Source organism: Acomys minous (genome assembly GCF_964271855.1).
Source record: "Acomys minous genome assembly, chromosome: 4".
In the NCBI taxonomy this organism is placed as follows: domain Eukaryota; kingdom Metazoa; phylum Chordata; class Mammalia; order Rodentia; family Muridae; genus Acomys; species Acomys minous.
Window position 1 is genome coordinate 96,508,882 of NC_140486.1, and position 144,179 is coordinate 96,653,060.

Genomic DNA, 144,179 nt, shown 5'->3' on the forward strand with positions numbered 1-144,179 from the left:
TTGCTGACAGGAAATGGCAAGAGGGGCCCATCGGCTCGGGACCCCTCCAACAATACAAGCTGGTTTTCCATGGCCAGGCCAGAAGTAACAGACTTGTAGGAAACCGCAGATTAGGCACTATCTCCACAGGTTGAATGTTACAAAATAAGCACTGGTGTTTATGGCTGTTTGCCTTCAGGGACAGTAGGAATAGTTCCTGGAAGAAGTGAATTAACTTCTCAAGGCTTTATTGTACAAACCAGTATTATAAATGGAGATTGTAAAGAAGAAATTAAAATCATGGCATATGGAAAGAAGGAGACACAAATTAATGCAGGGGATAGAATTGCTCAGCTCTTACTGTTTTCTTACATTAAGGGCAAAGTGACAAAGCTGCTCTAGTAGAAAGAACAGGTGCATTTGGGAGTACAGGAAAACGTGTCTCCTGGCAAACAATAGTTAATGACTAGAGTCCTAAATTAATAATACAAATGAATGGTGTTGAAATGGAGGTCTGAATCTGGAGAGATGGCTCAGAGGTTAAGAACACTGTCTGTTCTTCCAAAGGTCTTGAGTTCAATTCCCAGCAACCACATGGCGGTTTACAACCATCTATAATAAGATCTGGTGCCCTTTTATGGTGTGGAGGCACACATGTGGGCAGCACATTAAATAAATAATAAATAAATCTTAGAAAGAAAAAAATGGAGGTCTGGTAGATACTGCCGCCGATGTCACGATTCTCTCCAAACAGGCTTTGGAATCCAGATTGGCCACTCCAGAAGGTTTATACAGAAATTATAGGTATCGGTAAATTATCTTAAATAGAACAAAGCATATGGTAGATTAAGTGTGTGGGACCAGAAGGGCAGACAGGGCAGCTGAGACCGTATGTGGCTGACATACCCATAAATCTATGGGGCAGGGGTCTCTTATGACAATAGGGTACTCAGATTAATATTTCTGCAATTACAGAGATAAACAATGATGAAGCTAAGGCTGAAATGGTACATGATTCTGGGGAAGATATTAATATGAGTAATCAGGAGCAACCACAAGCTATGCCCATTGTCCAAACACAGAACTTCTCAGGTATTGAGTTTCCAAGTTTATAAGAGGGGCCACTGCTCATATATGAACAGACTTGCCCCTAAAATGGATTCAAACAGACCTGTGTGGCAAGAGCAGTGGCCCATAACAAAAGAAATACTGCAGGCACTTCACCATTTAGTACAAGAGCAGCTGGAGGCTCAGCATATAGAAGAGTCTACCAGCCCTTGGAATTCCCCTGTGTTTGTTGTAAAAAAGAAATCAGGAAAATGGAGGATGATAATGGATCTGAGAGCAGTGAATAGAGTAATTCAACCTTTACAGCCTGGAATTCCTTTACTTTCCTTGTTACCTAGTTCATGGCCTATAATAGTGATTGACTTAAAAGATTGTTTTTTCATAGGCAGTTTCCTCAATCTATCATTTACTATTACATGGATGATATTTTGTTGGCTGACTCTGATGCTGATACTTTAGAAAAATGTTTAAGGAAACACAAAGAATTATGCCATGCTGGGGATTACAGTTTGCTGTAGAAAAAGTACAAAGATGAGATTCAATGACCTATTTAGGCTATAAGTAACTGAACCAAAAAAAATTGGCAACAAAAGGTACAGATCAGTTGTAAGCTCTTAATTACTTTCAAAAATAATGGGAGATATTAACTGGTTAAGGCCTACAATTGGACTAACTACTTATGAGTTAAGAAACTTGCTTCACATGTTACAAGCGGATTCAGATTTAAACAGTCCAAGGTGTCTAATAGTTGAAGCTGAAAAGGAGTTCATTCTGATAGAGCAAAAACTACAATGAGCATATGTGGATAGAATTGATCCTAAACTTAGTTGCACTTTGGTTATTTTACCTTCAACACATTCTCCTCCTGGGATCCTTAGACAAAGGAAAGAGAGAATCATGGAGTGGATTTTCTTAGTAAATAAACAAAGCAAAAAATTAAAGATATACATAGAAAAAATTTCTGAATTGATTACAAAGGGTAGAATAAGATTACATCAACTGTCAGGAACTGACCTGGTGGTAATTGTAGTGCCTCTTACTAATTCTGAGATTATGTCATTATGGGTAATCAATGAAGATTGGTTTTTAAAAAAAAAAAAAGGCTTGTAGTAACTATTTGGGAGAAATTAATAACAAATACCTGAAAAGCAAATGTATACAGCTTATAAAAAGAACAAATTTGATCCTTCCAAGTATTGGAAAGGAAACACCAATTCCAGAGGCACCCACCTTCTATACTGATGCAAAAACATTGAGTATGGCTGGTAATAAGTCTGATAAAATGACTAAAGTGATCAAAGCCCATTTACCTTGGTTCAAAAATCAGAATTGTATGCAATCCTTATGGTATTGTTAGATTTTCCTGAATTGCTTAATATAATTGCTGACTCTCAATATGCAGAAAGAGTTGTTTTGTATCTAGAAACTGCTGAATTTACTCCTGATAACTCAGATTTAACTACATTATTTATGGAACTGCAACAGGTCATTAGAAGTAGAAACTATCCCTTGTATATTACTCACATTCAATCCCATTCAGGTTTACCAGGCCCATTGGCACAAGGAAATGAGGAAGTTGACTAATTATTCATAGGAAATGTGTTCAAAGTCTCAAAATTTCATGAAAAACATCATGTTAATGGTAAGAGTTTGAAGAAAAGATTCCCTGTCACTTGGCAAAAAGCCAGAGAAATAATTAATAGGTGTCCTACATGTTCTTTGTATAATCAAATCCCATTACTGGCTGGAATGGACTGTAGGGGTACCAAAAGGAATGAAATCTGGCAGATGGTTGTGTTTCACTTTGCAAAATTTGGAAGACTAAGTAAGGTACGTATATCATTCCATTGATACATATTCAGAGTTTCAATGGGCAACTGCCTTAAGTTCTGAAAAGGCTGATTGTGTAACTACTCATTTATTGGAAATAATGGCAATTATGGGACTATCTTCACAAATTAGGACTGACAGTGCTCCTGCATATGTGTCTCTTAAGATGAAGGAATTCTTTACATATTATAATGTAAAGTACATTACTGGTTTACCACACAATCCTATAAGATAAGCAGTTGTTAAGAACTAACCATACCTTAAAAGAGATGCTTATTAAACAAAAGGGAAGGGTAAAGACCCTCCAGGGACAGGTTAAATAGTGCTTTGTTGACTTTAAATTTTCTTAATATAGGTTATAAAGGGACAACAGCAGCTGAGAGACATTGGATTATAAAAAAAAAAATGAGGAGCCAGGACAACCAATATACTATAAAGATCTGTGGACAATGGATTGGAAACCTGCAATAGTTTCAAGATGGGGACATGGTTGTCTTTAAGTTTCTACAGGGAGGGAAAAATATGGTTGCTGACAAAACTTATAAAGACTAGATCTGACCAGGGAAGACCTCCTAGTACCTAAAACATGAATGTGTTCATATAGCAAGGGAATCTTAAGGGCCACCTGGTCCTTATGACATGGCAATCTTTTACACGGCTTGGATATTGCAGCTCAAACAGATGTACAAAATTGATAGCTTACCCCTGCTCAAAAATAGGACAGTTTATCTTTAGATAATTTGTACACCTTGCATATTCCATATATATGTAGAAAGGTACCTATACTAATACTTTCAAAAGTTTGTGTATTTTCAGAGCAAAAACAAAAACAAAAACAAAAAACCCAGATAATAATGAAGATAAAGCAGATAGCCCAGGTGATTCAACCTTGAAAACTGCCTCAGCTACTGGTTCCTGAAGAAACTGCATGCATATCAATGTTAAAAGGGCTAGCCCAAAGGATCAACCCCCAAAAGACTGGACAGAAACAGATACAGCTAGCTTTTCCAATGCTTGGCCGGCCAATATCCTGTTTTTTCTAAGGATACCAAAAAGATGTTTTTTCCCTCAGACAGCAAAAAGTAATTTTGAGAACAGGATGCCCTCATTTCCAATAGGTGAGGTGGGTGTTTTTGGTGCGGTACTAGTGTTTGTTGGTTATAAGTTAGCAAAAGTTACATTTAGGGGTTTCTTCTTTCTCCTATCTTTCTTTCTCTCTTATCTTTCTATCCTATCTAGCATTAGGGGAAAAAGGGGGAAGGACAGAAGGATAAAAGAGAAGGATATAGTTTTACAGGATAAAAAGTAGATTATTGAATCTACTAGCTTCAAATATTTTACATTGGTATTGTAGATTGATGGAAATTTAAGACTATGTTATTCAACTTTTGCTTTATGTATTGCATATTGTATGTTCCTAAAACCTTAAACTATATATTGTATGTTGGTAGAAATTTAAGATTATTTTGTTCACTGTTTACTTAATGTATTGCATATGTGCAACTAATTTGAAAAGGTGATATACAGTTCTATTCTTATGAAAGATAAGTGTTATAACCTGTTCAGGATGGTCAGGGATAAAAGTTGGTAGTCACCTATAAATGTTAATAGGTACTAAATTAGCTAATTTCAGAATAAGCTCTATCTAGTCTCTCATATGTATGTTAAGCAAATAGTAAATAGCTAAAACAAACAATGTTTGTTTATCTAGATACATTAAGATAGATGGATTAAGCAAACAATAAACAGATATATAACTAAATAGATATGTATGTGGATAATAGTAAATAGAAAGATGTTCTTCAAACACTTCAGAGATCTATAGAATATGGCACTTAATAATAAAGGGCTTTTCTGATGGAGAGACACACCTGCTCCTGACAACACCGCCAATCTACTTCAAGGGAGATGATGGGCATAGAAGAAATAAATGTGGCAGAATGACCACTGGACTGAAGTAATGTTCTTGTCTCTACTGGTGATGGCAGACTGATAGCCCAACCTGTGATAATGTAAGGGCAAAATTAAAGCCATATCCTATATGTAATTTATATTCTGCATTTAATACCATGTTTTATATGAGAACTTGTCCTCCAGGTGACTTCACTTCTTCTTGTGCTCTGGGAAAGACCACGCACTGCCATAAACTAGACCTGCCAGCATTTTCCAGAGACTCCACTGGAGTGATTAGATACAATTAGTTCCCAATGTTCCTCTGAGATAAAACCAAAACAAACCAAAACTTCCCCTCCAGAGTCAGCCTCCACCCAACCTGCCTGAAGGTCGATATTCCTATGACCCACAGGTTTCCCTTGAGATCCAGTCTCCACCCAATATGAACCCACCAATGAGTTGCTTTAGACTACTGCTACAAAAATCTGTGCAGGCTAAGAATATAAAAACCCTAAGATTCTTCCGTTCATGGTGCCTCTTGCCAGAGTATAGGTCAATCTTAGCATGCTAGATCAATAAGCCTCTTGCTTTTGCATCCAGCTGGTCTCTGTCTCTCATTTGGGGTCTCCTGGAAAGAGATTCCATCCCGGAGTCTTACAATAATAGCAGAGCACCAGGTAACTAACTGGCTGTGCGGGTTTTCACGAGACTGGCTCACCAATTATGTCTGTTAGATATACTGAGCCTGAAGGCTGAAGACTGGATGCCCCAACGATAGAGAAAAACCTGTGACTGTCTAGGCAGTCAACTCTTTCTGTCCTGTCTTGCTTTTGGAAGTTGCTTGCTTGTGCTTCTTTCATATTAGATAATATTTCCTTCTTGAATCTCTGATGGGGTTGAAGTCTAGATAACTACAGTGTTGTTATAAGCTTTAGTTTAAGGACTAAAAACATGTTTATAGGTTGAAAACGTAATTTCTAATAGAGATTTTAGAAAACTTTGGACACTAGACTAGGACTCACTATGAGAGGATAGTGGGATACTTTCTCCAAGACTGTAGGTACAAAAAGACTGGATTATCTACATGCAACTTGTACCTGTTGACTCTGTATATATGTGTACTTATGTATATAGTTCTTATAGTTTGCCTATTTAAAAACATCTTTTTCTATAGAAAGGGGGATGTGTGAAAGAACGTAATCTTGCCTTAGTCTGGGCCCAGGATGAAAACAGTCTTGGAATGCCACCCCACTGAGACTTTGTCCCTACAAACTGATAAACATCTGAGATAGACTCAGAAGAAGAAGTATCAACCTAAGACAAAAGACAAGGGCCTGGGACTTTGGCCTGGCTATTATATTGTAAAACAACCATCTATGGGAGGAGGCAACCAGAGAGAGAGAGATGGGAGGTTCCTGCCGGATGGCCCAGGTAGGCAGCATGGCACTCTTGGGTGATACCTCCAAGTTTGGTCCTTGGATGGTGCAGATTCTTCTGTTGGGTAGATGATCTGCAAGACTCCTGAGCGATACGCCAGGGGAATTGCCCCATGGGACTGATAACCAGAAGGCTTCATTTTTTTTTTTTTAGGTTCTTTTTTTTTTTTTTAAAGATTTATTTATTTTATTTATTGCATATGAGTACTTTATCTGCAGAAGAGGGTATCAGATTACATTATAGATGGTTGTGAGCTACCATGTGGTTGCTGAGAATTGAACTCAGGACCTCTGGAAGAGCCGGTGGCGCTCTTAACCACTGAGCCATCTCTCCAGCCCGAAGGCTTCATTCTTGTTCTCCTTAATCTCCTTTCCCTCCTACTTAGGGTAGTCGGGTTGTAAGGGAGGTACATGCCTTTAATAAATTCCTAATAAAGCAGAATCAAAGTTAAGGAATCAGAGCCAACAGAATAGCTTTAGAAAAACCTTCACATTTTAGCCAAGTTACTTGTTACACCCACTGGGAAATTACTTATTTTATGTCCTCTGGTTGCTCCCAAGCTGGCCCTGGCACCAAGATACCAACAAGCAGAGAAGACTCAACTCTGCCTACCTTAAACTGGACAGTACTCAGAAGAGAGGGTGTTTTCTTTCACAGTTTGTCTTAGGTGAAAAGACGACCACAGGGAGAAAATTACAAGTACATCCATTGCATACCACATCTCCAGCACCCTATACAATGTCCTAAAACCAGACCATGGCATCTTCCATATAGACATCCTTTTCCGTTGCAAATGCACATGTTTCTGAGTGTAAAGAGAAATGACACTGGCTCGTATCCATGTAGGATTCCAAGTGGCAGACTCATCCTGCTTCAAAAATCGGAATAACAATTCTGCAGATATATTGATGGGACCTGAACAACCTAAATTACCTAGTACTAAAACTGACATTATGCAGGAATAATTGGTCTGCTCAGTGGAGCCCCGTCTCTTCAGCTCTCTACATGGCAAGTCAATCGGTCTCTAAACAGTCAGTTGTGCTGACCAACAGCTGCCCTGGCCACTGATGACACACTGGAGCCACAGTACTGATCACTTAGAGCCCAGAGGCCCTTTGAAGTTGGTATTTTGCTTTTGTTCTGAGCATGTGAGTAATTCTAAACCTTTTAGGAAACTGAAGAATGTTCTAGTCCCCCTAAACTCAGAAGAAGATTCTTAAGCCTTAGTCATCTTCAAGCCATTCCTGTAATCATCTAATGTATTTTTATTTTCCAGTATTAAGGATCAAACTTAAGGCTTTATCCATGCCAGGCAAGCATTCTACCACTGGGCTACAACCTCCATTTACTGTATTTTTATTTACCAAATACCAAGTACAAAATCCCAGCAGCGGTCTCCACCACTAATATCTTTTAGTTGCAATTTCATCCTTAGTCAAAAAAAAAGAAAGAGAGAAAGAAAGAAAGAATCCCACAGAGAACTATTTAAACTATTTATTTCTCTCAACAATGCTTTTTTGTCTTCCTTTGTGTGTGGAGGAGGCAGTCATGTAAACACCAGGGTTTTGTGCTCTGGAATACCGTACTTCCCCTTGTGCTCTTCGAATAGTGTCCTCAGCTCCTCCAAGTAGGTCTGATGCAGCTCCTCAATCTGCTCTGGGGTCGGGTGCAGAGTCTGCTGAACAGGGATGGGGCGGCCAACTGTGAAGGGCAGAGCACACACATCATCTTCAAGGAACAACCACCCCTCAACCGCACTCAGCCTGTGTCTCCAGTGGGCAGCTGAGGGCTGGGCTGCCAATCTGCATTCTGCCAGCCTGCTGGCTCCAGTCCTCTCCTCAGTTCACTGGCTGCCTCCCTCAGTCACACCATCCCACTTGACAACAAATACAGACTTTCCCTTCTCAGCACACACTGGGCTGTCATTCTCCTGGGGGTTGACTCTTGAGTCATACTCGCTGCTGTGCAGACTGCAGCTGTGAGCAGAGTAGGCGTTCCTGTGTGCCACATCACCCTCATCTCCCCTGGGCATAGCTGACAGCCAGGGCACAGCGTTCTTAGTGTGATTCACTGTGAAATGCGCAGGCCACCTGGCATCCCTCAGGTCTGTGGGTGTTTACTTGTTTGTCTTTTTGAGACAGGTTTTCTCTGTGTACCCCTGGCTGTCTTGGACTGAAATCGAAGACCAAGCTGGTCTTATACTCACAGTGATGCTCCTGCCTCTGCCTCTCCAAGTGCTGGGAATGAAGGTGTGTGCCATCATACCTGGCTACTCTATTCTGAATTTAAATATGTAATATATATCTTTTGATATACAGTATATAGATAGACATACATGTCTATCAATATCTTTTGAAACAATAGAAAGTGTCACATATCATTACAGTGGAGCCTCTGTGCAAGAGAAAGTCATATAATCACAAAACTGAAAGCGACCACAGCTCATTATGAAAAGAGTTACATAAGTTGAGCAACATTATTCACTGGAATCCAAGGCGACTAAATTTTTAGAAGAAATAACAAATAGTGTGCCACACACGATGTCTAAAATGTCCTGGAAAAGTGGAAAAACGAAGTGTGATTCTATCTGTGAAGCAAATATTTTTAGGTGCAGCAGTGTTTTTAGTGTGCAGGAAAAACTAGGAAAGATGAACATTTCCCTCCAGAGACTATCATATGAATGAATGTTCCACAAGGAAAAAGGCATTTATTTCACCTATACACTCACAAAATGCCAATTGGTAGTAAATTTGGTTTCTTTTGTATATATTTTTAAAAGATGTTTATATACTAAGTAATCTCAGAATTTTAGAGTTCAAAACCACAAGTCTCTGTGGCCTGTGTACATTCCACCCCCTGCTGGCCTGATGATGCTACTGCTCCAGGTTGGTTAACTTCAAACCTTGCTGCAAACTGTTCTGAAGTCATTAGCTTGGGCATGAGGCCCATGGGCATGGCTGTAAGAGGAAGCTGGAGTTCACAAAGGCAGGGGCCTGCTTTGTCTTCTGCCAAGCTCCATGCAAGGATGAGCTCGCGCCAGTAACAGAGGTGAATATGTAAGAAAAACTGAGCAACTGTGAAGGAGTAGAGTGGCAGCAAGTGATAAAGAGCACCAACAAGGAAGCTGAGGGTCATAGAGAAAGGAGCATCACTCCCAGAGCCTGAATTGCTCAGGGGTTCACCAGATGGAGCCTGCACACCCTCATGGACAGGGTTCCTTGACCTTTTGGAGGTCAAATGCATGCATAGCAGACATTAAGTGCTCAGACACACAGCGAAACAACTGGAGGATATAAACCAGGTGTGCTGCTGTGTGCGCGTAGTTGCAGCACTCAGGAGGCTTAGGCAGGAGGACCAGGAGTTCCAGGCAAACTCTGGCTCCATAGTAAGCAGACTGGATGGATCTTAGCTCTCTCTCCACCCTAATTTTTCCTGGGTGTGGGATGAGAGAGTATAACTTGACGTTCTCAAAGCTGCCTCTCAGTTCGGGACTTTGAGGAAGGAAACTGAGAAACTCTACCCAATGGACCAGTGATCTTGTAGTGTCACAGAAAAAGCTGTAGTTTCCAGTGAGACTACTTCAGTGAGGGTGGCCAACATGCCGGTGCAGGATGCAATGGGGACTGACGAGAGGCATTGCTATCTAAGGTGAAAGTCACTGCGCTGCTCCCAGCTTAATGTCACAGGGATTGTGACCTCTCCCCTAGGGCATCTTCTTTCCAAGCAATGAGTGACACCATGGCTAAGCTCAATCATATTCCCTTCTTATAGTTTCATTCCATTTCAGTGGTTCTTCCAGGAGCCCCAATATGCCCTTGTCTTGTGAATTAATCACAAGATCCCCCCTTGTTAGATCCCCACAGCCCACTTGCCTTTCACTGGGAACAGTGGGGACAAGTCTGTGTGGGTTCCTTTCACCTCTTGTTTCTTGAACTTGAACTGAGCCTTTATTGGAAACATTAATGCTTATGGGTGTCTATCACATGTCACTAAATCGAATGCTGAACAGCCTAGGCAGGTTACCACAACAGCCTCTCCTTCACAGATAAGGCAGGCTAATATCAAAGCTAGCCTGGGCTAAAGAGGGAAACCTTGTCTCAGAAAAATGGAGGAGAAAAAACCCCTACCTGGTGTGTTATAGTTTTCATTACGTAGTGGCTGATGTGCTTCAATGCTGCAGCTTTCAATCTGTGCCCCTGTTGGAATGTGGCTGCTCCCTGTGGCCTTGCACAGCAGGCTTGTTTATCCCCATGTGCTGTGCTAAGTTTACCAGTGTTAGAGAACTGGAAAAGCACAGCAGTGTGCCAAGGACTCCAAGTTTCCCTATCTTGCTTTAAAACCATTCTACTACTGTGCTGTGTGCACCTCAGAGAGAGGACAAGGAGTTTTGTGACCAGGGAGGACAGCAGCCTAAGGGCTGGATGCTCATTTTCTCCCCTCAGGGAAGGATAGAATCAATCTTTCACAATAAAAACATCTTTATTCTGCTTGTCTGCAGGAAGAGTCCATAGACCTTATAACCTCCATTTTTTGTTTTGTTTTTGCTCTTAGACACAGTTTTTCTGTGTAGTCAAATTGGTCTTGAACTCACTTAAGTAGCCCAGGCTGGCCTCAAACTCTCTCAACCTGTCAAGCACCAGGATTGTAAACATGTACCACTACACCACCCAAGACTCTCCTAGGGTCACGTAGAACACTCCCTTCTTAAACTGTACCATTGGAGAAAGAAAAGGTGAGTATTTGTGGTCAGGTGGGACTGTGGAGATACTTGGGAGCTAAAGGGACCCTGAGTCCAGATCCAGTCAGACAGAAGTTCAAAGGATGGCAGTTGTATGTGCATGCATGCATACATGACTCCGGTGCATGGCCGTGCAGACATGAACCTTCAAGGAGCAGTTAGCATGCCTTACTAAGCACTAAAGTGTTGTACTATGCAGTGTGGGCTGCCATGCTGGCACAGGATTATTTTGAGCTAAAGGCACCTAAAACACTGCAGATGGTGCTTCTGCGATATGGAGAAGGGCACTATAGACTTCTCTTTTCTTCCTAAGAGAAGGAACTAAAACTCCCATGTAAATGATGCTCTCCTTATACCGGGGAGAAAGAAACATTCTTTTCAGCAGACAGGGGAAGTAGCCAAGAGAAATCCTTGCAGACTGTGTTACAATAACCTCTCCCTGTCTTTAGTCTCTGCCTACATTTTAGCTGCTTTTTCTCCACTACCTGTCTTTGGCCAAGCCAGTATGTAAACATGTCTCCCAAGCACTTCTGTGACTCCTCATGATTTTATTCTTTCCTTTAACACATCCTGTCCTATAAGAAAACTTCAGTTGGGTTCCCTTCCTTGCCTACTATTTCAGAAGTCCCTTAGCCTGTGTTTCCCCCTTAAGCATGTGATGTGGATTTAAGACACAGTGGACTTTTTTTGCTCTTATGTGGGTTGGAATCATTAAAATAAGACACATTTCCTTACCTTTTTTATTTAGAGAGAATTCAAGGTTTTGTATCCCCTCAGCTACATTCAACCATTCCTGTGTGCTTTGCATGCACATGCGCACATATGGACATCAACATATAGGGATTATTATCTTTAAAAAGAGTTTTTTGACACAAGGTCTCATGTAACCGGGGCTGGCCTTGAACTCATTATGTAGCAAGGAATGGCCATGAACCCTGGCTCCTCTTGCTTCTAACTTTCAGGTACAGGGTTACAGGTATTCATCCACCCTACCTGTTTTATGTGGGATGGGGCTTAGGGGATTGAATCTTGGCTTTGTGCTGGCTGGACAAGAATTCCACCCACCAAGCTACCTGCCTAGCTCCTTATTAGGGTTTAGTCTGTTCATTTGTCTGTTTGGTTTTGAGACAGGATCTAGTATGCAGCCCTGGCTAGCATTTAACCTGACATAGTCTTCCTGTTTCTGCCTCCTAAATATATGGCACGTAAGACATGTGCCACCATGCCACGCAATGCTACTTATTTCTCTCTTCTCTCTCTCTTTCACTTAAGGATTTATTTATTTATATTTATTTATTATTATGTATATGGTGCTCGGCCTGCACGTACCCCTACAGGCCAGAAGAGGGCACCGGACCACATCATGTTGTGATGCCACCATGTTGTGAGCCACCATGTGGTTGCTGGCAATTGAACTCAGGACCTTAGGAAGAGCAGCCAGTGCTCTTAACCTCTGAGCCATCTTTCCAGCCCCACTATGTATCTCTAAAAACATCTGGAAGTAGGGCATGGAGAGCACCAGTTCAGCCATGTGACTCGACCCTAACTATTTCATTTTCTAAGAATGAGGCAAAGTGTCTGACACATCACCACATCACACCCACAGAGCCATACCATCCTGGGACATTTTGTACAAGATCCACACTGAACTCTGTCAAGGGCTTCCTTAGCCATGCTGGCATTGGCTTACCCAACTGATGACAGCTGTGAGTCTCTGAGTGCCTCCTCCTGTCTGTCTTTCCAGAAACTGAGAGGTTTTTGTTTTCTTTATTTGCTTGCTGGTTTGCTTTTAATGAGACATTTGTCTATTTCCTCACAAGTTGACTTGGGTTAACATTTTGCCAAGAATCTCTGCTCAAGGAAAGCTTAATACACTCAGCACTCTCAGCAAGCTGGTCAGGAAGGTTTGTGTCCTGTGCATCTGCATCATGCTCCCATGACTGGGACATACAGCTTTGCATGTCGTGAGCCCTGGAAAAGCCCAAGGGATGATGTGACAGCTACTCCTACCTTCTTTCTTAGAATTGGAAAATCTAAGGCTGGGAAAAAAGAAAACTCTTCTAGTCACTCAGAGTCAGACCTTAAACCTTACCACTTCCCTCAGCTCACTGCCTGATATATGATGAGGATTCTTAATGTCATTATTAATCTGTACATCTGGGGCCATGTTAGCCACAAGCCTTGATGACACATACACCAAGAACCAATTCCTCCTCCCTCTCTCCCTCCTTATTTCCTTCTTCCTGCTTTCTCTCCCTCTTTCTTTGCCTTCCTTCTTACAATACTGGAAACAGAATTTGTCTCTTGCATGTTTGGCAAGTACTCCTACATTAAGCTAACTAGAGCCTAACTATGTAGCTTTTGTCCAGGCTGGCCTTGAACTTGATCCACAGCCCTGGTCAGCTTTAAACTTGTGACCTTCTTGTCTCAGCTGCCTAGTAATTGGGATTAGAGGTCTATGCTTAGTCTGGTTCACACTGGTTTGGCTTTTGGATCTTGCCTCCCCCTCTGTTGTCCTAAGTATGACAGCTGGGTATAGGCATAATGTTATTGTATAATTCAAATGCTGATTTCTGTATCCCCACCCCCGGTATCTGGTTGTAAGCCTTGTTCTGAGAAGGTCCTGTATCAATGTTGTATAAACGCTGCTCCCCAATTGTCCTCTTGTATGCAGATAAAGAAGTTGATAGCCAATCACTGAGCAGGGGACAGAATAAAACTGGACTTCCTGCAAGCCAGAAGAGGAGGAGCCAGAAGAGGAAGTGGGGGAGTCAGCCACAGCACAGGTGTAGGAGAGATGCAGGAGATTCAGCTGGAGCAAAGAAAGAATGAAAAAGCAAGTAACTTAAGGATTTGGGCAAAGCTGGAGTCAGGATAGCAAAGAGGGTCAAGAAAAGACTAAAACTGCTAAATGTTGTGCTGTAAGATTTATAAACAAATATAAAAGTGTCTCAGTTATTTGTGTGATGGCTGGGTTAAGTGAGAAACTAAGAGATACAAACAGTTTGATAAAAATAACCATTAACAGCTCGGTGTCTATGAAATCCATACTATTGAGCTGGCTCAGAGATTAAGAGCACTGTCTATTCCAGAGTTCCTGAATTCAATTCCCAGCAACAACATGGTGATTCATAACCCTCTATAATGACACTTGGGGCCCTCTTCTGGTGGGTATGCACACATGCAGGCAGAGCATTGTATCACCTATAAATAAATGAATCTCAAAAAATATTAAAAAAAGAAATCCATATTATTATCTTCATTTAATACTTTTGGTAATAACAGGCTGCTGGGGACACTACTGACTAAGGACACTGGAAGTCAGCAGAGGGGTGAGCTAGTGGACTGTCCCCTCACTCTGAGTTTTCTAAAGAGGCACAATGCACCCTATGGATGACAATACAACTTGACAGCTGGCTCACATTTAGGGACTTCATTTGTCCCTGGCTCTGTCAGGATAGGCAGAATTTAACAGAATCATACACCAAGCCACCGTGCTTACAAAACAGACAAACAAAAACACACAAAAGCTTAATGCAATGAGGTAATAATTAAAATCCTTTAACTCAACAGAATGCCCTTTATTTTCAGTACTTACAAATTTTTGTGACCATATGCACGACATGCAATTAAACTGTTTCCTTGAATCATAACTTGTAATTTATGTTATACTTCTCTCCCATAGCTGAACGGAAATGATGAGATAATATGATGCCAAAGAAATGCCCCAGTTGTTCCTGGAAGTGCAATTGTAGCTCAGTGCTCCCTGTAATAACTAACCAACAGGCTGCTACACCCCATCTGAGTTAAATATGGCAGCTAAAAATAGCTTCCTGTGACTACATTTGAACTGCAAAGCTCGAGTAAACTGATGGCAGAAAGCGCTGTGTGTCCATGTGCACCTGGCACCTGTGGAATCCTAACATTAGGGGTTGCAGTGGGAGTAGAAGGATTCGAAGATCAAGATGCCTTGGCTACAAAGTGACTTCCAGGCTAGCCTGGGCTACAGGAGACTCTGTTATGAAGAGAAAGGGGAGAAGGGGAGGAAGAGGAGAAAAAGGATTGAAGGAAATGCTAGTGAAACAGATCTTTAAAAAGTCACTATATTCAGACCTTAGTTGTCAGGCTATTGTGGTAAAGATAGTATTTCTATTTTATATAAAGTCAAAGCAGTGGTGTCTGCACTGTCTCATTTTCAACTTCCTAGTCTCTTCCAAGCCTCAGAAGGGAATTATTTCACTCCTGCTACTTGTTTCTTGTTTACTTTTTGAGACAGAGCCTTGTGTGTTGCTCAGGCTGCCCTTGACCCCGGGTTCCCCCTGCCTCCGTATCCCAAGCAGGCAAAACCTCAGGCCCCTTTCCTTTTCTACTTCTCCCCATATCTAGAGATTCAAACACACACCTTTTATAACTAAAAGCATTTGCACCTGAGCACACATAAGCATGATTACTCGCACAAAGGAGGCGTTTCATAAAAAGCTGATGCTGGGGGTGTGGGTGTGGCTGTGAAGACATATGTATGTGTGTATATGTATTATCAAGTGTTTAACTCTGAGGCTGTTTGTCTGTCAGTCAACCGCTCTGCTACAGGCAAGTGCAGAGAAACAGGCCCAGGAAGGAGCACTGGAGACTTCCTGTCTTACAAGAGATTCTGGTTTAACAGTGTTGGGTTGCAGGGTAATCAAATGCCACTCCAAGGTGAACAGAGATCGTTCATTAGGTGTGAGTACTGTGGTTGAAGCTCAGTTAAGGTCTAAGACAATGGTTCTCAACCTCCATCAGGGGTTGAATGACCCTTTCCCTGGGGTTGCCTAAGGCCATCAGAAAACACAGATATTTGCATTACAACTTACACTAGTAGCAAAATTACAGTTATGAAGAGGCAACTAAAATAATTTATGGTTGGGGGTCACAACAACATGAGGAACTACATTGAAGGGTCACAGCATCAGGAAGGTTGAGAACCAGTGGTCTAAGACATTATGAAATCCAAACCCAAGGCTACGTCTTTTGATTATTAGTACCTAGTCATTAATAGTAAATGGAGTAAGATCATTTTATGTATTTCAGGTACATACCAACAGTGTAGATCGGTTTCCGATATGGCATTAGGCCCAAGCTGTACTGGAAAATCCCTCTGCCATAGATTACTGGTATGGTGAAGCCTGTTAAATTCAGCACTATGTCTTGCACAGTTCGAAGCCATGAACCTTTAGGGTTGTTAATCTGTTTGTATAGATCATTTTCACCAAAAGAAAACACTGGAACCAAATGGGCACTGCGAATAACAAAGAGGAAGGACACAGTTTACAAATGAATGAAAAATGTTCGTTTGGTTGTTTGTGTAAATGTATATACAAATATGTCTGAAGGTTCACTCACGTGTGTATGCATAGAGGCTAAAATAAAATGTCTCTACGTCAGAGCTGGAAGTACCTGTGCTTGCAGAATGCCAGGCCTGTTGTGTGGATGCTGACATCTAAACTCCGGTCCCCAAAATTGCACAGTCCCATTGGTGAACCATTAAATACCTCTAGCTTCAAGGATACAATCTTTTATTTTTTCAAGAATACAATCTTAAATAATGTATTTTCATCCAGTTTTTTTTTCAACTAAACCTCCCAAACTCTGAATGCTGCAGTGACAGTGCGTCTTCATTGTCAACTCCACTGGGGCTGGAAGCTCCTAGGAGACACACCACTGGGTGTCCATGAACATGTTTTGAGAGAAGTTTTGAATGAGGAGTGGAAGATGATCTCTGAGTATAGGTCCTCATTCTCCATGGGCAGGGGTCTTAGATTTAATAAAGAGGAGGGAAGATGAAGATGAGCTGAGTCCCATCACTCATCACTCTCTGCCTGGAGACAGTGGGTACAACATGACCAGTGCTTCCTGCTCCCCAAATGCCTTCCCTACCAAGATGAACTGTATCCCCTGAAACAGGGAGCCCACATAAACCCGCCTCCCTCAAACTGATTTACTCAGGCATTTGTAGCCATGGGGAAAAGTAGCAAACACAGCCCTTCCAGTGCTATCTATCGCCTATACTACATATGAAACCCTGAAGCTGCTTCATGAACTTCAAAACACTTCAAGCTGTACTTGAAACCCTGAACTACATAGCAAGACCACCATCTGCAACAAAACTGAAGAAAAAAAAAAGTCCACTTACCCATGGGTCAAGGCAATCTTAACAAATCCTTTGCGCTTGTGGATATACAGGGTGCAATTTCCAGGGCGGGCATTCAGTGCCTCCTCTGCAGCCCCAAGAACAATGACTGAAATCTTCCCACCTCCGTCCTTGCTCAACACATAAGACAAGCTCTTCTGAGAGACTGAAAGTAGCCCTTTGTGAGTCAAACAGATAGTGTAACTAGCCATTCCTTCTGAAGAATTATTTTTTAAAATAATATTGTACAGCAGCAGTGATGGTTTTATTATGATTCCTACTATTAGAGAAATCTGAGACTCTGAATGTTTCTCTCTTCTCTCTTTTTCTCTACAGAGTCACTCTATGTAGGCTTGCTGGCCCTCAGCTCACGAGGCTAAGCTTGCAGCAAACTCATGGCAAACATTCTAACTGAGCCTCAAACATACTGGGGGTTACAGGCCACATGTGGCTTTGAATGGTCTACCCCCTTGAAAGAAAAGGCAGACACTGATGGATGAGGGAACCTGACCATTCGTGGATGGCTTTGAACTTTCCCTGAGTTTAAGACATGTCGTTTAGTTCTGAGTAACCTGAGTGGGAAATAAGACATTGCTTCTTTGGCAGAGACAGCCCCCTGGATCTTGACACGTGATCCTTCTAGCTCTCTTCTGGCCAATCCTCATGCCTTCCTACGTCTAGCTTGCCCTGATACTTTGCAGAGTCCCTTCACTATTTCTATTGTCCTCTAATCTCATCTATGCCCATGACCTCAACTACCATTTGTGTGTGCTGAGTTCTATCAAACTCATCTCCTGGAATATATTCCTTGGCTTGCTGGGCAATGTCACCAATGGTCAAATGGAAATCTCCAAATCCAGTGCATCAAATGATTCCTCAGAGCAGATCCTGTTCCAACATTAATGATCATGACGAAGGATCCCATTGCCCATCCAGTCATCCAGTTAGAAATATCATTCTGCTGTGCCAGTTCCCTTCTGCCGGCCACCAGCTGACTGGTGACTCATCTCACATAGCTGCTGTCTACCTGAAGAAGATGAATCCATCTTGAAATCTTGTTACTCTATCAGACATTGCTCTCTCCTAGATTCCTGCCATCAGAGCTCTGTGCCAGGCCAGGCCTCATCGTGTCTCCCTGATCACTGCCATAGGCTTGTCCCATCGTCCTAGTGTTCACACCACCCATCCAGCCTATCTCTGTGCTGCTGTGTGAATGAGCTTTCTATCAGTTAGTGAATGAACAGATAGCACTTTTGTTCAGGGCCCCTCACAAGTTCCCTGTGGCTTTACCCACAGAGCAAAATCTAAGATCCTCTGCAGGATGCAAGAGGCTGCTGTGACTAGAACCCTGCTACCTGCTCCAGCATAGTAGGCAGGCAGATAGTACATAAGCCTCAAAACACATACTGTTCTGGCTGACACTTGGGGCAGCAGACTGTCCAAAATGGGCCAAGAGGAATGAGTTGTAGTTAGGGTTTAAGAGAATCTGTAGCCACAGAAATTTCCTGTGTTGGGGGTGGATCAGAGGAAGAAGTCTTGGACCACAAAATTTCCTCAGAAGCCAGAACTGGGAAGTGCTGCTGAGGCCTCATATACAGTTAAGTCAGCTAAGTCATCATTGGCCAAACATTTAGGTTTTCTTATTTAGCACTGAAGACATGAAGGCTGCAGCAAAAGGAGCTATTTTACAATATTATGAACCAATAATGGCCAGTGTGGTGGTATACACGTAGACAGATGGATCTCCGTGAGTTTGAAGCCAGCCTGATCTACGTGGTATCAGGCCAGCCATGGCTACAGAGAGACCCAATCTCAAAAGATCCAATAAACAAAGAAGTGATGGAGCATAGCACACTGATCTAATGTCAGTATCAATTCCAAGAAACAGGAATGGCTGTGATTGCAGTATTAAGAAAAACATGAGACTAACTGTGTCTGACATGGCCACAGAAAGGGCTGGATCTTGTTGTCTCACTCACACACCTGTTCTCAACTACTCCAATTTACTAGTGATTATACTTTGATTCAGCAAAAAGTAAACTCTATTTCAGTGACACTTTTTTGAAATTAAAATTATATCCTCATCTACATTTTCTTCATCATCATCATCATCATCATCATCATCATCATCATCATCACTATTATTCCTTTGATAAAACTCCAACCCAATATCTACAAAATGAGGAGAAATAGGATTATTTTCCTTGGTAGTTTGGGGTGTCACTTCGCCCTCTAGAGGTAAAATGGTAGAACACAAAAAAGTGTAGGGAGCTTGGAGTGCCCTCTAGTGTGTCCTACAACACTCACAAGACTGAGTTTGGCTTTTGAGGCCACAAACTGGTACAGACCTGGCAAAGCCAGCATGGATCCAGCCAGCTTTGAATTGTAAATGATTTCCAAGCAATACATAACAACAGAGGCGACTATATGGGAAGCCATGACAATCTGGAAGCTAATAGAAAATCTGCTCCTAAGCTCCGTACTAAGCAATACTCAAGTTATACTTTTTTGGAAAAGGCTACTGACTCATTTTTCTCTATCCTCAGGACCTGCAAAGGTGATGATAACCACACTACATAACTGTGACAGGCATACAATACTTTGTCAGCTACAGAAGTGCCTGGTCAAACAGTCGATCAAGCTGGAAAACAAACGAGTCTCTGCAGTGGAAATGAAGGCTATAGGCAGGAGCATAGCCCTCTGGACATGTGGATATAGGCCCCTTTAGAGAGCGCCTCAGGCTGAATCTGTTCTCAGAATTAGCAGTTAAAGAGCACTCCATTGCTTGACAGGCACAGCAGCAAGCACCCACAATCTCAAAATTGGAGAGGTGGAAGCAGCACCATCAGGAATTCAGTGCCAGAAGGACAGCCTTGGTTATGGAGTGAGGCTCTGTATAGTCCTGGCTGTCCTGGAGCTCCATCTGCAGAGCAGACTGAGGAGGAGTTACCTTTATTTCTCCCTTCTCTTCCCTTCCCTGCCCCCTTCTTTTCTTCCCATGTAGATCTGGGGGCAGAGTTAAGCCTCCTTCATGCTGGATAAATGCTGTACCACTGACAACATCTCCAACTCTTGCAGTTATACACAATCTAGGATGGCAGAGCTAGCAAGCACACTGAGCACTTCATGTCACTATCACTATTGGGAGGCACAATGGAGGATTTCTCCAACATAAAAGTATTCAAAGTGTGTTGGGGCATGGTCTGGTGCTTTGTATTTGATTGCTAATTATTTTTCCCACTGAGGTCCACTTGCTGTCTTTAAGGGGCAGACTCATGTGCCCCCACATGATGTTTGTAATTCTTGTCTCCCAAGTTATCCCTGACTGGCTGAATAAATGCCTACACACCTGGACAGGACAGAGTGAGCAGGTATGGCCAAAGGGCTGCCAGGGAGAGATGGATCTTGGGATGAGAGCTGGATCAGGGATGGAAGAGGAGAAAGGAACAGATTTGCCATGGGATAGGAAGGAGCCACAGAGGCCAGGAAGAAGAACTCTGAAGTTCTGCATGGAAAGAAGTGGCCCAGATGAACAACATAAGCGAATATTTTGGGGTTATGAATGGAAATAGCCCAGTCAGAGAGGATTAAAGCAGAAGGCATGGGATAGAGGCTGGGAGATAATGGGAGGTAGTCTAGGGGGCTATTTATCTGCCCAGCCCCAAGTAATATAAGGCTTATTATAAAATAGAACAGGTGTCTGTGTCCTTTTATTGATGTGTAGCAGGTTAGATAAACCACCATAATAATTATAGGTATTTAATGTTAAACTTTATTAGATTTTTAATAGATAATACAAAAAAAGTGCCTCTCCGAAGTGTGATTTATAATTTATTTGCTCCATGAATGTATTCCTACAATGAAGTATGTTATATATAAAAATTAAGGCAGATGATAGATTGAAGGTACTAGACAACAGATATTAAGTGAGCATGGGAGAGGAGGGAAATAAGGGGAGGGGAGGGGAAAGAGAGAGAGAGAGAGAGAGAGAGAGAGAGAGAGAGAGAGAGAGAGAGAGAGAGAGAAGAGGAAAGGTGGTAGAATAGGGAGAGAAAGTAGAGAGAAAGGTAGAGAGAGATCACATGGAAGGTTGGCCTTCGGCAGGCCACGCCTCCGTAGCAGGTAAATGGTGACACCACAGTAGGCCAACAGAAGGAGAATCCAAGCAAAGTGCACTCACTGGTTTATTCTACCACTGGATAGTGTTTATTGGAAAATCCCTATGTTGCTATCACAATAGTCAATACTTGGGATGGAAGAACAACAGAAAGCATGGTCCCAAGGTCCATGCACTGAGGGTCGAGGAGTGAGTGTGTGAGGAAAATCCACAGAGCACAGGAAATCTAAAATCAAGTGGCTGCTGTATGTGCTGCCACAGCACTGAACGGATGGTGGTTGTGACCCCAATCTCTGTAGGGACAGTGTGGCTCCATCACTTACCATACTTCATCAGATACTCGCGGAAGAAAGGGAACCGGAACCACATTCTGGCCACATGAAGATACACCATAAAGCCAGGAAATAGCTTCTTGAAATCTGAATAATTTGTACAGAAATTTCCAAAGGCTCCAACCACCAATGCTCCATGAGGGTGAAACCCAAATATATAATTGTGACTTGGATCCAAATCCTGGGTTTTGATGAGCTACAGCACGTTCACATTGAGATAAGGAAATGACATGACACCATTAATGACAAGTGGAAGGGTTCCCTGTTTCTTAAGCCAGCGGGCAATGAGAAGAGGATTCATCTTAGTTCCCTGGATTAGAGATGTTTCGACATTTCTAAACTATCCTCTAAGTTCGGGTCCCTCCACACACTGTCTTTCAGACTTTGTCAGTGACGCAAAGTTAATCTCCAGGGAAGAGCAGTAGGGATGTGGGGCCTCATGATGGGGGCTCGATCATGAGGGTAGAGGGATTAGAGACAAACACCCTTACTGCGGGTGTGGGTGGATGCTTTCTAAATGGACAATGGCCCCTCTCATTCTCTCTAGCCTTCCCTATCTGCCATGAGATCATCAGTTAGGGTGATAACTGTTGAACATTAGAACCTTGGTGTTGGACACCCACCCCCACCCTCAGGTTTCATAACTGTGAGGAATAAAATTTTCTTTAACTAGATCTGATGCTCTAGTATTCGTTGTAAGAGCACAAAATGGACTAGACACACTCTGTCTGGAATGGAAAAAGGTGGAGATACCCATGATGAAAACACACGCCACTGTCCTCCCAACTCAGGACCTCAGGAGACAGTTCTACTCACGTGAATTGGAAAATAGTCCTTAAAGTACTTCCACACAGTCCAGCTTTGGACCCAGTTAGATCTCCTGCCTCCTCGCTCTGGGGTTTCCCAGTCATAGAAAAGCCAGGCCAGATATGGGATGTAAATGAACCAGTAGTTGTATAGTATCAGCATCACTAGGATCCCAAGGCCTATCTCCCCTGTGAGGAAGGAAAAGCTGGGTGGAACCGTTGCATCGGCATCTGCTCCCTGTATTTCATAACCACTGGCTATGGCAAGTAGAAGAGTCACTGCTGTAGGAAATCTTAGCTTCCTACATTGACTGTACAAGTGCAAGGAGAGGACAAGTGCTATCCCAGCTTCCATTTTCAAGAACTCCATTGTCAGAAGCAGAAACAGCATTGTATTCATTTCTTTTCCATGGCGGTGACAAAACATCATGATCAAGTCAACTTATAAGAGACCATGTTTAATTTAGAGCTTATTGTTTCAGAAGATTAGAGAGAGGTCATGAGTGGGAGCAAAGGCGTGAAGGCAGGAACACCTCTGCAAGCAGGAGGCAGAGAAGGCATACAGGAAACAGTACTTTGCTTTTAGAGCCTCAAAACTTGCCAGCAGTGATCCACTTCCTCCCACAAGGCCACACTTCTTACTGCTCCCAAACAGTTCCACTCCCAAGGATATAGCATTTAAACAAATGAGCCTATGACTGTCATTCTCTTTCAAACCACCACAAGCAAAATGGGGGCATTTCAGGTTCTAGTGGCTATGAGTTCTTGTGATGTTTATGGAGAGTCATTTGTCATTTTTAATAAATAAAAACCCCAATTGTTTGATTTTACCAATGAAGCCATGGGAGCCAGGCACAAGGGTGAAAACCTGCTAGCTCAGAGAGGCAGAGAAACCACCCAGCTGGCTTTCCTACTCCACTGATACTGCAGAAGGAAAAAGCTCTTTCTCCTTCGCCATGATGTCTCAAATACCCTCAACTCAATGTCCCTCCCTCCTGTTTCCTTATGTTCAATCCCTGCTTTGTGGTTACTTGCTCTGCTTCTTGACCTGTGGTTGACTTTATTTAGCTCTTGGTTTAAAGGTATGTGCTACTGCTGAGCCTCACCACAAGTATTTGCTTGCAGTAAAAAAAAAAAAAAAAAAAGCTCTAGGATCAAAGGCTGAGCCAAAACACAATTAGAAAAAGATTTTTCCAGTTCACAACCTCGGGGTTCACAATGTAATCATATATGTTGCAACAATCATTCTAATTTTTTATGTACTTAATAATATTGCTTTAAAACACAGGTGGGAGAGAAAAAAAACTTGACCTGAAAACTGATAGCAAAAAGATATCTTTACAATTAGTCATTATGTTTAATGCATAGTTTTGATTTTTGAGACATGGTCTTTAGAATCTTCTTTGTGAGTAATAGAAAGTGGTCTTGGAATGTCGTTCTTTACAGATATTTTGTAATAGAGGATCCCTTGGTATTTTAGCCTAGGCTTAGATAGCACACCTGTTGGTTTGGGCTGAGAGTAAGTAAAGTTTTTTCTTTGTTAGAGAACATTGAGCTGAAGCTACGTTCCCATGGAAATCATGTAAACACAGTGGCTTTAGCCCTGGACAATTCAGCATTAACCTTTCCGGAATATTATTGAAGAAATGATAGTCAGGTCATGTTGACCATTGCTTGGACATTGGTTGCTTTTTGCTGTATGCTTTATTGTAGGTCACACAGAACTATTTGTATTTCATTGTTTGACTGTTCTATTGATTGTAAATGATCAGAAAAATCATAATGCAATGAATGTAATGAAAAAAAAATCGAACTTCACTTAAATAAAGTACTGGGGTTGGCCCAAGGGATAACAGCAAGAAAATAACAAAGACAGAAAAGTAAAGTTCTCCTGGGCTATAAAACTTTTCCGTTTGTATGGCATACGCCTGGGCTAGTATTTTTTCTCTCTGTTCCTCAAGCTCTCCTCAACAACTAATTCCTAGCTAGTTGTTAACCAATGGTTGGTTTCCCTTAACCAGTTGTTCACTGCCTGCACAATTATCCCTACTGCAGATCCACCAAGTTTTTCTCCTCTCTCCTCTTCACTGGTTCCCAGAGTTGGTCTGTAGGGATCTATTATAGCTTAGAAGCGAGGTGTGGTGGGGCATAACTGGAGACGAGGTAAGAGGATTGAATTACAGGCAAACCCAGGCCACATAGTGAACCTGTGTTTTGAACAGAATAATAAGAATTGCATCAGCTGGGTGGTGGCAGTGCACGCCTTGACCCCCAGCACTCGGGAGGTGGAGGCAGGTGAATTTCTGTGAGTCTGAGGCCAGCCTGGTCCACAGAGCAAGAGTTCCAGGCCAACCAAGGCTACACAGTGAAACCCTGCGTCAAACCCTCCACCATCAAAAAGTGTATCAATAAGAGAGGGCAGATCAAAAACATAAAGCCTGGTAGGTTATGAATGTTCACTAGTGCAAGTCCCTTTAAGGAGTCATGCGTCAGCCTTCCCTTTTGCAATGAGGTGCCCTCCAGACCCCAAACTCTTGTCTACTTCTTTTCAATCTCATTTTAAAAAGTCCTGAAGCAAGGCTACATCAAGCTATCCCAGTGACACCCACGGGGTCTATCCCTGAGACAGCACAGTGCTTCTTCTGTATGATCCGATGCATAGTGATCCCCCGCAGTGGTGGTCGGAAGCCACTGGCAGTGCTGGTCAGTTGCTACGCTTTTACCAACGTATACATATTTGGAGACCTGCTTTGGCGTTTAGCATAGCATACTTGTAGCCATTTTGTTTCTTTAAGTCTCCATTTTGTATGTAAGGTGAAACTAAGTTTAGGTTCCATGTTCTACCTGCATGAGAGCTTGGATAGCCTTTTACTTACAAATCCATACTTGTCAAATGTTCTGCTTGATTAATTATTTTGTTCAACTTACTAATTTGCATACTTATTTAATGATCTATTTCCAGCTAAGCGAAAGCACCATACCCTGCTATGCTCCTTTCTCCTGGAACGGTGGGGAACTGGAAAGTCCCCCAAACCTATATTCTAGCCAATCAGCATAAAACGCTGTCTATCCACCTAGATATGCCGTGCTTGGAACAAAATCGATTCTTCTTGAGTTTATCTTGTCAAATGCTGTAATGCTGCCCTCCCCTTATTTCCCACCTGGTTACCTGGTTGTTACCTGGTTATGGTTTTTCTTACAAAAACCTGCCTTAGAATCAGGCTGAAGTCACTGTTAGGGTCCCGAGGAGTCCTTTCTGTGACCCTGACTGCAATCAGCCATGTCTTGGGGTGTGTTTTCACTCAATAAACCATCAGTGTCTCAACGAGAATGGTGCTTGACTGGTTTGGGTGACAATTCTTGTACTACAACAATATCTATGCTAAAACTTCAACTGGTAAATCAGACACAGTAAGTGAAAGAAACTACTGCAGAAAGGTAGTGAGTCCAGAAAACTACTGGTTCCAGGTAGGTGACATTTTGGACAAAGCTAAATGATGACATGATTAGAAGGCTGTGGTTCTCAGAATCAGGGAAGAGCAATGGATGAACATATAGAGCACAGAGGAGTGTGAGGGCCATGAAGTGAAATCTGCTACAAATCTGCTACACGCAGACTTAAACCTGGTAACTTCAGTGACATTGCACATCCAACATCCCTCCTCCAGGAGGGGAGCATGCATGTCTTTCTGGCCTAAATAAGAAGCCACTTTATGTCCTCCTTTCTAGTAAGTTCCTCCACCAACAGCTGATCAGAAGAGTAGATTTAAGTGCATAGCTCCTGATGTCCTTGATGGTCAGCCATGTAATAAAGCCCTGTTTTTTGTTGTGGTTGCAAAATCCTTGTGCCACAGTATTGGCAGAACTTGAGCATCTCCTCTTTTTTTTTTTTTCCCTCCATTTGTGGTTTCTTTGTGTTGTTGCCTTGGCAATTTTTGCTGTGGCTTGAATAAAAATGGCCCCCAAAGGCCTATAGGGAGTGGGACTATTAGAAGGTGTGGCCTCATTAGAGTAGGTGGGACCTTCTAGAGTAGGTGTGGCCTTGTTGGAATAGTGTCACTATAGGCTAGGCTTTGAATCTCAGGTGCTTAAGCCACAGCCAGGGTGGCAGACTTTTTCTGCTGCCTGCCAGTCCAGATGTAGACCTCTCAGTACCATGTCTGCCTGCCTGCCATGCTTCCCACCATGACAATAATGGACTTTAAGCCAGTCCCCCATTAAATGTTTGCCTTTGTAAGTGTTGTTGTGGCCATGGTGTCTCTTCACAGCAATAGAAATCCTAACTACGGCAGTAATTATCAGGTGTCTTGGTGCTGAGGATATGTGCAATTGGGCACTGCAGATGGGCATCCAGTTTTAGCCACAGCACCTGAAGAGTGATTTCTGACCCATAGGCACCTAGACTTCAGAGTCAATCAAGACTGGCAGATAGAGATCCCCCCAGGTCACTAGGCAGTGCCCAGGAAAACAAGAACAATTTATGATGCTCTGTGACTTTTTCTATGTGTACGTGTGGGTGGTGGTAGTAAACAAACATCTATTCACCCAAGGTAGGGTACCATCCATAGACCAAAGGAAAAAGTCCCAGCCTAGTTCAGCTTGGCGGACCAATGGTTTACTATAGTTATTGACAGCAATGTGGGTGAGGGGTTATTCACAGGTGTACCATTGGGGAAATAGTTACATGATATATGGCTTATAAGAAACAATAACTACTAATTATCAGTTACCATTGATTGCTTGATGTGTATAAACATCCATTTCACCTAGCTCAATTAAATAACGTTAGTCTTGTTTTGTTTTGTTTTGTTTTTCCCAGACTGGGCTTTGCTGTTTTAGCCCTGGCTATCCTACAACTCACTCCATAGACCAGGCTGGCCTCAAACTTGCAGAGATTGCCCTGCCTCTGCTTTCTGAGTGCTGGGAATACATACATATGCCAACACTGCACAGCTAATAATATTACATTAAAAAAAACCAACCAAGATGGATGGAGGGAGGGAGGGAAGGAAAAAGATATAAAACAGCACAAGAGAAATAAAGTTGGCAAGGTTATTAGACAGGAGTGAGAAAGGATCCAAAGCACGGAGTAGGTGAATGCCTTCTCTAATCTGGCTGACCCGGGAACCTGTCTGTGAGCTGGGGTAACGTGGGGACTGTGTCTGGGGGGAGAGGGCAGCACAGGCAGGGCTCTTACCCAGTAGGAGGAAGGATAGGACCCACTGCAGCACAGCAGCGGTTTGCAGGCGCCTCTCCAGCGGAATATTGAGAGGTGCGAACTCGATCTTCATGGTCTCACAGCAAGCACTGTCCCTTCCACAGGGTCTGCTGTTTCAGCACTGACCAGGAGGCAGAAGTTCTGGTGGGCAGGAAAGAATCCAATTTCCCCTGGAGCAGGAGGCAAGGGAGGGTGCTTAAGGCTGAGGCAGGGTGTCACTGTTACTGTGCAGAGCTAGGCAGATCACTGGGCACTTCTGGAGAGCTCAGCTTGCCTCTTGCTCAATTGCAGGGCCTGGGTCTCCGCCCCTGTTTGACCATTTTTAATCTGATAGGTTCTGCTGGCTATATTGGCTGCACAGCAAGCCCCAGGAATTCTCCACATCACCTCCCCAGCCTGATTTCTTACCTGGATTTTGGGCTCCAGGCTCTGATCTTCACGCTTGCAAGCATCTGAACAGTCGAATTCTCTCTCTCCAGCCCTTCACCTGAGTTTTAAGCAACTAATTTAATTAAGTGAAGGTCTACAGGGCAAAGGGAACTGTGTGTGCAAAGGTCTTCCTAAGGAAAGGGAAGGGTGCCAGTTGTGACAGGTTGGTAAAACTGTTTTTTGTTTTCTTTTGCTTTTCTAGTTGAAGAGTTACTTTCTTCTCTCTTAGATTTCTTTCTGAGCCGTCCTTGAGGCTCCATAGGGACACTATGTCACACACTGTGAAGCTCTCTCGCCAACAACACTTTACAAGTATCCTATGCACTCCAGTTTGCAGCTAAGAAAATAAGGAAATCGAGGCTCAAAGTAGAGGCTAGCTGGGCTACACCTGACCCTGTCTCAAAATTAAAACAACCTACACACACACACATACACACACACACACACACACACAGAGAGAGAGAGAGAGAGAGAGAGAGACAGACAGACAGACAGACAGACAGACAGAGAGACAGACAAGACAGACAGAGAGACAAAGAGACAGAGAGACAGAGAGAGACAGAGAGAGAGAGAGAGACATCTATATATTGAAAATAAAAATTAGTCTTTGTTTTTTCAAAAGAAGGTTTTTCTGTATAGCCTTGGCTGTCCTAGACTCACTTTTTAGACCAGGATGGCCTCGAACTCACAGCGATCCACCTGCTTCTGCCTCCCGAGTAAAACAAGTCTTAAAAAGAAACAGAAAGCCAAAAACAAACCACAAAAGTCCCAAGTCTTTAAAAGCAATTACAAAACCAACCCCCAAAACTGATACCAACACAGAAACACACATTTATTAGTTGTTAAACTCTTACCACCAGGGAGATATTTAAAAAGTCACAGAAGCACATGCAATGTAGGAGATACAAAAGTTTATCACTCCTGCCGCATGGTGGCGGTGCACTCCTTTAATCCTAGCATTCAGGAGGCGGAGACAGGCTGATCACTGTGAGTTCGAGGCCATCCTGGGCTACAAAGTGACTCCAGGACAGCCAAGGCTAACACAGAGAGACCCTGTCTCGAAAAACCAAAGAAAAGAAAAAGCTTATCACTCCTAAAGAAAGGATTTGAACAGCAGTCCTTTTGCATTGGGACTACAGGAATAAACCACCACTCCTGGCTCCATGCCTTACCTCTTTACACATACTTTGTAGCATAAGGACCCGAGCTTTAACCTGATGCCCACAAAAAAAGTAGGGTGTGAAAAGAATTAGAAAGAAAGAAATGGAGGTCTGGTAGATACTGCCGCCGATGTCATGACTCTTTCCAAACAGGGTTTGAATCCAGATTGGCCACTCCAGAAGGTTTATACAGAAACTATAGGTATCGGTAAATTATCTTAAATAGAACAAAGCATATGGTAGGTAAAGTGTGTGGGACCAGAAGGGCAGACAGGGCAGCTGAGACCGTATGTGGCTGACATACCCATAAATCTATGGGCCAGGGGTCTCATGACAATAGGGTACTCAGATTAATATTTCTGCAATTACAGAGATAAACAATGATGAAGCTAAGGCTGAAATGGTACATGATTCTGGGGAAGATATTAATATGAGTGATCAGGAGCAACCACAAGCTATGCCCATTGTCCAAACACAGAACTTCTCAGGTATTGAGTTTCCAAGTTTATAAGAGGGGCCACTGCTCATATATGAACAGACTTGCCCCTAAAATGGATTCAAACAGACCTGTGTGGCAAGAGCAGTGGCCCATAACAAAAGAAATAGTGCAGGCACTTCACCATTTAGTACAAGAGCAGCTGGAGGCTCAGCATATAGAAGAGTCTACCAGCCCTAGCAATTCCCCTGTGTTTGTTGTAAAAAAGAAATCAGGAAAATGGAGGATGATAATGGATCTGAGAGCAGTGACTAGAGTAATTCAACCTTTACAGCCTGGAATTCCTTTACTTTCCTTGTTACCTAGTTCATGGCCTATAATAGTGATTGACTTAAAAGATTGTTTTTTCATAGGCAGTTTCCTCAATCTATCATTTACTATTACATGGATGATATTTTGTTGGCTGACTCTGATGCTGATACTTTAGAAAAATGTTTAAGGAAACACAAAGAATTATGCCATGCTGGGGATTACAGTTTGCTGTAGAAAAAGTACAAAGATGAGATTCAATGACCTATTTAGGCTATAAGTAACTGAACCAAAAAAAAATTGGCAACAAAAGGTACAGATCAGTTGTAAGCTCTTAATTACTTTCAAAAATAATGGGAGATATTAACTGGTTAAGGCCTACAATTGGACTAGCTACTTATGAGTTAAGAAACTTGCTTCACATGTTACAAGCGGATTCAGATTTCAACAGTCCAAGGTGTCTAATAGTTGAAGCTGAAAAGGAGTTCATTCTGATAGAGCAAAAACTACAATGAGCATATGTGGATAGAATTGATCCTAAACTTAGTTGCACTTTGGTTATTTTACCTTCAACACATTCTCCTCCTGGGATCCTTAGACAAAGGAAAGATAGAATCATGGAGTGGATTTTCTTAGTAAATAAACAAAGCAAAAAATTGAAGATATACATAGAAAAAATTTCTGAATTGATTACAAAGGGTAGAATAAGATTACATCAACTGTCAGGAACTGACCTGGTGGTAATTGTAGTGCCTCTTACTAATTCTGAGATTATGTCATTATGGGTAATCAATGAAGATTGGTTTTTAAAAAAAAAAAGGCTTGTAGTAACTATTTGGGAGAAATTAATAACAAATACCTGAAAAGCAAATTTATACAGCTTATAAAAAGAACAAATTTGATCCTTCCAAATGTTGGAAAGGGGACACCAATTCCAGAGGCACCCACCTTCTATACTGATGCAAAAACATTGAGTATGGCTGGTAATAAGTCTGATAAAATGACTAAAGTGATCAAAGCCCATTTACCTTGGTTCAAAAATTAGAATTGTATGCAATCCTTATGGTATTGTTCGATTTTCCTGAATTGCATAATATAATTGCTGACTCTCAATATGCAGAAAGAGTTTTTTTGTACCTAGAAACTGCTGAATTTACTCCTGATAACTCAGATTTAACTACATTATTTATGGAACTGCAACAGGTCATCAGAAGTAGAAACTATCCCTTGTGTATTACTCACATTCAATCCCATTCAGGTTTACCAGGCCCATTGGCACAAGGAAATGAGGAAGTTGACTAATTATTCATAGGAAATGTGTTCAAAGTCTCAAAATTTCATGAAAAACATCATGTTAATGGTAAGAGTTTGAAGAAAAGATTCCCTGTCACTTGGCAAAAAGCCAGAGAAATAATTAATAGGTGTCCTACATGTTCTTTGTATAATCAAATCCCATTACTGGCTGGAATTGACTGTAGGGGTACCAAAAGGAATGAAATCTGGCAGATGGTTGTGTTTCACTTTGCAAAATTTGGAAGACTAAGTAAGGTACGTATATCATTCCATTGATACATATTCAGAGTTTCAATGGGCAACTGCCTTAAGTTCTAAAAGGGCTGATTGTGTAATTACTCATTTATTGGAAATAATGGCAATTATGGGACTATCTTCACAAATTAGGACTGACAGTGCTCCTGCATATGTGTCCCTTAAGATGAAGGAATTCTTTACATATTATAATGTAAAGTACATTACTGGTTTACCACACAATCCTATAAGATAAGCAGTTGTTAAGAACTAACCATACCTTAAAAGAGATGCTTATTAAACAAAAGGGAAGGGTAAAGACCCTCCAGGGACAGGTTAAATAGTGCTTTGTTGACTTTAAATTTTCTTAATATAGGTTATAAAGGGACAACAGCAGCTGAGAGACATTGGATTATAAAAAAAAAAAGAGGAACCAGGACAACCAATATACTATAAAGATCTGTGGACAATGGGATGAAAACCTGCAATAGTTTCAAGATGGGGACATGGTTGTCTTTAAGTTTCTACAGGGAGGGAAAAATATGGTTGCTGACAAAACTTATAAAGACTAGATCTGACCAGGGAAGACCTCCTAGTACCTAAAACATGAATGTGTTCATATAGCAAGGGAATCTTAAGAGCCACCTGGTCCTTATGACATGGCAATCTTTTACACGGCTTGGATATTGCAGCTCAAACAGATGTATAAAATTGATAGCTTACCCCTGCTCAAAAATAGGACAGTTTATCTTTAGATAATTTGTACACCTTGCATATTCCATATATATGTAGAAATGTACCTATACTAATACTTTCAAAAGTTTGTGTATTTTCAGAGCAAAAACAAAAACAAAAACAAAAAACCCAGATAATAATGAAGAGAAAGCAGATAGCCCAGGTGATTCAACCTTGAAAACTGCCTCAGCTACTGGTTCCTGAAGAAACTGCATGCATATCAACGTTAAAAGGGCTAGCCCAAAGGATCAACCCCCAAAAGACTGGACAGAAACAGATAGAGCTAGCTTTTCCAATGCTTGGCCGGCCAATATCCTGTTTTTTCTAAGGATACCAAAAAGATGTTTTTTCCCTCAGACAGCAAAAAGTAATTTTGAGAACAGGATGCCCCCATTTCCAATAGGTGAGGTGGGTGTTTTTGGTGGGGTACTAGTGTTTGTTGGTTATAAGTTAGCAAAAGTTACACTTAGGGGTTTCTTCTTTCTCCTATCTTTCTTTCTCTCTTATCTTTCTATCCTATCTAGCATTAGGGGAAAAAGGGGGAAGGACAGAAGGATAAAAGAGAAGGATATAGTTTTACAGGATAAAAAGTAGATTATTGAATCTACTAGCTTCAAATATTTTACATTGGTATTGTAGATTGATGGAAATTTAAGACTATGTTATTTAACTTTTGCTTTATGTATTGCATATTGTATGTTGATAAAACCTTAAACTATATATTGTATGTTGGTAGAAATTTAAGATTATTTTGTTCACTGTTTACTTAATGTATTGTATATGTGCAACTCATTTGAAAAGGTGATATACAGTTCTATTCTTATGAAAGCTAAGTGTTATAACCTGTTCAGGATGGTCAGGGATAAAAGTTGGTAGTCACCTATAAATGTTAATAGGTACTAAATTAGCTAATTACAGAATAAGCTCTATCTAGTCTCTCATATATATGTTAAGCAAATAGTAAATAGCTAAAACAAACAATGTTTGTTTATCTAGATACATTAAGATAGATGGATTAAGCAAACAATAAACAGATATATAACTAAATAGATATGTATGTGCATAATAGTAAATAGAAAGATGTTCTTCAAACACTTCAGAGATCTATAGAATATGGCCCTTAATAATAAAGGGCTTTTCTGATGGAGAGACACACCTGCTCCTGACAACACCGCCAATCTACTTCAAGGGAGATGATGGGTATAGAAGAAATAAATGTGGCAGAATGACCACTGGACTGAAGTAATGTTCTTGTCTCTACTGGTGATGGCAGACTGATAGCCCAACCTGTGATAATGTAAGGGCAAAATTAAAGCCGTATCCTATATGTAATTTATATTCTGCATTTAATACCATGTTTTGTATGAGAACTTGTCCTCCAGGTGACTTCACTTCTTCTTGTGCTCTGGGAAAGACCACGCACTGCCATAAACTAGACCTGCCAGCATTTTCCAGAGACTCCACTGGAGTGATTAGATACAATTAGTTCCCAATGTTCCTCTGAGATAAAACCAAAACAAAACAAAACTTCCCCTCCAGAGTCAGCCTCCACCCAACCTGCCTGAAGGTCGATATTCCTATGACCCACAGGTTTCCCTTGAGATCCAGCCTCCAGCCAATATGAACCCACCAATGAGTTGCTTTAGACTACTGCTACAAAACTCTGTGCAGGCTAAGAATATAAAAACCCTAAGATTCTTCTCTTCATGGTGCCTCTTGCCAGAATACAGGTCAATCTTAGCATGCTAGATCAATAAGCCTCTTGCTTTTGCATCCAGCTGGTCTCTGTCTCTCATTTGGGGTCTCCTGGAAAGAGATTCCATCCCGGAGTCTTACAATAATAGCAGAGCACCAGGTAACTGGCTGTGCGGGTTTTCACGAGACTGGCTCACCAATTATGTCTGTTAGATATACTGAGCCTGAAGGCTGAAGACTGGATGCCCCAACGATAGAGAAAAACCTGTGACTGTCTAGGCAGTCAACTCTTTCTGTCCTGTCTTGCTTTTGGAAGTTGCTTGCTTGTGCTTCTTTCATATTAGATAATATTTCCTTCTTGAATCTCTGATGGAGTTGAAGTCTAGATAATTACAGTGTTGTTATAAGCTTTAGTTTAAGGATTAAAAACACGTTTATAGGTTGAAAAACGTAATTTCTAATAGAGATTTTAGAAAACTTTGGACACTAGACTAGGACTCACTATGAGAGGATAGTGGGATACTTTCTCCAAGACTGTAGGTACAAAAGGACTGGATTATCTACATGCAACTTGTACCTGTTGACTCTGTATATATGTGTATTTATGTATATAGTTCTTATAGTTTGCCTATTTAAAAACATCTTTTTTTTATAGAAAGGGGGATGTGTGAATAGAACGTAATCTTGCCTTAGTCTGGGCCCAAGGTGAAAACAGTCTTGGGATGCCACCCCACTGAGACTTTGTCCCTACAAACTGATAAACATCTGAGATAGACTCAGAAGAAGTATCAATCTAAGACAAAAGACAAGGGCCTGAGACTTTGGCCTGGCTATTATATTGTAAAACAACCATCTATGGGAGGAGGCAACCTGAGAGAGAGAGATGGGAGGTTCCTGCTGGATGGCCCAGGAGGCAGCATGGCACTCTTGGGTGCTACCTCCAAGTTTGGTCCTTGGATGGTGCAGATTCTTCTGTTGGGTAGATGATCTGCAAGACTCCTGAGCGTTACGCCAGGGGAATTGCCCCATGGGACTGATAACCAGAAGGCTTCATTTTTTTTTTAAAGGTTCTTTTTTTTTTTTAAAGATTTATTTATTTTATTTATTGCATATGAGTACTTTATCTGCAGAAGAGGGTATCAGATTACATTATAAATGGTTGTGAGCTACCATGTGGTTGCTGGGAAGTGAACTCTGGACCTCTGGAAGAGCAGGTGGCGCTCTTAACCACTGAGCCATCTCTCCGGCCCGAAGGCTTCATTCTTGTTCTCCTTAATCTCCTTTCCCTCCTACTTAGGGTAGTCGGGTTGTAAGGGAGGTACATGCCTTTAATAAATTCCTAATAAAGTAGAATCGTTAAGGAATCAGAGCCAACAGAATAGCTTTAGAAAAACCTTCACATTTTAGCCAAGTTACTTGTTACACTCACTGGGAAATTACTTATTTTATGTCCTCTGGTTGCTCCCAAGCTGGCCCTGGCACCAAGATACCAACAAGCAGAGAAGACTCAACTCTGCCTACCTTAAACTGGACAGTACTCAGAAGAGAGGGTGTTTTCTTTCACAGTTTGTCTTAGGTGAAAAGACGACCACAGGGAGAAAATTACAAGTACATCCATTGCATACCACATCTGCAGCACCCTATACAATGTCCTAAAACCAGACCATGACATCTTCCATGTAGACATCCTTTTCTGTTGCAAATGCACATGTTTCTGAGTGTAAAGAGAAATGACACTGGCTCGTATCCATGTAGGATTCCACGTGGCAGACTCATCCTGCTTCAAAAATCGGAATAACAATTCTGCAGATATATTGATGGGACCTGAACAACCTAAATTACCTAGTACTAAAACTGACATTATGCAGGAACAATTGGTCTGCTCAGTGGAGCCCCGTCTCTTCAGCTCTCTACATGGCAAGGCAATCGGTCTCTAAACGGTCAGTTGTGCTGACCAACAGCTGCCCTGGCCACTGATGACACACTGGAGCCACAGTACTGATCACTTAGAGCCCAGAGGCCCTTTGAAGTTGGTATTTTGCTTTTTCTCTGAGCATGTGAGTAATTCTAAACCTTTTAGGAAACTGAAGAATGTTCTAGTCCCCCTAAACTCAGAAGAAGATTCTTAAGCCTTAGTCATCTTCAAGCCATTCCTGTAATCATCTAATGTATTTTTATTTTCCAGTATTAAGGATCAAACTTAAGGCTTTATCCATGTCAGGCAAGCATTCTAACACTGGGCTACAACCTCCATTTACTGTATTTTTATTTACCACAATACAAAATCCCAGCAGCGGTCTCCACCACTAATATCTTTTAGTTGCAATTTCATCCTTAGTCAAAAAAAAGAAAGAGAGAAAGAAAGAAAGAATTCCACAGAGAACTATTTAAACTATTTATTTCTCTCAACAATGCTTTCTTGTCTTCCTTTGTGCGTGGAGGAGGCAGTCATGTAAACACCAGGGTTTTGTGCTCTGGAATACCGTACTTCCCCTTGTGCTCTTCGAATAGTGTCCTCAGCTCCTCCAAGTAGGTCTGATGCAGCTCCTCAATCTGCTCTGGGGTCGGCTGCAGAGTCTGCTGAACAGGGATGGGGCGGCCAACTGCAAAGGGCAGAGCACACATATCATCTTCGAGGAACAACCACCCCTCCACCACACTCAGCCTGTGTCTCCAGTGGGCAGCTGAGGGCTGGGCTGCCAATCTGCATTCTGCCAGCCTGCTGGCTCCAGTCCTCTCCTCAGCTCACTGGCTGCCTCCCTCAGTCACACCATCCCACTTGACAACAAATACAGACTTTCCCTTTTCAGCACACACTGGGCTGTCATTCTCCTGGGGGTTGACTCTTGAGTCATACTCGCTGCTGTGCAGACTGCAGCTGTGAGCAGAGTAGGCGTTCCTGTGTGCCACGTCACCCTCATCTCCCCTGGGCATAGCTGACAGCCAGGGCACAGCGTTCTTAGTGTGATTCACTGTGAAATGCGCAGGCCACCTGGCATCCCTCAGGTCTGTGGGTGTTTGTCAGTTTGTCTTTTTGAGACAGGGTTTCTCTGTGTAGCCCTGGCTGTCTTGGACTCAAATCGAAGACCAAGCTGGTCTTATACTCACAGTGATGCTCCTGCCTCTGCCTCTCCAAGTGCTGGGAATGAAGGCATGCTCCATCATGCCTGGCTACTCTATTGTGAATTTAAATATGTAATATATATCTTTTGATATACAGTATATAGATAGACATACATGTCTATCAATATCTTTTGAAACAATAGAAAGTGTCACATATCATTACAGTGGAGCCTCTGTGCAAGAGAAAGTCATATAATCACAAAACTGAAAGCGACCACAGCTCATTATGAAAACAGTTACATAAGCTGAGCAACATTATTCACTGGAATCCAAGGCGACTAAATTTTTAGAAGAAATAACAAATAGTGTGCCACACACGATGTCTAAAATGTCCTGGAAAAGTGGAAAAACGAAGTGTGATTCTATCTGTGAAGCAAATATTTTTAGGTGCAGCAGTGTTTTTAGTGTGCAGGAAAAACTAGGAAGGATGAACATTTCCCTCCAGAGACAAAGTCAGAGGTGGAAAAAGATTGATTTAATTTGTATCATATGAATGAATGTTCCACAAGGAAAAAGGCATTTATTTCACCTATACACTCACAAAATGCCAATTGGTAGTAAATTTGGTTTCTTCTGTATATATTTTTAAAAGATGTTTATATACTAAGTAATCTCAGAATTTTAGAGTTCAAAACCCCAAGTCTCTGTGGCCTGTGTACATTCCACCCCCTGCTGGCCTGATGATGCTACTGCTCCAGGTTGGTTAACTTCAAACCTTGCTGCAAACTGTTCTGAAGTCATTAGCTTGGGCATGAGGCCCATGGGCATGGCTGTAAGAGGAAGCTGGAGTTCACAAAGGCAGGGGCCTGCTTTGTCTTCTGCCAAGCTCCATGCAAGGATGAGCTCGCGCCAGTAACAGAGGTGAATATGTAAGAAAAACTGAGCAACTGAGAAGGAGTAGAGTGGCAGCAAGTGATAAAGAGCACCAACAAGGAAGCTGAGGGTCATAGAGAAAGGAGCATCACTCCCAGAGCCTGAATTGCTCAGGGGTTCACCAGATGGAGCCTGCACACCCTCATGGACAGGGTTCCTTGACCTTTTGGAGGTCAAATGCATGCACAGCAGACATTAAGTGCTCAGACACACAGCGAAACAACTGGAGGATATAAACCAGGTGTGCTGCTGTGTGCGCGTAGTTGCAGCACTCAGGAGGCTTAGGCAGGAGGACCAGGAGTTCCAGGCCAACTCCGGCTCCATAGTAAGCAGACTGGATGGATCTTAGCTCTCTCTCCACCCTAATTTTTCCTGGGTGTGGGATGAGAGAGTATAACTTGACGTTCTCAAAGCTGCCTCTCAGTTCGGAAATTTGAGGAAGGAAACTGAGAAACTCTACCCAATGGACCAGTGAACTTGTAGTGTCACAGAAAAAGTTGTAGTTTCCAGTGAGACTACTTCAGTGAGGGTGGGCAACATGACGGTGCAGGATGCAATAGGGACTGACGAGAGGCAATGCTATCTAAGGTGAAAGTCACTGCGCTGCTCCCAGCTTAATGTTACAGGAATTGTGACCTCTCCCCTAGGGCATCTTCTTTCCAAGCAATGAGTGACACCATGGCTAAGCTCAATCATATTCCCTTTTTATAAAGTTTCATTTCATTTCAGTGGTTCTTCCAGGAGCCCCAATATGCCCTTGTCTTGTGAATTAATCACAAGATTCCCCCCTTGTTAGATGCCCACAGCCCACTTGCCTTTCACTGGGAACACTGGGGACAAGTCTGTGTGGGTTCCTTTCACCTCCTGTTTGTTGAACTTGAACTGAGCCTTTATTGGAAACATTAATACTTATGGGTGTCTATCATGGTGTCACTAAATCAAATGCTGAACAGCCTAGGCAGGTTACCACAACAGCCTCTCCTTCACAGATAAGGCAGGGTAATATCAAAGCTAGCCTGGGCTAAAGAGCGAAACCTTGTCTCAGAAAAATGGAGAGGAAAAAAACCCTACCTGGTGTGTTGTAGTTTTCATTACGTCGTGGCTGATGTGCTTCAATGCTGCAGCTTCAATCTGAGCCCCTGTTGGAATGTTGCTGCTCCCTGTGGCCTTGCACAGCAGGCTTGTTTATCCCCATGTGCTGTGCTAAATTTACCAGGATTAGAGAACTGGAAAAGCACAGCAGTGTGCCAAGGACTCCAAGGATCCCTATCTTGATTTAAAACCATTCTACTACTGTGCTGTGTGCACCTCGGAGAGAGGACAAGGAGTTTTGTGACCAGGGAGGACAGCAGCCCAAGGGCTGGATGCTCATTTTCTCCCCTCAGGCAAGAAGAGCATTTATCTTTCAAATAAAAGCATCTTTATTCTGCTTGTGTGCAGGAAGAGTCCATAGACCTTATAACTCTCCATTTTTTGTTTTGTTTTTGCTTTTAGACACAGTTTTTCTGTGTAGTCAAACTGATCTTGAACTCACTTAAGTAGCCCAGGCTGGCCTCAAACTCTCTCAACCTGTCAAGCACCAGGATTGCAAACTTGTACCACTACACCACCCAAGACTCTCCTAGGGTCACATAGCACACTCCCTTCTTAAACTGTACCATTGGAGAAAGAAGAGGTGAGCATTTGTGGCCAGGTGGGACTGTGGAGATACTTGGGAGCTGGAGGGACCCTGAGTCCAGATCCAGTCAGACAGAAGTTCAAAGGATGGCAGTTGTGTGTGCATGCATGCATGCATGACTCCGGTGCATGGCCGTGCAGACATGAACCTTCAAGGAGCAGTGAGCATGGCTTACTAAGCACTAAAGTGTTGTACTATGCAGTGCAGGGTGCCATGGTGGCACAGGATTATTTTGAGCTAAAGGCACCTAAAACACTGCAGATGGTGCTTCTGCGATATGGAGAAGGGCACTATCGACTTCTCTATTCCTCCTAAGAGAAGGAACTAAAACTCCCATGTAAACGGTGCCTCCTTATACCAGGGAGAAAGAAACATTCTTTTCAGCAGACAGGGGAAGTAGCCAAGAGAAATCCTTGCAGACTGTGTTACAATAACCTCTCCCTGTCTATAGTCTCTGCCTACATTTTAGCTTCTTTTCCTCCACTGCCTGTCTTTGGTCAAGCCAGTATGTAAACACAACTCCTGAGCACTTCTGTGACTCCTCATGATTTTATTCTTTCCTTTAACACCTCCTGTCCGATAAGAAAACTTCATTTGTGTTTGCTTCCTGGCCTCCTATTTCAGAAGTCCCTTAGCCTGTGCTTTCCCCTCAAGTATGTGATGTCGATTTAAAACACAGTGGACTTTTTTTGCTCTTATGTGGGTTGGAATCAGTTTCATTAAAATAAGACACATTTCCTTACCTTTTTTACTTAGAGAGAGTCCAAGCTTTGTATCCCCTCAGCCACATTCAACCATTCCTATGTGCTTTGCATGCACATGCACACATATGGACATCAACATATAGGGATTATTATCTTTAAAAGAGTTTTTTGACACAAGGTCTCAGGTAACCGGGGCTGGCCTTGAACTCATTATGTAGCAAGGAATGGCCATGAAACCTGGCTCCTCTTGCTTCTAACTGTCAGGTACTTGGTTACAGGTATTCCTCCACCCTACCTGTTTTATGTGAGGTGACAGTTGGGGGATTGAATCTTGGCTTTGTGCTGGCTGGACAAGCATTCTACCCACCAAGCTACCTGCCTAGCTCCTTATTAGAGTTTAGTCTGTTCATTTGCCTGTTTGGTTTTGAGACAGGATCTAGTATGCAGCCCTGGCTAGCATTTAACCTGACATAGTCTTCCTGTTTCTGCCTCCTAAATTATGGCACGCAAGACATGTGCCACCATGCCAGGCAATGCCACTTATTTCTCTCTTCTCTCTTCTCTCTCTCTTTCTCTTAAGGATTTATTTATTTATATTTATTTATTATTATGTATACGGTGCTCGGCCTGCACGTACCCCTACAGGCCAGAAGAGGGCACCCGACCACATCATGTTGTGATGCCACCATGTTGTGAGCCACCATGTGGTTGCTGGCAATTGAACTCAGGACCTTAGGAAGAGCAGCCAGTGCTCTTAACCTCTGAGCCATCTTTCCAGCCCCACTATGTATCTCTAAAAACATCTGGAAGTAGGGCATGGAGAGCACCAGTTCAGCCATGTGACTCGACCCTAACTATTTCATTTTCTAAGAAGGAGGCAAAGTGTCTGACACATCACCACACTCACACCCACAGAGCCGTACCATCCTGGGACATTTTGTACAAGATCCACACTGAACTCTGTCAAGGGCTTCCTTAGCCATGCTGGCATTGGCTTACCCAACTGATGACAGCTGTGAGTCTCTGAGTGCCTCCTCCTCTCTGTCTTTCCAGAAACTGAGAGGTTTTTGTTTTCTTTATTTGCTTGCTGGTTTGCTTTTAATGAGACATTTGTCTATTTCCTCACAAGTTGACTTGGGTTAACATTTTGCCAAGAATCCCTGCTCAAGGAAAGCTTAATACACTCAGCACTCTCAGCAAGCTGGTCAGGGAGTTTTGTGTTCTGTACATCTGCAGCATGCTCTCAGCACTGGGACATACAGCTTTGCATATCGTGAGCCATGCAAAAGCACAAGGGAAGATGTGACAGCTACTCCTACCTTCTTTCTTAGAATTGGAAAATCTAAGGCTGGGAAAAAAGAAAACTCTTCTAGTCACTCAGAGTCAGACCTTAAACCTCACCACTTCCCTCAGCTCACTGCCTGATATATGATGAGGATTCTTAATGACATTATTAATCTGTACATCTGGGGCTATGTTAGCCACAAGCCTTGATGACACACACACCAAGAACCAATTCCTCCTCCCTCTCTCCCTCCTTATTTCCTTCTTCCTGCTTTCTTTCCCTCTTTCTTTGCCTTCCTTCCTACAATACTGGGAACAGAATTTGTCTCTTGCATGTTTGGCAAGTACTCCTACATTAAGCTAACTAGAGCCTAACTATGTAGCTTTTGTCCAGGCTGGCCTTGAACTTGATCCACAGCCCTGGTCAGCTTTAAACTTGTGACCCTCTTGTCTCAGCTGCCTAGTAATTGGGATTAGAGGTCTATGCTTGGTCTGGTTCACACTGGTTTGGCTTTTGGATCTTGCCTCCCCCTCTGTTGTCCTAAGTATGACAGCTGGGTATAGACATAATGTTATTGTATAATTCAAATGCTGATTTCTGTATCCCACCCCTGGTATCTGATAACAAGCCTATTCTGAGAAGGTCCTGTATCAATGTTGTATAAACGCTGCTCCCCAATTGTCCTCTTGTATGCAGATAAAGAAGTTGATAGCCAATCACTGAGCAGGGGACAGAATACAACTGGACTTCCTGCCAGCCAGGGGAGGAGGAGCTAGAGGAGGAAGTGGGGGAGTCAGCCACAGCACAGGGGTAGGAGAGATGCAGGAGATTCAGCTGGAGCAAAGAAAGAATGAAAAAGCAAATAACTTAAGGATTTGGGCAAAGCTGGAGTCAGGATAGCAAAGAGGGTCAAGAACAGACTAAACCTGCTAAATATTGTGCTGTAAGATTTATAAAGAAATATAAAAGTGTCTCAGTTATTTGTGTGATGGCTGGGTTGAGAGAGAAACTAAGAGATACAAACAGTTTGATAAAAATAACCATTAATAGCTCGGTGTCTATGAAATCCATACTATTGTGCTGGCTCAGAGGTTAAGAGCGCTGTCTATTGTTCCATAGTTCCTGAATTCAATTCCCAGCAACAACATGATGCTTCATAACTCTTTATAATGACACTTGGGGCCCTCTTCCAGTGGGTATGCACACATGAAGGCAGAGCATTGTATAAGTTATAAATAAATGAATCTCAAAAAATATTAAAAAAAGAAATCCATATTATTATCTTCATTAAATCCTTTTGATAATAACAGGCTGCTGGGGACACTACTGACTAAGGACACTGGAAGTCAGCAGAGGGGTGAGCTAGTGGACTGTCCCCTCACTCTGAGTTTTCTAAAGAGGCACAATGCACCCTATGGATGACAATACAACTTGACAGCTGGCTCACATTTAGGGACTTCATTTGTCCCTGGCTTTGTCAGGATAGGCAGAATTTAACAGAATCACACACCAAGCCACCGTGCTTACAAAACAGACAAACAAAAACACACAAAAGCTTAATGCAATGAGGTAATAATTAAAATCCTTTAACTCAACAGAATGCCCTTTATTTTCAGTACTTACAAATTTTTGTGACCATATGCACGACATGCAATTAAACTGTTTCCTTGAATCATAACTTGTAATTTATGTTATACTTCTCTCCCATAGCTGAACGGAAATGATGAGATAATATGATGCCAAAGAAATGCCCCAGTTGTTCCTGGAAGTGCAATTGTACCCAGAAATGTACCTCAGTGCTCCCTGTAATAACTAACCAACAGGCTGCTACACCCCATCTGAGTTAAGTATGGCAGCTAAAAATAGCTTCCTGTGACTACATTTGAACTGCAAAGCTCGTGTAAACTGATGGCAGAAAGCGCTGTGTGTCCATGTGCACCTGGCACCTGTGGAATCCTAGCATTAGGGGTTCCAGTGGGAGTAGAAGGATTTGAAGATCAAGATGCCCTGGCTACAAAGTGACATCCAGGCTAGCCTGGGCTACAGGAGACTCTGTTATGAAAGAGAAAGGGGAGGAGGGGAGGAAGAGGAGAAAAAGGATTGAAGGAAATGCTAGTGAAACAGATCTTTAAAAAGTCACTATATTCAGACCTTAGTTGTCAGGCTATTGTGGTAAAGATAGTATTTCTATTTTATATAAAGTCAAAGCAGTGGTGTCTGCACTGTCTCATTTTCAACTTCCTAGTCTCTTCCAAGCCTCAGAAGGGAATTATTTCATTCCTGCTACTTGTTTCTTGTTTACTTTTTGAGACAGAGCCTTGTGTGTTGCTCAGGCTGCCATTGACCCCAGGTTCCCCCTGCCTCCGTATCCCAAGCAGGCAAAACCTCAGGCCCCTTTCCTTTTCTACTTCTCCCCATATCTAGAGATTCAAACACACACCTTTTATAACTAAAAGCATTTGCACCTGAGCACACATAAGCATGATTACTCGCACAAAGGAGGCGTTTCGTAAGAAGCTGATGCTGGGGGTGTGGGTGTGGCTGTGAAGACATATGTATGTGTGTATATGTATTATCAAGTGTTTAACTCTGAGGCTGTTTGTCTGTCAGTCAACTGCTCTGCTACAGGCAAGTGCAGAGAAACAGGCCCAGGAAGGAGCACTGGAGACTTCCTGTCCTACAGGAGATTCTGGTTTAACAGTGTTGGGTTGCAGGGTAATCAAATGCCACTCCAAGGTGAACAGACATCGTTCATTAGGTGTGAGTACTGTGGTTGAAGCTCAGCTAAAGTCTAAGACAATGGTTCTCAACCTCCATTAGGGGTTGAATGACCCTTTCGCTGGGGTTGCCTAAGGCCATCAGAAAACACAGATATTTGCATTACAACTTACACTAGTAACAAAATTACAGTTATGAAGAGGCAACTAAAATAATTTATGGTTGGGGGTCACAACAACATGAGGAACTACATTGAAGGGTCACAGCATCAGGAAGGTTGAGAACCAGTGGTCTAAGACATTATGAAGTCCAAACTCAAGGCTACGTCTTTTGAATGTTAGTATCTTGTCATTAATAGTAAATGGAGTAAGATCATTTTATGTATTTCAGGTACATACCAACAGTGTAGATCGGTTTCCGATATGGCATTAGGCCCAAGTTGTACTGTAAAATCCCTCTGCCATACATTAATGGTGTGGTGAAGCCTGTTAAATTCAGCACTATGTCTTGCACAGTTCGAAGCCATGAACCTTTAGGGTTGTTAATCTGTTTGTATAGATCATTTTCACCAAAAGAAAACACTGGGACCAAATAGGCACTGCGAATAACAAAGAGGAAGGACACAGTTTACAAATAAATGAAAAAATGTTTGGTTGTTTTTGTAAGTACATGCACAGATGTATCTGAAGTTTCTCCCTCTCTCTCTCTCTCTCTCTCTCTCTCTCTCTCTCTCTCTCTCTCTGTGTGTGTGTGTGTGTGTCTCTCTCTCTTACACACACACACACATACACACACACACACACACACACACACACACACACACGTAAACACACGTGTATGCATAGAGGCTAAGAGAAAGTTTCCCTCTCTTACATCTGGTGCTATGTGTGTTTGCAGGGTGCCAGGCCTGCTGTCTGGGTGCTGGCATCCAAACTCCAGTCCTCATAATTGCACAGTCTAATAGTTGAGGATATAAGAATAATGTATTTTCATCCAGATTTTTGAAGAAAAACTCCCAAACTCTGAATGCTGCAGTGACAGTGCATCTTCATTGTCAACTCCACTGGGGCTGGAAGCTCCTAGGAGACACACCTCTGGGTGTCCATGAACGTGTTTTGAGAGAAGTTTTGAATGAGGAGTGGAAGATGATCTCTGAGTATAGGTCCTCATTCTCCATGGGCAGGGGTCTTAGATTTAATAAAGAGGAGGGAAGATGAAGATGAGCTGAGTCCCATCACTCATCACTCTCTGCCTGGAGACAGTGGGTACAACATAACCAGTGTTTCCAGCTCCCCAAATGCCTTCCCTACCAAGATGAGCTGTATCCCCTGAAACAGGGAGCCCACATAAACCTGCCTCCCTCAAACTGGTTTACTCAGGCATTTGTAGCCATGGGGAAAAGTAGCAAACACAGCCCTTCCAGTGCTATCGCCTATACTACATATGAAACCCTGAAGCTGCTTCATGGACTTCAAAACACTTCAAGCTGTACTTGAAACCCTTAGGAAGTGGTTTAGCAATCTAGCCATAGCCAGGTTTATATTCTATAGAGAGTCAGGTTTAGGTAAGACATCCACCCCACCCCACCCTGACTGCTTGCTTCTGTCCACTTTGTTGCATATGTAACAATTTGTGTCTGCCTTTTGTTTTGTTTTGTTTTTTGTTTTTTAAATTACTGTATGCTGAGACATCAAACTGCCTTCGTTGAAAGCTCATACTCCATTCCCATTGACTTGGATAATGTTCTTTAAGGACTAGAAAAGTTAATATCATTCTTTGTGTTCACATAATGTCTTGTCCTTTTAAAATACACTCATCCTAAACAAATAGCCACTTAATCAGACAAGGCAGGGTGGCTCACACCTGTAGTCCCAGGGCATGGCAGGCTCACTAGTAGGGTTACCATAAATTTGAGGCCAGCCTGACTACATATCAAGACCCCCCATCTCCAACAAACTGAAAAAAAAAGTCCACTTACCCATGGGCCAAGGCAAGCTTAATAAATCCTCTGTGCTTGTGGATATACAGGGTACAATTTCCTGGGTGGGCATCCAGTACCTCCTTTCTGCCCCCAAGGACAATGACTGAAATATTACCACCTCCATCCTTGCTCAACACATAAGACAAGCTCTTCTGAGAGACTGAAAGTAGCCCTTTGTGAGTCAAACGGAAGAATTATTTTTTAAAATAATGTTCTACAGCAGCAGTGATGGTTTTATTATGATTCCTACTATTAGAGATCTGAGACTCTGAATGTTTCTCTCTCCTCTCTTTTTCTCTACAGAGTCACTCTATGTAGGCTTGCTGGCCCTCAGCTCACTAGGCTAAGCTTGCAGCAAACTCATGGTAAGCATTCTAGCTCAGCCTCAAACATACTGGGGATTACAGGTCACATGTGGCTTTGAATGGTCTACCCCCTTGAAAGAAAAGGCAGACACTGATGGATGAGAGAACCTGACCATTCGTGGATGGCTTTGAACTTTCCCTGAGTTTAAGACATGTCGTTTAGTTCTGAGTAACCTGAGTGGGAAATAAGACATTGCTTCTTTGGCAGAGACAGCCCCCTGGATCTTGACACATGATCCTTCTAGCTCTCTTCTGGCCAACCCTCATGCCTTCCTACGTCTAGCTTGCCCTGATACTTTGCAGAGTCCCTTCACTATTTCTATTGTCCTCTAATCTCATCTATGCCCATGAACTCAACTACCATTTGTGTGTGCTGAGTTCTATCAAACTCATCTCCTGGAATATATTCCTTGGCTTGCTGGGCAATGTCACCAATGGCCAAATGGAAATCTCCAAATCCAGTGCATCAAATGATTCCTCAGAGCAGATCTTGTTCCAACATTAATGATCATGATGAACGATCCCACCGCCCATCCAGTCATCCAGTTAGAAATATCATTCTGCTGTGCCAGTTCCCTTCTGCTGGCCACCAGCTGACTGGTGACTCATCTCACACAGCTGCTGCCTACCTGAAGAAGAGGAATCCATCCTGAAATCTTGTTACTCTATCAGACATTGCTCTCTCCTAGATTCCTGCCATCAGAGCTCTGTGCCAGGCCAGGCCTCATCGCGTCTCCCTGATCACTGCCATAGGCTTGCCCCATCGTCCTAGTGTTCACACCACCCATCTAGCCTATCTCTGTGCTGCTGTGTGAATGAGCTTTCTATCAGTTAGTGAATGAACAGATAGCACTTTTGTTCAGGGCCCCTCACAAGTTCCCTGTGGCTTTACCCACAGAGCAAAATCTAAAATCCTCTGCAGGATGCAAGAGGCTGCTGTGACTAGAACCCTGCTACCTGCTCCAGCATAGTAGGCAGGCAGATAGTACATAAGCCTCAAAACACATACTGTTCTGGCTGACACTTGGTGGCTGCAGACTGTCCAAAATGGGCCAAGAGGAATGAGTTGTAGATAGGGTTTAAGAGAATCTGTAGCCACAGAAATTTCCTGTGTTGGGGGTGGATCAGAGGAAGAAGTCTTGGACCACAAAATTTCCTCAGAAGCCAGAACTGGGAAGTGCTGCTGAGGCCTCATATACAGTTAAGTCAGTTAAGTCATCATTGGCCAAACATTTAGGTTTTCTTATTTAGCACTGAAGACGTGAAGGCTGCAGCAAAAGGAGCTATTTTACAATATTATGAACCAATAATGGCCAGTGTTCTGGTACACATGTAGGCAGGTGGATCTATGTAAGTTTGAGGCCAGCCTGATCTATGTAGTGTCAGGGCAGCCATGGCTACCAAGAGATCCAATCTCAGAAGCTCCAATACACAAACAAACAAACCAATGATGGCACATAACACACAGATATAATCTCAGCGTCAACTCCAGTAAACAGCAATGGTTGTGATCATTGACTGTGATTAAAAAAGACTCGGAGACTGACAGTCTGACATGGCCATGGAGAGGGGTGAATCTTGTCTCCCCCACACCTGCTCTCAAGAACCCCAATTTATTAGTGATTATACTTTGATTCAGCAAAAAGTTAAATCTATTTCTGTGACTCCTTTTTTTTTAAATTTCTGTGACTCTTTTGGAAATTAAAATTTTATCTTTAATTTTTTTCCTTTCTTAACACTCTAACTCAATATCTACAAAATAAAGATAAACAGGATTATATTCTTTGGTAGCTTGGGGTGTTAGTGTGTCCAGTAGAGGTAAAATGATAGATCACAAGGAAGTGGAGGAGCTTAGAGCACTCTCCGGTGCCCTACAGCACCCATTAGACTAACTTAGGCTTTTGAGTCCACAAACTGGTGCAGACCTGGCAAAGCCAGCATGGATCCAGCCAGCTTTGAATTGTAAATGATTTCCAAGCAATACATAACAACAGAGGTGACTATATGGGAAGCCTGACAATGTGGAAGCTAATTGAAAATCTGCTCCTAAGCTCCGTACTAAGCAATACTGAAGTTATACTTTTTGGAAAAGCTACTGACTCATTTTTCTCTATCCTCAGGACCTGCAAAGGTGATGATAACCACACTACATATCTGTGACAGGCATACAATACTTTGTCAGCTACGGAAGTGCATGGTCAAACAGTCAATCAAGCTGGAAAACAAATGAGTCTCTGCAGTGGAAATGAAGGCTATAGGCAGGAGCATAGCCCTCTGTATATGTGGATATAGGCCCCTTTAGAGAGCGCCTCAGGCTGAATCTGTTCTCAGAATTAGCAATTAAAGAGCACTCCATGCTTGACAGGCACAGCAGCAAGCACCCACAATCTCAGAATTGGAGAGGTGGAAGCAGCACCATCAGGAATTCAGTGCCAGAAGGACAGCCTTGGTTATGGAGTGAGGCTCTGTATAGTCCTGGCTGTCCTGGAGCTCCATCTGCAGAGCAGACTGAGGAGGAGTTACCTTTATTTCTCCCTTCTCTTCCCTTCCCTGCCCCCTTCTTTTCTTCCCATGTAGATCTGGGGGCAGAGTTAAGCCTCCTTCATGCTGGATAAATGTTGTACCACTGACAACATCTCCAACTCTTGCAGTTATACACAATCTAGGATGGCGGAGCTAGCAAGCACACTGAGCACTTCATGTCACTATCACTATTGGGAGGCACAATGGAGGATTTCTCCAACATAAAAGTATTCAAAGTGTGTTGGGGCATGGTCTGGTGCTTTGTATTTGATTGCTAATTATTTTCCCCACTGAGGTCCACTTGCTGTCTTTAAGGGGCAGACTCACGTGCCCCCACATGATGTTTGTAATTCTTGTCGCACAAGTTTTCCCTGACTGGCTGAATAAATGCCTACACACCTGGACAGGACAGAGTGAGCAGGTATGGCCAAAGGGCTGCCAGGGAGAGATGGATCTTGGGATGAGAGCTGGATCAGGGATGGAAGAGGAGAAAGGAACAGATTTGCCATGGAATAGGAAGGAGCCACAGAGGCCAGGAAGAAGAACTATGAAGTTCTGCATGGAAAGAAGTGGCCCAGATGAACAACATAAGCGAATATTTTGGGATTATGAATGGAAATAGCCCAGTCACAAAGGATTAAAGCAGAAGGCATGGGATAGAGGCTGGGAGATAATGGGAGGTAGTCTAGGGGGCTATTTATCTGCCCAGCCCCAAGTAATATAAGGCTTATTATAAAATAGAACAGGTGTCTGTGTCCATTTATTGATTGGTAGCAGGACAGATATAATAATTACAGGTACTTAATTTTAAGCTTCATTAGTTTTTTTGTATAGATATTACAAAAGAATGTGCCTCTCCAAAGTATGATTTATAATTTCTTAGCTCCATGACAGTTTTCCCAAATTTGAGCATATTAAGTGCACTCACTGATTTATTCTACCACTGGATAGTGTTTATTGGAAAATCCCTATGTTACTATCACAATAGTCAATACTTGGGATGGACAGAACAACAGAAAGCATGGTCCCAAGGTCCATGCACTGAGGGGCCAGGAGTGAGTGTGTGAGGAAAATCCACAGAGCACAGGAAATCTAAAATCAAGTGGCTGCTGTATGTGCTGCCACCACACCAGAGCACTGAAGAGACAGTGGCTGCGAGTCCGAGCCCAGCAGGGACACAGTGGATGTGTCACTGAGCCTTGTAGGAACACTGTGGCCGCATCACTTACCAGAAGTCATCAGGTATTCTCGGAAGAATGGAAGCCTTAACAAGATTGAGACCATGTGGAGATACACTGTAAAGCCAGGAAATAGCTTCTTGAAATCTGAATAATTTGTACAGAAATTTCCAAAAGCTCCAGTCGCGAATATTCCATGAGGGTGAAACCCAAATATGTAATTGTGACTTGGATCCAAATCCTGGGTTTTGATGAGCTACGGCACGTTCACATTGAGATAAGGAAATGACATGACACCATTAATGACAAGTGGAAGGGTTCCCTGTTTCTTAAGCCAGCGGGCAATGAGAAGAGGATTCATCTTAGTTCCCTGGATTAGAGATGTTTCGACATTTCTAAACTATCCTCTAAGTTCGGGTCCCTCCACACACTGTCTTTCAGACTTTGTCAGTGACGCAAAGTTAATCTCCAGGGAAGAGCAGTAGGGATGTGGGGCCTCATGATGGGGGCTCGATCATGAGGGTAGAGGGATTAGAGACAAACACCCTTACTGCGGGTGTGGGTGGATGCTTTCTAAATGGACAATGGCCCCTCTCATTCTCTCTAGCCTTCCCTATCTGCCATGAGATCATCAGTTAGGGTGATAACTGTTGAACATTAGAACCTTGGTATTGGACACCCACCCCCACCCTCAGGTTTCCTAACTGTGAGGAATAAAATTTTCTTTAACTAGATCTGATGCTCTAGTATTCGTTGTAAGAGCACAAAATGGACTAGACACACTCTGTCTGGAATGGAAAAAGGTGGAGATACCCATGATGAAAACACACGCCACTGTCCTCCCAACTCAGGACTTCAGGAGACCGTTCTACTCACGTGAATTGGAAAATAGTCCTTAAAGTACTTCCACACAGTCCAGCTTCGGACCCAGTTAGATCTCCTGCCTCCTCGCTCTGGGGTTTCCCAGTCATAGAAAAGCCAGGCCAGATATGGGATGTAAAGGAACCAGTAGTTGTATAGTATCAGCATCACTAGGATCCCAAGGCCTATCTCCCCTGTGAGGAAGGAAAAGCTGGGTGGAACCGTTGCATCGGCATCTGCTCCCTGTATTTCATAACCACTGGCTATGGCAAGTAGAAGAGTCACTGCTGTAGGAAATCTTAGCTTCCTACATTGACTGTACAAGTGCAAGGAGAGGGCAAGTGCTATCCCAGCTTCCATTTTCAAGAACTCTATTGTCAGAAGCAGAAACAGCATTGTATTCATTTCTTTTCCATGGCTGTGACAAAACATCATGATCAAGTCAACTTATAAGAGACCATGTCTAATTTAGAGCTTATTGTTTCAGAAGATTAGAGAGAGGTCACGAGTTAGAGCAAAGACATGAAGGCAGGAACACTTCTGCAAGCAGGAGGCAGAGAAGGCATACAGGAAACAGTACTTTGCTTTTAGAGCCCCAAAACTTGCCAGCAGTGATCCACTTCCTCCCACAAGGCCACACCTCTTACTGCTCCCAAACAGTTCCACTCCCAAGGATATAGCATTTAAACAAATGAGCCTATGATTGTCATTCTCTTTCAAACCACCACAAGCAAAATGGGGGCATTTCAGGTTCTAGTGGCTATGAGTTCTTGTGATGTTTATGGAGAGTCATTTGTTGTTTTTAATAAATAAAAAAACCCAATTGTTTGATTTTACCAATGAAGCTGTGGGAGCCAGGCACCAGGGTGAAAACCTGCTAGCTCAGAGAGGCAGAGAAACTACCCAGCTGGCTTTTCTACTCTATTGATACTGCAGAAAGAAAAAGCTCTTTCTCCTTCTCCATGATGTCTCACATACCCTCAACTCAATGTCCCTTCCTCCTGTTTCCTTATGTTTAATCCCTGCTTTGTGGTTACTTGCTCTGCCTCTGGACCTATGGTTGACTTTATTTAGCTCTTGGTTTAAAGGTATGTGCTATTGCTGAGCCTCACCACAAGTACTTGCTTGCAGTTAAAAAAAACAAAACAAAACAAACAAACAAACAAAAACAAAAACAAAAAAACGCTCTAGGATCAAAGGCTGAGCCAAAACACAATTAGAAAAAGATTTTTCCAGTTCACAATCTCGGGGCTCACAATGTGATCAAATATCTTGTAACAATCATTCCATTTTTTTTATGTACTTAAAGACATTGCTTCAAAACACAGGTAGGGAGAGAAAAAAAGATGGTCTGCATACTGTTAACAAAAAAGATACCTTTAGAATAACCCATTATGTTTAAGGTATATTTTTGGTTTTTCAGATATGGAACTTGCCTGGTAGACCATGCTGACCTCAAATTCACAGAGCTCTGCCTTTGCTTCATGAGTGTTGGCATTAGAGGTGACCTGAAGACCATTGAATTAAAGAACAGAAAAGGAGAAGATGTTGGAGACATAAGGACAAATTGTAAAGGCTTTTCTTGACAAAGCTCCAGAGACCTATGAATGTCCAGCAGATGATTCTAGACATCCAGGACAGCTGTTGAGGCTTTGCTTGACAATGTTTCAAAGATCTCTGGCTGATCGCTACTGCATTAAATATCATGTATGGTCCAGATATAATTTTGCTTAAAACTACTTTGAAGTCTACTTTTCTTCTAAAATTGTTTTTTTCTCTCTTTATTTCTCAGCCTAATGAAATTCACACAGAGAAAAGTTTTCCCACAGAGAATGTTGAAAGAAGGCATCTGGTCAAAGGCTTGAGACAATGAGAGAGTGTTTGACTCTGACTGAGCTCCCAAGCAGAAACTGCTTGAAAAAAGTTAGGATCTTGACATAGCAATACCTAGCTAGATACTGTTAGCTGTAGAAAAGTTTCTTTAGAATCTTTGAGAGCAATAGAAAGTGGTCTTGGAATGTCATGCTTTATAGATATTTTATACTAGAGGATCCCTTGGTAGTTAGCCTAGGCTTAGATTGCGTACCTATTGGTTTGGGACTAGGAGTAAGTAGTTTTTCTTTATTAGAGAACATTTAGCTCAAGCTGTTTATATGGCAATCATGTAAACACAATGGCTTTAGCCCTGGGAAATTTGTGATTAAACTTTCCTGACTGCTATTTGAGAAATGATAATCAGGTCTTGTTGACCGTTCTTTGGACATTGATTGATTTTTGCTGTATGCTTTATTGTAGGTTATACAGAACTGTTTGTATTCCTTGTTAGACTGTTCTCTTGCTTTGTTGATTTTTACATGTTCTATTGATTTTAAAAGATGAGAAAAATCATGATGCAATCTTTAATGAATAAAAAACCTGAACTTCATCTTAAATAAAGTACCGGGGTCACCAAAGGGGTAACAATAAGCAAGTAAGAGAGACAGAAAAGTAAAGTTCTCCTGGGTTATAAGACCCTTCAGTTTGTATGGCATATGCCTGGGCTAGTATTACTTTTTCCCTCTATTCTTCAATTTCTCCTTAACAGCTAATTCCTAGCTATTTGTTCACCAAGGGATGGTTTCCCTTAAGGAGCTGTTCACTGCCTGCATAATTCTCCCTACCGCAGATCCACCAAGATGCTCTCCTCTTCACTCTTTCCCGTCTGTAGGAATATAATAAAGTTTAGAAGCCAGGTATTATAGGGCATACTTGGAGACTGAGGTAGGAGGATTGAATTACAGGCTAACCTAGGCCACATAGTGAACTCCTGTTTTGAAAAGGACAATAAGAAGAAATATATCAGCTGGGTGGTGGCGGTGCATGCCTTTAGCCCCAGCATTAGGGAGGCAGAGGCAGGTGGGTCTCTATGAGTCTGAGGCAAGCCGTGTCTACAGAGCAAGAGTCCTAGGACAGCCAGGTTATACAATAAAACACTGTCTCAACCCCCCCATCATAAAAAACCATATCAATAAGAGAGAGGGTAGAACAAAACCCTAAAAACCTCGTAGGTGATGAGTGTTTACTAGTGCAGGTCACTTTAAGGAGTGCTGAGTCAGCCTTCTCTTTTGCAATGAGGTGCTCTCCAGACCCCAAACTCCTGTCTACCTCTTTTCAATCTCATTTTCAAAAGTCCTGAACCAAGCTACATCAAGGTATCTCGGTGACACCCACTGGATCTATCCTGAGACACCACAGTTCTATGACCCAATTTGTAGCGATACCCCATAGTGGTGGTCTGAAGCTACTGGAAGTGCTGGCTAGTGATACAATGCTTTTTACCAACATATACATATTGTTGAAACATGCTTTAGCCTTTAGCATAGCATAATTGTAGCCATTAAAAATATGCTATTAATTTGTTCATATTGCATCTCAATGGTTATCCCATCTCTTGTATCCTTCCATTCCTCCCTCTCTCCCATTTCCCCCTTACTCCCCTCCCCCATGACTGTGACTGAGGGGGACTTCCTCCCCGTGTACGTGCTCATAGGGTATCAAGTCTCTTCTTGGTAGCCTGCTATTCTTCCTCTGCGTGCCACCAGGTCTCCCCACCGAGGGGACATGGTCAAATATGGGGCACCAGAGTTTGTGTGAAAGTCAGACCCCACTCTCTACTCAACTGTGGAGAATGTCCTGTCCATTGGCTAGATCTGAGTAGGGGTTTGAAGTTTATTGCATGTATTGTCCTTGGCTGGTGCCATAGTTTGAGCAGGACCTCTGGGCCCAGATCTGCCCATTATAATGCTCTTCTTGTGGGTTTCTAGGACCCTCTGTATCCTTCTATTTTGCCATTCTCCCATCCTTCTCTTACCTAGAGTCCCAATAAGATGTCCTCCTCTCTGTCCCACTTTCCTGGTAAGTGAAGACTTTCATGGGACATGGCCATTTTGTTTTTCAAGATCTCCATTTTGTATATAAAGTGAAATTAAGTTTAGGTTCTTAGGATCTACCTGGCTGGGAGCTTGACTAGTCTTTTACTTACAAATCAATATTGTTGAATATTCTGCTTGATTAATGATCATCTTCTACTTAATTAATTATTTAATGGTATATTTCTACCTAAGAAAAGGCACCATACCCCGCTATGTTTCTTTCTCCTGGAACGGTGGGGAACTGGAAAGTCCCCCAAACCTATAATCTAGCCAATCAGCTTAAAATGCTGTCTATCCACCTAGATATGCCGTGCTTGGAACAAAATCGATTCTTCTTGAGTTTATCTTGTCAAATGCTGTAATGCTGCCCTCCCCTTATTTCCCACCTGATTACCTGGTTGTTACCTGGTTATGGTTTTTCTTACAAAAATCTGCCTTAGAATCAGGCTGAAGTCACAGTTAGGGTCCTGAGGAGTCCTTACTGTGACCTTGACTGCAATCAGCCACGTCTTGGGGTGTGTTTTCACTCAATAAACCATCATTGTCTCAACGAGATTGGTACTTGACTGGTTTGGGTGACAATTCTTGTACTACAACAATATCTATGCTAAAACTTCAACTGGTAAATCAGACACAGTAAGTGAAAGAAACTACTGCAGAAAGGTAGGGAACCCAGAAAACTACTGGTTCCAGGTAGGTGACATTTTGGACAAGGCTAAATGATGACGTGATTAGAAGGCTGTGGTTCTCAGAATCAGGGAAGAGCAATGGATGAACATTTAGAGCACACAGGAGTGCTAGGGCCATGAAGTGAAATCTGCTACATATCTGCTACACACAGACTTAAACCTTGTAACTTCAGTGACATCGCACATCCAACATCCCTCCTCCAGGAGGGGAGCATGCATGTCTTTCTGGCCTAAATAAGAAGCCACTTTATGTCCTCCTTTCTAGTAAGTTCCTCCACCAACAGCTGATCAAAAGAGTAGATTTAAGTGTGTAGCTCCTGATGTCCTTAATGGTCAGCCATGCAATAAAGCCCTGTTTTTTGCTGTGGTTGCAAAATCCTTGTGCCACTGTATTGGCAGAACTTGAGCATCTCCTCTTTTTTTTTTTTTTCCTCCATTTGTGGTTTCTTTGTGTTGTTGCCTTGGCAATTTTTGCTGTGGCTTGAATAAAAATGGCCCCCAAAGGCCTATAGGGAGTGGGACTATAGAAGGTGGGACATTGCTAGAGTAGGTGTGGCTTTGTTGGAATAGTGTCACTATAGGCTAGGCTTTGAATCTCAGGTGCTTAAGCCACAGCCAGGGTGGCAGACTTTTTCTGCTGCCTGCCAATCCAGATGTAGACCTCTCAGTACTATGTCTGCCTGCCTGCCATGCTTCCCACCATGACAATAATGGACTTTAAGCCGGTCCCCCATTAAATGTTTGCCTTTGTAAGTGTTGTTGTGGCCATGGTGTCTCTTCACAGCAATAGAAATCCTAACTACGGCAGTAATTATCAGGTGTCTTGGTGCTGAGGATATGTGCAATTGGGCAATGCAGATGGGCATCCAGTTTTAGCCACAGCACCTGAAGAGTGATTTCTGACCCATAGGCACCTAGACTTCAGAGTCAATCAAGACTGGCAGATAGAGATCTCCCCAGGTCACTAGGCAGTGCCCAGGAAAACAAGAACAATTTATGATGCTCTGTGACTTTTTCTATGTATACGTGTGGGTGGTGGTAGTAAAGAAACATCTATTCACCCAAGGTAGGGTACCATCCATAGACCAAAGGAAAAAGTCCCACCCTAGTTCAGCTTGGCGGACCAATGGTTTACTATAGTTATTGACAGCAATGTGGGTGAGGGGTTATTCACAGGTGTACCATTGGGGAAATAGTTACATGATATATGGCTTATAAGAAACAATAACTACTAATTATCAGTTACCATTGATTGCTTGATGTGTATAAACATCCATTTCACCTAGCTCAATTAAATAACGTTAGTCTTGTTTTGTTTTGTTTTGTTTTTCCCAGACTGGGCTTTGCTGTTTTAGCCCTGGCTATCCTACAACTCACTCCATAGACCAGGCTGGCCTCAAACTTGCAGAGATTGGCCTGCCTCTGCTTTCTGAGTGCTGGGAATACATACATATGCCAACACTGCACAGCTAATAATATTACATTAAAAAAAAACCAACCAAGATGGATGGATGGAGGGAGGGAAGGAAAAAGATATAAAACAGCACAAGAGAAATAAAGTTGGCAAGGTTATTAGACAGGAGTGAGAAAGGATCCAAAGCACGGAGTAGGTGAATGCCTTCTCTAATCTGGCTGACCCGGGAACCTGTCTGTGAGCTGGGGTAACGTGGGGACTGTGTCTGGGGGGAGAGGGCAGCACAGGCAGGGCTCTTACCCAGTAGGAGGAAGGATAGGACCCACTGCAGCACAGCAGCGGTTTGCAGGCGCCTCTCCAGCGGAATATTGAGAGGTGCGAACTCGATCTTCATGGTCTCACAGCAAGCACTGTCCCTTCCACAGGGTCTGCTGTTTCAGCACTGACCAGGAGGCAGAAGTTCTGGTGGGCAGGAAAGAATCCAATTTCCCCTGGAGCAGGAGGCAAGGGAGGGTGCTTAAGGCTGAGGCAGGGTGTCACTGTTACTGTGCAGAGCTAGGCAGATCACTGGGCACTTCTGGAGAGCTCAGCTTGCCTCTTGCTCAATTGCAGGGCCTGGGTCTCCGCCCCTGTTTGACCATTTTTAATCTGATAGGTTCTGCTGGCTATATTGGCTGCACAGCAAGCCCCAGGAATTCTCCACATCACCTCCCCAGCCTGACTTTTTACCTGGATTCTGGGCACCAGGCTCTGATCTTCACGCTTGCAAGCATCTGAACAGTCGAACTCTCTCTCTCCAGCCCTTCACCTGAGTTTTAAGCAACTAATTTAATTAAGTGAAGGTCTACAGGGCAAAGGGAACTGTATGTGCAAAGGTCTTCCTAAGGAAAGGGAAGGGTGCCAGCTGTGACAGGTTGGTAAAACTGTTTTTTGTTTTCTTTTGCTTTTCTAGTTGAAGAGTTACTTTCTTCTCTCTTAGATTTCTTTCTGAGCCATACTCGAGGCTCCATGGGGACACTGTGATTCCACACTATGTCACACACTGTGAAGCTCTCTCGCCAACAACACTTTACAAGTATCCTATGCACTCCAGTTTGCAGCTAAGAAAATAAGGAAATCGGGGCTCAAAGTAGAGGCTAGGTGGGCTACACCTGACCCTGTCTCAAAATTAAAACAACCTACACACACACATACACACACACACACACACACACACAGAGAGAGAGAGAGAGAGAGAGAGAGAGAGAGACAGACAGACAGACAGACAGACAGACAGACAGACAAGACAGACAGAGAGACACAGAGACACAGAGACACAGAGACACAGAGACACAGAGACAGAGAGAGATCTATATATTGAAAATAAAAACTAGTCTTTGTTTGTTTTTTCAAAAGAAGGTTTTTCTGTATAGCCTTGGCTGTCCTAGACTCACTTTTTAGACCAGGCTGGCCTCGAACTCACAGCGATCCACCTGCTTCTGCCTCCCGAGTAAAACAAGCATTAAAAAGAAACAGAAAGCCAAAAACAAACCACAAAAGTCCCAAGTCTTTAAAAGCAATTACAAAACCAACTCCCAAAACTGATACCAACACAGAAAACACACATTTATTAGTTGTTAAACTCTTACCACCAGAGAGATATTTGAAAAGTCACAGAAGCACATGCAATGTAGGAAATACAAAAATTTATCACTCCTGCCGCATGGTGGCGGTGCACTCCTTTAATCCTAGCATTCAGGAGGCGGAGACAGGCTGATCACTGTGAGTTCGAGGCCATCCTGGGCTACAAAGTGACTCCAGGACAGCCAAGGCTAACACAGAGAGACCCTGTCTCAATAAACCAAAGAAAAGAAAAAGCTTATCACTCCTAAAGAGAGGATTTGAACAGCAGTCCTTTTGCATTGGGACTACAGGAATAAACCACCACTCCTGGCTCCATGCCCTACCTCTTTACACATACTTTGTAGCATAAGGACCCGAGCTATAACCTGACACCCATAAAAAAAGTAGGATGTGATAGCATGCCTGCTATGCCAACACAGACAAGACCTGGCTAGGGGCTGGCTGGACAGTCTAATCAAATTGGAATGTTCCAAGTTTATTGAGAGAATCTATCTCAAAAAAGAAAAAGAAAAAAGAAAGGCGGAGAATGAGAAAAACATCTGATATCAACACACACACACACACACACACACACACACACACACACACACACACACACACACTACAAATGTAAGAACTAGTCACTTGTGGTTTAGATGCAAATAACTAACCAAAAAATCCCAGAGACAAAACAGAGTCAGTCATCCTCTCTCTCTCTTTCTCCCCTCAATCTCTCTCCCATCCTCCTTTATTCATCTCACTTTGTAATCCAGGCTGGTCTGGAACTCACAGTGATTCTCCTGCCTCAGCCTCCTGACTGCTAAGATTAGAGGACACCTGCCACCATGCCCAGCCCAGCCCAACCCTCTCTTCGGGAAGGATACAGAGTGGGTGCATGCCACACTGTCCTCGCACTCACCGCCTTCTTTGGCAGCCTGCTTTAGTGAGAGGGAAGGCTGAGCCACACACAGTAGCAACTAGATTTCATCTCCACAGAAATGTACTTTCTACCAAAGAGTGATGACTTCACTTCCCGGCCGCTGCCTGTGACAAGGGGTCATGCCAATGCCCTTGATGTAAACCTACAGTTTTAAAAGCAGTGTGACACTTAGGCTGTTTCCATGTTCTGGCTATTATGAATAGGGCTGCTATGAACATGGTTGAGCAAATTTTCTTGCTGTGTGCTGGAGCATCTTCTGGGTATATTCCAAGGAGTGGAATAGCTGGGTCCTGAGGAAGCCCTATTCCCATTTTTCTGAGATAGCACCAGATAGATTTCCAAAGTGGTTGTACTAGTTTGCATTCCCACCAGCAATGAAGGAGTGTTCCTCTCTCCCCACATCCTCGCCAGCATGTGGTGTCGCTTGAATTTTTGATCTTAGCCATTCTGATGGGTGTAAGATGGAATCTCAGCGTTGTTTTGATTTGCATTTCCCTGATGATTAAGGAGGTTGAGCATTTCTTTAAGTGTTTCTCAGCCATTTGATATTCCTCTGTTGAGAATTCTCTGTTTAATTCCATGCCCCATTTCTCGATTGGGTTATTTGGTTTGGTGGTATTTAATTTCTTGAGTTCTTTATATATTTTGGATATTAGACCTTTGTCAGATGTGGGGTTAGTGAAGATCTTTTCCCAGTCTGTAGACTGTCGCTTTGTACTCTTTACGGTGTCATCTGCCTTACAGAAGCTTTTCAGCCTCATGAGGTCCCATTTATTAATTGTTGACATTAATGCCTGGGCTGTTGGTGTTCTGTTCAGGAAGTTGTCTCCTGTGCCAATATGTTCCAGGCTCTTCCCCACTTTTTCTTCTAAGTGATTTAGTGTCTCTGGTTTTATGTTGAGGTCTTTAATCCACTTAGATTTGAGTTTTGTACAAGGTGACAGATAGGGGTCCAGGTGCATTTTTTTACACATAGACATCCAGTTAGACCAGCACCATTTGTTGAAGATGCTATCCCTTTTCCATCGAATGGATTTGGCTTCTTTGTCAAAAATCAAATGACCATATGTGTGTGGATTCATATCTGGGTCTTCGATTCGATTCCACTGATCAACCAGCCTGTTGCTGTGCCAGTACCATGCAGTTTTAATTACTATTGCTTTATAGTACAATTTGAGATCAGGTATGGAGATTCCTCCAGAGAACCTTTTATTGTACAGGATTGTTTTAGCTATTCTGGGTTTTTTGTTTTTCCATATGAAGGTCCCTCAGTAGAAGAATGGATAAAGAAACTGTGGTACATATACACTATGGAATACTATTCAGCTATTAAAAACAAGGAATTCCCAAAATTTGTGGATAAATGGATTGAGCTAGAAATGATCATAATGAGTGAGTTAACTCAGAAGCAGAAAGACTCAAATGGTATATACTCACTTATATCTGCATATTAGCCCAACGGGCATGTCCCACGAAAGCCTTCACTTACCAGGAAACAGAGACAGAGAAGAGGACATTCTAGTGGGACTCTAGATGTGAGATTCATGAGAGAAAGGCAAAGTAGAAGGACCCAGAGGGTCCTAGGAGCCTACAAGTAGAACATTATGATAGGCAGATTTGGGCACAGGGGTCCCACTCAAACTAGGCACCAGACAAGGACAATACAGGCGGTAAACCTTAAACCCCTACCCAGATCTAGACAATGGACAGAACACTCTCCACAGTAAAGTGGAGAGTGGGATATTACGTTCTCACACACTCTGGTGCCACACCTCTGACCATGTCCCCTGGATGGGGAGACCTGATGGCACTCAGAGGAAGGACAGCAGGTTACCAAGAAGAGACTTGATACCCTATGATCATATAGAGGGGGAGGTAATCCCCCTCAGGAACTGTCATAGGGGAGGGGAATAAGGGGAAAATGGGAGGGAGGGAAGAATGGGAGGATACAAGGGACGGGATAACCATTGAGATGTAACAAGAATAAATTAATAAAAAAAAAAAAATAAAAGCAGTGTGAGAAGGTTTGCAGGGAATTGCAACCTCACAGCGGGTCCCTTGGAAAGAGCAAAGCTGCCTGGAAGCTGCTCCCTCCAGAGAAGCAGAAACAGTGGCCACTGACAGTTCCACAAACTTCGAGCTGTACATGAAGGAAAGGAACAACTCAAGCTCCACTTGGCATTCAAGGAACACTTAGGAGGAAAACTGCACAAGCCAAACAACACATGTACGCATTTCCCCAGGGATACTCCCCGGTGTCTCTCACAGGGCCTGAGGTCGTTTTTTGTCTTTCTGCTTGGTTTTCCTTTGCTGCTTTAAACTCTATATGTGACTGTACAGTAGATGGAGCCTTAACAGCTGGAGAGACCTCTGAGAAACCGCACTAGTGAACGTTACACATGGCCTTTGCATGATGGCAAAATTCCTTACAAAACCTTCATTCGCCACCTGTAGGACTATGTGGAATTTATGGCTGTGCTCTGAGTATCTGAGAACCACTGGCTAGGCTTAATTAAATCTTCAGGAGACCCTAAGATGTTAGAAGGGAAGCCTACCTTCTTCCCTAAGGAGTGAACATAACATTTCCCAAATGCCAAGTGTCAAGCCATTTATATAGACCTTTTTAAAGGTCATAACTTGTATAAATTTGCAAGAAGGTGTTTTTCTCAAGTTGTGAACCCTGCTTTGACATACCTGGGCTTCAACTGCCTAAATGGCTAATCCAGCTGGTGATGGGAGATCAGCCTGGCCTCCTCACTAAATGTCGTGTTAAAATTCAGGCCTCCGTGAAATCAAGAAATCATAATCCTGGGCTTTCAAGAAATTTCTTTAAAGGATGAATCATGGGTCTACAGCACTGTAAAGGCTCTGCTCTGGCAAAATAAAGAATTTTCAGATTGCCCATGCAGAACAACTTCCCTATTCTTGCTGTTGTGTAGCATGTTTTTATTATTTTTTATTGTGTATGAGGTATGCATGTGTGTACAGACGGGGACACACGTGCATGCATGTAGCATGTGCATGGAGGCCAGAGGACAATCTCCAATGTTCTTCCATGGGTACTGTCCGCTGTGTTTTCCACGTTTAGGTCCCTGTCTTGGCTTCCTTGTCTTTGAGCTCCAGAGGTCCACTCCTCTTTATCTCCACCCCCAGGCTTTGCTTTTTAAGCAGGTTCTAGGTGCTCCTACTTGAAAGATCATCTCTTCAGCCATCGGGTGGCACTGTTTTATCGTTGCTGAGAGCATGCCAGGCTCCCTCCAGCCTGGAACTTTACATTTCCAAATGTGAAGCCTGAAAACATAGGAATGAACTGTGATTGGATGGACTTACTCCCAAATAGTGCAGGAGACAGGGAAGCAAGCACTCAGCCCTAGAAGTGTTTGGAAAGAACATTGTTTTTAGTGCCATTCTTCCTACCTAATGCTCAGAAAGTAAGCAGCCCCAACCTGACTTCTTATGGCAGTGGGAAGGGTTGCTGATTATTGCTGTGGGCCAATTAGAGAACAGGGAATTTCCCATTTCACATGGGCCTTGGCTTATAACAGGTTTCATTACTATGGAATAGTGTGAAGAGAATGTAATCTTGCTTTAGTCTGGGCCCAAGGTGAAAACAGTTTTGAGATGCCACTCCCCTGAGACTTTGTATCCACAAACTGATAAACATATGAGATAGACTCAGAGGAGCAAGTATCAGGCCAAGACAAAAGACGGAGGCCTGCAACTCTGGGTAGGCTATGAGACAGATAGGAGGTTCCTGCCAGATGGTGCCAGGAGTTGGAGGCTTGGCTCTCTTGGGTGATACCTCCAAATTTGGTCCTCAGATGGTGTGGCTTCTTCTGTCAGGTAGATGATCTGCAAGACTCTTGAGATATACACCAGGGGAATTTCCCCCTTGGAACTGATACCCAGAGGTATCATTCTTCTTCTCCTTAATCTCCTTTCCCTCCTATTTAGGGTAGTCAGGCTGTAGGGAGATACATACCTTTAATAAATTCCTAGTAAAATAGATTCATTAAGGAATTGGAACCAACTAGTGGTGCTCGACATAGGGCCCAATGGGTTCTGTAATTTCTAATGGTATGAGGGAAGATGCAAATTTTGAGCATATAGAAATGCTGTTTCAGGGTATCAGCAAAATCGCAACTGCAGTTACAAAACTCTTGCTTTATACCTAGAGGACATTTTCTGTTTTTTCTTTGTCTTTTTATTGTATTTCATTCTTAGAAGGATTGGAAGAGAGGCTAATAAGATAGGAGAACCAGAAGTGTCAGTAAATTCTATCCTTTTGGAAAGAATTGCAGACTTGACTGAAGAGTTGGAGAAAGTGGAGAAAGAAGTTAAAGGACTAGGCAAGCAAACAGCACCTTTGGTGAAAGGAGATGAAGAAAAATAAAAACTAGATGAACAGGAAAGCAGACAAACAAAAAGGCCTTTGGAGGAAAATGTTCCGATAGAGAACCCCCCTAGAGCCACACAGACACCATCGGCTTTTCCAGTTACTATAAGACGTCTGCCTGCTCATAGCGGTGCTGAGGGGCATGATGAAATGGCATGGCGTCCAATAGATATGTGGGATTTAAAACATTTTAATGAATCTGTCGTGGGGTATGGAATGCATTTGGCCTTTGTTAAACAAATGTTAAGTAACTGGGCTATGCAGCATGGACTTGTTCCCCAACATTGGAAAAGTTTGGTTCCAGCAGTATTAGAAGTGGCGCAACAGCCGGGTGTGGTGATGCATGACTTTAATCCCAGCATTAGGGAGGCTGAGTTCCAGGCCAGCCTGGTCTACAAAGCAGGTCCAGGACAGCCAAGGCTACACAGAGAAACCCTGTCTTGGGGGGTGGGGAAGGAAGTGGCGCAACAATCACAATGGCTATCATGGTGGTAAAATGAGGCCATGAGAAAAGAACAACAAAATATGACAAAGGGGATAAATGTTGATAAAGATCTATTGTTCGGTGAAGGGTGTTATGCTGACTTAAGAGAACAAGTTCAATCTGAAGATAGAATAATGTCATGTTGCAGCCTAAGAGCTTGGGGCATAGTAGAGGAACCTGGTAAGACAACCACTCCATTTACTGAGGTATTTCAAGGGCCTGGGGAAGCCTTCACAAAATTTTTGCTGAGACTGAGTACAGCTTTAGATACAGACATACCAGTCTCTGAGACCAAACAGGCACTGTAACTGATTATGGCATATGAGAATGCAAATACTGAATGTAAGAGGGCAATTAGACCATTAAAGGAAAGAGGAGCTCCGTTAGATGAATGGGTAAGAGACACGGTTAATATTAACTCTCAGGAGCATCAAAACAATATTATATGACAAGCTATAGCCAGAGGTCTCAGATATCATAACACCCAGTGCTTTAATTGTGGTAAAATTAGTCATGTGCAAAGAAACTGAAGAGGTAAAAGTTCCAGCCACCAAAATAACCAGCACAATAACCCAGAAGAAAATATTACTCATAGGAGAGACAAGGAGCTTCTGGCCATGATGGTAGCAAAGTGCCAAGACTTCCAGGGTACTGTAGTAGTTGTGGGGAAAGGAAAACACTGGTCTAGGGAGTGTCAATCTAAAAGAGATATCTTGCTGACAGGAAATGGCAAGAGGGGCCCATTGGCTCAGGACCCCTCCAACAATACGAGCTGGTTTTCCACGGCCAGGCCGGAAGTAACAGACTTGTAGGAAACTGCAGATTAGGAACCAATGCATGCTACTAAAGGCAGCACAGCTTCGGATCTGGCCTCAGATATGTCTCTTACACTCTCTCCACAGGTTGAATGTTACAAAATGAGCACTGGTGTATACGGCTGTTTGCCTTCAGGGACAGTAGGAATAGTTCTGAGAAGAAGTGAATTAACTTCTCAAGGCTTTATTGTACAAACCAGTATTATAAATGGAGATTGTAAAGAAGAAATTAAAATCATGGCATATGAAAAGAAGGAGACACAAATTAATGCAGGGGATAGAATTGCTCAGCTCTTACTGTTTCCTTGCATTAAGGGCAAAGCGACAAATCTGCTCTAGTAAAAAGAACAGGTGCATTTGGGAGTACAGGAAAACGTGTGTCCTGGCAAACAATAGTTAATGACTAGAGGCCTAAATTAATAATACAAATGAATGGTGTTGAAATGGAGGTCTGGGGCTGGAGAGATGGCTCAGAGGTTAAGAACACTGTCTGTTCTTCCAAAGGCCTTGAGTTCAATTCCCAGCAACCACATAGCAGTTTACAACCATCTATAATAATATCTGGTGCTCTTTTATGGTGTGCAGGCACACATGTGGGCAGCACATTAAATAAATAATAAATAAATCTTAGAAAGAAAGAAATGGAGGTCTGGTAGATACTGCCGCCGATGTCACGATTCTCTCCAAACAGGCTTTGGAATCCAGATTGGCCACTCCAGAAGGTTTATACAGAAATTATAGGTATCGGTAAATTATCTTAAATAGAACAAAGCATATGGTATGTTAAGTGTGTGGGACCAGAAGGGCAGACAGGGCAGCTGAGACCGTATGTGGCTGACATACCCATAAATCTATGGGGCAGGGGTCTCTTATGACAATAGGGTACTCAGATTAATATTTCTGCAATTACAGAGATAAACAATGATGAAGCTAAGGCTGAAATGGTACATGATTCGGGGGAAGATATTAATATGAGTGATCAGGAGCAACCACAAGCTATGCCCATTGTCCAAACACAGAACTTCTCAGGTATTGAGTTTCCAAGTTTATAAGAGGGGCCACTGCTCATATATCAACAGACTTGCCCCTCAAATGGATTCAAACAGACCTGTGTGGCAAGAGCAGTGGCCCATAACAAAAGAAATAGTGCAGGCACTTCACCATTTAGTACAAGAGCAGCTGGAGGCTCAGCATATAGAAGAGTCTACCAGCCCTAGCAATTCCCCTGTGTTTGTTGTAAAAAAGAAATCAGGAAAATGGAGGATGATAATGGATCTGAGAGCAGTGACTAGAGTAATTCAACCTTTACAGCCTGGAATTCCTGTACTTTCCTTGTTACCTAGTTCATGGCCTATAATAATGATTGACTTAAAAGATTGTTTTTTCATAGGCAGTTTCCTCAAGCTATCATTTACTATTACATGGATGATATTTTGTTGGCTGACTCTGATGCTGATACTTTAGAAAAATGTTTAAGGAAACACAAAGAATTATGCCATGCTGGGGATTACCGTTTGCTGTAGAAAAAGTACAAAGATGAGATTCAATGACCTATTTAGGCTATAAGTAACTGAACCAAAAAAATTTGGCAACAAAAGGTACAGATCAGTTGTAAGCTCTTACTTACTTTCAAAAATAATGGGAGATATTAACTGGTTAAGGCCTACAATTGGACTAGCTACTTATGAGTTAAGAAACTTGCTTCACATGTTACAAGCGGATTCAGATTTAAACAGTCCAAGGTGTCTAATAGTTGAAGCTGAAAAGGAGTTCATTCTGATAGAGCAAAAACTACAATGAGCATATGTGGATAGGATTGATCCTAAACTTAGTTGCACTTTGGTTATTTTACCTTCAACACATTCTCCTCCTGGGATCCTTAGACAAAGGAAAGATAGAATCATGGAGTGGATTTTCTTAGTAAATAAACAAAGCAAAAAATTGAAGATATACATAGAAAAATTTTCTGAATTGATTACAAAGGGTAGAATAAGATTACACCAACTGTCAGGAACTGACCTGGTGGTAATTGTAGTGCCTCTTACTAATTCTGAGATTATGTCATTATGGGTAATCAATGAAGATTGGTTTTTAAAAAAAGGCTTGTAGTAATTATTTGGGAGAAATTAATAACAAATACCTGAAAAGCAAATGTATACAGTTTATAAAAAGAACAAATTTGATCCTTCCAAGTATTGGAAAGGGGACACCAATTCCAGAGGCACCCACCTTCTATACTGATGCAAAAACATTGAGTATGGCTGGTAATAAGTCTGATAAAATGACTAAAGTGATCAAAGCCCATTTACCTTGGTTCAAAAATCAGAATTGTATGCAACCCTTATGGTATTGTTAGATTTTCCTGAATTGCTTAATATAATTGCTGACTCTCAATATGCAGAAAGAGTTGTTTTGTATCTAGAAACTGCTGAATTTACTCGTGATAACTCAGATTTAACTACATTATTTATGGAACTGCAACAGGTCATCAGAAGTAGAAACTATCCCTTGTATATTTCTCATATTCAATCCCATTCAGTTTACCAGGCCCATTGGCACAAGAAAATGAGGAAGTTGACTAATTATTCATAGGAAATGTGTTCAAAGTCTCAAAATTTCATGAAAAACATCATGTTAATGGTAAGAGTTCGAAGAAAAGATTCCCTGTCACTTGGCAAAAAGCCAGAGAAATAATTAATAGGTGTCCTACATGCTCTTTGTATAATCAAATGCCATTACTGGCTGGAATTGACTGTAGGGGTACCAAAAGGAATGAAATCTGGCAGATGTTTGTGTTTCACTTTGCAAAATTTGGAAGACTAAGTAAGGTACGTATATCATTCCATGGATACATATTCAGAGTTTCAATGGGCAACTGCCTTAAGTTCTGAAAAGGCTGATTGTGTAATTACTCATTTATTGGAAATAATGGCAATTATGGGACTATCTTCACAAATTAGGACTGACAGTGCTCCTGCATATGTGTCCCTTAAGATGAAGGAATTCTTTACATATTATAATGTAAAGTACATTACTGGTTTACCACACAATCCTATAGGACAAGCAGTTGTTAAGAACTAACCATACCTTAAAAGAGATGCTTATTAAACAAAAGGGAAGGGTAAAGACCCTCCAGGGACAGGTTAAATAGTGCTTTGTTGACTTTAAATTTTCTTAATATAGGTTATAAAGGGACAACAGCAGCTGAGAGACATTGGATTATAAAAAAAAAATGAGGAACCAGGATAACCAATATACTATAAAGATCTGTGGACAATGGGATGAAAACCTGCAATAGTTTCAAGATGGGGACATGGTTATCTTTATGTTTCTACAGGGAGGGAAAAATATGGTTGCTGACAAAACTTATAAAGACTAGATCTGACCAGGGAAGACCTCCTAGTACCTAAAAAATGAATGTGTTCATATAGCAAGGGAATCTTAAGGGCCACCTGGTCCTTACGACATGGCAATCTTTTACACGGCTTGGATATTGCAGCTCAAACAGATGTATAAAATTGATAGCTTACCCCTGCTCAAAAATAGGACAGTTTATCTTTAGATAATTTGTACACCTTGCATATTCCATATATATGTAGAAATGTACCTATACTAATACTTTCAAAAGTTTGTGTATTTTCAGAGCAAAAACAAAAACAAAAACAAAAAACCCAGATAATAATGAAGAGAAAGCAGATAGCCCAGGTGATTCAACCTTGAAAACTGCCTCAGCTACTGGTTCCTGAAGAAACTGCATGCATATCAACGTTAAAAGGGCTAGCCCAAAGGATCAACCCCCAAAAGACTGGACAGAAACAGATACAGCTAGCTTTTCCAATGCTTGGCCGGCCAATGTCCTGTTTTTTCTAAGGATACCAAAAAGATGTTTTTTTCCCTCAGACAGCAAAAAGTAATTTTGAGAGCAGGATGCCCCCATTTCCAATAGGTGAGGTGGGTGTTTTTGGTGGGTTACTAGTGTTTGTTGGTTATAAGTTAGCAAAAGTTACATTTAGGGGTTTCTTCTTTCTCCTATCTTTCTTTCTCTCTTATCTTTCTATCCTATCTAGCATTAGGGGAAAAAGGGGGAAGGACAGAAGGATAAAAGAGAAGGATATAGTTTTACAGGATAAAAAGCAGATTATTGAATCTACTAGCTTCAAATATTTTACATTGGTATTGTAGATTGATGGAAATTTAAGAGTATGTTATTCAACTTTTGCTTTATGTATTGCATATTGTATGTTGATAAAACCTTAAACTATATATTGTATGTTGGTAGAAATTTAAGATTATTTTGTTCATTGTTTACTTAATGTATTGTATATGTGCAACTCATTTGAAAAGGTGATATACAGTTCTATTCTTATGAAAGCTAAGTGTTATAACCTGTTCAGGATGGTCAGGGATAAAAGTTGGTAGTCACCTATAAATGTTAATAGGTACTAAATTAGCTAATTACAGAATAAGCTCTATCTAGTCTCTCATATATATGTTAAGCAAATAGTAAATAGCTAAAACAAACAATGTTTGTTTATCTAGATACATTAAGATAGATGGATTAAGCAAACAATACACAGATATATAACTAAATAGATATGTATGTGCATAATAGTAAATAGAAAGATGTTCTTCAAACACTTCAGAGATCTATAGAATATGGCACTTAATAATAAAGGGCTTTTCTGATGGAGAGACACACCTGCTCCTGACAACACCGCCAATCTACTTCAAGGGAGATGATGGGCATAGAAGAAATAAATGTGGCAGAATGACCACTGGACTGAAGTAATGTTCTTGTCTCTACTGGTGATGGCAGACTGATAGCCCAAACTGTGATAATGTAAGGGCAAAATTAAAGCCATATCCTATATGTAATTTATATTCTGCATTTAATACCATGTTTTGTATGAGAACTTGTCCTCCAGGTGACGTCACTCCCTCTTGTGCTCTGGGAAAGACCATGCACTGCCATAAAGTAGACCTGCCAGCATTTTCCAGAGACTCCACTGGAGTGATTAGATACAATTAGTTCCCAACATTCCTCTGAGATAAAACCAAACCAAAACAAAACTTCTCCTCCAGAGTCAGCCTCCACCCAACCTGCCTGAAGGTCGATATTCCTATGACCCACAGGTTTCCCTTGAGATCCAGCCTCCACCCAATATGGACCCACCAATGAGTTGCTTTAGACTTCTGCTACAAAAATCTGTGCAGGCTAAGAATATAAAAACCCAAAGATTCTTCTCTTCATGGTGCCTCTTGCCAGAGTATAGGTCAACCTTAGCACGCAAGATCAATAAGCCACTTGCTTTTGCATCAAGCTGGTCTCTGTCTCTCATTTGGGGTCTCCTGGAAAGAGATTCCATCCTGGAGTCTTACAATAATAGCAGAGCACCAGGTAACTGGCTGTGCGGTTTTCACGAGACTGGCTCACCAATTATGTCTGTTAGATATACTGAGCCTAAAAGCTGAAGACTGGATGCCCCAACAATAGAGGAAAACCTGTGACTGTCTAGGCAGTCAACTCTTTCTGTCCTGTCTTGCTTTTGGAAGTTGCTTGCTTGTGCTTCTTTCATATTAGATAATATTTCCTTCTTGAATCTCTGATGGGGTTGAAGTCTAGATAACTACAGTGTTGTTATAAGCTTTAGTTTAAGGACTAAAAACACGTTTATAGGTTGAAAAACGTAATTTCTAATAGAGATTTTAGAAAACTTTGGACACTAGACTAGGACTCACTATGAGAGGATAGTGGGATACTTTCTCCAAGACTGTAAGCACAAAAGGACTGGATTATCTACATGCAACTTGTACCTGTTGACTCTGTATATATGTGTATTTATGTATATAGTTCTTATAGTTTGCCTATTTAAAAACATCTTTTTTTATAGAAAGGGGGATGTATGAAAGAACGTAATCTTGCCTTAGTCTGGGCCCAGGATGAAAACAGTCTTGGAATGCCACCCCACTGAGACTTTGTCCCTACAAACTGATAAACATCTGAGATAGACTCAGAAGAAGTATCAACCTAAGACAAAAGACAAGGGCCTGGGACTTTGGCCTGGCTATTATATTGTAAAACAACCATCTATGGGAGGAGGGAACCTGAGAGAGAGAGATGGGAGGTTCCTGCAGGGTGGCCCAGGGAGGCAGCATGGCACTCTTGGGTGATACCTCCAAGTTTGGTCCTTGGATGGTACAGATTCTTCTGTTGGGTAGATGATCTGCAAGACTCCTGAGCGTTACGCCAGGGGAATTGCCCCATGGGACTGATAACCAGAAGGCTTCATTTTTTTTTTTAGGTTCTTTTTTTTTTTAAAGATTTATTTATTTTATTTATTGCATATGAGTACTTTATCTGCAGAAGAGGGTATCAGATTACATTATAGATGGTTGTGAGCTACCATGTGGTTGCTGGGAATTGAACTCAGGACCTCTGGAAGAGCAGGTGGCGCTCTTAACCACTGAGCCATCTCTCCAGCCCGAAGGCTTCATTCTTGTTCTCCTTAATCTCCTTTCCCTCCTACTTAGGGTAGTCGGGTTGTAAGGGAGGTACATGCCTTTAATAAATTCCTAATAAAGTAGAATCGTTAAGGAATCAGAGCCAACAGAATAGCTTTAGAAAAACCTTCACATTTTAGCCAAGTTACTTGTTACACTCACTGGGAAATTACTTATTTTATGTCCTCTGGTTGCTCCCAAGCTGGCCCTGGCACCAAGATACCAACAAGCAGAGAAGACTCAACTCTGCCTACCTTAAACTGGACAGTACTCAGAAGAGAGGGTGTTTTCTTTCACAGTTTGTCTTGGGTGAAAAGACGACCACAGGGAGGAAATTACAAGTACATCCATTGCATACCACATCTGCAGCACCCTATACAATGTCCTAAAACCAGACCATGACATCTTCCATGTAGACATCCTTTTCTGTTGCAAATGCACATGTTTCTGAGTGTAAAGAGAAATGACACTGGCTCGTATCCATGTAGGATTCCACGTGGCAGACTCATCCTGCTTCAAAAATCGGAATAACAATTCTGCAGATATATTGATGGGACCTGAACAACCTAAATTACCTAGTACTAAAACTGACATTATGCAGGAACAATTGGTCTGCTCAGTGGAGCCCCGTCTCTTCAGCTCTCTACATGGCAAGTCAATCGGTCTCTAAATGGTCAGTTGTGCTGACCAACAGCTGCCCTGGCCACTGATGACACACTGGAGCCACAGTACTGATCACTTAGAGCCCAGAGGCCCTTTGAAGTTGGTATTTTGCTTTTTCTCTGAGCATGTGAGTAATTCTAAACCTTTTAGGAAACTGAAGAATGTTCTAGTCCCCCTAAACTCAGAAGAAGATTCTTAAGCCTTAGTCATCTTCAAGCCATTCCTGTAATCATCTAATGTATTTTTATTTTCCAGTATTAAGGATCAAACTTAAGGCTTTATCCATGTCAGGCAAGCATTCTAACACTGGGCTACAACCTCCATTTACTGTATTTTTATTTCCCACAATACAAAATCCCAGCAGCGGTCTCCACCACTAATATCTTTTAGTTGCAATTTCATCCTTAGTCAAAAAAAAGAAAGAGAGAAAGAAAGAAAGAATTCCACAGAGAACTATTTAAACTATTTATTTCTCTCAACAATGCTTTCTTGTCTTCCTTTGTGCGTGGAGGAGGCAGTCATGTAAACACCAGGGTTTTGTGCTCTGGAATACCGTACTTCCCCTTGTGCTCTTCGAATAGTGTCCTCAGCTCCTCCAAGTAGGTCTGATGCAGCTCCTCAATCTGCTCTGGGGTCGGCTGCAGAGTCTGCTGAACAGGGATGGGGCGGCCAACTGCAAAGGGCAGAGCACACATATCATCTTCGAGGAACAACCACCCCTCCACCGCACTCAGCCTGTGTCTCCAGTGGGCAGCTACGGGCTGGGCTGCCAATCTGCATTCTGCCAGCCTGCTGGCTCCAGTCCTCTCCTCAGCTCACTGGCTGCCTCCCTCAGTCACACCATCCCACTTGACAACAAATACAGACTTTCCCTTCTCAGCACACACTGGGCTGTCATTCTCCTGGGGGTTGACTCTTGAGTCATACTCGCTGCTGTGCAGACTGCAGCTGTGAGCAGAGTAGGCGTTCCTGTGTGCCACGTCACCCTCATCTCCCCTGGGCATGGCTGACAGCCAGGGCACAGCGTTCTTAGTGTGATTCACTGTGAAATGCGCAGGCCACCTGGCATCCCTCAGGTCTGTGGGTGTTTGTCAGTTTGTCTTTTTGAGACAGGGTTTCTCTGTGTAGCCCTGGCTGTCTTGGACTCAAATCGAAGACCAAGCTGGTCTTATACTCACAGTGATGCTCCTGCCTCTGCCTCTCCAAGTGCTGGGAATGAAGGCGTGTGCCATCATGCCTGGCTACTCTATTCTGAATTTAAATATGTAATATATATCTTTTGATATACAGTATATAGATAGACATACATGTCTATCAATATCTTTTGAAACAATAGAAAGTGTCACATATCATTACAGTGGAGCCTCTGTGCAAGAGAAAGTCATATAATCACAAAACTGAAAGCGACCACAGCTCATTATGAAAACAGTTACATAAGCTGAGCAACATTATTCACTGGAATCCAAGGCGACTAAATTTTTAGAAGAAATAACAAATAGTGTGCCACACACGATGTCTAAAATGTCCTGGAAAAGTGGAAAAACGAAGTGTGATTCTATCTGTGAAACAAATATTTTTAGGTGCAGCAGTGTTTTTAGTGTGCAGGAAAAACTAGGAAAGATGAACATTTCCCTCCAGAGACAGAGTCAGAGATGGAAAAAGGTTGATTTGATTTGTATCATATGAATGAATGTTCCACAAGGAAAAAGGCATTTATTTCACCTATACACTCACAAAATGCCAACTGGTAGTAAATTTGGCTCTTCTGTATATGTTTTTAAAAGATGTTTATATACTAAGTAATCTCAGAATTTTAGAGTTCAAAACCACAAGTCTCTGTGGCCTGTGTACATCCCACCCCCTGCTGGCCTGATGATGCTACTGCTCCAGGTTGGTTAACTTCAAACCTTGCTGCAAACTGTTCTGAAGTCATTAGCTTGGGCATGAGGCCCATGGGCATGGCTGTAAGAGGAAGCTGGAATACACAAAGGCAGGGGCCTGCTTTGTCTTCTGCCAAGCTCCATGCAAGGATGAGCTCGCGCCAGTAACAGAGGTGAATATGTAAGAAAAACTGAGCAACTGTGAAGGAGTAGAGTGGCAGCAAGTGATAAAGAGCACCAACAAGGAAGCTGAGGGTCATAGAGAAAGGAGCATCACACCCAGAGCCTGAATTGCTCAGGGGTTCACCAGATGGAGCCTGCACACCCTCATGGACAGGGTTACTTGACCTTTTGGAGGTCAAATGCATGCACAGCAGACATTAAGTGCTCAGACACACAGCGAAACAACTGGAGGATATAAACCAGGTGTGCTGCTGTGTGCGCGTAGTTGCAGCACTCAGGAGGCTTAGGCAGGAGGACCAGGAGTTCCAGGCCAACTCCGGCTCCATAGTAAGCAGACTGGATGGATCTTAGCTCTCTCTCCACCCTAATTTTTCCTGGGTGTGGGATGAGAGAGTATAACTTGACGTTCTCAAAGCTGCCTCTCAGTTCGGAAATTTGAGGAAGGAAACTGAGAAACTCTACCCAATGGACCAGTGAACTTGTAGTGTCACAGAAAAAGCTGTAGTTTCCAGTGAGACTACTTCAGTGAGGGTGGCCAACATGACGGTGCAGTATGCAATGGGGACTGATGAGAGGCATTGCTGTCTAAGGTGAAAGTCACTGCGCTGCTCCCAGCTTAATGTCACAGGAATTGTGACCTCTCCCCTAGGGCATCTTCTTTCCAAGCAATGAGTGACACCATGGCTAAGCTCAATCATATTCCCTTTTTATAAAGTTTCATTTCATTTCAGTGGTTCTTCCAGGAGCCCCAATATGCCCTTGTCTTGTGAATTAATCACAAGATCCCCCCTTGTTAGATGCCCACAGCCCACTTGCCTTTCACTGGGAACACTGGGGACAAGTCTGTGTGGGTTCCTTTCACCTCCTGTTTGTTGAACTTGAACTGAGCCTTTATTGGAAACATTAATACTTATGGGTGTCTATCAGATGTCACTAAATCAAATGCTGAACAGCCTAGGAAGGTTACCACAACAGCCTCTCCTTCACAGATAAGGCAGGCTAATATCAAAGCTAGCCTGGGCTAAAGAGTGAAACCTTGTCTCAGAAAAATGGAGGGAAAAAACCCCTACCTGGTGTGTTGTAGTTTTCATTACGTCGTGGCTGATGTGCTTCAATGCTGCAGCTTCAATCTGAGCCCCTGTTGGAATGTGGCTGCTCCCTGTGGCCTTGCACAGCAGGCTTGTTTATCCCCATGTGCTGTGCTAAATTTACCAGGATTAGAGAACTGGAAAAGCACAGCAGTGTGCCAAGGACTCCAAGGATCCCTATCTTGATTTAAAACCATTCTACTACTGTGCTGTGTGCACCTCGGAGAGAGGACAAGGAGTTTTGTGACCAGGGAGGACAGCAGCCCAAGGGCTGGATGCTCATTTCCTCCCCTCAGGCAAGAAGAGTATTTATCTTTCAAATAAAAGCATCTTTATTTTGCTTGTCTGCAGGAAGAGTCCATAGACCTTATAACTCTCCATTTTTTGTTTTGTTTTTGCTTTTAGACACAGTTTTTCTGTGTAGTCAAACTGATCTTGAACTCACTTAAGTAGCCCAGGCTGGCCTCAAACTCTCTCAACCTGTCAAGCACCAGGATTGCAAACTTGTACCACTACACCACCCAAGACTCTCCTAGGGTCACGTAGCACACTCCCTTCTTAAACTGTACCATTGGAGAAAGAAGAGGTGAGCATTTGTGGCCAGGTGGGACTGTGGAGATACTTGGGAGCTGGAGGGACCCTGAGTCCAGATCCAGTCAGACAGAAGTTCAAAGGATGGCAGTTGTGTGTGCATGCATGCATGCATGACTCCGGTGCATGGCCGTGCAGACATGAACCTTCAAGGAGCAGTGAGCATGGCTTACTAAGCACTAAAGTGTTGTACTATGCAGTGCAGGGTGCCATGGTGGCACAGGATTATTTTGAGCTAAAGGCACCTAAAACACTGCAGATGGTGCTTCTGCGATATGGAGAAGGGCACTATAGACTTCTCTATTCCTCCTAAGAGAAGGAACTAAAACTCCCATGTAAACGGTGCCTCCTTATACCAGGGAGAAAGAAACATTCTTTTCAGCAGACAGGGGAAGTAGCCAAGAGAAATCCTTGCAGACTGTGTTACAATAACCTCTCCCTGTCTATAGTCTCTGCCTACATTTTAGCTTCTTTTCCTCCACTGCCTGTCTTTGGACAAGCCAACATGTAAACATGTCTCCCGAGCACTTCTGTGACTCCTCATGATTTTATTCTTTCCTTTAACACCTCCTGTCCTATAAGAAAACTTCATTTGTGTTTGCTTCCTGGCCTCCTATTTCAGAAGTCCCTTAGCCTGTGCTTTCCCCTCAAGTATGTGATGTCGATTTAATACACAGTGGACATTTTTTGCCCTTATGTGGGTTGGAATCAGTTTCATTAAAATAAGACACATTTCCTTACCTTTTTACTTAGAGAGAGTCCAAGCTTTGTATCCCCTCAGCCACATTCAACCATTCCTGTGTGCTTTGCATGCACATGCACACATATGGACATCAACATATAGGGATTATTATCTTTAAAAGAGTTTTTTGACACAAGGTCTCATGTAACTGGGGCTGGCCTTGAACTCATTATGTAGCAAGGAATGGCCATGAACCCTGGCTCCTCTTGCTTCTAACTTTCAGGTACTGGGTTACAGGTATTCATCTACCCTACCTGTTTTATGTGAGGTGACAGTTGGGGGATTGAATCTTGGCTTTGTGCTGCCTGGACAAGCATTCCACCAACCAAGCTACCTGCCTGGTCTGTTCATTTCTCTGTTTGGTTTTGAGACAGGATCTAGTATGCAGCCCTGGCTAGCATTTAACCTGACATAGTCTTCCTGTTTCTGCCTCCTAAATTATGGCATGCAGGACATGTGCCACCATGCCAGGCAATGGCTCTTATTTCTCTCTTCTCTCTTCTCTCTCTTTCTCTTAAGAATTTATTTATTTATATTTATTTATTATTATGTATATGGTGCTAGGCCTGCACGTACCCCTACAGGCCAGAAGAGGGCACCGGACCACATCATGTTGTGATGCCACCATGTTGTGAGCCACCATGTGGTTGCTGGCAATTGAACTCAGGACCTTAGGAAGAGCAGCCAGTGCTCTTAACCTCTGAGCCATCTTTCCAGCCCCACTATGTATCTCTAAAAACATCTGGAAGTAGGGCTTGGAGAGCACCAGTTCAGCCATGTGCCTCGACCCTAACTATTTCATTTTCTAAGAATGAGGCAAAGTGTCTGACACATCACCACACTCACACCCACAGAGCCTTACCATCCTGGGACATTTTGTACAAGATCCACACTGAACTCTGTCAAGGGCTTCCTTAGCTATGCTGGCATTGATTTACCCAACTGATGACAGCTGTGAGTCTCTGAGTGCCTCCTCCTCTCTGTCTTTCCAGAAACTGAGAGATTTTTGTTTTCTTTATTTGCTTGCTGGTTTGCTTTTAATGAGACATTTGTCTATTTCCTCACAAGTTGACTTGGGTTAACATTTTGCCAAGAATCCCTGCTCAAGGAAAGCTTAATACACTCAGCACTCTCAGCAAGCTGGTCAGGGAGTTTTGTGTTCTGTACATCTGCATCATGCTCTCAGGACTGGGACATACAGCTTTGCATATCGTGAGCCCTGGAAAAGCCCAAGGGAAGATGTGACAGCTACTCCTACCTTCTTTCTTAGAATTGGAAAATCTAAGGCTGGGAAAAAAGAAAACCCTTCTAGTCACTCAGTGTCAGACCTTAAACCTCACCACTTCCCTCAGCTCACTGCCTGATATATGATGAGGATTCTTAATGTCATTATTAATCTGTACATCTGAGGCCATGTTAGCCACAAGCCTTGATGACACATATACCAAGAACCAATTCCTCCTCCCTCTCTCCCTCCTTATTTCCTTCTTCCTGCTTTCTCTCCCTCTTTCTTTGCCTTCCTTCCTACAATACTGGGAACAGAATTTGTCTCTTGCATGTTTGGCAAGTACTCCTACATTAAGCTAACTAGAGCCTAACTATGTAGCTTTTGTCCAGGCTGGCCTTGAACTTGATCCACAGCCCTGGTCAGCTTTAAACTTGTGACCTTCTTGTCTCACTGCCTAGTAATTGGGATTAGAGGTCTATGCTTGGTCTGGTTCACACTGGTTTGGCTTTTGGATCTTGCCTCCCCCTCTGTTGTCCTAAGTATGACAGCTGGGTATAGACATAATGTTATTGTATAATTCAAATGCTGATTTCTGTATCCCCACCCCCGGTATCTGATAGCAAGCCTTGTTCTGAGAAGGTCCTGTATCAATGTTGTATAAACGCTGCTCCCCAATTGTCCTCTTGTATGCAGATAAAGAAGTTGATAGCCAATCACTGAGCAGGGGACAGAATACAACTGGACTTCCTGCCAGCCAGGGGAGGAGGAGCTAGAAGAGGAAGTGGGGGAATCAGCCACAGCACAGGTGCAGGAGAGATGCAGGAGATTCAGCTGGAGCAAAGAAAGAATGAAAAAGCAAGTAACTTAAGGATTTGGGCAAAGCTGGAGTCAGGATAGCAAAGACGGTCAAGAACAGACTAAACCTGCTAAATATTGTGCTGTAAGATTTATAAACAAATATAAAAGTGTCTCAGTTATTTGTGTGATGGCTGGGTTAAGAGAGAAACTAAGAGATACAAACAGTTTGATAAAAATAACCATTAATAGCTCGGTGTCTATGAAATCCATACTATAGTGCTGGCTCAGAGGTTAAGAGCACTGTCTATTGTTCCAGAGTTCCTGAATTCAATTCCCAGCAACAACATGATGCTTCATAACTCTTTATAATGACACTTGGGGCCCTCTTCCAGTGGGTAGGCACACATGAAGGCAGAGCATTGTATAAGTTATAAATAAATGAATCTCAAAAAATATTTAAAAAAAAGAAATCCATATTATTATCTTCATTAAATCCTTTTGATAATAACAGGCTGCTGGAGACACTACTGACTAAGGACACTGGAAGTCAGCAGAGGGGTGAGCTAGTGGACTGTCCCCTCACTCTCAGTTTTCTAAAGAGGCACAATGCACCCTATGGATGACAATACAACTTGACAGCTGGCTCACATTTAGGGACTTCATTTGTCCCTGGCTTTGTCAGGATAGGCAGAATTTAACAGAATCACACACCAAGCCACCGTGCTTACAAAACAGACAAACAAAAACACACAAAAGCTTAATGCAATGAGGTAATAATTAAAATCCTTTAACTCAACAGAATGCCCTTTATTTTCAGTACTTACAAATTTTTGTGACCATATGCACGACATGCAATTAAACTGTTTCCTTGAATCATAACTTGTAATTTATGTTATACTTCTCTCCCATAGCTGAACGGAAATGATGAGATAATATGATGCCAAAGAAATGCCCCAGTTGTTCCTGGAAGTGCAATTGTAGCTCAGTGCTCCCTGTAATAACTAACCAACAGGCTGCTACACCCCATCTGAGTTAAATATGGCAGCTAAAAATAGCTTCCTGTGACTACATTTGAACTGCAAAGCTCGTGTAAACTGATGGCAGAAAGCGCTGTGTGTCCATGTGCACCTGGCACCTGTGGAATCCTAGCATTAGGGGTTCCAGTGGGAGTAGAAGGATTTGAAGATCAAGATCCCCTGGCTACAAAGTGACTTCCAGGCTAGCCTGGGCTACAGGAGACTCTGTTATGAAAGAGAAAGGGGAGAAGGGGAGGAAGAGGAGAAAAAGTATTGAAGGAAATGCTAGTGAAACAGATCTTTAAAAAGTCACTATATTCAGACCTTAGTTGTCAGGCTATTGTGGTAAAGATAGTATTTCTATTTTATATAAAGTCAAAGCAGTGGTGTGTGCACTGTCTCATTTTCAACTTCCTAGTCTCTTCCAAGCCTCAGAAGGGAATTATTTCACTCCTGCTACTTGTTTCTTGTTTACTTTTTGAGACAGAGCCTTGTGTGTTGCTCAGGCTGGCCTTGACCCCGGGTTCCCCCTGCCTCCGTATCCCAAGCAGGCAAAACCTCAGGCCCCTTTCCTTTTCTACTTCTCCCCATATCTAGAGATTCAAACACACACCTTTTATAACTAAAAGCATTTGCACCTGAGCACACATAAGCATGATTACTCGCACAAAGGAGGCGTTTCATAAAAAGCTGATGCTGGGGGTGTGGGTGTGGCTGTGAAGACATATGTATGTGTGTATATGTATTATCAAGTGTTTAACTCTGAGGCTGTTTGTCTGTCAGTCAACCGCTCTGCTACAGGCAAGTGCAGAGAAACAGGCCCAGGAAGGAGCACTGGAGACTTCCTGTCTTACAAGAGATTCTGGTTTAACAGTGGTGGGTTGCAGGGTAATCAAATGCCACTCCAAGGTGAACAGGGATCATTCATTAGGTGTGAGTACTGTGGTTGAAGTTCAGCTAAAGTCTAAGACAATGGTTCTCAACCTCCATTAGGGGTTGAATGACCCTTTCCCTGGGGTTGCCTAAGGCCATCAGAAAACACAGATATTTGCATTACAACTTACACTAGTAACAAAATTACAGTTATGAAGAGGCAACTAAAATAATTTATGGTTGGGGGTCACAACAACATGAGGAACTACATTGAAGGGTCACAGCATCAGGAAGGTTGAGAACCAGTGGTCTAAGACATTATGAAGTCCAAACTCAAGGCTATGTCTTTTGAATGTTAGTATCTTGTCATTAATAGTAAATGGAGTAAGATCATTTTATGTATTTCAGGTACATACCAACAGTGTAGATCGGTTTCCGATATGGCATTAGGCCCAAGCTGTACTGGAAAATCCCTCTGCCATACAATAATGGTGTGGTGAAGCCTGTTAAATTCAGCACTATGTCTTGCACAGTTCGAAGCCATGAACCTTTAGGGTTGTTAATCTGTTTGTATAGATCATTTTCACCAAAAGAAAACACTGGGACCAAACTGGCACTGCGAATAACAAAGAGGAAGGACACAGTTTACAAATAAATGAAAAAATGTTTGGTTGTTTTTGTAAGTACATGCACAGATGTATCTGAAGTTTCTCCCTCTCTCTCTCTCTCTCTCTCTCTCTCTCTCTCTCTCTCTCTGTGTCTCTCTCTCTTACACACACACACACACATACACACACACACACACACACAAACACACACACACACACACACACACGTGTATGTATAGAGGCTAAGAGAAAGTTTCCCTCTCTTACATCTGGTGCTATGTGTGTTTGCAGGGTGCCAGGCCTGCTGTCTGGGTGCTGGCATCCAAACTCCAGTCCTCATAATTGCACAGTCTAATAGTTGAGGATATAAGAATAATGTATTTTCATCCAGATTTTTGAAGAAAAACTCCCAAACTCTGAATGCTGCAGTGACAGTGCATCTTCATTGTCAACTCCACTGGGGCTGGAAGCTCCTAGGAGACACACCTCTGGGTGTCCATGAACGTGTTTTGAGAGAAGTTTTGAATGAGGAGTGGAAGATGATCTCTGAGTATAGGTCCTCATTCTCCATGGGCAGGGGTCTTAGATTTAATAAAGAGGAGGGAAGATGAAGATGAGCTGAGTCCCATCACTCATCACTCTCTGCCTGGAGACAGTGGGTACAACATAACCAGTGTTTCCAGCTCCCCAAATGCCTTCCCTACCAAGATGAGCTGTATCCCCTGAAACAGGGAGCCCACATAAACCCGCCTCCCTCAAACTGGTTTACTCAGGCATTTGTAGCCATGGGGAAAAGTAGCAAACACAGCCCTTCCAGTGCTATCGCCTATACTACATATGAAACCCTGAAGCTGCATCATGGACTGCAAAACACTTCAAGCTGTACTTGAAACCCTTAGGAAGTGGTTTAGCAATCTAGCCATAGCCAGGTTTATATTCTATAGAGAGTCAGGTTTAGGTAAGACATCCACCCCACCCCACCCTGACTGCTTGCTTCTGTCCACTTTGTTGCATATGTAACAATTTGTGTCTGCCTTTTGTTTTGTTTTGTTTTTTGTTTTTTAAATTACTGTATGCTGAGACATCAAACTGCCTTCGTTGAAAGCTCATACTCCATTCCCATTGACTTGGATAATGTTCTTTAAGGACTAGAAAAGTTAATATCATTCTTTGTGTTCACATAATGTCTTGTCCTTTTAAAATACACTCATCCTAAACAAATAGCCACTTAATCAGACAAGGCAGGGTGGCTCACACCTGTAGTCCCAGGGCATGGCAGGCTCACTAGTAGGGTTACCATAAATTTGAGGCCAGCCTGACTACATATCAAGACCCCCCATCTCCAACAAACTGAAAAAAAAAGTCCACTTACCCATGGGCCAAGGCAAGCTTAATAAATCCTCTGCGCTTGTGGATATACAGGGTACAATTTCCTGGGTGGGCATCCAGTACCTCTTTTCTGCCCCCAAGGACAATGACTGAAATATTACCACCTCCATCCTTGCTCAACACATAAGACAAGCTCTTCTGAGAGACTGAAAGTAGCCCTTTGTGAGTCAAACGGAAGAATTATTTTTTAAAATAATGTTCTACAGCAGCAGTGATGGTTTTATTATGATTCCTACTATTAGAGATCTGAGACTCTGAATGTTTCTCTCTCCTCTCTTTTTCTCTACAGAGTCACTCTATGTAGGCTTGCTGGCCCTCAGCTCACTAGGCTAAGCTTGCAGCAAACTCATGGTAAGCATTCTAGCTCAGCCTCCAACATACTGGGGGTTACAGGTCACATGTGGCTTTGAATGGTCTACCCCCTTGAAAGAAAAGGCAGACACTGATGGATGAGAGAACCTGACCATTCGTGGATGGCTTTGAACTTTCCCTGAGTTTAAGACATGTCGTTTAGTTCTGAGTAACCTGAGTGGGAAATAAGACATTGCTTCTTTGGCAGAGACAGCCCCCTGGATCTTGACACATGATCCTTCTAGCTCTCTTCTGGCCAATTCTCATGCCTTCCTACGTCTAGCTTGCCCTGATATTTTGCAGAGTCCCTTCACTATTTCTATTGTCCTCTAATCTCATCTATGCCCATGACCTCAACTACCATTTGTGTGTGCTGAGTTCTATCAAACTCATCTCCTGGAATATATTCCTTGGCTTGCTGGGCAATGTCACCAATGGTCAAATGGAAATCTCCAAATCCAGTGCATCAAATGATTCCTCAGAGCAGATCCTGTTCCAACATTAATGATCATGACGAAGGATCCCATTGCCCATCCAGTCATCCAGTTAGAAATATCATTCTGCTGTGCCAGTTCCCTTCTGCTGGCCACCAGCTGACTGGTGACTCATCTCACACAGCTGCTGCCTACCTGAAGAAGAGGAATCCATCCTGAAATCTTGTTACTCTATCAGACATTGCTCTCTTCTAGATTCCTGCCATCAGAGCTCTGTGCCAGGCCAGGCCTCATCTGGTCTCCCTGATCACTGCCATAGGCTTGCCCCATCGTCCTAGTGTTCACACCACCCATCTAGCCTATCTCTGTGCTGCTGTGTGAATGAGCTTTCTATCAGGTAGTGAATGAACAGATAGCACTTTTGTTCAGGGCCCCTCACAAGTTCCCTGTGGCTTTACCCACAGAGCAAAATCTAAAATCCTCTGCAGGATGCAAGAGGCTGCTGTGACTAGAACCCTGCTACCTGCTCCAGCATAGTAGGCAGGCAGATAGTACATAAGCCTCCAAACACATACTGTTCTGGCTGAAACTTGGTGGCTGCAGACTGTCCAAAATGGGCCAAGAGGAATGAGTTGTAGTTAGGGTTTAAGAGAATCTGTAGCCACAGAAATTTCCTGTGTTGGGGGTGGATCAGAGGAAGAAGTCTTGGACCACAGAATTTCCTCAGAAGCCAGAACTGGGAAGTGCTGCTGAGGCCTCATATACAGTTAAGTCAGTTAAGTCATCATTGGCCAAACATTTAGGTTTTCTTATTTAGCACTGAAGACATGAAGGCTGCAGCAAAAGGAGCTATTTTACAATATTATGAACCAATAATGGCCAGTGTTCTGGTACACATGTAGGCAGGTGGATCTATGTAAGTTTGAGGCCAGCCTGATCTATGTAGTGTCAGGGCAGCCATGGCTACCAAGAGATCCAATCTCAGAAGCTCCAATACACAAACAAACAAACAAATGATGGCACATAACACACAGATATAATCTCAGTGTCAACTCTAGTAAACAGCAATGGTTGTGATCATTGACTGTGATTTAAAAAGACTCGGAGACTGACAGTGTCTGACATGGCCATGGAGAGGGGTGTATCTTGTCTCACCCACACCTGCTCTCAAGAACTTTAATTTATTAGTGATTATACTTTGATTCAGAAAAAACTTAAATCTTTTTCTGTGACTCTTTTTTCTTTTAAATTTCTGTGACTCTTTTGGAAATTAAAATTTTATCTTTAATTTTTTTCCTTTCATAACACTCTAACTCAATGTCTACAAAATAAAGATAAACAGGATTATTTTCTTTGGTAGCTTGGGGTGTTAGTGTGTCCAGTAGAGGTAAAATGATAGATCACAAGGAAGTGGAGGAGCTTAGAGCACTCTCCAGTATGCCCTACAGCACCCATTAGACTGAGTGTGGCTTTTGAGTCCACAAACTGGTGCAGACCTGGCAAAGCCAGCATGGATCCAGCCAGCTTTGAATTGTAAATGATTTCCAAGCAATACATAATAACAGAGGCGACTATATGGGAAGCCTGACAATGTGGAAGCTAATTGAAAATCTGCTCCTAAGCTCCGTACTAAGCAATACTGAAGTTATACTTTTTGGAAAAGCTACTGACTCATTTTTCTCTATCCTCAGGACCTGCAAAGGTGATGATAACCACCCTACATAACTGTGACAGGCATACAATACTTTGTCAGCTACGGAAGTGCATGGTCAAACAGTCAATCAAGCTGGAAAACAAACGAGTCTCTGCAGTGGAAATGAAGGCTATAGGCAGGAGCATAGCCCTCTGTATATGTGGATATAGGCCCCTTTAGAGAGCGCCTCAGGCTGAATCTGTTCTCAGAATTAGCAATTAAAGAGCACTCCATTGCTTGACAGGCACAGCAGCAAGCACCCACAATCTCAGAATTGGAGAGGTGGAAGCAGCACCATCAGGAATTCAGTGCCAGAAGGACAGCCTTGGTTATGGAGTGAGGCTCTGTATAGTCCTGGCTGTCCTGGAGCTCCATCTGCAGAGCAGACTGAGGAGGAGTTACCTTTATTTCTCCCTTCTCTTCCCTTCCCTGCCCCCTTCTTTTCTTCCCATGTAGATCTGGGGGCAGAGTTAAGCCTCCTTCATGCTGGATAAATGCTGTACCACTGACAACATCTCCAACTCTTGCAGTTATACACAATCTAGGATGGCGGAGCTAGCAAGCACACTGAGCACTTCATGTCACTATCACTATTGGGAGGCACAATGGAGGATTTCTCCAACATAAAAGTATTCAAAGTGTGTTGGGGCATGGTCTGGTGCTTTGTATTTGATTGCTAATTATTTTCCCCACTGAGGTCCACTTGCTGTCTTTAAGGGGCAGACTCTTGTGCCCCCACATGATGTTTGTAATTCTTGTCTCCCAAGTTATCCCTGATTGGCTGAATAAATGCCTACACACCTGGACAGGACAGAGTGAGCAGGTGTGGCCAAAGGGCTGCCAGGGAGAGATGGATCTTGGGATGAGAGCTGGATCAGGGATGGAAGAGGAGAAAGGAACAGATTTGCCATGGGATAGGAAGGAGCCACAGAGGTCAGGAAGAAGAACTCTGAAGTTCTGCATGGAAAGTGTGGCCCAGATGAACAACACAAGCGAATATTTTGGGATTATGAATGGAAATAGCCCAGTCACAAAGGATTAAAGCAGAAGGCATGGGATAGAGGCTGGGAGATAATGGGAGGTAGTCTAGGGGGCTATTTATCTGCCCAGCCCCAAGTAATATAAGGCTTATTATAAAATAGAACAGGTGTCTGTGTCCATTTATTGATTGGTAGCAGGACAGATATAATAATTACAGGTACTTAATTTTAAGCTTCATTAGTTTTTTTGTATAGATATTACGAAAGAATGTGCCTCTCCAAAGTATGATTTATAATTTCTTAGCTCCATGACAGTTTTCCGAAATTTGAGCATATTAAGTGCACTCACTGATTTATTCTACCACTGGATAGTGTTTATTGGAAAATCCCTATGTTGCTATCACAATAGTAAATACCTGGGATGGACAGAACAACAGAAAGCATGGTCCCAAGGTCCATGCACTGAGGGTCCAGGAGTGAGTGTGTGAGGAAAATCCACAGAGGACAGGAAATCTAAAATCAAGTGGCTGCTGTATGTGCTGCCACCACACCAGAGCACTGAAGGGACAGTGGCTGCGACTCCGAGCCCAGCAGGGACACAGTGGATGTGTCACTGAGCCTTGTAGGAACACTGTGGCCGCATCACTTACCAGAAGTCATCAGGTATTCTCGGAAGAATGGAAGCCTTAACAAGATTGAGACCATGTGGAGATACACTGTAAAGCCAGGAAATAGCTTCTTGAAATCTGAATAATTTGTACAGAAATTTCCAAAAGCTCCAGTCGCGAATATTCCATGAGGGTGAAACCCAAATATGTAATTGTGACTTGGATCCAAATCCTGGGTTTTGATGAGCTACGGCACGTTCACATTGAGATAAGGAAATGACATGACTCCATTAATGACAAGTGGAAGGGTTCCCTGTTTCTTAAGCCAGCGGGCAATGAGAAGAGAATTCATCTTAGTTCCCTGGATTAGAGATGTTTCGACATTTCTAAACTATCCTCTAAGTTCGGGTCCCTCCACACACTGTCTTTCAGACTTTGTCAGTGACGCAAAGTTAATCTCCAGGGAAGAGCAGTAGGGATGTGGGGCCTCATGATGGGGGCTCGATCATGAGGGTAGAGGGATTAGAGACAAACACCCTTACTGCGGGTGTGGGTGGATGCTTTCTAAATGGACAATGGCCCCTCTCATTCTCTCTAGCCTTCCCTATCTGCCATGAGATCATCAGTTAGGGTGATAACTGTTGAACATTAGAACCTTGGTATTGGACACCCACCCCCACCCTCAGGTTTCATAACTGTGAGGAATAAAATTTTCTTTAACTAGATCTGATGCTCTAGTATTCATTGTAAAAGCACAAAATGGACTAGACACACTCTGTCTGGAATGGAAAAAGGTGGAGATACCCATGATGAAAACACACGCCACTGTCTTCCCAACTCAGGACTTCAGGAGACAGTTCTACTCACGTGAATTGGAAAATAGTCCTTAAAGTACTTCCACACAGTCCAGCTTCGGACCCAGTTAGATCTCCTGCCTCCTCGCTCTGGGGTTTCCCAGTCATAGAAAAGCCAGGCCAGATATGGGATGTAAAGGAACCAGTAGTTGTATAGTATCAGCATCACTAGGATCCCAAGGCCTATCTCCCCTGTGAGGAAGGAAAAGCTGGGTGGAACCGTTGCATCGGCATCTGCTCCCTGTATTTCATAACCACTGGCTATGGCAAGTAGAAGAGTCACTGCTGTAGGAAATCTTAGCTTCCTACATTGACTGTACAAGTGCAAGGAGAGGACAAGTGCTAGCCCAGCTTCCATTTTCAAGAACTCTATTGTCAGAAGCAGAAACAGCATTGTATTCGTTTCTTTTCCATGGCTGTGACAAAACATCATGATCAAGTCAACTTATAAGAGACCGTGTTTAATTTAGAGCTTATTGTTTCAGAAGATTAGAGAGAGGTCACGAGTGGGAGCAAAGGCATGAAGGCAGGAACACTTCTGCAAGCAGGAGGCAGAGAAGGCATACAGGAAACAGTACTTTGCTTTTAGAGCCTCAAAACTTGCCAGCAGTGATCCACTTCCTCCCACAAGGCCACACCTCTTACTGCTCCCAAACAGTTCCACTCCCAAGGATATAGCATTTAAACAAATGAGCCTATGACTGTCATTCTCTTTCAAACTACCACAAGCAAAATGGGGGCATTTCAGGTTCTAGTGGCTATGAGTTCTTGTGATGTTTATGGAGAGTCATTTGTTGTTTTTAATAAATAAAAAAACCCAATTGTTTGATTTTACCAATGAAGCTGTGGGAGCCAGGCACAAGGGTGAAAACCTGCTAGCTCAGAGAGGCAGAGAAACTACCCAGCTGGCTTTCCTACTCTATTGATACTGCAGAAGGAAAAAGCTCTTTCTCCTTCTCCATGATGTCTCAAATACTCTCAACTCAATGTCCCTTCCTCCTGTTTCCTTATGTTTAATCCCTGCTTTGTGGTTACTTGCTCTGCCTCTGGACCTATGGTTGACTTTATTTAGCTCTTGGTTTAAAGGTATGTGCTATTGCTGAGCCTCACCACAAGTACTTGCTTGCAGTTAAAAAAACAAAACAAACAAACAAACAACCAAACAAAAACAAAAACAAAAAAACTCTCTAGGATCAAAGGCTGAGCCAAAACACAATTAGAAAAAGATTTTTCCAGTTCACAATCTCGGGGCTCACAATGTGATCAAATATCTTGTAACAATCATTCCAATTTTTTTTATGTACTTAAAGACATTGCTTCAAAATACAGGTAGGGAGAGAAAATAAGATGGTCTGCATACTGTTAACAAAAAAGATACCTTTAGAATAACCCATTATGTTTAAGGTATATTTTTGGTTTTTCAGATATGGAACTTGCCTGGTAGACCATGCTGACCTCAAATTCACAGAGCTCTGCCTTTGCTTCATGAGTGTTGGCATTAGAGGTGACCTGAAGACCATTGAATTAAAGAACAGAAAAGGAGAAGATGTTGGAGACATAAGGACAAATTGTAAAGGCTTTTCTTGACAAAGCTCCAGAGACCTATGAATGTCCAGCAGATGATTCTAGACATCCAGGACAGCTGTTGAGGCTTTGCTTGACAAAGTTTCAAAGATCTCTGGCTGTTCGCTACTGCATTAAATATCATGTATGTTCCAGATATAATTTTGCTTAACACTACTTTGAAGTCTACTTTTCTTCTAAAATTGTTTTTTTCTCTCTTTATTTCTCAGCCTAATGAAATTCACACAGAGAAAAGTTTTCCCACAGAGAATGTTGAAAGAAGGCATCTGGTCAAAGGCTTGAGACAATGAGAGAGTGTTTGACTCTGACTGAGCTCCCAAGCAGAAACTGCTTGAAAAAAGTTAGGATCTTGACATAGCAATACCTAGCTAGATACTGTTAGCTGTAGAAAAGTTTCTTTAGAATCTTTGAGAGCAATAGAAAGTGGTCTTGGAATGTCATGCTTTATAGATATTTTATACTAGAGGATCCCTTGGTAGTTAGCCTAGGCTTAGATTGCGTACCTATTGGTTAGGGACTAGGAGTAAGTAGTTTTTCTTTATTAGAGAACATTTAGCTCAAGCTGTTTATATGGCAATCATGTAAACACAATGGCTTTAGCCCTGGGAAATTTGTGATTAAACTTTCCTGACTGCTATTTGAGAAATGATAATCAGGTCTTGTTGACTGTTCTATGGACATTGATTGATTTTTGTTGTATGCTTTATTGTAGGTTATACAGAACTGTTTGTATTCCTTGTTAGACTGTTCTCTTGCTTTGTTGATTTTTACATGTTCTATTGATTTTAAAAGATGAGAAAAATCATGATGCAATCTTTAATGAACAAAAAACCTGAACTTCATCTTAAATAAAGTACCGGGGTCACCAAAGGGGTAACAATAAGCAAGTAAGAGAGACAGAAAAGTAAAGTTCTCCTGGGTTATAAGACCCTTCAGTTTGTATGGCATATGCCTGGGCTAGTATTACTTTTTCCCTCTATTCTTCAATTTCTCCTTAACAACTAATTCCTAGCTATTTGTTCAGCAAGGGATGGTTTCCCTTAAGGAGCTGTTCACCGCCTGCATAATTCTCCCTACCGCAGATCCACCAAGATGCTCTCCTCTTCACTGTTTCCCGTCTGTAGGAATATAATAAAGTTTAGAAGCCAGGTATTATAGGGCATACTTGGAGACTGAGGTAGGAGGATTGAATTACAGGCTAACCTAGGCCACATAGTGAACTCCTGTTTTGAAAAGGACAATAAGAAGAAAAATAACAGCTGGGTGGTGGCGGTGCATGCTTTTAGCCCCAGCATTAGGGAGGCAGAGGCAGGCGGGTCTCTATGAGTCTGAGGCAAGCCGTGTCTACAGAGGAAGAGTTCTAGGACAGCCAGGTTATACAATAAAACACTGTCTCAACCCCCCCCATTATAAAAAACCATATCAATAAGAGAGAGGGTAGAACAAAAACCTAAAAGCCTCGTAGGTGATGAGTGTTCACTAGTGCAGGTCACTTTAAGGAGTGCTGAGTCAGCCTTCTCTTTTGCAATGAGGTGCTCTCCAGACCCCAAACTCCTGTCTACCTCTTTTCAATCTCATTTTCAAAAGTCCTGAACCAAGCTACATCAAGGTATCTCGGTGACACCCACTGGATCTATCCCGAGACACCACAGTTCTATGACCCAATTTGTAGCGATACCCCATAGTGGTGGTCTGAAGCTACTGGAAGTGCTGGCTAGTGATACAATGCTTTTTACCAACATATACATATTGTTGAAACATGCTTTAGCCTTTAGCATAGCATAATTGTAGCCATTAAAAATATGCTATTAATTTATTCATATTGCATCTCAATGGTTATCCCATCTCTTGTATCCTTCCATTCCTCCCTCCCTCCCATTTCCCCCTTACTCCCCTCCCCCATGACTGTGACTGAGGGGGACTTCCTCCCCGTGTACGTGCTCATAGGGTATCAAGTCTCTTCTTGGTAGCCTGCTATTCTTCCTCTGTGTGCCACCAGGTCTCCCCACCGAGGGGACATGGTCAAATATGGGGCACCAGAGTTTGTGTGAAAGTCAGACTCCACTCTCTACTCAACTGTGGAGAATGTCCTGTCCATTGGCTAGATCTGAGTAGGGGTTTGAAGTTTATTGCATGTATTGTCCTTGGCTGGTGCCATAGTTTGAGCAGGACCTCTGGGCCCAGATCTGCCCATTATAATGCTCTTCTTGTGTGTTTCTAGGACCCTCTGTATCCTTCTATTTTGCCATTCTCCCATCCTTCTCTTACCTAGAGTCCCAATAAGATGTCCTCCCCTCTGTCCCACTTTCCTGGTAAGTGAAGACTTTCATGGGACTTGGCCATTTTGTTTTTTAAGATCTCCATTTTGTATATAAAGTGAAATTAAGTTAGGTTCTTAGGATCTACCTGGCTGGGAGCTTGACTAGTCATTTACTTACAAATCAATACTTGTTGAATATTCTGCTTGATTAATGATCATCTTCTACTTAATTAATTATTTAATGGTATATTTCTACCTAAGAAAAGGCACCATACCCCGCTATGTTTCTTTCTCCTGTAACGGTGGGGAACTGGAAAGTTCCCCAAACCTATAATCTAGCCAATCAGCTTAAAATGCTGTCTATCCACCTAGATATGCCGTGCTTGGAACAAAATCGATTCTTCTTGAGTTTATCTTGTCAAATGCTGTAATGCTGCCCTCCCCTTATTTCCCACCTGGTTACCTGGTTGTTACCTGGTTATGGTTTTTCTTACAAAAACCTGCCTTAGAATCAGGCTGAAGTCACAGTTAGGGTCCCGAGGAGTCCTTTCTGTGACCCTGACTGCAATCAGCCATGTCTTGGGGTGTGTTTTCACTCAATAAACCATCAGTGTCTCAACGAGATTGGTGCTTGACTGGTTTGGGTGACAATTCTTGTACTACAACAATATCTATGCTAAAACTTCAACTGGTAAATCAGACACAGTAAGTGAAAGAAACTACTGCAGAAAGGTAGTGAACCCAGAAAACTACTGGTTCCAGGTAGGTGACATTTTGGACAAGGCTAAATGATGACGTGATTAGAAGGCTGTGGTTCTCAGAATCAGGGAAGAGCAATGGATGAACATTTAGAGCACACAGGAGTGTGAGGGCCATGAAGTGAAATCTGCTACATATCTGCTACACGCAGACTTAAACCTTGTAACTTCAGTGACATCGCACATCCAACATCCTCCTCCAGGAGGGGAGCATGCATGTCTTTCTGGCCTAAATAAGAAGCCACTTTATGTCCTCCTTTCTAGTAAGTTCCTCCACCAACAGCTGATCAGAAGAGTAGATTTAGGTGCGTAGCTCCTGATGTCCTTGATGGTCAGCCATGCAATAAAGCCCTGTCTTTTGTTGTGGTTGCAAAATCCTTGTGCCACAGTATTGGCAGAACTTGAGCATCTCCTCTTTTTTTTTTTCTCTCTCCATTTGTGGTTTCTTTGTGTTGTTGCCTTGGCAATTTTTGCTGTGGCTTGAATAAAAATGGCCCCCAAAGGCCTATAGGGAGTGGGACTATAGAAGGTATGGCCTCGTTAGAGTAGGTGGGGCCTTGCTAGAGGAGGTGTGGCTTTGTTGGAATTGTGTCACTATAGGCTAGGCTTTGAATCTCAGGTGCTTAAGCCACACCGAGGGTGGCAGACTTTTTCTGCTGCCTGCCAATCCAGATGTAGACCTCTCAGTACCATGTCTGCCTGCCTGCCATGCTTCCCACCATGACAATAATGGACTTTAAGCCGGTCCCCAATTAAATGTTTGCCTTTGTAAGTGCTGTTGTGGCCATGGTGTCTCTTCACAGCAATAGAAATCCTAACTACGGCAGTAATTATCAGGTGTCTTGGTGCTGAGGATATGTGCAATTGGGCAATGCAGATGGGCACCCAGTTTTAGCCACAGCACCTGAAGAGTGATTTCTGACCCATAGGCACCTAGACTTCAGAGTCAATCAAGACTGGCAGATAGAGATCCCCCCAGGTCACTAGGCAGTGCCCAGGAAAACAAGAACAATTTATGATGCTCTGTGACTTTTTCTATGTGTACCTGTGGGTGGTGGTAGTAAACAAACATCTATTCACCCAAGGTAGGGTACCATCCATAGACCAAAGGAAAAAGTCCCAGCCTAGTTCAGCTTGGCGGACCAATGGTTTACTATAGTTATTGACAGCAATGTGGGTGAGGGGTTATTCACAGGTGTACCGTTGGGGAAATAGTTACATGATATATGGCTTATAAGAAACAATAACTACTAATTATCAGTTATCCATTGATTGCTTGAGATGTGTATAAACATCCATTTCACCTAGCTCAATTAAATAACGTTAGTCTTGTTTTGTTTTGTTTTGTTTTTCCCAGACTGGGCTTTGCTGTTTTAGCCCTGGCTATCCTTCAACCCACTCCATAGACCAGGCTGGCCTCAAACTTGCAGAGATTGGCCTGCCTCTGCTTTCTGAGTGCTGGGAATAAATACATATGCCAACACTGCACAGCTAATAATATTACATTAAAAAAAAAAACCAACCAAGATGGATGGAAGGAGGGAGGGAAGGAAAAAGATATAAAAGAGCACAAGAGAAATAAAGTTGGCAAGGTTATTAGACAGGAGTGAGAAAGGATCCAAAGCACGGACTGGTGAATGCCTTCTCTAATCTGGTTGACCCGGGAACCTGTCTGTGAGCTGGGGTAACGTGGGGACTGTGTCTGGGGGGAGAAGGCAGCACAGGCAAGGCTCTTACCCAGTAGGAGGAAGGATAGGACCCACTGCAGCACAGCAGCGGTTTGCAGGCGCCTCTCCAGCGGAATATTGAGAGGTGCGAACTCGATCTTCATGGTCTCACAGCAAGCACTGTCCCTTCCACAGGGTCTGCTGTTTCAGCACTGACCAGGAGGCAGAATTTCTGGTGGGCAGGAAAGAATCCAATTTCCCCTGGAGCAGGAGGCAAGGGAGGGTGCTTAAGGCTGAGGCAGGGTGTCACTGTTACTGTGCAGAGCTAGGCAGATCACTGGGCACTTCTGGAGAGCTCAGCTTGCCTCTTGCTCAATTGCAGGGCCTGGGTCTCCGCCCCTGTTTGACCATTTTTAATCTGATAGGTTCTGCTGGCTATATTGGCTGCACAGCAAGCCCCAGAATTCTCCACATCACCTCCCCAGCCTGACTTTTTACCTGGATTCTGGGCACCAGGCTCTGATCTTCACGCTTGCAAGCATCTGAACAGTCGAACTCTCTCTCTCCAGCCCTTCACCTGAGTTTTAAGCAACTAATTTAATTAAGTGAAGGTCTACAGGGCAAAGAAAACTGTGTATGCAAAGGTCTTCCTAAGGAAAGGGAAGGGTGCCAGCTGTGACAGGTTGGTAAAACTGTTTTTTGTTTTCTTTTGCTTTTCTAGTTGAAGAGTTACTTTCTTCTCTCTTAGATTTCTTTCTGAGCCATCCTGGAGGCTCCATGGGGACACTGTGATTCCACACTATGTCACACACTGTGAAGCTCTCTCGCCAACAACACTTTACAAGTATCCTATGCACTCCAGTTTGCAGCTAAGAAAATATGGAAATTGGTGCTCAAAGTAGAGGCTAGCTGGGCTACACCTGACCCTGTCTCAAAATTAAAATAACCTACACACACGCACATACAAACACACACACACACACACACACACACACACACACACACACAGAGAGAGAGAGAGAGAGAGAGAGAGAGAGAGAGAGAGAGAGACAGACAGACAGACAGACAGACAGACAGACAGACAGACAAACAGACAGAGAGAGACAGAGAGACAGAAAGAGAGAGAGAGAGACAGAGAGACAGAGAGAGATCTATATATTGAAAATGAAAACTAGTCTTTGTTTTTTCAAAACAAGGTTTTTCTGTATAGCCTTGGCTGTCCTAGATTCACTTTGTAGACCAGGCTGGCCTAGAACTCACAGGGATCCACCTGCTTCTGCCTCCCGAGTAAAACAAGTCTTAAAAAGAAACAGAAAGCCAAAAACAAACCACAAAATTCCCAAGTCTTTAAAAGCAATTACAAAACCAACCCCCAAAACTGATGCCAACACAGAAAACACACATTTATTAGTTGTTAAACTCTTACCACCAGGGAGATATTTAAAAAGTCACAGAAGCACATGCAATGTAGGAAATACAAAAGTTTATCACTCCTGCCGCATGGTGGCGGTGCACTCCTTTAATCCTAGCATTCAGGAGGCGGAGACAGGCTGATCACTGTGAGTTCGAGGCCATCCTGGGCTACAAAGTGACTCCAGGACAGCCAAGGCTAACACAGAGAGACCCTGTCTCAAAAAACCAAAGAAAAGAAAAAGCTTATCACTCGTAAAGAAAGGATTTGAACAGCAGTCCTTTTGCATTGGGACTACAGGAATAAACCACCACTCCTAGCTCCATGCCCTACCTCTGTACACATACTTTGTAGCATAAGGACCCGAGCCATAACCTGCTGCCCACAAAAAAAGGAGGGTGTGATGGCATGCCTGCTATGCCAACACAGACAGGAGCTGGCTAGGGGCTGGCTGGACAGTCTAATCAAATTGGAATGTTCCAAGTTTATTGAGAGAATCTATCTCAAATAAGAAAAAGAAAAAAAAAAGGCAGAGAATGAGAAAAACATCTGATATCAACACACACACACACACACACACACACACACACACACACACACACACACACACTACAAATATGAGAACTAGTCACTTGTGGTTGAGATGCAAATAACTAACCAACAAATCCCAGAGACAAAACAGAGTCAGTCATCCTCTCTTTCTCTTTCTCCCCTCAATCTCTCTCCCATCCTCCTTTATTCATCTCACTTTGTAATCCAGGCTGGTCTGGAACTCATAGTGATTCTCCTGCCTCAGCCTCCTGACTGCTAAGATTAGAGGACACCTGCCACCATGCCCAGCCCAGCCCAACCCTCTCTTCGGGAAGAATACAGAGTGGGTGCATGCCACACTGTCCTCGCACTCACCGCCTTCTTTGGCAGCCTGCCTTAGTGAGAGGGAAGGCTGAGCCACACACATGTGGCAACTAGATTTCGTCTCCACAGAAATGCACTTTCTACCAAAGAGTGATGACTTCACTTCCCAGCCGCTGCCTGTGACAAGGAGTCAATGCCCTTAATGCAAACCTACAGTTTTCAAAGCAGTGTGAGAAGGTTTGCAGGGAATTGCAACCTCACAGCGGGACCCTTGGAAAAAGCAAAGCTTCCTGGAAGCTGCTCCCTCCAGAGAAGCAGAAACAGTGGCCACTGACAGTTCCACAAACTTCGAGCTGTACATGAAGGAAAGGAACGACTCAAGCTCCACTTGGCATTCAAGGAACACTTTGGAGGAAAACTGCACAAGCCAAACAACACATGTACGCATTTCCCCAGGGATACTCCCCAGTGTCTCTCACAGGGCCTGAGGTCATTTTTTGTCTTTCTGCTTGGTTTTCCTTTGCTGCTTTAAACTCTATATTTGACTGTACAGTAGATGGAGCCTTAACAGCTGGAGAGACCTCTGAGAAACCGCACTAGCGAACGTAACACATGGCCTTTGCATGATGGCAAAATTCCTTACAAAACCTTCATTCGCCACCTGTAGGACTATGTGGAATTTATGGCTGTGCTCTGAGTATCTGAGAACCACTGGCTAGGCTTAATTAAATCTTCAGGAGACCCTAAGATGTTAGGGGGGGAAGCCTACCTTCTTTCCTAAGGAGTAACCATAACATTTCCCAAACGCCAAGTGTCAAGCCATTTATGTAGACCTTTTTAAAGGTCATAACTTGTAAACATTTGCAAGGTGTTTTTCTCAAGTTGCGAACCCTGCTTTGACACACCTGGGCTTCAACTGCCTGAATGGCTAATCCAGCTGGTGATGGGAGATCAGCCTGGCCTCCTCACTAAATGTCGTGTTAAAATTCAGGCCTCCGTGAAATCAAGAAATCATAATCCTGGGCTTTCAGGGATGACTCATGGGTCTACAGCACTGTAAAGGCTCTGCTCTGGCAAAATAATGGATTTTCAGATTGCCCATGCGGAGCAACTTCCCTACTCTTGCTGTTGTGTAGCACGTTTTTATTATTTTTTTATTGTGTGTGTAGTATGCATGTGTGTACAGACGGAGATGCATGTGCATGCCTGTAGCATGTGCATGGAGGCCAGAAGACAATCTCCAATGTTCTTCCACGGGTACTGTCCGCTGTGTTTTCCAAGTTTAGGTCCCTGTCTTGGCTTCCTGGTCTTTGAGCTCCAGAGGTCCACTCCTCTTTATCTCCACCCCCAGGCTTTGCTTTTTAAGCAGGTTCTAGGTGCTCCTACTTGAAAGATCATCTCTTCAGCCATCGGGCGGCACTGTTTTGTCGTTGCTGAGAGCATTCCAGGCTCCCTCCAGCCTGGAACTTTACATTTCCAAATGTGAAGCCGGAAAACATAGGAATGAACTGTGATTGGATGGACTTACTCCCAAATAGTGCAGGAGACAGGGAAGCAAGCACTCAGCCCTAGAAATGTTTGGAAAGAACATTGTTTTTAGTGCCATTCTTCCTACCTAATGCTCAGAAAGTAAGCAGCCCCAACCTGACTTCTTATGGCAGTGGGAAGGGTTGCTGATTATTGCTGTGGGCCAATTGGAGAACAGGGAATTTCCCATTTCACGTGGGCCTGGGCTTATAACAGGTTTCATTACCATGGAATAGTGTGAAGAGAATGTAATCTTGCTTTAGTCTGGGCCCAAGGTGAAAACAGTCTTGGGATGCCACTCCCCTGAGACTTTGTGTCCACAAACTGATAAACATATGAGATAGACTCAGAGGATCAAGTATCAGGCCAAGACAAAAGACGGGGGCCTGCAACTCTGGCTGGGCTGTGAGAGAGATAGGAGGTTCCTGCCAGATGGTGCCAGGAGTTGGAGGCTTGGCTCTCTTGGGTGATACCTCCAAATTTGCTCCTCAGATGGTATGGCTTATTCTGTCAGGTAGATGATCTGCAAGACTCTTGAGAATTACACCAGGGGAATTTCCCCCTTGGAACTGATACCCAGAGGTTTCATTCTTCTTCTCCTTAATCTCCTTTCCCTCCTATTTAGGGTAGTCAGGCTGTAAGGGAGATACATACCTTTAATAAATTCCTAGTAAAATAGATTCATTAAGGAATTGGAACCAACTAGTGGTGCTCGACATAGGGCCCAATGGGTTCTGTAATTTCTAATGGTATGAGGGAAGATGCAAATTTTGAGCATATAGAAATGCTGTTTCAGGGTATCAGCAAAATCACAACTGCAGTTACAAAACTCTTGCTTTATACCTAGAGGAAATTTTCTGTTTTTTCTTTGTCTTTTTATTGTATTTCATTCTTAGAAGGATTGGAAGAGAGGCTAATAAGATAGGAGAACCAGAAGTGTCAGTAAATTCTATCCTTTTAGAAAGAATTGCAGACTTGACTGAAGAGTTGGAGAAAGTGCAGAAAGAAGTTAAAGGACTAGGAAAGCAAACAGCACCTTTGGTGAAAGGAGATGAAGAAAAATAAAAACTAGATGAACAGGAAAGCAGACAAACAAAAAGGCCTTTGGAGGAAAATGTTCCGATAGAGAATCCCCCTAGAGCCACACAGACACCATCGGCTTTTCCAGTTACTATAAGACGTCTGCCTGCTCATAGCGGTGCTGAGGGGCATGATGAAATGGCATGGCATCCAATAGATATGTGGGATTTAAAACATTTTAATGAATCTGTCGTGGGGTATGGAATGCATTTGGCTTTTGTTAAACAAATGTTAAGTAACTGGGCTATGCAGCATGGACTTGTTCCCCAACATTGGAAAAGTTTGGTTCCAGCAGTATTAGAAGTGGCGCAACAGCCGGGTGTGGTGACGCATGACTTTAATCCCAGCATTAGGGAGGCTGAGTTCCAGGCCAGCCTGGTCTACAAAGCAGGTCCAGGACAGCCAAGGCTACACAGAGAAACCCTGTCTTGGGGGGTGGGGAAGGAAGTGGCGCAACAATTACAATGGCTATCATGGTGGTAAAGTGAGGCCATGAGAAAAGGACAACAAAATACAACAAAGGGGATAAATGTTGATAAAGATCTATTGCTCGGTGAAGGGCGTTATGCTGACTTAAGAGAACAAGTTCAATCTGAAGATAGAGTAATTAAACAATGTCATGTTGCAGCCTTAAGAGCTTGGGGCATGGGAGAGGAACCTGGTAAGACAACCACTCCATTTACTGAGGTATTTCAAGGGCCTGGGGAAGCCTTCACAAATATTTTGCTGAGACTGAGTACAGCTTTAGATAGAGACATACCAGACTCTGAGACCAAACAGGCACTGTAACTGATTATGGCATATGAGAATGCAAATACTGAATGTAAGAGGGCAATTAGACCATTAAAGGAAAGAGGAGCTCCGTTAGATGAATGGGTAAGAGAGACAGTTAATATTAACTCTCAGGAGCATCAAAACAATATTATATGACAAGCTATAGCCAGAGGTCTCAGATATCATAACACCCAGTGCTTTAATTGTGGTAAAATTAGTCATGTACAAAGAAACTGTAGAGGTAAAAGTTCCAGCCACCAAAATAACCAGCACAATAACCCAGAAGAAAATATTACTCATAGGAGAGACAAGGAGCTTCTGGCCATGATGGTAGCAAAGTGCCAAGACTTCCAGGGTACTGTAGTAGTTGTGTGGAAAGGAAAACACTGGTCTAGGGAGTGTCAATCTAAAAGAGATATCTTGCTGACAGGAAATGGCAAGAGGGGCCCATTGGCTCGGGACCCCTCCAACAATACAAGCTGGTTTTCCACGGCCAGGCCGGAAGTAACAGACTTGTAGGAAACTGCAGATTAGGAACCAATGCATGCTACTAAAGGCAGCACAGCTTCGGATCTGGCCTCAGATATGTCTCTTACACTCTCTCCACAGGTTGAATGTTACAAAATGAGCACTGGTGTATACGGCTGTTTGCCTTCAGGGACAGTAGGAATAGTTCTGAGAAGAAGTGAATTAACTTCTCAAGGCTTTATTGTACAAACCAGTATTATAAATGGAGATTGTAAAGAAGAAATTAAAATCATGGCATATGAAAAGAAGGAGACACAAATTAATGCAGGGGATAGAATTGCTCAGCTCTTACTGTTTCCTTGCATTAAGGGCAAAGCGACAAATCTGCTCTAGTAAAAAGAACAGGTGCATTTGGGAGTACAGGAAAACGTGTGTCCTGGCAAACAATAGTTAATGACTAGAGGCCTAAATTAATAATACAAATGAATGGTGTTGAAATGGAGGTCTGGGGCTGGAGAGATGGCTCAGAGGTTAAGAACACTGTCTGTTCTTCCAAAGGCCTTGAGTTCAATTCCCAGCAACCACATAGCAGTTTACAACCATCTATAATAATATCTGGTGCTCTTTGATGGTGGGCAGGCACACATGTGGGCAGCACATTAAATAAATAATAAATAAATCTTAGAAAGAAAGAAATGGAGGTCTGGTAGATACTGCCGCCGATGTCACGATTCTCTCCAAACAGGCTTTGGAATCCAGATTGGCCACTCCAGAAGGTTTATACAGAAATTATAGGTATCGGTAAATTATCTTAAATAGAACAAAGCATATGGTATGTTAAGTGTGTGGGACCAGAAGGGCAGACAGGGCAGCTGAGACCGTATGTGGCTGACATACCCATAAATCTATGGGGCAGGGGTCTCTTATGACAATAGGGTACTCAGATTAATATTTCTGCAATTACAGAGATAAACAATGATGAAGCTAAGGCTGAAATGGTACATGATTCGGGGGAAGATATTAATATGAGTGATCAGGAGCAACCACAAGCCATGCCCATTGTCCAAACACAGAACTTCTCAGGTATTGAGTTTCCAAGTTTATAAGAGGGGCCACTGCTCATATATCAACAGACTTGCCCCTCAAATGGATTCAAACAGACCTGTGTGGCAAGAGCAGTGGCCCATAACAAAAGAAATAGTGCAGGCACTTCACCATTTAGTACAAGAGCAGCTGGAGGCTCAGCATATAGAAGAGTCTACCAGCCCTAGCAATTCCCCTGTGTTTGTTGTAAAAAAGAAATCAGGAAAATGGAGGATGATAATGGATCTGAGAGCAGTGACTAGAGTAATTCAACCTTTACAGCCTGGAATTCCTGTACTTTCCTTGTTACCTAGTTCATGGCCTATAATAATGATTGACTTAAAAGATTGTTTTTTCATAGGCAGTTTCCTCAAGCTATCATTTACTATTACATGGATGATATTTTGTTGGCTGACTCTGATGCTGATACTTTAGAAAAATGTTTAAGGAAACACAAAGAATTATGCCATGCTGGGGATTACCGTTTGCTGTAGAAAAAGTACAAAGATGAGATTCAATGACCTATTTAGGCTATAAGTAACTGAACCAAAAAAAAATTGGCAACAAAAGGTACAGATCAGTTGTAAGCTCTTAATTACTTCCAAAAATAATGGGAGATATTAACTGGTTAAGGCCTACAATTGGACTAGCTACTTATGAGTTAAGAAACTTGCTTCACATGTTACAAGCGGATTCAGATTTCAACAGTCCAAGGTGTCTAATAGTTGAAGCTGAAAAGGAGTTCATTCTGATAGAGCAAAAACTACAATGAGCATATGTGGATAGAATTGATCCTAAACTTAGTTGCACTTTGGTTATTTTACCTTCAACACATTCTCCTCCTGGGATCCTTAGACAAAGGAAAGATAGAATCATGGAGTGGATTTTCTTAGTAAATAAACAAAGCAAAAAATTGAAGATATACATAGAAAAATTTCTGAATTGATTACAAAGGGTAGAATAAGATTACATCAACTGTCAGGAACTGACCTGGTAGTAATTGTAGTGCCTCTTACTAATTCTGAGATTATGTCATTATGGGTAATCAATGAAGATTGGTTTTTAAAAAAAGGCTTGTAGTAACTATTTGGGAGAAATTAATAACAAATACCTGAAAAGCAAATGTATACAGTTTATAAAAAGAACAAATTTGATCCTTCCAAGTGTTGGAAAGGGGACACCAATTCCAGAGGCACCCACCTTCTATACTGATGCAAAAACATTGAGTATGGCTGGTAATAAGTCTGATAAAATGACTAAAGTGATCAAAGCCCATTTACCTTGGTTCAAAAATCAGAATTGTATGCAACCCTAATGGTATTGTTCGATTTTCCTGAATTGCTTAATATAATTGCTGACTCTCAATATGCAGAAAGAGTTGTTTTGTATATAGAAACTGCTGAATTTACTCCTGATAACTCAGATTTAACTACATTATTTATGGAACTGCATCAGGTCATCAGAAGTAGAAACTATCCCTTGTATATTTCTCATATTCAATCCCATTCAGGTTTACCAGGCCCATTGGCACAAGGAAATGAGGAAGTTGACTAATTATTCATAGGAAATGTGTTCAAAGTCTCAAAATTTCATGAAAAACATTATGTTAATGGTAAGAGTTCGAAGAAAAGATTCCCTGTCACTTGGCAAAAAGCCAGAGAAATAATTAATAGGTGTCCTACATGCTCTTTGTATAATCAAATGCCATTACTGGCTGGAATTGACTGTAGGGGTACCAAAAGGAATGAAATCTGGCAGATGGTTGTGTTTCACTTTGCAAAATTTGGAAGACTAAGTAAGGTACGTATATCATTCCATGGATACATATTCAGAGTTTCAATGGGCAACTGCCTTAAGTTCTGAAAAGGCTGATTGTGTAATTACTCATTTATTGGAAATAATGGCAATTATGGGACTATCTTCACAAATTAGGACTGACAGTGCTCCTGCATATGTGTCCCTTAAGATGAAGGAATTCTTTACATATTATAATGTAAAGTACATTACTGGTTTACCACACAATCCTATAAGATAAGCAGTTGTTAAGAACTAACCATACCTTAAAAGAGATGCTTATTAAACAAAAGGGAAGGGTAAAGACCCTCCAGGGACAGGTTAAATAGTGCTTTGTTGACTTTAAATTTTCTTAATATAGGTTATAAAGGGACAACAGCAGCTGAGAGACATTGGATTATAAAAAAAAAAAGAGGAACCAGGACAACCAATATACTATAAAGATCTGTGGACAATGGGATGAAAACCTGCAATAGTTTCAAGATGGGGACATAGTTGTCTTTAAGTTTCTACAGGGAGGGAAAAATATGGTTGCTGACAAAACTTATAAAGACTAGATCTGACCAGGGAAGACCTCCTAGTACCTAAAACATGAATGTGTTCATATAGCAAGGGAATCTTAAGGGCCACCTGGTCCTTATGACATGGCAATCTTTTACACAGCTTGGATATTACAGCTCAAACAGATGTACAAAATTGATAGCTTACCCCTGCTCAAAAATAGGACAGTTTATCTTTAGATAATTTGTACACCTTGCATATTCCATATATATGTAGAAATGTACCTATACTAATACTTTCAAAAGTTTGTGTATTTTCAGAGCAAAAACAAAAACAAAAACAAAAAACCCAGATAATAATGAAGAGAAAGCAGATAGCCCAGGTGATTCAACCTTGAAAACTGCCTCAGCTACTGGTTCCTGAAGAAACTGCATGCATATCAACGTTAAAAGGGCTAGCCCAAAGGATCAACCCCCAAAAGACTGGACAGAAACAGATACAGCTAGCTTTTCCAATGCTTGGCCGGCCAATATCCTGTTTTTTCTAAGGATACCAAAAAGATGTCTTTTCCCTTAGACAGCAAAAAGTAATTTTGAGAACAGGATGCCCCCATTTCCAATAGGTGAGGTGGGTGTTTTTGGTGGGGTACTAGTGTTTGTTGGTTATAAGTTAGCAAAAGTTACATTTAGGGGTTTCTTCTTTCTCCTATCTTTCTTTCTCTCTTATCTTTCTATCCTATCTAGCATTAGGGGAAAAAGGGGGAAGGACAGAAGGATAAAAGAGAAGGATATAGTTTTACAGGATAAAAAGTAGATTATTGAATCTACTAGCTTCAACTATTTTACATTGGTATTGTAGATTGATGGAAATTTAAGACTATGTTATTCAACTTTTGCTTTATGTATTGCATATTGTATGTTGATAAAACCTTAAACTATATATTGTATGTTGGTAGAAATTTAAGATTATTTTGTTCACTGTTTACTTAATGTATTGTATATGTGCAACTCATTTGAAAAGGTGATATACAGTTCTATTCTTATGAAAGCTAAGTGTTATAACCTGTTCAGGATGGTCAGGGATAAAAGTTGGTAGTCACCTATAAATGTTAATAGGTACTAAATTAGCTAATTACAGAATAAGCTCTATCTAGTCTCTCATATATATGTTAAGCAAATAGTAAATAGCTAAAACAAACAATGTTTGTTTATCTAGATACATTAAGATAGATGGATTAAGCAAACAATAAACAGATATATAACTAAATAGATATGTATGTGCATAATAGTAAATAGAAAGATGTTCTTCAAACACTTCAGAGATCTATAGAATATGGCCCTTAATAATAAAGGGCTTTTCTGATGGAGAGACACACCTGCTCCTGACAACACCGCCAATCTACTTCAAGGGAGATGATGGGCATAGAAGAAATAAATGTGGCAGAATGACCACTGGACTGAAGTAATGTTCTTGTCTCTACTGGTGATGGCAGACTGATAGCCCAAACTGTGATAATGTAAGGGCAAAATTAAAGCCATATCCTATATGTAATTTATATTCTGCATTTAATACCATGTTTTGTATGAGAACTTGTCCTCCAGGTGACTTCACTTCTTCTTGTGCTCTGGGAAAGACTATGCACTGCCATAAACTAGACCTGCCAGCATTTTCCAGAGACTCCACTGGAGTGATTAGATACAATTAGTTCCCAATGTTCCTCTGAGATAAAACCAAAACAAAACAAAACTTCCCCTCCAGAGTCAGCCTCCACCCAACCTGCCTGAAGGTCGATATTCCTATGACCCACAGGTTTCCCTTGAGATCCAGCCTCCACCCAATATGAACCCACCAATGAGTTGCTTTAGACTACTGCTACAAAACTCTGTGCAGGCTAAGAATATAAAAACCCTAAGATTCTTCTCTTCATGGTGCCTCTTGCCAGAGTATAGGTCAACCTTAGCATGCAAGATCAATAAGCCTCTTGCTTTTGCATCCAGCTGGTCTCTGTCTCTCATTTGGGGTCTCCTGGAAAGAGATTCCATCCCGGAGTCTTACAATAATAGCAGATAACTGGCTGTGCGGGTTTTCACGAGACTGGCTCACCAATTATGTCTGTTAGATATACTGAGCCTGAAGGCTGAAAACTGGATGCCCCAACGATAGAGAAAAACCTGTGACTGTCTAGGCAGTCAACTCTTTCTGTCCTGTCTGGCTTTTGGAAGTTGCTTGCTTGTGCTTCTTTCATATTAGATAATATTTCCTTCTTGAATCTCTGATGGGGTTGAAGTCTAGATAACTACAGTGTTGTTATAAGCTTTAATTTAAGGACTAAAAACATGTTTATAGGTTGAAAAAGGTAATTTCTAATAGAGATTTTAGAAAACTTTGGACACTAGACTAGGACTCACTATGAGAGGATAGTGGGATACTTTCTCCAAGACTGTAGGTACAAAAGGACTGGATTATCTACATGCAACTTGCACCTGTTGACTCTGTATATATGTGTATTTATGTATATAGTTCTTATAGTTTGCCTATTTAAAAACATCTTTTTTTATAGAAAGGGGGATGTGTGAAGAGAACGTAATCTTGCCTTAGTCTGGGCCCAAGGTGAAAACAGTCTTGGGATGCCACCCCACTGAGACTTTGTCCCTACAAACTGATAAACATCTGAGATAGACTCAGAAGAAGTATCAATCTAAGACAAAAGACAAGGGCCTGGGACTTTGGCCTGGCTATTATATTGTAAAACAACCATCTATGGGAGGAGGCAACCTGAGAGAGAGAGATGGGAGGTTCCTGCCGGATGGCCCAGGGAGGCAGCATGGCACTCTTGGGTGATACCTCCAAGTTTGGTCCTTGGATGGTGCAGATTCTTCTGTTGGGTAGATGATCTGCAAGACTCCTGAGCGTTACGCCAGGGGAATTGCCCCATGGGACTGATAACCAGAAGGCTTCATTCTTGTTCTCCTTAATCTCCTTTCCCTTCTACTTAGGGTAGTCGGGTTGTAAGGGAGGTACATGCCTTTAATAAATTCCTAATAAAGTAGAATCGTTAAGGAATCAGAGCCAACAGAATAGCTTTAGAAAAACCTTCACATTTTAGCCAAGTTACTTGTTACACCCACTGGGAAATTACTTATTTTATGTCCTCTGGTTGCTCCCAAACTGGCCCTGGCACCAAGATACCAACAAGCAGAGAAGACTCAACTCTGCCTACCTTAAACTGGACAGTACTCAGAAGAGAGGGTGTTTTCTTTCACAGTTTGTCTTAGGTGAAAAGACGACCACAGGGAGGAAATTACAAGTACATCCATTGCATACCACATCTCCAGCACCCTATACAATGTCCTAAAACCAGACCATGGCATCTTCCATATAGACATCCTTTTCCGTTGCAAATGCACATATTTCTGAGTGTAAAGAGAAATGACACTGGCTCGTATCCATGTAGGATTCCAAGTGGCAGACTCATCCTGCTTCAAAAATCGGAATAACAATTCTGCAGATATATTGATGGGACCTGAACAACCTAAATTACCTAGTACTAAAACTGACATTATGCAGGAACAATTGGTCTGCTCAGTGGAGCCCCGTCTCTTCAGCTCTCTACATGGCAAGTCAATCGGTCTCTAAACAGTCAGTTGTGCTGACCAACAGCTGCCCTGGCCACTGATGACACACTGGAGCCACAGTACTGATCACTTAGAGCCCAGAGGCCCTTTGAAGTTGGTATTTTGCTTTTGTTCTGAGCATGTGAGTAATTCTAAACCTTTTAGGAAACTGAAGAATGTTCTAGTCCCCCTAAACTCAGAAGAAGATTCTTAAGCCTTAGTCATCTTCAAGCCATTCCTGTAATCATCTAATGTATTTTTATTTTCCAGTATTAAGGATCAAACTTAAGGCTTTATCCATGCCAGGCAAGCATTCTACCACTGGGCTACAACCTCCATTTACTGTATTTTTATTTACCACAGTACAAAATCCCAGCAGTGGTCTCCACCACTAATATCTTTTAGTTGCAATTTCATCCTTAGTCAAAAAAAAGAAAGAGAGAAAGAAAGAAAGAATCCCACAGAGAACTATTTAAACTATTTATTTCTCTCAACAATGCTTTCTTGTCTTCCTTTGTGCATGGAGGAGGCAGTCATGTAAACACCAGGGTATTGTGCTCCGGAACACCGTACTTCCCCTTGTGCTCTTCGAATAGTGTCCTCAGCTCCTCCAAGTAGGTCCGATGCAGCTCCTCAATCTGCTCTGGGGTTGGGTGCAGAGTCTGCTGAACAGGGATGGGGCGGCCAACTGCAAAGGGCAGAGCACACATATCATCTTCGAGGAACAACCGCCCCTCCACCGCACTCAGCCTGTGTCTCCAGTGGGCAGCTGAGGGCTGGGCTGCCAATCTGCATTCTGCCAGCCTGCTGGCTCCAGTCTTCTCCTCAGCTCACTGGCTGCCTCCCTCAGTCACACCATCCCACTTGACAACAAATACAGACTTTCCCTTCTCAGCACACACTGGGCTGTCATTCTACTGGGGGTTGACTCTTGAGTCATACTCGCTGCTGTGCAGACTGCAGCTGTGAGCAGAGTAGGCGTTCCTGTGTGCCACGTCACCCTCATCTCCCCTGGGCATAGCTGACAGCCAGGGCACAGCGTTCTTAGTGTGATTCACTGTGAAATGCGCAGGCCACCTGGCATCCCTCAGGTCTGTGGGTGTTTGTTTGTTTGTCTTTTTGAGACAGGGTTTCTCTGTGTAGCCCTGGCTGTCTTGGACTCAAATCCAAGACCAGGCTGGTCTTATACTCACAGTGATGCTCCTGCCTCTGCCTCTCCAAGTGCTGGGAATGAAGGCGTGCGCCATCATGCCTGGCTACTCTATTCTGAATTTAAATATGTAATATATATCTTTTGATATACAGTATATAGATAGACATACATGTCTATCAATATCTTTTGAAACAATAGAAAGTGTCACATATCATTACAGTGGAGCCTCTGTGCAAGAGAAAGTCATATAATCACAAAACTGAAAGCGACCACAGCTCATTATGAAAACAGTTACATAAGCTGAGCAACATTATTCACTGCAATCCAAGGCGACTAAATTTTTAGAAGAAATAACAAATAGTGTGCCACACACGATGTCTAAAATGTCCTGGAAAAGTGGAAAAATGAAGTGTGATTCTATCTGTGAAACAAATATTTTTAGGTGCAGCAGTGTTTTTAGTGTGCAGGAAAAACTGGGAAAGATGAACATTTCGCTCCAGAGACAGAGTCAGAGATGGAAAAAGATTGATTTAATTTGTATCATATGAATGAATGTTCCACAAGGAAAAAGGCATTTATTTCACCTATACACTCACAAAATGCCAATTGGTAGTAAATTTGGTTTCTTCTGTATATATTTTTATTTATTTTATTTTATTTATTTATTTTTTTTTTGCCAATTTTTTTTTTTTTGTTTATTTGGTCCCACTGCCCTTTTTTTCTCCTTTATTAATTTATCCTTGTTACATCTCAATGGTTATCCCATCCCTTGTATCCTCCCATTCTTCCCTCCCTCCCATTTTCCCCTTATTCCCCTCCCCTATGACTGTTCCTGAGGGGGATTACCTCCCCCTGTATATGCTCATAGGGTATCAAGTCTCCTCTTGGTAACCTGCTGTCCTTCCTCTGAGTGCCACCAGGTCTCCCCCTCCAGGGGACATGGTCAAAGGTGAGGCACCAGAGTATGTGAGAAAGTAATATCCCACTCTCCACTCTACTGTGGAGAGTGTTCTGTCCATTGGCTACATCTGGGTAGGGGTTTAAGGTTTACCGCCTGTATTGTCTTTGGCTGGTGCCTTAGTTTGAGCGGGACCCCTGGGCCCAAATCTGCCTATCATAATGTTCTACTTGTAGGCTTCTAGGACCCTCTGGATCCTTCTACTTTGCCATTCTCCCATGCTTCTCTCATCTAGAGTCCCAATAGAATATCCTCCCCTCTGTCCCAGTTTCCTGGTATGTGAAGGCTTTCGTGGGACATGCCCCTTGGGCTAATATGCAGATATAAGTGAGTATATACCATTTGAGTCTTTCTGCTTCTGGGTTAACTCACTCATTATGATCATTTCTAGCTCAATCCATTTATCCACAAATTTCGGGAATTCCTTGTTTTTAATAGCTGAATAGTATTCCATAGTGTATACGTACCACAGTTTCTTTATCTATTCTTCTATTGAGGGACACTTAGGCTGTTTCCATGTTCTGGCTATTATGAATAAGGCTGCTATGAACATGGTTGAGCAAATTTTCTTGTTGTGTGCTGGAGCATCTTCTGGGTATATTCTAAGGAGTGGAATAGCTGGGTCTTGAGGAAGCCCTATTCCCATTTTTCTGAGATAGCACCAGATAGATTTCCAAAGTGGTTGTACTAGTTTGCATTCCCACCAGCAATGAAGGAGTGTTCCTCTCTCCCCACATCCTTGCCAGCATGTGGTGTCGCTTGAATTTTTGATCTTAGCCATTCTGATGGGTGTAAGATGGAATCTCAGAGTTGTTTTGATTTGCATTTCCATGATGATTAAGGAGGTTGAGCATTTCTTTAAGTGTTTCTCAGCCATTTGATATTCCTCTGTTGAGAATTCTCTGTTTAGTTCCAAGCCCCATTTCTCAATTGGGTTATTTGGTTTGGTGGTGTTTAATTTCTTGAGTTCTTTCTATATTTTGGATATTAGACCTTTGTCAGATGTAGGGTTGGTGAAGTTCTTTTCCCAGTTTGTAGGCTGTCACTTTGTTCTCTTGACAGTGTCTCCTGCCTTACAGAAGCTTCTCAACCTCATGAGGTCCTATTTATTAATAGTTGACATTAATGCCTGGGCTGATGGTGTTCTGTTCAGGAAGTTGTCTCCTGTGCCAATATGTTCCAGGCTCTTCCCCATGTATATATTTTTAAAAGATGTTTATATACTAAGTAATCTCAGAATTTTAGAGTTCAAAACCACAAGTCTCTGTGGCCTGTGTACATTCCACCCCCTGCTGGCCTGATGATGCTACTGCTCCAGGTTGGTTAACTTCAAACCTTGCTGCAAACTGTTCTGAAGTCATTAGCTTGGGCATGAGGCCCATGGGCATGGCTGTAAGAGGAAGCTGGAGTTCACAAAGGCAGGGGCCTGCTTTGTCTTCTGCCAAGCTCCATGCAAGGATGAGCTCGCGCCAGTAACAGAGGTGAATATGTAAGAAAAACTGAGCAACTGAGAAGGAGTAGAGTGGCAGCAAGTGATAAAGAGCACCAACAAGGAAGCTGAGGGTCATAGAGAAAGGAGCATCACACCCAGAGCCTGAATTGCTCAGGGGTTCACCAGATGGAGCCTGCACACCCTCATGGACAGGGTTACTTGACCTTTTGGAGGTCAAATGCATGCACAGCAGACATTAAGTCCTCAGATACACAGCGAAACAACTGGAGGATATAAACCAGGTGTGCTGCTGTGTGCGCGTAGTTGCAGCACTCAGGAGGCTTAGGCAGGAGGACCAGGAGTTCCAGGCAAACTCTGGCTCCATAGTAAGCAGACTGGATGGATCTTAGCTCTCTCTCCACCCTAATTTTTCCTGGGTGTGGGATGAGAGAGTATAACTTGACGTTCTCAAAGCTGCCTCTCAGTTCGGAACTTTGAGGAAGGAAACTGAGAAACTCTACCCAATGGACCAGTGAACTTGTAGTGTCACAGAAAAAGCTGTAGTTTCCAGTGAGACTACTTCAGTGAGGGTGGCCAACGTGAGGGTGCAGGATGCAATGGGGACTGATGAGAGGCATTGCTATCTAAGGTGAAAGTCACTGCGCTGCTCCCAGCTTAATGTCACAGGGATTGTGACCTCTCCCCTAGGGCATCTTCTTTCCAAGCAATGAATGACACCATGGCTAAGCTCAATCATATTCCCTTTTTATAAAGTTTCATTTCATTTCAGTGGTTCTTCCAGGAGCCCCAATATGCCCTTGTCTTGTGAATTAATCACAAGACTGTCCCCTTGTAAGATGCCCACAGCCCACTTGCCTTTCACTGGGAACACTGGGGACAAGTCTGTGTGGGTTCCTTTCACCTCCTGTTTCTTGAACTTGAACTGAGCCTTTATTGGAAACATTAATGCTTATGGGTGTCTATCAGATGTCACTAAATCAAATGCTGAACAGCCTAGGCAGGTTACCACAACAGCCTCTCCTTCACAGATAAGGCAGGCTAATATCAAAGCTAGCCTGGACTACAGAGCAAAACCTTGTCTCAAAAAAATGGAGAGAAAAAAACCCTACCTGGTGTGTTGTAGTTTTCATTACGTCTTGGCTGATGTGCTTCAATGCTGCAGCTTTCAATCTGAGCCCCTGTTGGAATGTGGCTGCTCCCTGTGGCCTTACACAGCAGGCTTGTTTATCCCCATGTGCTGTGCTAAGTTTACCAGGATTAGAGAACTGGAAAAGCACAGCAGTGTGCCAGGGCTCCAAGGATCCCTATCTTGATTTAAACCCATTCTACTACTGTGCTGTGTGCACCTCGGAGAGAGGACAAGGATTTTTGTGACCAGGGAGGACAGCAGCCCAAGGGCTGGATGCTCATTTTCTCCCCTCAGGCAAGGAGAGAATTTATCTTTCAAATAAAAGCATCTTTATTCTGCTTGTCTGCAGGAAGAGTCCATAGACCTTATAACTCTCCATTTTTTGTTTTGTTTTTGCTTTTAGACACAGTTTTTCTGTGTAGTCAAATTGATCTTGAACTCACTTAAGTAGCCCAGGCTGGCCTCAAACTCTCTCAACCTGTCAAGCACCAGGATTGTAAACATGTACCACTACTCCACCCAAGACTCTCCTAGGGTCACATAGCACACTCCCTTCTTAAAATGTACCATTGGAGAAAGAAGAGGTGAGCATTTGTGGCCAGGTGGGACTGTGGAGATACTTGGGAGCTGGAGGGACCCTGAGTCCAGATCCAGTCAGACAGAAGTTCAAAGGATGGCAGTTGTGTGTGCATGCATGCATACATGACTCCGGTGCATGGCCGTGCAGACATGAACCTTCAAGGAGCAGTTAGCATGCCTTACTAAGCACTGAAGTGTTGTACTATGCAGTGTGGGCTGCCATGCTGGCACAGGATTATTTTGAGCTAAAGGCACCTAAAACACTGCAGATGGTGCTTCTGCGATATGGAGAAGGGCACTATCGACTTCTCTTTTCTTCCTAAGAGAAGGAACTAAAACTCCCATGTAAACGGTGCCTCCTTATACCAGGGAGAAAGAAACATTCTTTTCAGCAGACAGGGGAAGTAGCCAAGAGAAATCCTTGCAGACTGTGTTACAATAACCTCTCCCTGTCTATAGTCTCTGCCTACATTTTAGCTGCTTTTCCTCCACTGCCTGTCTTTGGACAAGCCAACATGTAAACATGTCTCCCGAGCACTTCTGTGACTCCTCATGATTTTATTCTTTCCTTTAACACCTCCTGTCCTATAAGAAAACTTCATTTGTCTTTGCTTCCTGGCCTCCTATTTCAGAAGTCCCTTAGCCTGTGCTTTCCCCTCAAGTATGTGATGTCGATTTAAAACACAGTGGACTTTTTTTGCCCTTATGTGGGTTGGAATCAGTTTCATTAAAATAAGACACATTTCCTTACCTTTTTTATTTAGAGAGAGTCCAAGCTTTGTATCCCCTCAGCCACATTCAACCATTCCTGTGTGCTTTGCATGCACATGCACACATATGGACATCAACATATAGGGATTATTATCTTTAAAAGAGTTTTTTGACACAAGGTCTCAGGTAACCGGGGCTGGCCTTGAACTCATTATGTAGCAAGGAATGGCCATGAAACCTGGCTCCTCTTGCTTCTAACTGTCAGGTACTCGGTTACAGGTATTCCTCCACCCTACCTGTTTTATGTGAGGTGACATTTGGGGGATTGAATCTTGGCTTTGTGCTGGCTGGACAAGCATTCCACCCACCAAGCTACCTGCCTAGCTCCTTATTAGAGTTTAGTCGGTTCATTTGTCTGTTTGGTTTTGAGACAGGATCTAGTATGCAGCCCTGGCTAGCATTTAACCTGAAATAGTCTTCCTGTTTCTGCCTCCTAAATTATGGCACGCAAGACTTGTGCCACCATGCCAGGCAATGCCACTTATTTCTCTCTTCTCTCTTCTCTCTCTCTTTCAATTAAGGATTTATTTATTTATATTTATTTATTATTATGTATACGGTGCTCGGCCTGCACGTACCCCTACAGGCCAGAAGAGGGCACCTGACCACATCATGTTGTGATGCCACCATGTTGTGAGCCACCATGTGGTTGCTGGCAATTGAACTCAGGACCTTAGGAAGAGCAGCCAGTGCTCTTAACCTCTGAGCCATCTTTCCAGCCCCACTATGTATCTCTAAAAACATCTGGAAGTAGGGCTTGGAGAGCACCAATTCAGACATGTGACTCGACCCTAACTATTTCAATTTCTAAGAATGAGGCAAAGTGTCTGACACATCACCACACTCACACCCACAGAGCCTTACCATCCTGGGACATTTTGTACAAGATCCACACTGAACTCTGTCAAGGGCTTCCTTAGCCATGCTGGCATTGGTTTACCCAACTGATGACAGCTATGAGTCAGTGCCTCTTCCTCTCTGTCTTTCCAGAAACTGAGAGGTTTTTGTTTTCTTTATTTGCTTGCTGGTTTGCTTTTAATGAGACATTTGTCTATTTCCTCACAAGTTGACTTGGGTTAACATTTTGCCAAGAATCCCTGCTCAAGGAAAGCTTAATACACTCAGCACTCACAGCAAGCTGGTCAGGAAGGTTTGTGTCCTGTGCATCTGCATCATGCTCCCAGAACTGAGACATACAGCTTTGCATGTCGTGAGCCCTGGAAAAGCCCAAGGGAGGATGTGACAGCTACTCCTACCTTCTTTCTTAGAATTGGAAAATCTAAGGCTGGGAAAAAAGAAAACCCTTCTAGTCACTCAGAGTCAGACCTTAAACCTCACCACTCCCTCAGCTCACTGCCTGATATATGATGAGGATTCTTAATGTCATTATTAATCTGTACATCTGAGGCCATGTTAGCCACAAGCCTTGATGACACACACACCAAGAACCAATTCCTCCTCCCTCTCTCCCTCCTTATTTCCTTCTTCCTGCTTTCTCTCCCTCTTTCTTTGCTTCCCTTCTTACAATACTGGGAACAGAATTTGTCTCTTGCATGTTTGGCAAGTACTCCTACATTAAGCTAACTAGAGCCTAACTATGTAGCTTTTGTCCAGGCTGGCCTTGAACTTGATCCACAGCCCTGGTCAGCTTTAAACTTGTGACCTTCTTGTCTCAGCTGCCTAGTAATTGGGATTAGAGGTCTATGCTTGGTCTGGTTCACACTGGTTTGGCTTTTGGATCTTGCCTCCCCCTCTGTTGTCCTAAGTATGACAGCTGGGTATAGACATAATGTTATTGTATAATTCAAATGCTGATTTCTGTATCCCCACCCCTGGTATCTGATAGCAAGCCTTGTTCTGAGAAGGTCCTGTATCAATGTTGTATAAACGCTGCTCCCCAATTGTCCTCTTGTATGCAAATAAAGAAGTTGATAGCCAATCACTGAGCAGGGGACAGAATACAACTGGACTTCCTGCAAGCCAGGGGAGGAGGAGCTAGAAGAGGAAGTGGGGGAGTCAGCCACAGCAAGGGGCAGGAGAGATGCAGGAGATTCAGCTGGAGCAAAGAAAGAATGAAAAAGCAAGTAACTTAAGGATTTGGGCAAAGCTGGAGTCAGGATAGCAAAGAGGGTCAAGAACAGACTAAACCTGCTAAATATTGTGCTGTAAGATTTATAAACAAATATAAAAGTGTCTCAGTTATCTGTGTGATGGCTGGGTTAAGAGAGAAACTAAGAGATACAAACAGTTTGATAAAAATAACCATTAACAGCTCGGTGTCTATGAAATCCATACTATTGTGCTGGCTCAGAGGATAAGAGCGCTGTCTATTGTTCCAGAGTTCCTGAATTCAATTCCCAGCAACAACATGGTGATTCATAACTCTTTATAATGACACTTGGGGCCCTCTTCCGGTGGGTAGGCACACATGAAGGCAGAGCATTGTATAAGTTATAAATAAATGAATCTCAAAAAATATTAAAAAAAAGAAATCCATATTATTATCTTCATTAAATCCTTTTGATAATAACAGGCTGCTGGAGACACTACTGACTAAGGACACTGGAAGTCAGCAGAGGGGTGAGCCAGGGGACTGTCCCCTCACTCTGAGTTTTCTAAAGAGGCACAATGCACCCTATGGATGACAATACAACTTGACAGCTGGCTCACATTTAGGGACTTCATTTGTCCCTGGCTTTGTCAGGATAGGCAGAATTTAACAGAATCACACACCAAGCCACCGTGCTTACAAAACGGACAAACAAAAACACACAAAAGCTTAATGCAATGAGGTAATAATTAAAATCCTTTAACTCAACAGAATGCCCTTTATTTTCAGTACTTACAAATTTTTGTGACCATATGCACTACATGCAATTAAACTGTTTCCTTGAATCATAACTTGTAATTTATGCTATACTTCTCTCCCATAGCTGAACGGAAATGATGAGATAATATGATGCCAAAGAAATGCCCCAGTTGTTCCTGGAAGTGCAATTGTAGCTCAGTGCTCCCTGTAGTAACTAACCAACAGGCTGCTACACCCCATCTGAGTTAAATATGGCAGCTAAAAATAGCTTCCTGTGACTACATTTGAACTGCAAAGCTCGTGTAAACTGATGGCAGAAAGCGCTGTGTGTCCATGTGCACCTGGCACCTGTGGAATACTAGCATTAGGGGTTCCAGTGGGAGTAGAAGGATTTGAAGATCAAGATCCCCTGGCTACAAAGTGACTTCCAGGCTAGCCTGGGCTACAGGAGACTCTGTTATGAAAGAGAAAAGGGAGGAGGAGAAGAAGAGAAAAAGGATTGAAGGAAATGCTTGTGAAACAGATCTTTAAAAAGTCACTATATTCAGACCTTAGTTGTCAGGCTATTGTGATAAAGATGGTATTTCTATTTTATATAAAGTCAAAGCAGTGGTGTCTGCACTGTCTCATTTTCAACTTCCTAGTCTCTTCCAAGCCTCAGAAGGGAATTATTTCACTCCTGCTACTTGTTTCTTGTTTACTTTTTGAGACAGAGCCTTGTATGTTGCTCAGGCTGCCCTTGACCCCGGGTTCCCCCTGCCTCCGTATCCCAAGCAGGCAAAACCTCAGGCCCCTTTCCTTTTCTACTTCTCCCCATATCTAGAGATTCAAACACACACCTTTTATAACTAAAAGCATTTGCACCTGAGCACACATAAGCATGATTACTCGCACAAAGGAGGCGTTTCATAAAAAGCTGATGCTGGGGGTGTGGGTGTGGCTGTGAAGACATATGTATGTGTGTATATGTATTATCAAGTGTTTAACTCTGAGGCTGTTTGTCTGTCAGTCAACCGGTCTGCTACAGGCAAGTGCAGAGAAACAGGCCCAGGAAGGAGCACTGGAGACTTCCTGTCTTACAAGAGATTCTGGTTTAACAGTGGTGGGTTGCAGGGTAATCAAATGCCACTCCAAGGTGAACAGACATCGTTCAAGGTGTGAGTACTGTGGTTGAAGTTCAGCTAAAGTCTAAGACAATGGTTCTCAACCTCCATTAGGGGTTGAATGACCCTTTTGCTGGGGTTGCCTAAGGCCATCAGAAAACACAGATATTTGCATTACAACTTACACTAGTAACAACATTACAGTTATGAAGAGGCAACTAAAATAATTTATGGTTGGGGGTCACAACAACATAAGGAACTACATTGAAGGGTCACAGCATCAGGAAGGTTGAGAACCAGTGGTCTAAGACATTATGAAGTCCAAACTCAAGGCTACGTCTTTTGAATGTTAGTATCTTGTCATTAATAGTAAATGGAGTAAGATCATTTTATGTATTTCAGGTACATACCAACAGTGTAGATCGGTTTCCGATATGGCATTAGGCCCAAGCTGTACTGGAAAATCCCTCTGCCATACATTAATGGTATGGTGAAGTCTATTAAATTCAGCATTGTGTCTTGCACAGTTCTAAGCCATGAACCTTTAGGGTTGTTAATCTGTTTGTATAGATCATTTTCACCAAAAGAAAACACTGGGACCAAACTGGCACTGCGAATAACAAAGAGGAAGGACACAGTTTACAAATAAATGAAAAAATGTTTGGTTGTTTTTGTAAGGACATGCACAGATGTATCTGAAGGTGCTCTCTCTCTCTCTCTCTCTCTCTCTCTCTCTCTCTCTCTCTCTCTCTCTCTCTCTCTGTCTCTCCTTTCTTTCTCTCTCTGTCTGTCTCTTTTTCTTACACACACACACACACACACGCACACACACACACACACGTAAACACACGTGTATGCATAGAGGCTAAGAGAAAGTTTCCCTCTCTTACATCTGGTGCTATGTGTGTTTGCAGGGTGCCAGGCCTGCTGTCTGGGTGCTGGCATCCAAACTCCAGTCCTCAAAATTGCACAGTCTAATAGTTGAGGATATAAGAATAATGTATTTTCATCCAGATTTTTGAAGAAAAACTCCCAAACTCTGAATGCTGCAGTGACAGTGCGTCTTCATTGTCAACTCCACTGGGGCTGGAAGCTCCTAGGAGACACACCTCTGGGTGTCCATGAATGTGTTTTGAGAGAAGTTTTGAATGAGGAGTGGAAGATGATCTCTGAGTATAGGTCCTCATTCTCCATGGGCAGGGGTCTTAGATTTAATAAAGAGGAGGGAAGATGAAGGTGAGCTGAGTCCCATCACTCATCACTCTCTGCCTGTAGACAGTGGGTACAACATGACCAGTGCTTCCTGCTCCCCAGATGCCTTCCCTACCAAGATGAGCTGTATCCCCTGAAACAGGGAGCCCACATAAACCCGCCTCCCTCAAACTGGTTTACTCAGGCATTTGTAGCCATGGGGAAAGTAGCAAACACAGCCTTCCAGTGCTATCGCCTATACTACATATGAAACCCTGAAGCTGCTTCATGGACTTCAAAACACTTCAAGCTGTACTTGAAACCCTTAGGAAGTGGTTTAGCAATCTAACCATAGCCAAGTTTTTATTCTATAGAGAGTCAGGTTTAGGTAAGACATCCACCCCACCTCACCCTGACTGCTTCCTTCTGTCCACTTTGTTGCACATGTAACAATTTGTGTCTGCCTTTTTTGTCTGTTTTTTGTTTTTTAAATTACTGTATGCTGTGACATCAAACTGCCTTCGTTGAAAGCTCATACTCCATTCCCATTGACTTGGATAATGTTCTTTAAGGACTAGAAAAGTTAATATCATTCTTTGTGTTCACATAATGTCTTGTCCTTTTAAAATACACTCATCCTAAACAAATAGCCACTTAATCAGACAAGGCAGGGTGGCTCACACCTGTAGTCCCAGGGCATAGCAGGCTCACTAGTAGGGTCACCATAAGTTTGAGGCCAGCCTGACTACATATCAAGACCCCATCTCCAACAAACTGAAAAAAAAAGTCCACTTACCCATGGGCCAAAGCAAGCTTAATAAATCCTCTGCGCTTGTGGATATACAGGGTACAATTTCCTGGGCGGGCATTCAGTATCTCCTTTGAGCCCCCAAGGACAATGACTGAAATATTACCACCTCCATCCTTGCTCAACACATAAGACAAGCTCTTCTGAGAGACTGAAAGTAGCCCTTTGTGAGTCAAACGGAAGAATTATTTTTTAAAATAATGTTCTACAGCAACAGTGATGGTTTTATTATGATTCCTACTATTAGAGAAATCTGAGACTCTGAATGTTTCTTTCTCCTCTCTTTTTCTCTACAGAGTCACTCTATGTAGGCTTGCTGGCCCTCAGCTCACTAGGCTAAGCTTGCAGCAAACTCATGGTAAGCATTCTAGCTCAGCCTCCAACATACTGGGGGTTACAGGTCACATGTGGCTTTGAATGGTCTACCCCCTTGAAAGAAAAGGCAGACACTGATGGATGAGAGAACCTGACCATTCGTGGATGGCTTTGAACTTTCCCTGAGTTTAAGACATGTCGTTTAGTTCTGAGTAACCTGAGTGGGAAATAAGACATTGCTTCTTTGGCAGAGACAGCCCCCTGGATCTTGACACATGATCCTTCTAGCTCTCTTCTGGCCAACCCTCATGCCTTCCTACGTCTAGCTTGCCCTGATACTTTGCAGAGTCCCTTCACTATTTCTATTGTCCTCTAATCTCATCTATGCCCATGACCTCAACTACCATTTGTGTGTGCTGAGTTCTATCAAACTCATCTCCTGGAATATATTCCTTGGCTTCCTGGGCAATGTCACCAATGGCCAAATGAAAATCTCCAAATCCAGTGCATCAAATGATTCCTCAGAGCAGATCTTGTTCCAACATTAATGATCATGACGAAGGATCCCATCGCCCATCCAGTCATCCAGTTAGAAATATCATTCTGCTGTGCCAGTTCCCTTCTGCTGGCCACCAGCTGACTGGTGACTCATCTCACATAGCTGCTGCCTACCTGAAGAAGAGGAATCCATCCTGAAATCTTGTTACTCTATCAGACATTGCTCTCTCCTAGATTCCTGCCATCAGAGCTCTGTGCCAGGCCAGGCCTCATCGCGTCTCCCTGATCACTGCCATAGGCTTGTCCCATCGTCCTACTGTTCACACCACCCATCTAGCCTATCTCTGTGCTGCTGTGTGAATGAGCTTTCTATCAGTTAGTGAATGAACAGATAGCACTTTTGTTCAGGGCCCCTCACAAGTTCCCTGTGGCTTTACCCACAGAGCAAAATCTAAAATCCTCTGCAGGATGCAAGAGGCTGCTGTGACTAGAACCCTGCTACCTGCTCCAGCATAGTAGGCAGGCAGATAGTACATAAGCCTCAAAACACATACTGTTCTTGTTGACACTTGGTGGCTGCAGACTGTCCAAAATGGGCCAAGAGGAATGAGTTGTAGATAGGGTTTAAGAGAATCTGTAGCCACAGAAATTTCCTGTGTTGGGGGTAGATCAGAGGAAGAAGTCTTGGACCACAAAATTTCCTCAGAAGCCAGAACTGGGAAGTGCTGCTGAGGCCTCATATACAGTTAAGTCAGTTAAGTCATCATTGGCCAAACATTTAGGTTTTCTTATTTAGCACTGAAGACATGAAGGCTGCAGCAAAAGGAGCTATTTTACAATATTATGAACCAATAATGGCCAGTGTTCTGGTACACATGTAGGCAGGTGGATCTATGTAAGTTTGAGGCCAGCCTGATCTATGTAGTGTCAGGCCAGCCATGACTACCAAGAGATCCAATCTCAGAAGCTCCAATACACAAACAAACAAACCAATGATGGCACATAACACACAGATATAATCTCAGCGTCAACTCCAGTAAACAGCAATGGTTGTGATCATTGACTGTGATTAAAAAAGACTCGGAGACTGACAGTGTCTGACATGGCCATGGAGAGGGGTGTATCTTGTCTCACCCACACCTGCTCTCAAGAACTCCAATTTATTAGTGATTATACTTTGATTCAGCAAAAAGTTAAATCTATTTCTGTGACTCTTTTTTTTTAAATTTCTGTGACTCTTTTGGAAATTAAAATTTTATCTTTAATTTTTTTCCTTTCATAAAACTCTAACTCAATGTCTAAAAAAATAAAGATAAACAGGATTATTTTCTTTGGTAGCTTGGGGTGTTAGGGTGTCCAGTAGAGGTAAAATGAAGATCACAAGGAAGTGGAGGAGCTTAGAGCACTCTCCAGTATGCCCTACAGCACCCATTAGACTAACTTAGGCTTCTGAGGCCACAAACTGGTGCAGACCTGGCAAAGCCAGCATGGATCCAGCCAGCTTTGAATTGTAAATGATTTCCAAGCAATACATAACAACAGAGGCGACTATATGGGAAGCCATGACAATCTGGAAGCTAATAGAAAATCTGCCCCTATGCTCCACACTAAGCAATACTGAAGTTATACTTTTTTGGAAAAGGCTACTGACTCATTTTTCTCTATCCTCAGGACCTGCAAAGGTGATGATAACCACACTACATAACTGTGACAGGCATACAATACTTTGTCAGCTACGGAAGTGCATGGTCAAACAGTCGATCAAGCTGGAAAACAAACGAGTCTCTGCAGTGGAAATGAAGGCTATAGGCAGGAGCATAGCCCTCTGTATATGTTGATATAGGCCCCTTTAGAGAGCGCCTCAGGCTGAATCTGTTCTCAGAATTAGCAATTAAAGAGCACTCCATTGCTTGACAGGCACAGCAGCAAGCACCCACAATCTCAGAATTGGAGAGGTGGAAGCAGCACCATCAGGAATTCAGTGCCAGAAGGACAGCCTTGGTTATGGAGTGAGGCTCTGTATAGTCCTGGCTGTCCTGGAGCTCCATCTGCAGAGCAGACTGAGGAGGAGTTACCTTTATTTCTCCCTTCTCTTCCCTTCCCTGCCCCCTTCTTTTCTTCCCATGTAGATCTGGGGGCAGAGTTAAGCCTCCTTCATGCTGGATAAATGCTGTACCACTGACAACATCTCCAACTCTTGCAGTTATACACAATCTAGGATGGCGGAGCTAGCAAGCACACTGAGCACTTCATGTCACTATCACTATTGGGAGGCACAATGGAGGATTTCTCCAACATAAAAGTATTCAAAGTGTGTTGGGGCATGGTCTGGTGCTTTGTATTTGATTGCTAATTATTTTCCCCACTGAGGTCCACTTGCTGTCTTTAAGGGGCAGACTCATGTGCCCCCACATGATGTTTGTAATTCTTGTCTCCCAAGTTATCCCTGACTGGCTGAATAAATGCCTACACACCTGGACAGGACAGAGTGAGCAGGTATGGCCAAAGGGCTGCCAGGGAGAGATGGATCTTGGGATGAGAGCTGGATCAGGGATGGAAGAGGAGAAAGGAACAGATTTGCCATGGGATAGGAAGGAGCCACAGAGGCCAGGAAGAAGAACTCTGAAGTTCTGCATGGAAAGAAGTGGCCCAGATGAACAACACAAGCGAATATTTTGGGATTATGAATGGAAAATAGCCCAGTCAGAAAGGATTAAAGCAGAAGGCATGGGATAGAGGCTGGGAGATAATGGGAGGTAGTCTAGGGGGCTATTTATCTGCCCAGCCCCAAGTAATATAAGGCTTATTATAAAATAGAACAGGTGTCTGTGTCCATTTATTGATTGGTAGCAGGACAGATATAATAATTACAGGTACTTAATTTTAAGCTTCATTAGTTTTTTTGTATAGATATTACAAAAGAATGTGCCTCTCCAAAGTATGATTTATAATTTCTTCGCTCCACGACTGTTTTCCCAAATTTGAGCATATTAAGTGTACTCACTGATTTATTCTACCACTGGATAGTGTTTATTGGAAAATCCCTATGTTGCTATCACAATAGTAAATACTTGGGATGGACAGAACAACAGAAAGCATGGTCCCAAGGTCCATGCACTGAGGGTCCAGGAGTGAGTGTGTGAGGAAAATCCATAGAGCACAGGAAATCTAAAATCAAGTGGCTGCTGTATGTGCTGCCACCACACCAGAGCACTGAAGGGACAGTGGCTGCGACTCCGAGCCCAGCAGGGACACAGTGGATGTGTCACTGAGCCTTGTAGGAACACTGTGGCCGCATCACTTACCAAAAGCCATCAGGTATTCTCGGAAGAATGGAAGCCTTAACAAGGTTGAGACCATGTGGAGATACACTGTAAAGCCAGGAAATAGCTTCTTGAAATCTGAATAATTTGTACAGAAATTTCCAAAAGCTCCAGTCGCGAATATTCCATGAGGGTGAAACCCAAATATGTAATTGTGACTTGGATCCAAATCCTGGGTTTTGATGAGCTACGGCACATTCACATTGAGATAAGGAAATGACATGACACCATTAATGACAAGTGGAAGGGTTCCCTGTTCCTTAAGCCAGCGGGCAATGAGAAGAGGATTCATCTTAGTTCCCTGGATTAGAGATGTTTCGACATTTCTAAACTATCCTCTAAGTTCGGGTCCCTCCACACACTGTCTTTCAGACTTTGTCAGTGACGCAAAGTTAATCTCCAGGGAAGAGCAGTAGGGATGTGGGGCCTCATGATGGGGGCTCGATCATGAGGGTAGAGGGATTAGAGACAAACACCCTTACTGCGGGTGTGGGTGGATGCTTTCTAAATGGACAATGGCCCCTCTCATTCTCTCTAGCCTTCCCTATCTGCCATGAGATCATCAGTTAGGGTGATAACTGTTGAACATTAGAACCTTGGTATTGGACACCCACCCCCACCCTCAGCTTTCCTAACTGTGAGGAATAAAATTTTCTTTAACTAGATCTGATGCTCTAGTATTCGTTGTAAGAGCACAAAATGGACTAGACACACTCTGTCTGGAATGGAAAAAGGTGGAGATACCCATGATGAAAACACACGCCACTGTCTTCCCAACTCAGGACTTCAGGAGACAGTTCTACTCACGTGAATTGGAAAATAGTCCTTAAAGTACTTCCACACAGTCCAGCTTCGGACCCAGTTAGATCTCCTGCCTCCTCGCTCTGGGGTTTCCCAGTCATAGAAAAGCCAGGCCAGATATGGGATGTAAAGGAACCAGTAGTTGTATAGTATCAGCATCACTAGGATCCCAAGGCCTATCTCCCCTGTGAGGAAGGAAAAGCTGGGTGGAACCGTTGCATCGGCATCTGCTCCCTGTATTTCATAACCACTGGCTATGGCAAGTAGAAGAGTCACTGCTGTAGGAAATCTTAGCTTCCTACATTGACTGTACAAGTGCAAGGAGAGGACAAGTGGTACCCCAGCTTCCATTTTCAAGAACTCTATTGTCAGAAGCAGAAACAGCATTGTATTCATTTCTTTTCCATGGCTGTGACAAGACATCATGATCAAGTCAACTTATAAGAGACCGTGTTTAATTTAGAGCTTATTGTTTCAGAAGATTAGAGAGAGGTCACGAGTGGGAGCAAAGGCATGAAGGCAGGAACACTTCTGCAAGCAGGAGGCAGAGAAGGCATACAGGAAACAGTACTTTGCTTTTAGAGTCTCAAAACTTGCCAGCAGTGATCCACTTCCTCCCACAAGGCCACACCTCTTACTGCTCCCAAACAGTTCCACTCCCAAGGATATAGCATTTAAACAAATGAGCCTATGACTGTCATTCTCTTTCAAACCACCACAAGCAAAATGGGGGCATTTCAGGTTCTAGTGGCTATGAGTTCTTGTTATGTTTATGGAGAGTCATTTGTTGTTTTTAATAAATAAAAAAACCCAATTGTTTGATTTTACCAATGAAGCTGTGGGAGCCAGGCACAAGGGTGAAAACCTGCTAGCTCAGAGAGGCAGAGAAACTACCCAGCTGGCTTTCCTACTCTATTGATCCTGCAGAAGGAAAAAGCTCTTTCTCCTTCTCCATGATGTCTCAAATACCCTCAACTCAATGTACCTTCGTCCTGTTTCCTTATGTTTAATCCCTCCTTTGTGGTTACTTGCTCTGCCTCCGGACCTATGGTTGACTTTATTTAGCTCTTGGTTTAAAGGTATGTGCTATTGCTGAGCCTCACCAGAAGTACTTGTTTGCAGTTAAAAAAAACAAACAAACAAACAAACAAACAAAAACAAAAACAAAAACAAAAAAACGCTCTAGGATCAAAGGCTGAGCCAAAACACAATTAGAAAAAGATTTTTCCAGTTCACAATCTCGGGGCTCACAATGTGATCAAATATCTTGTAACAATCATTCCAATTTTTTTATGTACTTAAAGACATTGCTTCAAAATACAGGTAGGGAGAGAAAAAAAGATGGTCTGCATACTGTTAACAAAAAAGATACCTTTAGAATAACCCATTATGTTTAAGGTATATTTTTGGTTTTTCAGATATGGAACTTGCCTGGTAGACCATGCTGACCTCAAATTCACAGAGCTCTGCCTTTGCTTCATGAGTGTTGGCATTAGAGGTGACCTGAAGACCATTGAATTAAAGAACAGAAAAGGAGAAGATGTTGGAGACATAAGGACAAATTGTAAAGGCTTTTCTTGACAAAGCTCCAGAGACCTATGAATGTCCAGCAGATGATTCTAGATATCCAGGACAGCTGTTGAGGCTTTGCTTGACAATGTTTCAAAGATCTCTGGCTGATCGCTACTGCATTAAATATCATGTATGTTCCAGATATAATTTTGCTTAACACTACTTTGAAGTCAACTTTTCTTCTAAAATTGTTTTTTTCTCTCTTTATTTCTCAGCCTAATGAAATTCACACAGAGAAAAGTTTTCCCACAGAGAATGTTGAAAGAAGGCATCTGGTCAAAGGCTTGAGACAATGAGAGAGTGTTTGACTCTGACTGAGCTCCCAAGCAGAAACTGCTTGAAAAAAGTTAGGATCTTGACATAGCAATACCTAGCTAGATACTGTTAGCTGTAGAAAAGTTTCTTTAGAATCTTTGAGAGCAATAGAAAGTGGTCTTGGAATGTCATGCTTTATAGATATTTTATAATAGAGGATCCCTTGGTAGTTAGCCTAGGCTTAGATTGCGTACCTATTGGTTTGGGACTAGGAGTAAGTAGTTTTTCTTTATTAGAGAACATTTAGCTCAAGCTGTTTATATGGCAATCATGTAAACACAATGGCTTTAGCCCTGGGAAATTTGTGATTAAACTTTCCTGACTGCTATTTGAGAAATGATAATCAGGTCTTGTTGACCGTTCTTTGGACATTGATTGATTTTTGCTGTATGCTTTATTGTAGGTTATACAGAACTGTTTGTATTCCTTGTTAGACTGTTCTCTTGCTTTGTTGATTTTTACATGTTCTATTGATTTTAAAAGATGAGAAAAACCATGATGCAATCTTTAATGAACAAAAACCCTGAACTTCATATTAAATAAAGTACTGGGGTCACCAAAGGGGTAACAATAAGCAAGTAAGAGAGACAGAAAAGTAAAGTTCTCCTGGGTTATAAGACCCTTCAGTTTGTATGGCATATGCCTGGGCTAGTATTACTTTTTCCCTCTATTCTTCAATTTCTCCTTAACAGCTAATTCCTAGCTATTTGTTCACCAAGGGATAGTTTCCCTTAAGGAGCTGTTCACCACCTGCATAATTCTCCCTACCGCAGATCCACCAAGATGCTCTCCTCTTCACTGTTTCCCATCTGTAGGAATATAATAAAGTTTAGAAGCCAGGTATTATAGGGCATACTTGGAGACTGAGGTAGGAGGATTGAATTACAGGCTAACCTAGGCCATATAGTGAACTCCTGTTTTGAAAAGGACAATAAGAAGAAAAATAACAGCTGGGTGGTGGCGGTGCATGCCTTTAGCCCCAGCATTAGGGAGGCAGAGGCAGGTGGGTCTCTATGAGTCTGAGGCAAGCCGTGTCTACAGAGCAAGAGTCCTAGGACAGCCAGGTATACAATAAAACACTGTCTCAACCCCCCCCCATTATAAAAAACCATATCAATAAGAGAGAGGGTAGAACAAAAACCTAAAAGCCTCGTAGGTGATGAGTGTTCACTAGTGCAGGTCACTTTAAGGAGTGCTGAGTCAGCCTTCTCTTTTGCAATGAGGTGCTCTCCAGACCCCAAACTCCTGTCTACCTCTTTTCAATCTCATTTTCAAAAGTCCTGAACCAAGCTACATCAAGGTATCTCGGTGACAACCACTGGATCTATCCTGAGACACCACAGTTCTATGACCCAATTTGTAGCGATACCCCATAGTGGTGGTCTGAAGCTACTGGAAGTGCTGGCTAGTGATACAATGCTTTTTACCAACATATACATATTGTTGAAACATGCTTTAGCCTTTAGCATAGCATAATTGTAGCCATTAAAAATATGCTATTAATTTATTCATATTGCATCTCAATGGTTATCCCATCTCTTGTATCCTTCCATTCCTCCCTCCCTCCCATTTCCCCCTTACTCCCGTCCCCCATGACTGTGACTGAGGGGGACCTCCTCCCCGTGTACGTGCTCATAGGGTATCAAGTCTCTTCTTGGTAGCCTGCTATTCTTCCTCTGCGTGCCACCAGGTCTCCCCACCGAGGGGACATGGTCAAATATGGGGCACCAGAGTTTGTGTGAAAGTCAGACCCCACTCTCTACTCAACTGTGGAGAATGTCCTGTCCATTGGCTAGATCTGAGTAGGGGTTTGAAGTTTATTGCATGTATTGTCCTTGGCTGGTGCCATAGTTTGAGCAGGACCCCTGGGCCCAGATCTGCCCATTATAATGCTCTTCTTGTGTGTTTCTAGGACCCTCTGTATCCTTGTATTTTGCCATTCGCCCATCCTTTTCTTACCTAGAGTCCCAATAAGATGTCTTCCTCTCTGTCCCACTTTCCTGGTAAGTGAAGACTTTTATGGGACATGGCCATTTTGTTTTTCAAGATCTCCATTTTGTATATAAATTGAAATTAAGTTTAGGTTCTTAGGATCTACCTGGCTGGGAGCTTGACTAGTCTTTTACTTACAAATCAATACTTGTTGAATATTCTGCTTGATTAATGATCATCTTCTACTTAATTAATTATTTAATGGTATATTTCTACCTAAGAAAAGCCACCATTCCCTGCTATGTTCCTTTCTCCTGGAACGGTGGGGAACTGGAAAGTCCCCCAAACCTATAATCTAGCCAATCAGCTTAAAATGCTGTGTATCCACCTAGATATGCCGTGCTTGGAACAAAATCGATTCTTCTTGAGTTTATCTTGTCAAATGCTGTAATGCTGCCCTCCCCTTATTTCCCACCTGGTTACCTGGTTGTTACCTGGTTATGGTTTTTCTTACAAAAACCTGCCTTAGAATCAGGCTGAAGTCACAGTTAGGGTCCCGAGGAGTCCTTTCTGTGACCCTGACTGCAATCAGCCATGTCTTGGGGTGTGTTTTCACTCAATAAACCATCAGTGTCTCATCGAGATTGCTGTTTGATTGGTTTGGGTGACAATTCTTGAACTACAACAATATCTATGCTAAAACTTCAACTGGTAAATCAGACACAGTAAGTGAAAGAAACTACTGCAGAAAGGTAGTGAGTCCAGAAAACTACTAGTTCCAGGTAGGTGACATTATGGACAAGGCTAAATGATGACGTGATTAGAAGGCTGTGGTTCTCAGAATCAGGGAAGAGCAATGGATGAACATTTAGAGCACACAGGAGTGTTAGTGCCATGAAGTGAAATCTGCTACATATCTGATACACGCAGACTTAAACCTTGTAACTTCAGTGACATCGCACATCCAACATCCCTCCTCCAGGAGGGGAGCATGCATGTCTTTCTGGCCTAAATAAGAAGCCACTTTATGTCCTCCTTTCTAGTAAGTTCCTCCACCAACAGCTGATCAGAAGAGTAGATTTAAGTGTGTAGCTCCTGATGTCCTTAATGGTCAGCCATGCAATAAAGCCCTGTTTTTTGTTGTGGTTGCAAAATCCTTGTGCCACAGTATTGGCAGAACTTGAGCATCTCCTATTTTTTTTTTCTCCATTTGTGTTTTCTTTGTGTTGTTGCCTTGGCAATTTTTGCTGTGGCTTGAATAAAAATGGCCCCCAAAGGCCTATAGGGAGTGGGACTATTAGAAGGTGTGGCCTCATTAGAGTAGGTGGGGCCTTGCTAGAGTAGGTGGGGCCTTGTTGGAATAGTGTCCCTATAGGCTAGGCTTTGAATCTCAGGTGCTTAAGCCACAGCCAGGGTGGCAGACTTTTTCTGCTGCCTGCCAGTCCAGATGTAGACCTCTCAGTACCATGTCTGCTTGCCTGCCATGCTTCCCACCATGACAATAATGGACTTTAAGCCAGTCCCCAATTAAATGTTTGCCTTTGTAAGTGTTGTTGTGGCCATGGTGTCTCTTCACAGCAGTAGAAATCCTAACTATGGCAGTAATTATCAGGTGTCTTGGTGCTGAGGATATGTGCAATTGGGCACTGCAGATGGGCATCCAGTTTTAGCCACAGCACCTGAAGAGTGATTTCTGACCCATAGGCACCTAGACTTCAGAGTCAATCAAGACTGGCAGATAGAGATCCCCCGAGGTCACTCAAGGCAGCTTTCAGGAAAACAAGAACAATTTATGATGCTCTGTGACTTTTTCTATGTGTACGTGTGGGTGGTGGTAGTAAACAAACATCTATTCACCCAAGGTAGGGTACCATCCATAGACCAAAGGAAAAAGTCCCAGCCTAGTTCAGCTTGGCGGACCAATGGTTTACTATAGTTATTAACAGGAAGGTGGGTGAGGGTTTACTCACAGGGGTACTGTTGGGGAAATAGTTACATGATATATAGCTTATAAGAAACAATAATTATTAACTATCAGTTAGCTACCACTGATTGCTTGAGATTTTTATAAACATCCATTTCATGTAGTTCAATTAAATAAGTTAAAAAAAATTTTTTTTTCCAGACTGGGCTTCTCTGTTTTATCACTATCTTGGAACTCACGCTGTAGACCAGGCTGACCTCAAACTCATAGAGATTGGCCTGCCTCTGCCTTCTGAATGCTGAGATTACAGGTGTGCACCACCACTGCCCAGCTAATAATGTTACAGTTTTAAAAACAACCAAGAGGGAAAAAAATGACAAAATCATAATGATGGTGTTTGGATTTTTTTTTTTTTTTTTTGGTTTTTTTTTTTTTTTTTTTTTGGTTTTTCAAGACAGGGTTTTCTGTGTAGCCTTGGCTGTCCTGGACTCGATTTGTAGACCAGGCTGGCCTCAAACTCACAGTGTTCTGTCTGCCTCTGCCTCCTAAGTACTGGGATTAAAGTCGTGCACCACCACACCTGGCAGTTTTCCTATTCTTATCTACAGTTTTGAAACTAGAGCCTTGTTTATGCTGGACAAACACTTTACCACTGTGCTACATACCCATGTCTAAGAAAAGTTATACATTTTCTACTTTTTTCATAATTAGAGTAGATTTTATTTCATTTAAAAAATTATTGTTTGTTGTTGTAGGTGCTGGTGGTGCTGGTGTGTGTGTGTGTGTGTGTGTGTGTGTGTGTGTGTGTGTGTTGCAAGGCATTCTGTCCAGGGCCTCATGTATGCTAAACAAGCACTCTACCACCAACCTATATCCCTAGCCCTCAACAAATTCTTTTCAAAATAAGCTAAATGATGCTTTCAAAGGAAAAAAAGAATACCCAAACTAGCCCTGCAGAACAAAACCACTCACAGAATGGATACATCTTTAGAAGACTTCAGTAAATTTCTACACACAACGTGCAACATGAAAACTGGTAGAACTTGATTTGTTTGTATTAATGATCAATATTAAGAAATAACTAGATATGTAAGTCATATCCAAGATGTCTTGATTTCCCCCATAAAAGTGTTTCTGCCTGGCCACAGTAGCACACACCTGTAATCTCAGTATAAAAAGCCAAGAGGGATGGATCAGGAGTTCAAGGCCAGCCTTTGCTACATGAGATCACCTTTTAAAAACTATACAAAAGCCAAATAAACAGACTTTAAAAGAAAAAGCTATTTCTATGCTTATTTTGATGATTTGACATGGAATAAAGATAATAGAATTCACAGGCAAGCAAACCTCACTAGGACTTTTGTTAATTTATATTCCTTAAAGCACCAAAATTCAAACTACTAATCAATGCCATCCTTTGAATGAAAGTATGTAAGTGTAACATCCTACTCACTCTCATAATTTGTACTTTTAGAGAATCCTCTCAGAGTTGCAGACAAGTTCTGTAGTCTGTTCTTGTTCATGTTTGTTTACTCCATACTTTAAAAGTATTATATAAGGGGGGGACATTTTTCTTTTTACAAAATAAGTCCATTGTTTGACCTAGTTCTTTGCTTATAGAATTCAAATAAATCAAAACCAGAATGCAGTTTAAAATTAGTTCCCTGTTCTGTGTACTCAGGAAAGGTTTGCAAATGTGACACAGCACAAGCACAAATGCCATTTTCTAGCTGCCTACGGGAAGCTGCAGAGCTAGTCCCTAAGAAGAGAGGTCTGAGTCGGGCACAGTGGTGCACGCCTATAACCCCAGCACTCAGGGCGGCAGAGCCAGGCGCATCTCTGTGAGTCCGAGGCCAGCTTGGTGTATAAAGCAAGGAGGAGGAAGAAGCATATAAGTGGTCAGAGACGTCTAAAACCTCATATGAACCATTCACATGAATGGTAAAGTATAATCCCCCCACAAAACAATACAACAACAACAGCTCCAAGCAGATAAAGACACAACTGAATAAATATGTGTAGTTCTGTCTGTTCAAGTGCCCAGGTGTGAATTCAGGATTCAGAGTCATGACACTGGTATGTGTGGTTTTCCAGATTGGATGTTAGCTATTGTGGGTGCTGTAACTACAGACTATGTGATCAGAACACAGGAATTACAGAGAGAGGGAGCATTGCTGACCTAGAAAGAAAACTACCTTGGGCATCTTTAGTCCCTTCTACCTCTTTATCTGACCCAGCATCTTCCTCACTACCAGGTAAAAATCTGGAAATGTATTACTAAGCTTGCACAACCTCTAACTTCTTTCAGCCACAAAGCTGAGGGTCCTATAAGAGAACATGTAATACCTACGAGGTAAACTCTCACCTGCTGAACATCACTTCTTTTTATGACTTGATTTTGTCTGTGGCAGTGGGAGTTCATTTAACTCCTTCCATGGTGAAGCATGTTGAAAACCTGGATCTGTGCTCTCCATCATCAGTTGTGTATATTAATTAACTCAGAAAAAACCCCATCTTATTCCCTTTGGGGTAAGATCTGTGTTTTACTATGTAAGAGAACGTTTTTGATTTCCTATACATATGAATAGGTAATATATGCCAATGCCTTCAGCGGTAAGAGCAGCCATTCCTCCAAGTTACTCCTTAAAAAGTGTCCAGCAAGTATGATAATATGCATGTGAGGGGGAAGGACCAGGGAGGGGAGGAGGAGAAGGAATGAAAAAGAGGGAGAGAGAGACGGGGAAAGGTAAACAAAGGGAGACAGGAGGGGGAAATACAGTAAAATGCTAACACTTAGGGGCTTTTAGAATATGAAATATGGGATTTTTGTGTAATTTTCTACAACTGTTATTTCTGAAATCATTTCCTGAGATTCACAAGCTGAACCCTCTGGAAATCTGAATTTTTAACAAAAGTCTCCACTTTTTGGGTTGTGTTGCTTTTATGAGACTTAGAGCTTTCCTGTTTTACTTGCCAAGGGCTGGGATTGTAAGTATACACTCCCATGCCTGGATCTCAGTGATTCTCAGTACACTCTGAAATGTGCAAACTTCTGGGATGAGTCACCGAACGCAGTGGAAGAATCCAAATGTGAGCTTTTATGCTTTTCAAGAGAACCCATAAAGTAATTTCAGTTGCAACTAAGAGGCATCCTAATCAAATCCCAGCAAGTTGATTTTTTGTTTTTGTTTTTCAGGGAAAAAAATTATAACATTGATTCAAAGAGAAATGGAAATGGCAGGCCCTAGAATATTCCAAATAGGCCTGAGATAAAAAAAGAGAAACACTGATCTGGGCTTTACAATCACACTTGTAATTCAGCACTCAGGATGCTGAGGCAAGAGGGCTACTATGAGTTCAGGGCTAGCCTGGGCTACAGAGTAAACTTCAGGTTAGCCTGAGCTAGAATGAGACCAGGCCACAAAAAACAAGCAAACAAAAACCCAAAACAACCCTCATCAATGGATTATCAAAATATTTATTAGATATGAAATCAAAGATACTGTCTGGTTCCAAGAAAACCCTTTTACCAAAGTCTGGCATTGAGACAAAAGCCATAATTCCCTCCAGCACTTGGGTAAATAGTCCCTACTTGCTGAAAGGAATCATTCTCCTTGTCTCTGACAGAAAGGACCTCTGCACATTAAGGTCTAGGCTAGCTTCTAGGCCCCTTCAATCCCTACTCACAAGTATCTTTACATGCTTCAAAGACCTCCGCCCTGACTCACAGGTTCCCTCCTCCCAGGTACCTGTTCCCTTAAAACCCTAAAACTCGCTCTACTCCAATCCACTGTTACTTCTCTCTGCTCTCCAGGGAGACAGCCTCGGAAGTTTGGAATAAACATTTTCCCTTTTCACCCATAGAGTGGCTAGTTTGGTTTTTGTCACAGCACCCATTTCGCCCAGATACAATCTATAAAATATTGATAATTAGGGCTGAGCAGATGGCTTGGTAGGTTTAGACCCCCAGACCATGAGTAAAAGGCAGAGGCAGTCAATCCCCTGCAGTCCTAGTCCTGCCACAGCAAGATGGGAGGCAGAGACAAGACAATCTCCCTAAGCTCTCAGGCCAACTAACCTGTCCCATAAAGCAGCAAAGAGACGCTCTCTTGAGCACAGTAAAAAAAGGTTGTCCTCTGGCCTCCACTTTGTGCTGTGGTATGTGTGGGCCTGCACTCCACACACAAATAAGCATGCACACACATATACTCACTCTCCCCCCCACTGATAATTTAGAGTTCATAATCTGCTTTTCAAAAGACACTCTTTGGTAATAAGAATAAGTTATGCAATCAAAAGTGGGTAAAGGATAAGGGATTTGAACAGACTGCATGAGTAGCAACTGAGCAAGTGAAGACGCAGAACATCACTGGACATGCCAGCTGGGGCCGCAGTGAAATGGCCGTGTAGTTGTAGTAGCTATAGAAAAAAAGCTTGACTACCTCAGAAAGAGAAGTGGCTGTGCAGCCGCTAGAACTCCTGTGCGCTGCTCAGGGGAATATGAAACAGTAAAACCACTTTCTGAAAAGCTAAACCTGGCTGGGCACAGTGTTGCACACCTGCAGTCTCAGCACTCAGGGAGGCAGAGGCAGGTGGATCTTTGTGAGATCAAGGCCAGCATAGTCTACAAAGGGAGTTCAGGAGAGTGAAGGCTATACAGAGAAACCCATCTTGAAACAAAACAAAAAGCTAAACTTGGCCTAGTGTGGTGACACACGTCTTTAATCCCAGCACTTGGGAGGCAGAGGTCGGGCAGATCTCTGAGTTTGAGTCCAGCTTGGATGATAATCCAAGAGAGTCAAGGGTACACAGAGAAACCCTGTCTTGAAAAAAGCAAAAACAAAACAAAACAAATCACTAAATCTGCGTGTGCCTCATGACCTTACCTTTCCAGGCTCAAGTTTACCTGAGAGTTAAAGAAAGTATGTTAGAGCTATTGAGATGGCTGAGTGTGTGATGGTGCTTGCCACACAACTCACTTTAGAGATAAAATAACACACTCCTTTAATCCCAACATTTGGGAGGCAGAGGCAGGCGAATCTCTTGAGTTTGAGGCTAGCCTGGTGTACAGTGCGAGTTCTAGGACAGCCAGGGCTACACAGAGGAACCTGTCTCAAAAAACAAAAAGCAAACAAAATAAAGGAAGGAAAGGAAGGAAGGCGGGAAGGAGGGAGAGAAGGGAGGGAGGAGTAAAGAGGGAGGAAGGAAGGAAGGAAGGAAGGAAGGAAGGAAGGAAGGAAGGAAAAACAAAATAACACAGCACATGGAAATAAAAGTTGGCAACGTTATTTGACATGAGTGAGAAAGAATCCAAAGCAGGGAGTAAATGAATGCCTTCTCTAATCTGGCTGACCAGGAAACCTGTGAGCTGGGGTAACGCGGGGACTGTGTCTGGGAGCAGAGGGCAGCAGCAGCAGGGCTCTTACCCAGCAGGACGGCAGATAGGAGCCACTGCAGCACAGCAGCGGTTTGCAGGCGCCTCCCCAGGGGGATATTGAGAGGTGCGAACTCGATCTTCATGGTCTCACCGAGAGCACTGTCCTTTCCACAGGGTCTGCGGTACCAGCACTGACCAGGAGACCTAAGCTCTGGCGGCCAGGGAAGGTATCGATTAGCCCTGGGGCGGGAGGTAAGGGAAGATGGTTAACGCTGAGGCGAGATGTCACTGTCACTGTGCAGCGCGAGGTAGGACCCACTGCACTTGTGGAGAACTCAGCTTGCCTCTTGCCCAATTGCAGGACCTGGGTCTCCGCCCCTTTTTTCACCGTTTTTAGTCTGATGGGCCGCCTAGTGCTAAACTCCAGCTTCAGCTCTTAAACCCACCCCTTTCTCAGAACCCAAGGACTGGGTTAGTTTAGTTAGTTCTTGGGGGCAGAGTCGGGGTAGGGGATCCAGCACTAGCTGGAGGAAGGTATAGGACTTGAGTTTATTAGTCTGGGTCTCCTGTGTGTGTGTGTGTGTGTGTGTGTGTGTGTGTGTGTGTGTGTGTGTGTGTGTGTGTGTGTGTGTTTTCTTTTGTGTGTCCTAAAATTCCTATACAAATCCTGGGTAACTTCCTTTCATTCATTCTCACAACCGGTATTTACTGAAAGCCTACCAACTCACAATTATCCTGTTCTCAGAAAATGACTTGTGAGGGAAGGACAAAAATCTAAGCAAAGTAACCATACAACTGAGTAGTACATAATTACAAGACCTTGTTATGATCAGGAGACAGAAAGATCTAGAATGTGTTGGGATGACTTCTTGTGTCTGTGTCCTTCTCAGCTCCTAACTGCAAAGTGTGCACAGAATGTGTGTGGAGGCCTGAGGCCAACCTCAGATATGTTTCTCAAGACTGTCTTAGCCTTCTGTGGTTGTTGAGATAGAGTCAGTGGAGCCTGGGGCTCACCCAGTTAGGTTCTGCTGGCTATATTGGCTGCACAGCAAGCCCCAGGAATTCTCCACATCACCTCCCCAGCCTGACTTTTTACCTGGATTCTGGGCACCAGGCTCTGATCTTCACGCTTGCAAGCATCTGAACAGTCGAACTCTCTCTCTCCAGCCCTTCACCTGAGTTTTAAGCAACTAATTTAATTAAGTGAAGGTCTACAGGGCAAAGGGAACTGTATGTGCAAAGGTCTTCCTAAGGAAAGGGAAGGGTGCCATTTGTGACAGGTTGGTAAAACTGTTTTTTGTTTTCTTTTGCTTTTCTAGTTGAAGAGTTACTTTCTTCTCTCTTAGATTTCTTTCTGAGCCGTCCTTGAGGCTCCATGGGGACACTGTGATTCCACACTATGTCACACACTGTGAAGCTCTCTCGCCAACAACACTTTACAAGTATCCTATGCACTCCAGTTTGCAGCTAAGAAAATAAGGAAATCGGGGCTCAAAGTAGAGGCTAGCTGGGCTACACCTGACCCTGTCTCAAAATTTAAACAACCTACATACACGCACGCGCACACACACACACACACACACACACACACACTCGCATGGAAAGAGAGAGAGAACTGCGGCTTCCTGTTCTGGAAGCTAGGGAGAACAGAGACGAACTGATACGTGGATGAGAGATTGAGAGCTACACATGGTAGGACAGGTGAACACCTAAAACCCCTGACCCTAGTCACTTAGAATGTTACTGATGATGCTTTTGCTACTATCCCACAGAAAGCAGATGGTGGGCTGGAGAGATGGCTCAGAGGTTAAGAACACTGGCTGCTCTTCCAGAGGTCCTGAGTTCAATTCCCAGCAACCACATGGTGGCTCACAACCATCTGTAAAGAAATTGGGTACCCTCTTCTGGCGTGCAAGTGTGCATGTAGGCAAAACATTGTATACACAAATAAAATTATGTATATAAAAATAATTTTTTAAAAATTAAAAAAAAGAAAGCAGATGGTAAAGAATAACTGAATCTTTTGTTGGGGATGGGCAGTGGCCTTGAGAGAGGAACTCCTGTAGCTCAGGTCAGCCTGAGCTCTACATGCTGAGGAGCTTGGACACCTGCCTCCACCTCCGTAGCGTTAAGGGGCTGCAGGCATGCAACAGCATGGTCAATAGAACCACTTGCTAAAACAGCCAGCTACTTACTGGCAATTGGTACTAGATTGTATTATAGGCCATCAAGCAATTCCTGTCCTTAAGGGCTAGAGCCGATGAGGAAAAACAGTATGGTATAAAACACTGGTTTCAGACTCCCCCCACAGAAATACTGCTTAAGCCTTGGAACCTTCCAGTTCACAAAATGAAGTGAAGCAAAGCAGCTATGGGAGAAAAGAGCAGAAAACCTGGCTCCTGCCTAATCCACATCTTCCTCCTTCCTCAGGAGACTATTTTTAGTAACATGAAACTGGCATCAACACCCAACAGTGTCAGCTCTTCTGCATCATTTGCTCTTCCTTGGGTGTTGAGCTCATGTTGTGGGTGGCTCAATGTTTGAAAAAAAAAAAACAGTTCAAAGTGTGGGGTTGCACTTCAAAGTCTAACATCTGAACATCACTGAGTGCTTACAGCTCCAGGTACAGCACTACAAGCTGCACTCGACATGTCTGATTTCAACCCTAAAGGGCCCTTTCCAGGGTAGATAGTATTCCTTTTATCAATAAAGAAACTGACTCTAAAAGTCAAGCACATTTCCACATAGGATAGGTTAGGATAAGAAAGAACAGAACCAGGTTTCTACTATTTTGTGAAATAACTTTTGTCTTTCGAAGCCTGGCAAGTAACTACTGTAGCACAGTAACGCTTTTCTCAAATAAAGGAAGGAAGAGGGTGCTGTAGAACAAGGACACAGGTCTAAACTGGTCTGTTTGGATTAAGGGTAATTCGTTCAGTCAATAAACACTTGAGCAAATGATCAAAGAAAAGGCTAGATGGCAGACAATGTGCCTGCATCTGACACCGCTAGCAACTAAGCATCCACTGACAACATTCGCTCTAAACTTTTATTCTTACATCATTCATAAAAGTAAATTTGCGCCAGGCATGGTGTGGCACACCTTTAACCCAAGCAGTTGGGAGGCAGAGGCAGGTGGATTTCTGTGAGTTTGAGGCCAGCCTGGTCTACAAAGAGAGTTCCAGGAAATCCAGGGTTACACACACAGAGAAACCCTGTCTTAAAAAATAACTAACTAAATAAATAAGTTTGCAGTAGATCCTTGATATACATGTAAAAATATGACTATAAAATTTCTGGCAGAAAGTAGACTGGTAAAATATTTCTGAGATGAATATACAATAAACAATTTAATCTAGAATATATAAAAATACTTATAATTGAACAATAAAATAAACTTTAAAAATGAGTAAACTATTTGAGGAGACATTTTACCAGCAAAGAAATGTATAGAAAAAAAAGCTCACTATTAGCTGTTAGTGAAATTAAATAAATCACGTGTCTACCTATGTTTTGAAAAAGGACAATGGGATGCCGAGCATGGTGGCACATGCCTTTACTCTCAGCACTCAGGATAAAGAAGCAGGTGGATCCCTGGGAGGCCAACGACAGCCAGAGCTACATAGTGAAAAGAAAGATGACAATAGGGGTGGCTGAGAAGTCACTGAGTAAAGGCACTTGCCACCAGGACTGAACCCAATTTTGACTTCTGTGGTGTACAGAATAGAAGGAACGAAGTGACTTCTGTTAATTATCTTCTGACTTCTGAACCCACACATAAACAGAAAAATAAAATGTAATAGAATATTTTTAAATGGCAACACACATAACAATTCTTAACTAAAGAATAAGAGGGTCACAGTTCAAATTGCCCCATAGATTACTAAAGTGTAGACCGGACACTTAGCAATTTTAACTTCCTTGCTTCTTATCTTTGTGCTTTACCACAAAGCACAAAGTAGTGTGAACTGATACTAACAAGCAGGTGCCAACATGACATATTCTTGCAACTTAAGTTGGGCCTATTTTTAAGTTATCAATAAAATGTGCCTGGGGAGATGGCTCCTTGGATAAAGCACTGGCCACACAAGTATGAGGACCTGAATGTAAGTGCCCAGAGCTCACCTAAAGCCAGATGCAACAACAGACACACACGTGTGCCTGTAACCGATGTACTCCAGGGAGATAAGAGGTGGAGACAGGAGAATACCTGGCAGTTAGTGGGCTTATGAGCCTGCCATTCACAGAGGGCAGGGAGAAAGGGGCACAGAAAGAAAGAGACCCTGTTTCAAACAAGAGAGAAGTGTTAGGTCCCAAACCCCAAGTCCCCAAAAGGAAATGTTCCTGAAAATGTCCTAAATGATAGTCTGGGCTCAGTTCAGGCTGGACAAGGTAAAGAGAACGACGGCCTTCCCCAGAGCGGGGTGGTGCTTGCCTGAGTTTCCGCACCAGATGTAAGCAAGGGCACAATGAAAATACCAGACTAGAGTGTTCCAGGAGTGGAAAGAAAAGGCTTGTTGGGAATATGAGGTTGCCATGTGACTATCTCTCAGGTGGAGAGAAAATATCAAAAAGGTGGGGAAAGCCTTGCTGACTTTAAAGAGAGTGGGAGGGATGTGTGCAAGCCAGAACAGCCTGGAAGTTTAGAGCATGGTGGGGGAGGCTTGTGAGCCAGAAAAGCCAGAAGGCTATCGTAGGGGCTTTTTTATGTTACAAGTGTGTGCTAACAGGGACTTAGATGTCCCTCCTTTTCCTGGAGGGAAAGAAGTATAAGGTAATTTGGTGTCTCTTCCTGGCAGACAGAAACTCATTTCACAGCTTCCTGGGGACGGCTGACTGTAAGCCTCTATCTGTCTGCAAGCAGTCCTTCTGTTTACCCTGTCAGAGTCCAGCCTGAGTTGAGCCTGGACTGTCATTAGGCCATTTTCAGTGCTGTTGCCATTGCGGGGGGTGTGGGGGGTGTGGAGGTGGGATTTGGGACCTAACAGAAGGCAAGGCCTAACATCTACAGTTGTTCTCTGACGTAGACAGTGAATGCATGCACCTCCCCACCACCAAGACTACTAGCAACACACACACACATACACACACACACACACACACACACACACACACACACACACACACGTATTTATTTATTTATTTATTTATTTATTTATTTATTTATTTTGTAATGAAGTAATGGGGCTGGAGAGATAGCTCAGTGGTTAAGAGCACTTTCTGTTCCTTCAGGAGACTAGAGTTTGGGTTCCAGCACACAGCTCAGGCAGTCTACAATTACCTTAACCTCCAGCTCCAGGATCACAGGACCCATTTCTGGTCTCTGTGGGCACCTACACATGTGTGGCATACACACATGACACATAAAACATTGCAAAAAAAAAGAGTCAAGAATCTGAGAAATAGCTCAGTAGTTAAGAGTATTTGCTGCTCTTGCAGAGGACCTGGATACAGTTACCAATAAACACATGGTTGATCTAATGGATACCAGTACACATAAAATAAAATAACTAACTAAAATCAAATTAAAGTTTTAATGAAATATTCTATGTTGAGATTTGTTAAAATGGAGAGTTTAGGACAAAAGTTACAGTTCTGATTTCTCTAAAGTTAATTTCTCATGAAATAATCTTTCTTTTTGTTCATATCCCTCCACATACACACAGAAGCCAACTGCTGTTGTTACTATAATCCCCTGGGAAGGACCAGTTTTGGTTAAAGTCAAATAAGACATTTTCACTGTGGTAATTCCAATGGAATGTCCTTCAAGAAACTATTTTCAGAATTTCCTTGAGAAAACTTCAAAAAATTTGCTCTGGCTGGTTTTCTTATTTTCCGATTGATTAGTTATTTTGCCAGTGTGATGGGGCTTGGGGATGTGGGTTCTGGGTGGGCATGCAGGAGTGCTGCCAGCATACCATGGCTGTGATAGCATCACCGTGGAGCAATATGTCTTTTTGTCTATGTTTTTCTATTGCTAAAGTTATCACAAGGACTCAGATTCAAGATACAATCCTGCTTTTTGCTCCTCCTCTGAAAGTTCTAGGAATCTAGCCTAAATTGTCTACTCCCACCAGTGTGCTTCTAATAAATGATGGCCACTTTACAAAACATGTGCCTCCCTAGTTGGTTTTGTTTGATATAAAGGCTCTATATGTAGCCTTGACTTAGACCACACTTGCTTGGAACTCACAGAAATCCTCCTGCCTTTGCCTCCCAAATGCTGAGATTAAAGGCATGCACCTCCACAACTTGTCCCTGGCTGTTCTTTATAATGATATATTACAAGATTATAAGCTATTACTCACAGAGACTAGGATGGTTATTGCATTCTTCCCATGACTCCACTTTCATGTTCACTAGGCCTGTGAACTTGGAGCACCATCAAGCCAATCAAGGCAGGAAAAAGGAGATACTGGGGAGGCGTACTGAAACTGTGTCTAGGCATGTTTTTAAAAGAGGCAGTAAGAAACTAAACAGCACTGGGGGGAAAAAGTCAGGGGTATGTAGTACACCCGTGGGCTCTCACCAGAACCCAACAAAGGCACCCTGATCTTGGGTCTTCCAGCCACCAGAACTGTGACAAATACATTCTGTTATTTATAAGATGCTATGCCTCTGGTTTATTGTTATAGCAGCGAGAAACATTCTGAGTCAGACCAATCTAGAAGATGGGGCTTGAACTCAGGCATGTGTCTCTGGTTGATTATGCCTTCTTGTACATGACATGTTGCCTTGCCTGAACTTCCACTCCACCACCACCGTCATCATCATGTGGCTCTGTTTCTTGAACACATGTCTATTTTCCATGTCCTGGCCACTGTCATGAGTCTCTTATATTACTGCACCTCCTAACTGGTCTCCCCACCGTGAGTTTCTCTATCAACTATCTCTTGATTTCTTTTCCATTGTACACCTCCTATAAGTTGGATGAATGTCCTCCAGAGATTCATGCAAAAGGACTGGTTCCCAGGAGAGATATTTAGGGGAGGTGCTTAGACTTTAAAATAGTAAGATCTGGTAGGTCTTTAGGTATTGTGGCATAACTAGGGGATACTAAGATCTTGTCATTTGTTACTTTTGTAAATGCTATGACAAATCCTTAAAGTAAATAAGCTATTTTGGGGACCAGTTGACATGTCCATCAGTCTAGGCTGAGAAGGCATGGCAGCAAGAGTTTTTGTGGATGGCTGTTCACATGGCCCCAGAATGGTAAGCAGAAAACACAGGTTCTAACCAGGAGTGTGGACTTTCAAAGGTCCTTTCCCAGGTGCCTATTTCAAACCACGTAGGCCGCATCTTGTGAAGGCTCCACAGCTTGCAAACTAATGTCATAAACTAGTGATCCAGTGTTTAAAATATGAGCTGCTGGATGACATTACAAATTTAAACAATAGCATCCTTTCTATTCTCTTATCTTTTTGACTCAAGATGTGACCTTTAACCTCAATGTAGACTCCTGCAATCTTTCCCATGAGGGGTCACCTTCCACAGGAAACAAATGGGGCTGTTGGCTCTTAAGCTTCATGCTCTGGAGTTGTGAGCCAATGCAAACTGACATCAAGGTCCATTGTTATTCTGTCTATCATGGTGGGGAGCACGGCAGTGGGCAGACAGGCAAGCACAGCATTGGAGCAGTAGCTGAGAGCTTACATCTTGAGATACAACCATGAGGCAGAAGGAGAGATCTGGAATTGCCCTGGGCTTTTGAAACTTCAAAACACACCTGAGTGACAACACATCTCCTCCAACAAGCCTCACTTCATAATCCTTCCTGAACAGTTCCATCAAGCAGGCCAAACATAGGAGGCTACTGGGGCCACCCCCTCCAAACACCGCAGCTACTTTGCTACAATGATGGGATTTAAACGATGCTTACTGAGTTTTCCAAAACACCAAAACTTAATATTGTCAGTCATAAAAAAAAAAAAATCTCAGAATTTCTTTCCATTGTTCTCACAATGGGTGAAATATCAGCTTTTAAAACAAGATTGCTTTTTACTTTTGTGTTTATGTGTGTCGTGCGTACCTGTGCAAGAAGACCATGTTATATCCCCTGGGGCCATTACAGTTGGTTGTAAGCAGCCCAACACGAGTGCTGGGATTACAGATCATCTACTTATTTCTTGCCTTTCAACTGTAACTTTCTGGATTGCAATGCTGCATGATTTACCATTTGAACATCTTCCTGTTAAAAAGTTTCAGGAGGAGTAAAGGGACACAGGTGTTTTCAAGCCCTTTTAAGGAGCTCTACTCATTTGCCTTCCATCTTGTCATCATCAGTCACTGTCTCCCACTGAGAAGTAGTTTGGGTTTATTCTACGGTCAGGGCTTTACTGTATTTCCCAGGTTAACACCGAGACCATAGTCTTGTCTCAGTCTCCTGGGTGAGTAGTTGTGGTGAAGGGAATGCACATCTGTTGTTTCTGTTTATGGTACTCAAGATGGAATGAGGGGGCTCATGCTTGCTGGGACAGTGCTCTACCTCTGAGCTACATCCTTAGAAAACAGAAAAAGCATGTGAGATTTTCCTAATAGGTAGTTAGGACACACAACATGCAGAGACTACTCAGTTATAATAAATTGTATAATCTGTGTACACTGTCTCACTTTTGGAAGACAGTAGATAAATAGATCGAGTCCCACTTGACTTAATATTAGAGAGGGTTTATAGCCTCAGATTGTTTGGATTATTACCTTCAGTGTAAATATCTAATATTCAAATAGTACTTTGCAGGTTTAAATTGTTTCTACAAACTTTATTCTGACTGTCATCAGAGAAACTGCTGTGCCATTTTTATGAATGAGGAGATGGACTGGGCAGTGGACAACACACACACACACGTGAAAACAGATACGGTATCAGTGTGTCACATTAATATGCTCTAGTGTAA

General features: G+C 42.6%; 4 protein-coding genes across 5 annotated transcripts in view; all 4 read right to left on the bottom strand.

Annotated features, from left to right (window-relative positions):
• Positions 1-7,686: 7,686 nt before the first annotated feature.
• Positions 7,687-27,968, bottom strand: LOC311595890 (2-acylglycerol O-acyltransferase 1-like). Its single transcript, XM_084778970.1, has 6 exons — positions 27,567-27,968; positions 22,380-22,558; positions 21,555-21,759; positions 17,118-17,292; positions 16,024-16,223; positions 7,687-7,908 (listed from the first exon to the last, which is right to left on the bottom strand). Exons 1-6 carry the CDS (start codon positions 27,658-27,660, stop codon positions 7,754-7,756), a joined length of 1,008 nt encoding a protein of 335 aa, XP_084635096.1. The 5' UTR covers positions 27,661-27,968; the 3' UTR covers positions 7,687-7,753.
• Positions 27,969-36,326: 8,358 nt separating this feature from the next.
• LOC311596291 (2-acylglycerol O-acyltransferase 1-like) lies at positions 36,327-57,579 on the bottom strand (the record flags this gene model as incomplete). Its single annotated transcript, XM_084779542.1, has 6 exons — positions 57,482-57,579; positions 51,183-51,361; positions 50,358-50,562; positions 46,238-46,412; positions 44,658-44,857; positions 36,327-36,481 (listed from the first exon to the last, which is right to left on the bottom strand). Exons 1-6 carry the CDS (start codon positions 57,573-57,575, stop codon positions 36,327-36,329), a joined length of 1,008 nt encoding a protein of 335 aa, XP_084635668.1. The 5' UTR covers positions 57,576-57,579.
• Positions 57,580-57,583: 4 nt separating this feature from the next.
• On the bottom strand, positions 57,584-96,356 carry LOC311595886 (2-acylglycerol O-acyltransferase 1-like). The gene is made up of 9 exons (XM_084778966.1): positions 96,327-96,356; positions 94,666-94,744; positions 94,238-94,428; positions 87,912-88,090; positions 87,087-87,291; positions 82,962-83,136; positions 81,398-81,597; positions 73,141-73,255; positions 57,584-57,672 (listed from the first exon to the last, which is right to left on the bottom strand). The coding sequence occupies exons 3-9, from the start codon at positions 94,329-94,331 to the stop codon at positions 57,618-57,620; spliced, it is 1,023 nt and encodes a 340-aa protein (XP_084635092.1). The 5' UTR covers positions 94,332-94,428; positions 94,666-94,744; positions 96,327-96,356; the 3' UTR covers positions 57,584-57,617.
• An 11,384-nt stretch (positions 96,357-107,740) lies between these two features.
• Positions 107,741-144,179, bottom strand: part of LOC311595545 (2-acylglycerol O-acyltransferase 1-like) — a 41,184-nt gene continuing 4,745 nt past the window's right edge. For both annotated transcript variants that reach the window (XM_084778378.1, XM_084778377.1), the window contains 7 exons: positions 136,382-136,460; positions 135,335-135,525; positions 124,172-124,350; positions 123,347-123,551; positions 119,217-119,391; positions 117,640-117,839; positions 107,741-107,962 (listed from right to left, as the gene is read on the bottom strand). In XM_084778378.1, coding sequence (XP_084634504.1) covers positions 107,808-107,962; positions 117,640-117,839; positions 119,217-119,391; positions 123,347-123,551; positions 124,172-124,350; positions 135,335-135,525; positions 136,382-136,425 — 1,149 coding nt within the window. In that variant the 5' untranslated portion in view covers positions 136,426-136,460 and the 3' untranslated portion in view covers positions 107,741-107,807. The remainder of the gene's footprint in view (positions 107,963-117,639; positions 117,840-119,216; positions 119,392-123,346; positions 123,552-124,171; positions 124,351-135,334; positions 135,526-136,381; positions 136,461-144,179) is intronic.

Bases quoted from the DNA above. Each gene is read 5' to 3' on its own strand.
- LOC311595886 (XM_084778966.1), bottom strand. From the start codon at position 94,331: ATGAAGATCGAGTTCGCACCTCTCAATATTCCGCTGGAGAGGCGCCTG. The intron at 87,292-87,911 runs GTGAGTAGAACT...AACGTGCCGTAG, and splicing joins AGGACTATTTTCCAATTCAC to CTCATCAAAACCCAGGATTT. The intron at 81,598-82,961 runs GTAAGTGGACTT...TGTTATTCGCAG, and splicing joins AAGCTTGCCTTGGCCCATGG to TGCCAGTTTGGTCCCAGTGT.
- LOC311595890 (XM_084778970.1), bottom strand. From the start codon at position 27,660: ATGAAGATCGAGTTCGCACCTCTCAATATTCCGCTGGAGAGGCGCCTG. The intron at 17,293-21,554 runs GTAAGTGATGGA...TGACTCACAAAG, and splicing joins CGAGTATCTGATGAAGTATG to GGCTACTTTCAGTCTCTCAG. The intron at 16,224-17,117 runs GTAAGTGGACTT...TGTTATTCGCAG, and splicing joins AAGATTGCCTTGACCCATGG to TGCCCATTTGGTTCCAGTGT.